The 144179-nt window shown below is 43.0% G+C and overlaps 2 protein-coding genes and 1 non-coding gene across 3 annotated transcripts; 1 reads left to right on the top strand and 2 right to left on the bottom strand.

The window, feature by feature from the left end:
• Nucleotides 1-71848: 71848 nt before the first annotated feature.
• On the bottom strand, nucleotides 71849-91837 carry LOC136524209 (uncharacterized). The gene is made up of 3 exons (XM_066517660.1): nucleotides 91677-91837; nucleotides 75032-75227; nucleotides 71849-71956 (listed from the first exon to the last, which is right to left on the bottom strand). Exons 1-3 carry the CDS (start codon nucleotides 91835-91837, stop codon nucleotides 71849-71851), a joined length of 465 nt encoding a protein of 154 aa, XP_066373757.1.
• An 8933-nt stretch (nucleotides 91838-100770) lies between these two features.
• On the bottom strand, nucleotides 100771-100878 carry LOC136524901 (small nucleolar RNA R71). The gene has a single exon (XR_010776250.1). It is a non-coding gene; the product is annotated as a small nucleolar RNA R71 (small nucleolar RNA).
• An 8616-nt stretch (nucleotides 100879-109494) lies between these two features.
• LOC136522043 (zinc finger protein WIP2-like) lies at nucleotides 109495-113181 on the top strand. The gene is made up of 2 exons (XM_066515831.1): nucleotides 109495-110130; nucleotides 112279-113181. Exons 1-2 carry the CDS (start codon nucleotides 109531-109533, stop codon nucleotides 112843-112845), a joined length of 1167 nt encoding a protein of 388 aa, XP_066371928.1. The 5' UTR covers nucleotides 109495-109530; the 3' UTR covers nucleotides 112846-113181.
• The last annotated feature ends 30998 nt before the right edge of the window (nucleotides 113182-144179 follow it).

Genomic DNA, 144179 nt, shown 5'->3' with positions numbered 1-144179 from the left:
GGAAGCTTATGCGGTGCTCCAGAGAAGAGCTTTGTTAGGAGCATTGTGCTCGCCCCGTGGGAGCCATGAAGAGCAACTCTAATTGAGCGTGTCATTGAGCTACCCTCACTTTCGGAGTAGGTTCTTGCGGTGCCCGACGTGCAGGCTTGGCGGGTGATGCCAATTAGCCGCTGAACCACCAAGTGAGCGGTCGACACAACGGGGACGTAGTGTGTTGGCAAGCACATGAACCTCGGGAGAAAAATTACCGTGTCAACATTGTTCTTCCCGTTGGTTTGCAGTCCCCTTACACAAGCTTGTAATTACTTTCATATGCATTGTTCTTGTATAGTTGCTCTTGTAATTAACTAGCTTGTGTAGCTCACTAGTTACCTTCTTGCTTGTGTAGCATAGAAGTAGCAATCTTGCGTGGCTAATTTGGTTTGTGTAACCTTGTTGGTCACATTGCTTAGTTTGTGTAGCTAAGTATTTGCGCTCTCTAATTTAGCATTGGTTGTCTTTGTTATTAAGCATTGCTAGTGAGCTTAGGAGCTTTGTGCTTTTGCTTACTAGAATTGTGTAGGAGCTCTCCGGTGTGCAAAATACTAGTGGCAAATGTTTGTGTGACCTTACTCCTAGAATTGGATAGGTGAGCTTTAGCTAGCTTGGCACCTTAGTTGCTTAATTAGGATGTTTGCAAGGTGCTAGAGAATATAGATAGAGGGGCATAGTCTTTGCTAGACCAATAGTTTTAATTTCACACTTGTTTTAGTTAGCTGGCGCGTTTAAGTTTTAGAAAGGACTATTCACCCCCCTCTAGTCCACCATCTCGACCCTTCAAACGGGTAGTTCATGATGTAAAAATAAAATATATGAAATCCGGAGGAAAATCAGCAGTGATGAAATAGCGTATGCAGCTCGGCGATCAGTTGGTGTGAACACTTAGTGTTATTCAAAAGATGTGTTTATATTTAATATAAACCGTCCGACCAGTTAGCGTATAGCTGAGTCTTCAGTCCTAGCTAGCCCGCCAACCATAACGTAGAGCGTGGAGCCCGTGTGCGTGTAGGAAGAACAAGGCGTCGCTAAGGAGGCGCTGCCGACCACACCTAACGCAGAGGGCAGATGCTCGTGCACGTGTAGGGAGAAGCCGGAGACAAGGTCATCTTTGGGAACATCCGAGCGTCAACATGATTGTTCAGAGATTTATTGAGTCAAAAGCGTGTGTTATCTTTAAAATGGTATACGCGGAGAAAAAAGCCGTTTGGAGAATAATTATGGAGAAAACATCATGGAGAGACATCGGAGACGTATGAAGATTAGAGAATATTTAGAAGAATATTAAAGCGTGACTTAGCTTGATTGACGCTGAGTGGAGTAGAGGAGCCGACGAGTCATGATGTCCGAGTAGATGGATGTGATTTGGACGGCTCGCTTGATAGCTCGGATGAGTACACGGAGTCATAGATGAATGGGCGTAGTCGGAGCCTGACAGAGTCAATCCGTGTGGGGAGGCAAAGTCCTTGGGCATGTTCGACCGAGGCAAGATGCAGTCTGAGATCTTCCTTGCATGTCTGACATACGTGAGGTTGCTTGCATGGTGGTGTAGATCTAGACGCATATGTGTTTGTATATCTCCTCAATTACTCCAATTAGCTTGTACGACCGATCAGCATCTTCGGTGGAAACACCGCTCCACATCGCTTTATCGCCAGCCTCCTTTCTTGATTGCTGGTCATCATGTTCCATGGCAACGATCTTACGTATCTGATCGAGTATAACAATATTTAATTAGAAAGAGACTTGACTTAGCTTTCTTATATTGCTTGACTTCGCCTTACACGTATTCTCGATCTTGCTGTCGCGTGTTGCATCTGTTGGAGGTGCATGGCAAGGTGTCGGACTCCAGCACACGCAACCGTTCGCTAAGGAAAGCAATTGCTGCGTGCCAGCGTTGAGTTGTCGTCGAATGCCGAAGTGTCGGCGATGACGGTTGAAGAAGAAATTCCCATCTGGTTAGCCATGGAATCAGCATGCACACCCCCTACGTGGCGCGCCACTGTCGACGAAATACATCCGGCAGTCTACCGAAGGGTATGCCCACGGTACTAGATGAATCAGTGGAGGTGCATGCGAGGGAGCCGGATGGTGACACAGAACGCGAGAGACAGCGATTAGACAGGTTTGGGCCATCGGCTTAACGTAATACCCTACGTCCGGTGTTTTTGTGGATTGTATTGTGTATGATCAGATGCCTTAGGTTAAGCCTAGAATCCATATGTGGATGTCGACTAGGGGACCCCTGCCTCTTCTTATATGCTCTGGAGAGGTAGGGTTACAAAAAATTATCCTATTTGGTATTATATAATATCTAATAAATTATATCTTCTCATAGTCTTACGGTGCAGGCCGACCAGTGTTGTGCACAGCACATCTTAATCTTGTAACACTACTACATAATGGACTTGTTGTCCCAGGCGGTAACAGCCTTTAGTCCCGGTTACCGCGCTGGGACAACGATCCCGGGACTAAAGGTGGAACCTTCAGTCCCGGGTCATCGAGCCGGGACTAAAGAGGGACCTTTAGTCCCGGTTGGTAACACCAACTGGGACTAAAGGCCCTCCAGCCGAGCAACCTGGCGTACCCTTTAGTCCCGATTGGTAACACCAACCGAGACTAATGGTTCACCCTTTAGTCCCGGTTGGTAACCCCAACCGGGATTAAAGGTTCCTTTTCTTTTTCATTTTTTTGTTTAATTTGTTTTCAGTTCAGTTACACGTATTTGTTTAATATATAATATGTTTTTATGTATGTATTCTACGCTACTAATATAAATACACGCATGCGTATAATTACATCTAATTCTCATCTTGAGCATTATTATATTCGAATAAAGTATGAAACTATATATATTATAGATATATATATGTATATATACAACACTTTCATAATCTTGTTCTCGAAAATAACGATATCAATAAACATTTAATTTACATCATTTATTCCTTAGGATAAAAGTAGAACTCGCCGTTGGGATTTAGCACTTTTTTTAGAAGATATCCTGCTATTGACTCTTGAACTGCTTTCAGATGGTCTTTTTGCATGACCCTTCGTTTCAACCATTTAGTCTTGCATTTGAAATAAAAGGAAAAGTATTAATACACATATATGTATATATATTTATTTAAAAATAAATAAAAATTGATATATATGTACTCTGAGGACATCTTCAGGAGTTCTTCTTATGTGCGCAGTGATAAATTCACAAACGTAGTATCCACACAAGTTATTACCTGGTTCCTGCCATAAACACCACTGTACGAGAAGAAGATTATTCTCATCATCTCACACGTAAATTGAAGTACGATATAGTAATTAAACACGTGGAGAAGTGTATATAGTACAACTTACTGGTATTTCAACTACATTAAGTGGTGCCTTGCAATCCTTGCGATGTTGCCGAATAAACTCTTTCCAAACCCTATGCGACCAATAATGTACGATCATTAATAAATTATGGCAAAGTCTATTCAATAATAGTTGTGCGCGAGAGATCAAAATTACCACTGGATAATGTCTATCATATCTTGGTATAGTGCCCGTTCTTTTCTCAACGAGTCAAAGATTAGTAACCGACTTGAGTTTAACTCAATGATAATGAGTATCCAGTGAAAACTGCATTGGTTTATACACACACGTACATGCATATAAGTTGTATTGATATTACATAAAATATATAGACTATATTATTATTAACACTTACTCAAAGTTGTATGGGAAAAGTATTGTTGTCTTGTCGTGCTGCTTCACGAAGAACATCATGATATTCTCCTGTGCTTCAGATACCCATCGCTCCTTGACAATAATACCGGTTTTGAATACGATATAAGGATCAATGAAGCCAGCACTGGTGTCTTGTATTCTTTGAAGCTCTAACATCTGGAATCTGTATATAAATATAAGTTACATGTGAGGATAATTATATACATGTACACATGGAAGTGAGTTTATTAAATAAAAGTAAGAATCACTTACAAACAAAAGGAGCTAATGATTGATTTGTCCAGAGCGTCCATGTGGTATAGTTGATGCAATTCTTCAAAACTAATATGTAAGATGTCATCGCCACAGAAGTAATGATGGTCTCTAAATCTGACAAAGATCCACTGCTCACCCCTGCCACACGCCTGCATGTACCACTTGTTGAGCAAGTACATTTGCGTACCCAATTCATTCAGAGCCGCAGGGTTGTACAAACTTTTGCCATATTTATAAGTCTTCTAGGTATCAACTTCTAGGTTCTGGATTGGAGCTTTGCCCGTCAATTGATCCAAGGTTAAACCAGTATCTTGAAAAAAAGCATTAAGGGCTTGAACCGACACTTCTCCAGAGTTGTCTGGTCGATAGACTTCTATGTTGGAACCATATTGATTAGCAACAACAAGATTTTGCATTGGTTGCTTCTGTTGTCCTAGCTGTGGGACATCCTTCCCTGATGCTCTTTTCCTTTTCTTATATGCATCATGTGACTTCACGAGGGAGCGGTCATAGTCTGATAGTGGCGAAGGCTTACGGAGTTCAATCATCTTTTTCTTGTGAGCATCGACCTTCTGCCTCAGCACCTCTTGTGGTAGGTAAAAGTACGGCTTCTCCTTAAGCTTTGCTTGACTCTTCTTTTTGGTATCTATAAAAAAATCTTTCACTTTTTTGTCTTCTTCAGCTGCTATTTGCTCATCAGTCTTTTCAGAAAGTATTTCTTGAGAAATAACTCTTTTTCTCGGGGTCTTCTTTGCCGTCGGAACCTTAGACGTCTTTGTAGTGCGTCGCTGTGGAGGGGGTGGGGGCGGTGTTGGAGACCGGCGTGGAGGCGATGTGGCCGGTGTTGGTGGAGACCAGCGTGGAGGCGTTGGAGATCGTTGTGGAGGCGGTGGGGCCGGTGTAGGAGTTGGAGATCGTTGTGGAGGCGATGGGGCTGATGTAGGAGTTGGCGATCGCCGTGGGGATGAAGTCGTCTCACCCCCCGCGACGCTGTGATGAGATGGGGAATGAATGATTAGGCTAGGCTGGGGGGAGACCCTGCTATAAAAACAAGTTGTGTGTCAATTATTTTTTAAGCCAATAGAAAATTAATGGAAAATAATATTTCATTCACTTTCATTCATACCTAGGGTGAGGTAGGGGAAGCGGTGGCGCCCCAGGAATGATGATGAAGCGTTTACGCCATTGAATAAATGTCTTTTCTGCTTCTCCTAGTGTCTTCTCCCCATCACCGCCTTCAATGTCAAGAGGAACATTGCTGTAACCTTTGAGCACTCTATCGACCGAGACGCTAGCATATCCAGGTTGAATAACTGACCCATGGATTCTTGGTGTCTTCGTTCGGTCTATTGGAGATACAACCCCGATAGCCACCATGATTGATGCATTATTACCATCTGGAATGTGCAGCTCACATGTTGTTAGAGGCTCGGTAATGTCATCAATAGGGAAGTGCAACCCAGCGTCGTCTTGAATAACTGGCAGCTCCATAGAAGCACAACTGCTTTTCATCTGACCAACGGGGCTAATGGTGACTCCTGGCGTTGATTGCGATTGCATTTGGCTCATTGCTAGCTGCACTTGCCTCTTGATCTCCTCCTGCATTCTTGCCTCAAGAGATTTTTCTCGTTCACATGATTCAAGCAATGCTTGTCGTGACTCATCAACAAATTGCTCCAATGCACGGATTCGTTCTGCCTCCTCATCCTTCTTTCTTTGGCGACTTCTGTAGGTATCCTTGTCTGCTGGGAATGCATGTAGCCACGGAACCACCCCATAGCCTCTTGTTCGACCACCGTGTTTGGGATTCTCTGGGGCATATGTCAATTCATCTTTCTCTCTGTTGGGCTTGAAAACACCACTATCAGCTTCTTCCCTAGCACGAGCTAGTCTCTGTGTTGCTCTCTCAATTTTTTGGCCGAAAATTAGCTTGCTAGTGTCTGGGTCTAGGCTTCCTCCATGAGCGTAGAACCAATTCTTCGCGCGTTGAGGCCAGTTCTTCTCTATTGTTTCAGGTATGATTCCCTTGGTAGTAATCTCTGCTTCTAGGTTCTGCCACTTGGGAATAGCACTCTTATAACCACCTAATCCCATGCGATGATGGTATTGCTTCTGTCGGGCATTCTGCCGATTCCTCATCACACGTTCCTCACTGTCTTGGGATGTCTTGTATTCTACGAAGGCATCCCAATGGGACTCCAACTTGACAAACGCCTTAGCATTGAAATTCGGCGTAGCATTCTTCAAGATAAACTTTTTATACAATGTCTTCTTCCAACTCTGGAACAATATTGCCATCTTCTTCATTGTCCAATCCCTCACTAGCTCCTTCAAAGCATCATCTGCTTGTAATGTGAAATGCTGAGTGATATCTCTCCAAGCTAGGTTCTTGTCACGATCAGGTACAAAACTAACATTAGGAGCGGATATCTTCTGCTTCCATTCACGAGCACTAACTGGGATCCTATCCCTTACAACGAACCCACATTGATTGACATATGTCTGAGCATGTGGTCCCAATGGTTTGCCGGTGTCGGTGTCAAATTCTAATATTATGAAATGGCCCTCTAATGGCTTTTTTGGCCCTCGGACTTTCCTACTTTTGTCGGTGGTTGATGTAGATCTAGAGACCGGCTACATAAGTAGAAACACAATGATTAACAACAAATATACGTACGCATGCATCTATAAGAGATGATAGATAATCGAATATACCTCGCCAGTATTTTCTTGCGCGACAATTTGTTGATCTTCAACCACCGGCATATTCAGGATATCCTCATAATCAGCAAAGTACTGACTCGTGTCATCTACATCCACATTGGTGCCGGCGTTGATAATATCCGCCATTATGTCATCACTCAAGTTATCATTCGGAGCAGCCATTTGTATCTTCAAGATAACACATAGATAGAATTACTATGGTACATAACATAAGTACATGTGACAACACATATAGAATTACTAAATCCAATTAAATATAATAACACATAATATTTCATCAACATGGAAATAAGTACATGTATATATATACACATAGAATGATACAATATATTTTCTCTCTCAACACATAGAAATAAGTGCATATGTCTATATCTCTAGATATGCATGTGATACACATAGAATATATGTCTCTCTAGATACAATTTTCTCTCTCTCAACACATGAAAATAAATACATGTATATATACATATAAAAATAATTAAGTACATATGTATACATATATATAGAATCTCTCTCTAGATATAATATATATAGAGAGATAGAATATATAATTACTAAATCCAATTAAATAAATCTAACATGAAATTAGATAAACTAGTAAGATAATACATTTTAATCTAACATATATCAAAAACTATAATAAAAAACTATCTAAAAAACTATCTAAATAAAATACTAATTAAATTTTAATACATTTAAATCTAATATATCAAAAACTATCTAAAAATAACTAAAAAACTAACAATAAACTACTAATTAAAATTGAATACATTTTAATCTAACGTACAGCCAAGACTTTGTAAAAAAAATCTAAAAAACTTGGCCGATCGAGAGCACAGATCAAGATCGCGAGTTCGACGGAGGCCGTACGGCGTGGGCGCGCGGGAAGCGTCGGCGACGGAGGGTGGGGTCGGGTGCGGCGGCGGAGACGGAATGCGGCGATGCGTGCCTGGAGAATGGCGTGGCCGGGTGGGGGTACACGACGACGGCGGCGCGGTAGAGACGAGCTCGACGACGGCGGATGGCGCGGCCAGGCGGGGCTGAGCGACGGAGGCGAGATCGAAGATGAACAGAACAGACGTTCGATATATATAGCCCGCGACCCTTTAGTCCCGGCTAGTAACACCAGCCGGGACAAAAGGACATTTAGTCCTGGCTGATAATACCAACCGGGACTAAAGGTCCAACTCTTTAGTCCCGATTGGTCTTACCAGCCAGGACTAAATGGCCTTTAGTCCTGGCTCGTGTTACCAGCCGAGACTAAAGGTATTTTTTTTGCGGGCATCGAAATTGCCGCCCACCCTTTAGTCCTAGTTCTTGGTCTGGGCCGGGATTGAAGCCCTGAAAAATTTGCCAACCCGCCAGCGTAATTGGAAAGGCCTGGGATTTTGTTTTTGTTTAATACTAGGTTAATCAATTAATTCCATAGCAACTTCAATACTTTGCAATATTTATTTTAAAAAATACTATTGATTAACTAATTATTTATTGTAAATAGAAAAATTTTGTAACCTAAAGTTTTTAATTTCTTTTATGAATATAGAATATAAATGTTACTAATACTAAGTATTTTGTTAATGCAAAAATATATTTCTAACTTAAAATTAATAAAACTAATATTATTCGATAGGAAATTTATTATTACATTATTGTAACGTCAATGTTTCAATTTTTTCTCGGTTTTTGACCAAAATTGACAGGAATTTTTTGTTGAACCTATAAAAATAGAGAAAATGTAGTATTTTTTGTTCTACAACTTTCTCAAATGAAAAAATGGCCTATATAAGGATTGTATATATTGATGAGCTTAACAAACTCGGTATTCAAAACTTTTCAATTTGAGACAATCTAGGGTCCCGAAAACTAGTTTGTAGGCGTCAAAATTTAAAAATCACAAATTTGAACCGTCCAAACTTTCTCAAATGGAAAGTTGACCAAAACAACAATTGTAGATCTTTTTGAGTTTAACAAACTTGGTATTCAAAACTTTTCAATTTGAAGTCATTTAGAGTTCATAATACTAGAGTCAAAGTGTTGTTTTTTTATTTGACCAAATTTGACTTGGTCAAACTTGCTCAAATGAGACACTAAATGACCTCAGATGAAAAAACTCTGAATACCAAGTTTGATCATCTCAGCAAGATCTACAATTTTTACATACCTCATTTTCCCATTTGAGAAATTTTTATCAAACACTAGTCACAACTTCTTGAATCTCATATATATTTTCTAAAACTATGTCACACACTTGTGAAATTTGAACTACATTTTGTTCAAGCCTTCTCAAATGAAAAAATGACCTATATAAGGATTGTATATATTGATGAGCTTAACAAACTCGGTATTTAAAACTTTTCAATTTGAGACAATCTAGGGTCCCGAAAACTAGTTTGTAGGTGTCGAAATTTAAAAATCACAAATTTGAACCATCGAAACTTTCTCAAATGGAAAGTTGACCAAAACAACAATTGTAGATCTTTTTGAGTTTAACAAACTTGGTATTCAAAACTTTTCAATTTGAAGTCATTTATAGTTCATAATACTAGAGTTAAAGTGTTGTTTTTTTTATTTGACCAAATTTGACTTGGTCAAACTTGCTCAAATGAGACACTAAATGACCTCAGATGAAAAAACTCTAAATACCAAGTTTGATCATCTCAGCAAGATCTACAATTGTTACATAGCTCATTTTCCCATTTGAGAAATTTTTATCAAACACTAGTCACAACTTCTTGAATCTCATATATATTTTCTAAAACTATGTCACACACTTGTGAAATTTGAACTACATTTTGTTCAAGCTTTCTCAAATGAAAAAAATGGCCTATATAAGGATTGTATATATTGATGAGCTTAACAAACTCGGTATTCAAAACTTTTCAATTTGAGACAATCTAGGGTCCCGAAAACTAGTTTGTAGGCGTCGAAATTTAAAAATCACAAATTTGAACCGTCCAAACTTTCTCAAATGGAAAGTTGACCAAAACAACAATTGTAGATCTTTTTGAGTTTAACAAACTTGGTATTCAAAACTTTTCAATTTGAAGTCATTTAGAGTTCATAATACTAGAGTCAAAGTGTTGTTTTTTTATTTGACCAAATTTGACTTGGTCAAACTTGCTCAAATGAGACACTAAATGACCTCAGATGAAAAAACTCTGAATACCAAGTTTGATCATCTCAGCAAGATCTACAATTATTACATAGATTATTTTCCCATTTGAGAAATTTTTATCAAACACTAGTCACAACTTCTTGAATCTCATATATACTTTCTAAAACTATGTCACACACTTGTGAAATTTGAACTACATTTTGTTCAAGCTTTCTCAAATGAAAAAATGGCCTATATAAGGATTGTATATATTGATGAGCTTAACAAACTCGATATTCAAAACTTTTCAATTTGAGACAATCTAGGGTCCCGAAAACTAGTTTGTAGGCGTCGAAATTTAAAAATCACAAATTTAAACCATCCAAACTTTCTCAAATGGAAAGTTGACCAAAACAACAATTGTAGATCTTTTTGAGTTTAACAAACTTGGTATTCAAAACTTTTCAATTTGAAGTCATTTAGAGTTCATAATACTAGAGTCAAAGTGTTGTTTTTTTATTTGACCAAATTTGACTTGGTCAAACTTGCTCAAATGAGACACTAAATGACCTCAGATGAAAAAACTCTGAATACCAAGTTTGATCATCTCAGCAAGATCTACAATTGTGAAGTCATAACATATTACATAATATCCGTCTCTAAAACATAATATATTAAACATGCATCGTTGTATCATACGGGCACAACAGTGAATTTCTTCTTGACGTATGACCCTTGGTTATGATCTTGTCGTAACCATGGAGTGTCTTCATCATTTAACATGATGCTTGGATCTTTCTTCACTATGAAGGGTGGAATTCGGACATTTCTTTCGTAATCTTCTGACATGTCTGACTTGTCTTCAATTCTCACTATATTTATTTTCCCAGAAAGAATTATGTGGCGCTTTGGCTCATTGATCATTGAGTTGATGTCTTCGTTTTTTCCTCTCTTTGATTTTGTAGACATGTCTTTCACATAGAACACCTGACTCACATCGGCAGCAAGAACGAATGGTTCCTCTTTGTACCCAATATTATTGAGGTCTACTGTTGTCATTCCATACTCTTTATCGACTGTTACCCCTCCTCCGGTCAGCTTCACCCATTGGCACCGGAACAAAGGGACTTTAAAATTAGGTGCGTAGTCTAGTTCCCATATCTCTTCTATGCGGCCATAATATGTTTGTATATTCCCATTTGGATCTGTTTCATCTATGCGAACACCACTATTTTGATTGGTGCTCCTTTTATCTTGGGCAACTGTGTAAAATGTATTCCCATTTATCTCATACCCTTGGTACATGAGGATATGCCACGATGGCTACCTAGCCAATAAATACAGTTGCTCATTAATATTGTCATTGCCTTGACATTCTTTTCGTAACCAACCACTAAAACTTTCCATGTGCTGACGCCTAATCCAAGCTTCAGTCTTCCCTGGAAATTTAGATCGTAAGAACTCCTTATGTATCTCGATGTACGGATGCACCAATGATGAGTTCTGAAGAACTGTGTAGTGTGCTTTATTGAAATAATCGTCTTCCATGCCGATATATGTTTTCTTCCCTAAAGTTCCTTTACCACTGAGTCGCCCCTCGTGTCGTGATTCGGGAACACCAATCGGGACAAGGTCAGGAATAAAGTCAACACAGAACTCAATGACCTCCTCTGTTCCATAGCCTTGGGCGATGCTTCCTTTAGGCTTAGAACGGACTTTCACATATTTCTTCAAGACTCCCATAAACCTCTCGAAGGGGAACATGTTATGTAAGAACACAGGTCCAAGAATACTAATCTCCTTCACCAAATGAACTAGGATGTGTGTCATGATATTAAAGAAGGATGGAGGGAACACCAACTCAAAGCTGACAAGACATTGAACCACATCATTCTATAGAGTAGCTAGTTCCACTAGATTGATTGCCTTCTGAGAAATTGCATTGAGGAATGTACATAGCTTCACGGTGGCTAGACGTACATGTGGAGGTAGAATTCATCTTAAAGCAACTGGAAGCAATTGCATCATAAGAACATGGCAGTCATGGGACTTTAAGTTTAGGAATTTCTTATCTGGCACATTTATTATACCCTTTATATTGGAGGAGAATCCCGATGGGACCTTGATGCTGCTTAGACATTCGAACATGCTGTCCCTCTCTTCTTTGCTAAGCGTGTAGCTAGCAGGACTTAAGTAATGACGTCCATCATCTGTCTTCTCTGGATGAAGGTTGTCTCGTTCTTTCATGCCCTACAAGTCCTGGCGTGCTTCAAGTGAATCCTTTGGCTTCCCGTACACACCCATGAATCCTAATAGGTTCACACAAAGATTCTTTGTTAGGTGCATCACGTCGATTGTGTTGCGGACCTCTAGGACTTGTCAATAGGGTAGCTCCCAAAAGATGGACTTCTTCTTCCACATGGGTGTGTGTCCCTTAGCATCTTTGGGAACAGATTCACTGCCTTGTCTCTTTCCAAATACTACTTTCACATTCTTGACCATTGCGAGTACATCTTCCCCGGTTCGGTTATGAGGCTTCTTCCGATGGTCTGGCTTACCTTTAAAATGCTTCCCTTTCTTTCTTACTTGGTGATTCAACAGAAGGAATCGACGATGGCCAAGGTACATGACCTTTCGACATCTTTTCAAATATATACTGTCAAGGTCATCAAAACAATGTGTGCATGCATTATATCCTTTGTTTGTCTGACCTGAAAGATTACTTAAAGCAGGCCAATCATTGATTGTTACGAACAACATTGCTCGTAGGTCAAAGTGTTCTTGTTTGTACTCATCCCAGACACGTACACCTGGTTTGTTCCATAAAACTAGAAGTTCTTCAACTAATGGCTTCAGATAGACATCAATATCATTGCTAGGTTGCCTCAGACCTTGGATGAGGATCGGCATCATAATGAACTTCCGCTTCATGCATAACCATGGAGGAAGGTTGTAGATACATAGAGTAACTGGCCAAGTGCTATGACTAGTGCTCTGCTCTCCAAAAGGATTCATACCATCTGTACTTAAGGCGAACCATAAGTTTCTAGCCTCATTTGCAAACTCTAGAAATTCCCTGTCTATCGCTCTCCACTGGGACCCATCAGCTGGGTGTCTCAGCATATTGTCTACCTTACGGTCTTCTTTATACCACCGCAACAACTTTGCATGGTCTTTATTTCTGAACAAACGTTTTAAGCGTGGTATTATAGGAGCATACCACATAACCTTGGCAGGGATTTTCTTTCTAGGACGTTGTTCACCCTCGACGTCACCAGGATCATCGCGCCTGATCTTATACCGCGATGCTTTACATACCGGGTATTCATCCAAATTCTCGTATTCATTGCCATGGTAGAGGATGCAGTCATTAGGACATGCATGTATCTTCTGGATTTTTAATCCCAATGGGCAGACAACCTTTTTTGCTTCGTACGTAGTGGTGAGCAATTTATTTGGCTTCGGAAGCATCTTCTTTATGAGGTTCAATAAATTCCCAAATGCCTTGTCGGATATACCATTCTTTGCCTTCCACTGTAGCAATTCTAGTGTTGTACCCAGCTTTTTTTGCCCCTCTTCGGCCGTCGGGTATAGCAACTTCCTATGATCCTCAAGCATGCGCTCGAACTTAACTTTCTCTTTTTCACTTTCCCATTCTTGTTGTGCATCACGAATGGCATCGCCAAGAGCATCACCGAGATCATCTTCTATCGCTATCTCTTCTTCATCTCCCCCCATTGTAGTATCATCAAAGGCACCATACTGAGCAATAATGTCATCAATGTCTAAATCTTCTCCTTCACCTTCTTCCATCATGACCCCGCTTTCTCCATGCTTAGTCCAACATATATAGTTTGACATGAAACCTGACTTAAGCAAATGTGAATGAAGACTCATTGAGCTTGAATATTCCTTTAAATTCTTACATAGGGCACATGGACAGCATATGAAACCATCCCGCTTATTTGCCTCGGCCACACCTAAGAAATAGTGCAAGCCCTCAATAAAGTCTTGGGAGCGGCGATCGGCATTGTACATCCAATGGCATGACATAATCTGTATTACACGACAAACTATGAAAACCTTGAACATAATTTAGTATTTTATTACACAACATAAATGACACACACATGGTTGATTAATTAACTAAGTCTGGCTACAACGTAAGCAATCCCAACTATCACTAAACAAACTAAAACTACAATGCACTTCAGTAACATAATTATTTCGTGATCGTACGCAACTAAAACAGACAAATCATTCTTCTATTGAATATCAATAAGCTTCTCCTGCTGGCTCACTGCCTCATCAGCAGCAGCCGCTACCTCAAGCGCACCCAAATTCTGCACGTATGTAGCATAATCTTCCTCCCAGTACCAACCATCGCATCCATTGCCTTCCCACTATAATTAAAGCCAAAAAATATTTAGTCAAAAATATTCAAGAAAAGCAGGTCAATTAGCCATAAAGATAAAATGCGTAAGAAACTCACATCGCGATCCAGGCACTTGTAGAAAACACGACCCTTGTTGGGTCCCTGTCTCTTGACTCGGTACTCTATCACAATCTTCTGCTAACACTTGCCGCAGATAATGAGAGGGAGTTCTGGCCTCAATCGTTTCGCAACCGAACAAGAGGCCGATGATCCGGTACCAGTTGTCATCTACTTTCTATACTTATTTTTGCAAACTAGTGTAAATTTCATACTTTCTAAAATGATATATTTAAACAAAACTAGTACGGATTTCACATGTTTCAATAAATAACCATCCGTACTAGTTGACCTTGCTTACGTGATCATCTCGGTCAGCATTTCTCCATCGGACGGCACCGTACTTGCCAAGGAAGAGCTCCGATTCTACGAGAAAGGGAACACGGTCTTCCACGACCGTTGCCGCTCTCCCTCGTAGCATCAAAGTTCCTCCTTGACGTCCGTTACCGCTCGACAGAGAACATGTTGGCCAAGCTGAACACGGTCCGCAAGTTCAACTAGTACGGATTTTCTATAATTTTCTAACTATTTACTAAGTTTTTCATTTCATGGAAAATTTAATTCTAAAAAGGCATGATTTCTAAGTAGTTTATTTCATGGAAAAAATAATTCTAAGTGACCTGCTCGATATCGGTGAGCTCGCGGACGTTTAGGTTGTCGAGGATAGTAATATTTGTAGATGACATTTGTAGGTCTGAAGTTATCAAATATCCATTAAATTATAGCTCAAAAATATGTTTCAATAAATAACCATCCGTACTAGTTGACCTTGCTTACGTGATCAACTCGGCGAGCATTTCTCCACCGGACGGCACCGTACTAGGCCAAGGAAGAGCTCCGATTCTACGAGAAAGGGAACACGGTCTTCCACGACCGTTGCCGCTCTCCCTCGTAGAATCAAAGCTCTTCCTTGACGTCCGTTACCGCTCGGCAGAGAACATGCTCGCCGACTTGAACACGGCCCGCAAGTTCAACTAGTACGGATTTTCTACAATTTTCTAAGTTTACATATAAAATCATAATAAAGTCCAACATATAAAGTTACACATGCATCTACATCGCAAAATGAGATAAGCTACTGATAAAACATAAGAGGATTAAGTTTGTTACCTCCAAAATCGAAAAGCAACACCAATGGAGGGGGAGAGAGCAAGAACAGCAGCAAGCTGAAAAACAGAGGCAGTGAGTTTGAATGGAATGGCTCGGGCTCGGGGAGGAAGAAATAAGCTGAATTATAGGTCGGGATTATTAGTCCCGGTTAGGGGTCCAAACCGGGACTAAAGATTAATCTTTATTCCCGGGGCATCACCCAAACCGGGACTAAAAGCTTTAGTCCCGGCTGGTATTACCTTTAGTCCTGGTTGGTAATACCAGTCGGGACTAAAGGCCTCTGCCCCGCGGACGACCGTTAGGCAGGGACCTTTAGTCCCGGTTGGTATTACCAACCGGGACTAAAGGGTCCTTTAGTCCCGGGGGGAAAAAAAAATATCGAGGCTAATGCTAAATTGTGACATCGTTTTAAAGTCTGTTCTCTAGTAGTGTAAGCTAGGCTATCTGTGATAGTGCGACCCATGTCACTTTGTCTACTCTCATATTAAAAAAAAATATCCCTTTTGTCGCACGCACTGATCATTGCACGCCGGCCCGTTTCTCTGCTCAGGTTTGCGTCGTCCACACAGCAGCTATATGGCTAGTCCACCAAATTAAATCGGCAACGAAATGGAGAGAGAGAGAGATGACCAGCAGATGGCTGAGAAAGAGAGAGAGATGACCAGATGGCTCCACTGTCCACGGTGTGTATGCATGCAATGCACCATATATGGCGGCACGGATGGATGAACAGCGGAAGAGGGCGAGCCGTCCCAATCAAGCCCAGCAATGCATGCTTCATCGACCAATAGGAGGGGAGGAGCAGCCGTCCGGAGCATAATCTATTGAACGTGCCACTGCACCTTCTTCGTTCTGGCCGGCCTGCATTACACTGTTTGCCATTGAAGCTCTCCACTGTTCATCTGCTTCCCATTATACCTTGAACCTCGCTTGTCGGTTCCAAGTTACTGTGCACCATTACAGTGCATTTCATTACCACGCAGTACATAGTACGTTCCTGCTGCCAAGCTGCATACATACACTGCTAGCTAGATCAGTGATTATTGAGCGCGGGCTAGTAGAGTCTACTAGCTACTACGTACCACCATGCATATTATATCCATATACTCCCATTTATTTGTCGTTTTAGCGTTGGGCACGATAGTTAAGGAGGATTGAAAAAGTTATGGTGCACACAGGAACAAGAGAGAAAAACAGAGATGTATTGAGAGAGTAAAAATCACTATCAAAATGGTAGAGTTATCCTAGTATTTTTAAGCAGTAATAAAACAGTACCATTAGTCATAGCATGGGCCGGGATTCCGGGAATCCTCACACGGAGCCATTTGGTAGGAAAAGTTTATATTAAATGTTGAATGCTAAAATACTAAGAAAACCTTACATTACCAGGAGTTGCATATTCTAGTTGTGAATGGCCCTGTTCGCTGGTCTGAAACTTGGCTGAAACTGACTGAAAAACACTGTTCCGGCTGAATTGTTGTGAGAGAAAAACACTGTTCTGGCTGAAAAAAGAAGCCGAACAAAGCATTTTTAAGACAAGCGAACGGGGCCAATGTAAAAAAGAAAATAGTGAGAATCACAATAATTTAGGACAACTATACAAGATTAGAATGACTCTTATTATGGTATAGAGGAAGTATATAAGTCTTCTAGCTTTTTAGACATAATATATATCTTAGATACGAATCTAAAAAACATGAAAGACCTACGATTTAAAACGGAGAGGATACTGTATGTATATATGTCCCTGTTAATCCTCCGTTGCTATATCATGGAAGACAAACCTGTACATATCAGCAAGCAGGATGAACGAACAGCTAAGGGAGGCACTGTTTGGCATTCAAGACCAAGGGGTCCGGTAAAAACCTAAAACCTACTGTGCAGGCCTAGCTAGGGTTTACCCTGCATCTGCATTGCCTCCCCCATGAATAGGATCATGGGCCCACACAAGGCTGAGGCAGTGCTGGGCCTGGATGGGGGCCCAAACGGGAGTGGCCTGTCGTTTGGGCTTGGTTAGGTCTAGCATGCATGCATGCAAGCGCTGGGGTGTCGTTGGGTACGGTACGCCGTACGCCTTTGCGCTAGAATTAAAAAAAAACTTCTGGTTCAGAGTAGGTCTAGTCTACCTTGTCAGTTCATTGTCGCCTACTGTTTATCTGAGTCAGAGAAATCAATACTACACGCTAGATCTTTTGATTTGCAAGAACTGATTTTGCTTCGTTCAGGGCTTTCGATCGGAATATCCTACCTGTTAAAGCAGTTTGAAGGAGTCTAATATATATTATCCTATGGATAAAATTCGACAAGTTTAAGGACCTTTGTAGCGCCATAGTCTACTTTAATCATGACATAATAAAACTCAAAGATTCCCGGGTGCAATTCTTTGAAGAAAGAGTCATGCATGTCCTCTGAAAGTGTCTTTTTTCAGAGACTTGGGGGACTAAACGTATCGGCCTACAAATCAACTTGACGACGAAAGGACAACGTCGTTAAAGGTTAATCGGGCAGGTAAGCCCAAATACAAATAGGATCTTCTAAGACCTTGTCAATATGATACCTTTGGATTGACTCACTCGTACGGCACCTCCAGGCAATTTCAACACAAGGCGACCATGTCATGGATCTTTTTCAATTCTTCTACAACTAAAAAGAATAAAGCGTAGACATCTTTTGGTGTGATATTTGTTTTGGTTCGTCCGTCTGCCCACCCCGTGCGATACCCCGCGCGCGATAGAAAAAGAAACTGTCATCCCTGCGATCCCCGCCTGCTTTAAAGGAAACAAATCGATCACCTGAGGCCATATGCATAGAAAAAAAAAACAATAATCATGCATGGAAGAAAACAATCATGCATGAAAGGAAACAATAATCATGCATTGAAGGAAACAATAATCATGCATGGAAAGAAACAATAATTATGCATGGAAGGAAACAATAATCATTTACTCTTTTTTTAAATAGTGTTCTTCATTTCGGAGCCCTTCATGCAGTTTAATAATGGTTGGGGAGCTAGGCTTACGAGAACTTACTCTTAATTAGGTTGCAAGCTAGGGATGTAGCACTTCAATGAGTGTCTTGGTTGAGTTCTAAAATTGCCAAAATTTGATGGTGCTGATAAGATTGATAATCTTGTAACTCTGCAGTACCTTTCTTTTTTCAAAAAAAAGAGGGAAAATACTACTTATGGTCGAATCCATGTTCTTTTTGTTGTTTTGATTTGATGCTCACAACCCACATGTTAACTTTTAGATGTGTTTGTAAAGAATCAAAAGGAGTTGGCCTAATGCCAATCTTTCTTGTCGTCTTTTTTATTCTTTATATTTATACTAGGTAGCGTGCCCGTGCGTTGCTATGGAATAACTAACAATTTATACTAAAAACACACGGATCGCACGATAAAATAACAATACTGTAAAAATTAAATACCAACGTTAAAGTGACATTTAATCCAAAAAGCAAAGTGTATGAATTTAACACAGTCACGGAATGCGCGGCGTCGCAGGCTCACAAACTCTACTTTATAGACATTTCCGTGATGCGGCTAAGATAATATTTTATATTGGTAGGAAGAAATCTCCGATATCCATTTCTTTCATTGTAATCCATTTATCTGGACAATGCTTGAGGTGTGGACACGGTTACAGGTTTTTTAGTAGCTTTGCGATATTATCCGAAGCTATGAGATGATTGATGTCTTGCAATGATCCTTTCATTAATTTAGTTTTCTATCTATGTTTAATTATTTATTCAGTCTATTTTATAGTCACGCCGGTAGATAATGGATGACAAAATTCAAGCATCCATAATTTATCTCTTTGACTTTGAGTGTGAGTTTTGTTTTTATTTTTTAATTGATATATTGTCCTTTTGTTTTTACCATAGCGTTAGCACGAGCATGCATGAAAAACGAAGATGTCTTTACAATGCAGAAATCTTTCAAGAAGATCATGCATAGATTATTCTTGTATTGAATATAATATATATATACAATCACATAAATATTATAATTAAACTACAAAATTTTGAATTAGGATACGAGGTAAGACATGCAAACAAATATTTCAAAACTACCTTTAGAGTCCAAAGAACTTAATAAATAAATCCTTCTGGAGGCAATGCAAATTCTCTAATATTTCATTTGGTGTAGTTAGTGTTATCATAGTACCCACACGTATTCATGGGAAATAAACCGTGGACAAAACATGGATACTTTTTGGTGCAACATTCCAACATGGGTATCGTCCTGCCAATATCCTCGAGGCAGATCACATAAAGAATGAGAGTCCCTCTATGAGACTGCTCACAAGAGACTCAAAGTTATATCTGATAATGGTAATGTTGAATTGCTTTGCATCAAAAGCATCGACAATGATAAACGGGGACATAGGTTTTAGTATGCATAGTGGAGGAAAACTCAACCTTGACGTTCTCAGCAGCTTTTCTGAGCCTTTACAGTGCTAACTTGTCCTTACTCAGATAGTCAAGAGGTGCACCATAAAATTATGCACCACTAAGAAAAGTGTCACCATTGGTTGGCTTGACCTGAAAAATGTGTCGAAATTAAGAATTACAACACCTAATTCAACATCTTGGAACAGACACTCAAGTGGATACCTTATTCTACAATATGTGTCTGTGTGGAACAGTCCTAAAGCCACATATATTTATACGATGAGTATAACATACTTTGTTTTAAAATTTTATGAGAGATTTTTAAGACACGCAGTATTATCCATGTGACAGGCACTAATATTTACATATACACTCGAACCTGTGTGTACAGTATTATATGAAGATGCACTGGAACTTATTCATGGATTTATTGGCGCATGAAAGAAATGGATATCAGAGAATTCTTTCTACCGATATAAAATATTATCTTAGCAATATCACGAAAAAGTCTATACAGTAGAGTTTATGAGCCTGCGATGCCGCGCTCTCCGTGACTGTGTTAATTTCATGAACTTTGCTTTTTGAATTAAATGTCACTTTAACGTCGGTATTTAATTTAACAGTATTGTTATCTTATCGTACGATCCGTATGTTTTTAGTACAAAAGATTTAGTTGTCCCGTAGCAACGCACGGGCACGCTACCTAGTATAAGGTAAAGTATGGAGCATATAACTATACACAATTGATACCCCAAATAGTATCCCAACCTTTTTCCTCTTGAATTTTGGGTCCAAAGAAACCCTAATATCTTTTTGTTTACGGCATCTTTTTGGGAGTTTTATAACATGCCCATTGGTATGTATTTAAGCATACTTTAGTTTAGCTAGAACGGTTTGATCAACTCCTATATATGGGAATCGAGATATATGTGTGCTATATATATGTGGACTTCGTGTGCTACATCTAGACGAACTGGTCTTCTCGTACGTACATAGTATAAATACAGGAAGTGATGACTTCAAGTTCATGGTCAATTCCACATGCGATATATAGCATGACCGCAGCTGGCTGACCAGCTAGGGATATATACCTGGTACTATACATTAGGTAGATTTCGTGATATCCTAATTAAAGAACCTCTTTGTTACTACATGTATGATTTGACTTATTACAGTGGATGATCTGTATAAGATAGCCAGTCCTGCTGATGACTAAGGTTTGAGATTAAGTCAAGTTTATCTGACGGGTCACGGGTATATACGTGATCTGATATGAAACGATTAGAGTGTTTGACGGAGATAGAGATAGAGGCATCTCATTAGCACACGGGCCCGCATGTTGGTGCACCGACAATGCATACTCATGACATGAAAGACTTTCTTGCCCCTCTTTGTATGACTAGTTCGCCACCATGTCTAGAATTTTGTTGCCTAGCTCACGTTGGTGTGGCTAAATTTCGAATCAAGTTTCAGCTTTCAAAGACGATCCCACTCCGATCCGATCCACGACGTGTTCATCCATATATATATATGGAGAGTATATTTAATACCCAGCTACAAAATAAGTTATTCTGTAATCACATCCATTTACGATAATTTTATATACTAATTTACGATAATGTCAATACATATTTATGATAATTAGGTTACTATAACACATGGGGATATTTACCGTAACGTTATAGTAAACCACTTAGTAAGGAGTCACTATAATCTCGTAAATTAACATAGTAATTATCGTAACTCAAAATGGCTATAGAATAAGTTATTTTGTAGCCAGCTTACAGGGTACTGTGTCTATATATATATATATATATATTTGGGGAGGGTGTTTGCGCGTGACATACTAATTTCAAAGATCCACTATATATGTGCGATGTACGTTTAATTTGAATTTAAGGGTTGCACATAACTTTTCCATTGAATCGAATATCCCCTAGCTATATATGAAATCTGGAAGAAATCGATTAACGGCATATCCAACAATATAAGCTAGTACTAGCTAGCTCTAAACTTAATAAACGTGGAGGAGAGATAACAACAATTATATATCATGTGTGTGAGAGAGGGTCATCATGAAACGTTCAGACAATATCTCTTGATCCCACGATAGTCTCTTGTCTTTTGCACTGTTTAACGAATAAAAAATGATTTAGCTAGCTCTAAGCTAGACCATTGAGAACGCCCTAAGTACTTTGTTAATTAACAACAACTTCATGCAAAAAACCTACTCCTCCATCTAAAAATATAAGGCATTGAAGTATTTAAATTTGTCCCAAATTATTACAAGGTATATATTATAGGTAAATTTACTCTTCCAAAGCTCCAATCATATATATACCTTCCATTAGTGTGTACCAGCAGGTTCAAAATGTATTAAGCACAAGATCCCTCTGCAGTTAATAGAGAGTTACATGTATATCATTTGTTTTACTCCATAATATATCCTAAAATTCGTAGAATACCTTGTATTTCCAAGATGGAGGGAGTAGTAGATTCTTTTCAGTTTCTTCGAGAATTCCTTGCACTTGCACTAGTTCTTGAAGTTCATCATATTTTCGTGAATTTTGTAAACATCATTAAGTTAATAATTAACTGTTCACGAAGGAGGCATGCATGTTTGGCAGTATACGGTATCGGTTCGAGGTGCTGGCTTAACTAGTAGGAGGTTTGGAAAACTGAAGAGATGTCAGAGAAACCTTTAATTTATAGTACCTCGTCCACTATCAGCAGTGTATGATATATACATGTACAGCTCACAAACTAATCTAGTGACTAAGTCACTAATCTTATCGTCCATTAATATTAATGTCACCTTGACCTATTTATCAATAACTTTTTTATGGTTCAACGGAAACCACATATATTACTCCTATATAGAGTAGATATTTGCAGTTGTAGAGTGGCGCGTCCAAACTGAAGATTGAGGGCAGCAGGATACCCCCGGTACCCCCACTAAGGTAACATGTGTGCATATGTTCTCTTCATCCTTGTCATATTTGTGCTGTCAAAATCCAAACCAACACACACGAAAGAAATAATGGTGCAGGTATAAAGTTGATATGTGCCCTTGTATGTAGAGTTGTAATAAGTGATTGTGAGGAGATAATCGACTTTGGTTGAGTTTAGAGACTAACATGCGTGAGTGTGTGCGCAACATGCATGTTTCTTGATTGTGTTGGTGTGCAGGTGTAGAGCATAGAGACGGTCGACGGACATAGAGAAGGTCAAGTAGAGACGTGCCGTACCGATGGACTGGGAGCGTTGAAGGACGAACGTGAGGCTTGGACCGAGGGACCAAGATGACTGGAAGACTGCCCATGGTGGCTGACACACTTTGGGACATCAACAAGCAAGAGTACATGAGGAGTAGACCGTGTTGACCAAGTCAAGAGGATGGTTGACCAAGTCAAGAGAAGGCGCAAGAAGACTTGGTGATCGGGTGATCGAGGATGACTGTGACATGTGTCAAGATCGTGGAAGAGACGTAGCGGATACACTTCTTTAGACGGTTTGCTAGTTTGGGCCTCAAAATCACCGGTGGACGATTTTCGGGTTTGGGACTCAAAACCTGGTTGGAATTCCAATTGGAACAGGAGGAGACACGTGGCATCATTGCGAAGCTTGTGTCGAGGTGAAGCAAAGACGTGAAGAGCCCATGACATCGGATGCACAGATCTTGAGTTGGACCATTTTGCCCATAGATTAAGTGGTTCAGTCAAAATATCGAAGGACATTGTTGGGTGTGTGTAATAGCTCTATAAATAAGATGATGGCTGCTCCTAGCCAGCCCATCTTTCTAGTTGTCATTTTGTTAGGTTTCCCAGTCTCTAGTTCTCATTTTCCTAAGCACTGGTAGGAGATCCACAGTATAGAGAGTGATTCCCTCTACTGTGTAACCTGACCTCTGTAAGAACCAAATCTTGTTGGTGCTTGAAATAAAACAAGTTAACCTCTGAAATTCATGGCTAAGATCTGAGTTCTTGTTTTGTTTCAGTTTTCCCTCTCCCAATCCCCCTTCTCTTTCATTTTGGGTGATTTCATTCTTTGAGGGACTTGGGACTGATTGGGATGGTTTGATAAATTCTATGACACATGAGGAACATATCTATAAGTCAAATTGACCAAATTCCTCATGAGCTCAAGATTAGGGATTTTTAGGAAAGTTTGGAAAACCCCGAGATCTGGTACGAAGATTTCTTGATCTATGGAGTTCCCTTGGTCTTTTGGAGTTTATCTTTAAGGGATGGTTTCTAAACTTCCTTAGGAACCCTCCACAAAATTTGAGCCCAGTTAGAGTTCATTTTATTGACTTTTGGCTTTCTCTTCTTTGGCTTGGGCCGTTGAAAACAAGCTGTGTGGAACTTCCGCGCCGAAACAAGGAAGTTCCACGTTCAAGCACGCGTTGAAGTTCCACGGTCTAGGGGCTGATAATTGACCTCTAGTGGCTCTGAGGAATTTCCTTGATTCATTCTTTCTTCTGCTTGTTCCGTGGGTGTCCAGCAGTGCCTAAGAACATTTCTCACTCCTCAAGTCACCAATTGGCTTAGAGGGTTTTGAGTCAAACTCTTGTTTCATTGTGATTGAAATTGAGAGATATGTTTTTTTGGTTTTTTAGAGTGTTTCAGTGTTGTGCTTGGTTTTCTGTTGTGGTGAGTATGCTGCTGTGTTCTTTGGCCATTATCGACAACATGCTACCACCAGTTGGCTCGAAGGCATCACTTTTGTGTGTTTTGGTGTTTTGGAGGGTTCTTTGGGACAGCTGCCATTTTGAAAGAAGTTCTGATTGGCTCCCATTCACCCCCTCTGGTTGCCTTTCTCGATCCTTCAATTGGTATCGAAGCGGGGTAAGGGTCAATCTACCTTAGCTAGTTCTTGATCCATGAAGGCGACATGGAGTGTGGTAGTTGTAAAGCTCCCTTCTACGATGGGGCTAACTAGCCGTGTACTAGAAAGTTTGGATGTCTACATATTGCAGACCATCAATTTGAAAGTTTGGGAGATTTGCTTGGCTTAGGACTACATGGTCTTGGTAGCTTTGGTTGATCAGCTCCAAATTGATCAACACAAGGCCAATAGTAACGTTCGAAATGCTCTTTTCCAAAGTCTCTTGCTGCCTGAGTTTGATCATGTCTCAAATCTTGTGATGGCTCACGAGATCTGGTCTACCATTGAGATGTATCACAAGGGTATGTCCCATGCCAAAAACCAGACTCTTTGAGACACACCATCAAGAGTACGAGAACTTTGTGCAGCTTCTTTGAGAGTCAGTTGATTTGATGTTTTTGAGGTTTGAACCGATTGTGAACAAGATGTGTGCTAATAAGCTGTAGCTACCCTATGACGATCATGAGAGCACCCTAAAATTGCTACATGCCCTAGATCGGAGGGTTTGGGATATCAAAGTTGTCGAAATCACTAAGTCCCCAAACTACGAGAATCTCATAGTCGATGAGCTTTTCGACAAGCTCAAGTCCACAGAGATAGACCTGCAATCCAGAGCCAACACTGAGAACCCAACAAATCCATCCATGGCTCTAGTGTTTGGTCCAGGAGGATCTTCTGCTAACCCCTCATCCACTTTGTTTGCCATGTCTTCAATGATGCCTATCACTGAGGAGTAGGTCAAGGTGCTTGGGAGATGATGACCTGGCGTTGGTGATCAACCGGTTCCACGATAATCGCAATACCCGCCAGCATGGTGGACAAAAGTGTTGACGGCGAAAAGTGATAGGGCTGTCGGGACACATAGCAAGCTGAGAGAAACTGCATGGAGCAAATCTCGAGCTCTCCTCGGACTTAGGAGGACACCGGACCAGATGGTCGTGACTGAGGGCGTGCTAGTCAATTTGACCCTGCAATTGACAAGGAGAGAAAATTAATACGTAATTTAAGGTGGAACATGTCGGTGTTTGTCCAAATAGTTCCAAATATGCAGCTAAGTAGCCGATGAAATAAGACTATCGACTGGAGAGTCGATATCCAGCATGTTCACGATGCATGGTAAGTAAAATAAGCATATCGGCAATTGTCAGTTATTCAAGTATATAGATCTTAACTAGCCGATGATCATGAAAACATGCAAAATATGTAAGGTTAGGCGTGTAGGCATTCATGTGAGAAACATACTAGCTTTTAACTAAGATGAAAATAAATAAAAGCATATAAATATACAGTACATCCTCGACAAAATAGGCTATCGGCTAAAACATCCAGTTCCAGTGATCTTGTTGTATAGCATACGATCGTTCATCCGTTGGATATAAATAAATCTATAAACAACTAGACTCAATCTATTGTATGGCTAACAGGTCGAGTCGTCTAATGTAGCATTGACAGCAGGACCCTAGATCAGAGACCAGCAATCGATAGACCTACTTATATCGCAACAGAATCGTGAGAGCATGTTATACGCGTGGAAACTCAGGCCATCGGTTAAATAGCCGATATAGACATAGCGGGCAGTTGACGCCATGCTCTTCTCAATAGATAGATCTATTGACCGACAATATCCAATCTGACACGATATCAACATATCGAGTCAGCAGATGCAGTATTGATAGCGGAGTCATACTAGATACTGGTGATCGATGAAATTATCTCTTAATGGAACACGACTTCAAACACCCGCCATGTACGATCAGGATTGAGATAGATTAGTCATCAAATTGGATCTAACGTTAAGAATCGAATTCAACTTTAAAGATGTCTAGCAGACGATAGATCAAAATAATAAGACTAATAAACCTCAATCTAGATCGGGCAATTGGTGATATTATGTTAAACAGTAAACTATTTAGCACAATATCGATAACTTTTATTAATACCAATGTTTATAGGAGATCAGTCGTATGTTGGAGCCTTGTAAAGGTTGATATGAATCGATAACTAATCTATATCGCGATTTGTAAGGGATCAGTCATCTGTTGCAGCCTTACAAACAACAATATAGATCGATAACTAACTTATTTCGCGACTTGCAAGAGACCAGTCGTCTGTTGCAGCCTCACAAGTAACAATATTAGTCGTGACGGATACTCACAAACAAGCCAGAGGTCAAGTCGTCCGATACAGCCCTGCTTGTCCAAAAAACTCGTCAAAATCTACTTTACTCCTACTCCTAAGGGGTAGAGTAAGCCGGAAAGTAAATGTACTTTTTTGTTGATCGATGAGAGATAGTTGATATAATGCCCGGAAGTTTATATTTATACCCTGAGACATAGTACGTAACTTTCCTAACAATATCTAAAAAGAACATATTAAAATATATGGACTCTAGAATCCTTGCTAATAATGCTTCCGTGACCGATGTGCATGCATCTTTGAATTCATCGTGTATGTGCGTATATGCCCGCCTTGCTTCTTAGGTATCCTGATGCTTTCCGTATTGCACGCATGAGACTTAAATGGATCTGGCCAAATATCAATTGGCCGTGCGTGCATAAGCACCCTGATAACCGACATGCAAGTCTGGTGTTCCACGTGTGCATGTATATCTCTGATCTTCAATCTTTCCTTTTTCTATTCACTGGATGCACATCTTGTCTCTCCTTGCCTAGTAAATAATCTTTCCTTTCAAATATATTAAACACTAATTCTTCTTCGGCAATGAATACCAATTTGGTTTTTGGCTCGTATGACAGCTGGACTCATCTCCTTTTAACTCTTAGCTCCCTCAGGTACATGCTCACGTACAACAGCATGCTAGCCGATGGTGCTTGAAGATGCTTTCCCTTGCAATGCACATCGTGCACATGATTTGATCAGCTTGATTAATATATATATTCCGGCTTCCTTCCTTTTCTTTACGTATACGAACACCTCCAGCCATCCAGCAAGTCATACGTGATGCACCTGGAGCAATGTAACTTTCACTAGAAGAGAAATGATTTTTGATCCACTTCGAAATTTGGCTTTAGTCCCGGTATTTTTTGCGCCCGGGACTAGAGAAACCTTTAGTCCCGGTTGGTAGATCTAACCAGGACTAAAGGTCCCTGCCCAACGGTTACTGCGGCAGACTTTTGCTGCAGGGGACCTTTAGTCCGGTTGGATCTACCAACCGGGACTAAAGGTTAACTTTTACTCCCGGTTAGTCCTTTCAACTGGGAGTAAAAGTCTACTCCCGGCTGGAGGCTCTGTCCGGGACTAGAAAGGGACATTTAATCCTGGTTGTTGTCTCTAACCGGAATTAAAGGTCCCCTCCTATATACCCCTTCTTCTTCCCCGAGCTCGAGCCACTTCGAGCTCAGTGTTCTTGCTTCATCGCCGGCCTCTCTTCTTCCTCATCCCCGGTAATCACAAGATTTCTTCGATTCCTCCATCGATTATTTGGTTCTAAAGGTTACCAACTTTATACTCTCATGTTTTCAGTAGCATATCTCATTTTGTGGACTAGATATATGTGGTTTTTTATGGTGGAATTTTTTTATTTGTAAGCCATTTAAGCTCAAAATCACTTTAAAGTTTGCATTTTGGATGAAGGAAGGTTAAAGTAGTTATTCAAAACTAGTATTCAGCTTTCATTTCTAGCATGCATAGCACACTTCATGGTTTAGAGATATAGAGAATTTTAGAGTTTTTTAATTTTATTTGTTTATAAAATAAGAAATTTATATTATATTAAAAAGAGTATAGAGAGTAGATGGCAACTGCTTCTGGGTCCTCGACCTCTCATCGGGTTCCTAAGCGACTGAGGCCGGACCTCCCTCTCATTGCATGCGGCAAGTGTGAGGAGAAGATTGTGATGAAGTACCGGGTGAGGAAGGAGTGTCCCAACAAGGGCCGTATCTTCTACAAGTGTCCGGATCGCAATGTGAGTTATTTTGTCGCATTTGATGATTATGGTTAACTTATACTTATTTTCATGATGATTGTGATTAAAGTTCTAATTTTTTATTTTAATTTCAGTGGGATGGCACTGGATGTTCAGGCTGGTACTAGGAGGAAGAGTATGTTGAACACGTGCAAAACTCTCTTGCATAGGCGGCTATGGCGGCTGATGAGGTAGTGATCCTGTAGAAGAAGCCCATAGATGTTGAGCAAACGCATGATCTGTCTGTTTTAGTTAGGATTAGTCACGAAATCCTTATGTTGCTGAAGTGCATTTTAGCTTTAGTTTTTTTAGTGGTAGTTGGGATTATCTACATTGTAGCGAGACTTTCATAAATTAATACCTTGTGTGGTGGCATGCATGTCGTATAATTAACTAATTATGTTCTAGGTTTAATATGGTAGCGAAATCCTTATGTCATGTAATGCAGATGAGCCGACATTGGATATGCAATGCTGATCGCCGCTCCCAAGAGTTCATTGAGGGTGTGCATTCTTTCCTTCGTGTGTCCGAGACAAACAAACGCGGTGGTTTCATGTGCTGCCCATGTGCCATATGTAAGAATTTGAAGGAATATGATAGCTCAAGGAGTCTTCATTCACACTTGTTGAAGTCAGGTTTCATGCCAAACTATATTTGTTGGACGAAGCACGGAGAAACCGGGGTTGTAATGGAAGAAGGTGAAGAAGAACAATGGGGCGATGATGACATTATTGTTGAATATGGTGCCTTCAATGATACTGCAATGGGGGAAGCTGAAGAAGAGGTAGGGGCAGAAGATGAGCCCGCTGATGATCTTGGTTAGGCCATTCGTGACGCACAAAGAGAATGTGAAAGTGAAAAGGAGAAGATCAAGTTCGAGTGCATGCTAGAGGATCACAAGAAATTGCTATACCCAACTTGTGATGCGAGGCAGAAAAAGTTGGGTACCACACTGGAATTGCTGCAATGGAAGGCAAAGAATGGTGTATCTGACAAGGGATTTGGGGAGTTACTGAAAATCCAAAAGAAGATGCTTTCGAAGGATAACGAATTGCCCGCCACTACATACGAAGCAAAACAGGTAGTCTACCCTTTGGGATTAGAAATTCAGAAGATACATGCATGTCCTAATGACTGCATCCTCTACCGTGGCGAGGAGTACGAGAAGTTAGATGCATGCTCGATATGTCATGCATCGCGGTATAAGATCAGGCGAGATGACCCTGGTGATGTTGAGGGCGAACGTCCCACGAAGAAAATCCCTGCCAAGATTATGTGGTATGCTCCTATAATACCATGCTTGAAACGTCTGTTCAGAAACAAAGACCATGCAAAGTTGTTGCGATGGCACAAAGAAGACCGTAAGGTAGACAATATGTTGAAACACCCTACTGATGGGTCCTAGTGGAGAGCAATCGATAAAGATTTCCTAGAGTTTGCAAATGATGCAAGAAACTTAAGGTTTGCTTTAAGTACGGATGGTATGAATCCTTTCGAGGAGCAGAGTAGTAGTCATAGCACTTGGCCTGTTACTCTATGTATCTACAACCTTTCTCCCTAGTTATGCATGAAGCGTAAGTTTATTATGATGCTAGTGCTCATCCAAGGCCCAAGGCAACCTGGCAACGACATTGATGTGTACCTAAGGCCACTAGTTGAAGAACTTCTACTTTTGTGGAATAGACTAGGTGTATGTGTGTGGGATGAGCACAAACAGGAGCACTTTGATCTGCAAGCATTGTTGTTCGTAACAATCAATGATTGGCCTGCTCTAAGTATTCTTTCAGGACAATCAAACAAGGGATATAATGCATGCACGCACTGTTTCGATGACATTAAAGGTATATTCTTGAAAAAATGTCGAAAGGTCGTGTACCTTGGCCATCGTCGATTTCTTCCTACGAATCACCCCCTAAGAGTTTTGTGTTGACTTTATTCCTGACCTTGACCCGATTGGTGTTCCTAAATCGTGACACGAGGGGAGACTAAGTGGAAAGGGGACACTAGGGAAGAAACCATATATTGGTACGTAGGACAATTATTTTAATAAAGCACACTACACAGTTCTGCAAAATTCCTCCTTGGTGGATCCATATATCTAGGGAAGTCTGAAGCTTGGATTACGCGTCAGCACATGGAAACTTTCAGCGACTGGTTACGAAAAGAATGTCAGGGTGATGAGAGTATTGATGAGCAATTGTATTTGTTGGCTAGGCAGCCATCGTGGCATATCCTCACATATAAAGGGTACGAGATAAATGGGAATACATTTTACACAGTAGCCCAAGATAAAAGGAGCACCAACCAAAATAGTGGTGTCCGCATAGATGCCACCGACCCTAATGGAAATAAGTAAACATATTATGGCCGCATAGAGGAGATATGAGAACTAAACTATGCACCTACTTTTAAGGTACCTTTGTTCAAGTGCCAATGGGTAAAGGCGACTAGAGGCAGGGTAGCAGTCGACAACCAGTATGGAATGACAACCGTGGACCTCAACAATATTAGGTACAAAGATGAACTGTTCGTCCTTGCCAAGGATGTGAATTAGGTGTTCTATGTCAAGGACATGTCTACAAAACCAAAGAGAGGGAAAAACAACAACGACCCAATCAATAAGCCAAAGTGCCACATAGTTTTTCAGGGAAAAGAAACATCGTCAGAATTGAAGACAAGTTACACATATCAGAAGATTATGAAAAGGATGACCGAATTCCACCCTTCACAGTGAACAAAGACCCAAGCATCCAGCTAAATGATGAGGACACTCCATGGTTACGGCGTGATCATAACCAAGGGATATACGTTAAGAAAAAGTTCACTATTGTGCCTAGTGATGTTTAATAGTGTGTATTAGAGGTATTATGTAATAATTGTGAATTCAGAGATATTTATTAGGTGTTTTCTTTTTTCTATGTTCAGATTAAATTTGTGTTTGATGGTGGGATTTCCATGTCACTTTTGGACAATGAGTGATGAAAAATGAAAAGATTTACGTTAAAATGATGTGAAAACAAATTTTCAATCGAAAACAAAAGTTTTAATGATTTAAATTAAACACTACATTTTTGCATTAACGAAATAGTAATTATTAATGACATTATGTTTCAATATTTATAAGAAAAAACAAAAAACTTTAGGTCACACAATTTTCCTATGTGCAATAAAGCAAAAGTAAATCCATATTCTTTTAAAACAATTTTATGTCTTGTATTTAATTTACTGTGCAATTAACAAGACTTTAACATTTTATAGAAAGAAATATATAAAAAACAAATGGAACTTGAAATGGGCGGGAAGTGAAACTGCAGCCCAACTTTAGTCCCGGGTAGATCTTCCACCTGGGACTAAAGGTGGGTTGCATTTTTTGTGGCCCGCCAAAATACACCTTTAGTCCCGGCTCGTAATACCTGCCGAGACTAAAGGTAACCTTTAGTCCCGACTGATATTACCAGCCAGGACTAAAGGTCTTTTAGTCTCGGTCGTTTACAGGAGTCGGGACTAAAGGTCCCTCCCCTATATAAGGCGGTCGTTTCTTCTTCCTCCTCACTCTTCGTCTTCATCGCCCATCACCACTGTCGCCGCTACCGCCCTCGTCACCGTAGCCCATGGCCACTCCCTCAGGGGTGCCATTCTTCTTCCTCGATCTGTTTCTTTTGCCCACCGACGAGAGCGCCTCTTGCCACCCTGCGTGTGCAGCCGCTCTGCGCCTTCATCCCTACCGGATCCAGCCGCGCCGCCATGCCTCTTCTCTTCACCGCTGTCCCAACGCCGTTCATCGTCATCACCGCGCCCCCATCGGCCTCGCCTCGTCACGCCGCGACCCCTCGCCTCGATCGTGCATGTGCGGCTGCTCGATCTCTGCCTTCATCCCCACCGATCCAGCCACACGCGTCTCTGCGGCTCTCGGTTTCGGCCATCCGGCGGCTCACACCGCCTCATCCCTAGCCCGCCTCATCGATCTCCGCCCCGGCCCTGCGTCCGCGTGAGTGTACGTGCCTAGCTACTAGCTCTGTCCTTGTCCTTGTTGGAGCCACCGTCATCATACTTGCCTCGTCCTCGCTAGAGCCACGATCATCATCCTCGGCGTCTAGATCGAGATCGAGCTGAGCAGCATTCTCCTCTGCCATTTTGTGACTGCGTGTGTGATGTACTGTATATGTGCAAATTAATTATTCGGTAGAGAAAAAATGTAGAAAAAATAGACGCTATGAATTTTTGTATATATATACAGTAATACAAGATACAGAATTAATTAAACTATATAGCTGTACAAAATAATATTGAAGATACATATTTGAATCTCTTGATAATTGAATAGAATTACTTTATTATTAGTGTTATATGATTTCATTAGCTACATGATATATAATTTTTGATATATTGACTTTAGTGATATATTGTATATATATGAATTTTGATATAAGAAAAAAGACTGATTTCAGTGATATGTGGAAAGGTACTAACTTTGGTGATATAAATTTTGATATTTTGACTTTAGTGATATATTGTATATATATGAATTTTGATATATGGAAAAAGACTGACTTTAGTGATGTTATACATACATATTAGAGAGTTATAAATTTGTATTGTTATATATATATATATATATATATATATTTGTTATACATATTAGAGAGTTTTAAATTTATATTGTTATATATATAAATTTGTTATATATATCACTTGCCAATAAATATTTCTAGAAAATAAGAAATCAAAGTTATGCTTTGGAGACTTGAATTTTGAGTGTAGTTATTTAATTAATTTTAAGCACATGACTCGATCCATTTTATAGATATATGGTTTTTATTTTTTATAGATATATCTAGTGGTGTAAAAGCTAGATGGCTGCCCTGAGAGACAACATGGATGAAGAAATGGTGGATATTATCAACACCGGTACTCAATTTACTGATGATGACCAGCAGGATGTAGATGACGGGAGTCAATACCTGACTCTTTAAAATAATCAAGAAAATATTGTGCAAGAAAATACTGGCGATGTATATATATTTATATATATATATATATTTGAATATTATATATATACATTTGAATATCTATCATCTATTATGTGTACACATGATATTTATTTATTCTTTTTTTATACATAGCCCTCTGAATCAACGACCACAACGGCGAAAAACAAAAATATTCGAGGCCTGAAAAAGCCATTGGAGGGACACTATATAATATTGGAATTCAATATAGAGACAAGCAAACCACTTGGTCCACATGCAAGAAAATTCGTGCAACACTGTGGGTACCTTGTAAGGGACATATTTTCAATCAGTGCCCGTGAATGGAAGCAAAAGATCAACGGGCCTCATGTTAGTTTTGTCTCTGATCTTAATAAGAACTTAATTTGGGATGATATCCTTCAATATTTCACATTGCAAGTGGATGATTATGATGATATCAACGATGATGAATTGAAGGAGCTAGTTTGAAAGTGGGCTATGAAGAAGATGGCCACACAATTCCAGACTTAGAAGAAATCCCTATACACAAAATACGTCAAGAAGAACCTAACACCCAATTTCAATACTAGGGGCCTGCTTGCGAAGTTGAGGCCCTACTGGAATAATTTTGTACAGTACAAGATATCGGAAGAGGGTGAGGAACGGGTGAGAAGGAACCAAGAGAATGCCCAATAGAAGGTATACCACCATGGCATGGGATCAAGTGGCTACGTGACTGCTATTCCCAAGTGAGAAAAAATGGAAGCGGACATTCTTGCCAAGGGTATCACACCAGAATCACTCAATTGGCCCAAACGCGCAAAAAATTGATTTTTCGCTCGTGGAGAAAGACTGGACCTAGAGACCGGGAAGCTGGTTCATGGCCCAAAACTCAAAAGAGCAACACAAAAATTTTCTTATGCCATACAAGCTAAAGCTATTGGTGCATTTAGGCCCAATAGAGAGAAGGATAAACTAACATGTGCCATTGGAACTGCTGAACATAGTGGCCAAACGAGAGGTTTATGACGGAACATTTCTTGAGAGCATGGTTTCCCTAACGATAGAGATACCTACAGAAGCCAGTAGAGAAGGAAGGATGAGGAAGCAGCGTGGATCAGCAGGTTGGAGGAATATGTTTGTGAGTCACGGGAGGCATTGCTTCAAGCATAGGAGCGCGAAAAAGACATGCAAGCTAGAATGCAGGACGAAATCATAAAGCAAGTGCAAATAGCAATGAGTGCCCAAGGACAGGCATCAGATCCAAGAATCAACATTAATATTAGCCCCCCTGATCAGTTGAAAAGCAACTATGCTTCCACGGAGTTTCCAAATCAAGATGACGTAATGCTATGTTTCCCCGTGGATGACATCACTACACCGTTTACATCATGTGAGCTACATATTCCAAAAGGGAATGCCACAATCATGGTGACTCTTGGTGTTTTTTCTCCTCCAAATCATATCAAGACACCAAGAATCCATGGGGCAATAATACCACCTAGATATGTTAGCGTCTTAGTGGATATAGTTAACAAAGGTTTTAGTGATCTGGCTCTTGACATTCCAGGAGGTGATGGGGAGAAGACTCTAGGAGAAGCAGAGAAGACATTCGTACTATGGCACAAGCGCTACATCATTATTCCCAGTGTCTCTAGTCCACCACCGCTTCCTCAATTGCCGACAATAGTGAACGAAATAATTTTTTCACTAATTTTTTATTGACATGCATGATTAATAATAACAATTTCTTATACCTAACACTACTACAGGAATGAATTTGCACAGCGTGGCCAAAACACGCTCTGTGGTGGGCACCTTTTTTGCCCGCCACGGTTAACCGGTGGCCGGCCAGCGAGGCCGGCCACCGGGGCGCCCGCTGCAGGAAATTGGTTTACCGCGGCGGGCAACCTTACCTGCCCACCGCAGGAAATCGTTATTTACCGCGGCGGGCGGTATGAATAGCCTGCCGCGGTTAATACGGTTTACCATAGCGGGCTCTTTAAACTGCCCGCCGCGGTAAAGACTTGATTTACCGAGGCGGGCGTTTTATGTTGCCCGCCGTGGTAAAGCCTGTACATATACAAACCTCAGACCCTCCTTCTTCTCCACGGGTCTTCTTCTCTCAAAACTCATGGGGGGAGGCTTTGCCCTAAAATTTGAGGAAACTTTTGATTTGAGTTGAAGGGCTTGGATTTGAGGGAGGAGGACATCATAAGAGGTTCATAAAGGCTCTCCCTCTCTCCTTCCATCCTCTCTCTTTATTTCCATCACCTAGAGTTCTCTTTAGATCTAGATCTAGATCTAGATCAATTTTAATGGAAAAAATGATGTCATGTATTTCTTTAACTTTAGATTCATCATAGATGCATGCTTCATCTTTCACATCGTCATTTCCTCTCTTTTTCATGATTTTGGACGTAAAAATCATCAATTTCTCCTAATTATTCTTTATTTAATGTTGATTGTGATGGATAATGTTCGTAGATACGATGGATAGATCGGAATGGATGTACTGGATCGATAGAGTGAATGATCCGCGGTACCTCTTTGAATTAAGGAAGTTTATTGCGGCTGGTAAAGCTCACCGTGAGAGACTGAAGCGGATGACGACCATATGTCCATGTTCTCGTTGCAAGAACCTAAAAGCCCACCGAGACAGCGAGGTGCAAACTCATTTGATCATGTATGGTTTCATCGAGGGCTACACAGTCTGGACATTTCACGGTGAAAGAGTTGGTGCGAGTGGCGCTGCATCTGGAGTTACCTCTTCGACGCCGACGACGACAGCACCACCGGTGAACAAAGATCCTTCCGCAGCAGCTGCGCCAGCCGACAGTGACAACAGTTGTCGTGATTACATCACGGTGGATGATGTAATGCAAGACATGGCCGACGAAGCCGGCGACGGTGTTGATGGTCAGGATACTGTGAGCCAACCCGAGGATGTGCAGCTTGTTGAAGATCTAGTCAAACACTTCGATGAAGACGACGTTGTGTTGGGTTGCCCAAAGTGGTTGGAGAATTTCAGAGAGTTGAAACAGGCGGCAGTTGATCCTCTCTATAAGGACGGCGGCGATTGTCCAAAGGACTGCACGGTGCTCCGTTTTAACCTCCATATGTTGATGTTGAAGGCTCGTCATGGTTGGTCTGACACTAGCTTCAATGAGTTGTTAAGCTACCTTGCCACCACATACCCAACGGCTAACAAGGTGCCCGCCAATACTTATCGGGCCAAGAAGCTGATCCGGCCAGTGGCGATGAAGCTTAGAAAGTTTGATGCATGCCCTAACCACTGCATCCTGTATCGGGGCAATGAGTATGAGAATTTGACGAGTTGTCCGCACTGCGGCTTTAGTCGGTACAAGAAAAATGCTGGTTGTCGCATGGATGCAGAAGATGAGGGAGGCTTGCGGGGTGGCCAGAAGAAGAACAAGAAGGGGGCAAAGAAGAGCAGTGTGGCCAAATAGATCTTGGCTCAGCAGGACGATGAAGAAGAGGGTTACACGCACAGGAAAAGTCCAGCACTGTCGGTGTGGTACCTGCCCGTGACCGATCGCCTACGTGCAATATTCGGGAACCCAGACGATGCCAAGCTCATGTCCTGGCATGCATCTGCTGACCGCCTGAACGATGATGGCAAGCTACGGCACCCATCTGATGGCAAGCAGTGGAAGGATTTCGACGAGGCCTACCCGGAGTTTGGCAAGGAGCCCAGGCATGTTAGGTTCATGCTAAGTACTGACGGGATGAACCCATTCGGTGAGCTTAGCAGCTTGCACAGCACTTGGCCCGTCGTGCTCACCATGTACAACCTACCTCCCCATCTATGTCAGAAGCGTAGGTACCTTATGCTGACCATGCTTATCTCCGGACCGAAGCAGCCCGGCAACGATATAGATGTGTTCCTGGAGCCGTTCATGGAGGAAATGAAGATACTATTTGATGTTGGGGTCCAGATGGTGGATGCATCCCGTAAGGAGAAGTTCACACTAAAAGCAATCATCTTTGTCACCATCACTGATTACCCCGGTCTCTTCTCACTGTCGGGGCAGATCAAAGGGAAGACCGGCTGCGTAATTTGCATCGACGGGACCTGCTACACTTACCTTAAGGGATCCAATAAGATGGTGTACATGAGGCATAGACGGTTCCTCGCAAAAAATCATAGGTATAGAAGAAGTATTATGAACAAATACTTTGACAATCAGGACGAGCCGCAGCGTGATCAACCGACACAGACTAGTTGGGGGACAAAGGTGTATGAGATGGTCAAGGACATGGATCAGGTGGTGTTTGGAAAGAAGAAGAAGCCGCCTGAAGAGGGGAGCAAGCAGACAAGGAAGCGAAAGCGGGACCAGACGGAGGAAGTCCCCTCCGCCGTTCCTTTCAAGAAGATGTCAATTTTCTTCAAGTACCTATCGTATTGGAAAACACTGAATACACCCCATGCCATCGACTGCATGCACCTGGAGAAAAATGTCTTTGAAAGCACGATCGGTGTCCTGCTGGACATCAAGGGCAAGACAAAGGATGGTATTAAGTCACGGACGGATCTTGTCAATCTGGGCATCAGGCCGGACCTTCACCCGGGACCGCCTCAGAATGGTAAAGTCGATATCCTGGGTGCGGCCTGCAACCTAACACAAGATGAGAGGACGGCTTTTCTTAAGTTGCTTAGGGGTATCAAGGTGCCGACTGGTTTCTCTTCCAACATCAAGAGCCTGGTCTCCATGAAAGACCTCATAATGACCGGCTACAACTCACACGACTGCCACGTCATGCTGATGGTGTTCCTACCAATTGCGATTAGGGCTATCTGTCCAGAGTATGTGAAGATGGTCATCACACGGATGTCATACTTCTTTAATCGCATCACTCAGAAGGTCATTGATAAGACTGAGCTATCTGCCCTAAAGGAGTTCATCGCGGAGACCCTTTGCCAGCTCGAGATGTGCTTTCCACCATCTTACTTTGATATTATGCCACACCTAATGATGCATATGGTCGATCAGATCCATCAACTAGGCCCCGTGTACCTACACCAGATGTGGATGTACGAGCGGTTCATGTCCACCCTCAATAGATACGTCCATAACCGCGCTTACCCGGAGGGCTCTATGATCGAGGCATACACAACGGAGGAGGCCATGAACTGGTGTATGAGGTACATAAGAGATGGGAGGGTGATTGGGTTGCCTGTCCATCACCACGAAGGCAAAACCTCAGGAATGGGGTGCACAGGCCGAAAAGTGCGCATCGATGTGCCAAACCGAATGGTGCAAGAAGCTCATTACAGCATCCTTCATTAGTTAGTGAGCATGGAGAAATATATTGAAAAGAACCTAGAAGAGATCCGCGCCACTAATGATGGACAACGCACGGAGGCATGGGTCCAGAACCATTACAAGAGCAATTTCGTAGAGTGGCTCAAAGAGCAACACATACCCCTTGAAGGATGCCCTGATGAAGATACAGAGACCGTTAAGAGGCTTGTGTTAGGCCCATCTAGCCAAATCACCACGTGGCAAGGGTATGACGTCCAGGGCTATAGGTTCCACACGAAAGACAAGGACAAGAAGAGCTCGGCACAGAACTGCGGTGTTCGATACGAGGGCGAAGAAGAGTACACGGGCCAGAGGAGGCAATACTATGGGCAAGTTGAAGAAATATGGGAACTTGACTACGACCAGAACCTACGCATAACCGTCTTCCATTGCCAGTGGGTCAAACCGAATGCGGTTGCAGTGGACAGTTATGGGCTAACCACCGTGGACCTCAAAAGTATCGGCTACAAAGATGACCCGTGGGTACTAGCAACCAATGTCGCACAAGTGGCCTACTATATATATGCAGAGGACCCAAAAAGGCATGTGGTTGTGTCCGGAAAGCAGCGGATTGTGGGAGCTGATGGGGTGCAGAGTCTCGAACAATACAACAACTACGCAGAGCTCGAGCTTTTTACCGATCACCCAAAGAAGATCAAGGCCGTCGAGGACCGATTCAACAAGTCCAGGATGATGCCGTGGGCCGCCCCGATGGTGAGAAGAGGACGGTGAAAGCACCTGCACCAAAATGATTTATGTATCCCAGAGACATATATATATATATATATATATATGTAATAATGTAGTGGACTCTATACGTATCCCAGAGACATATATATAATAATGTATCCTAGAGACTCTATATGTAACAATCCCAGATACTCTATATGCATACTCTATAAAAGAGGATAAGATTCTTAAGTGTGCTACAAAAGTCAAGTAATAAAAAGCCAAGGGTTCTTTTTATCACTCAGCGCTTCTAGATAGGTGGTTGTTGAGTGTTGGTGCGAATGTCCCTATTACTTGTTAGGGATGCAAATATATCGGATATGGTGGGATATCATTGATATTATATTTATTTTTATATTTGTATTCGATTTTGAATTCTAATGCATTATGTTAGTATAGACTAATGAATATAGCTAATGAATTAGCTAATGAATTATGTTAGTATAGACTAGTTTCATCTTCATGAGACTTAAAATAGCTAATGAATTCTATACTGATGATCTTTACCGCGGCGGGCATATAACAGAGCCCGCCGCGGTTAATAGATTAACCGCGGCGGGCAACGTAACCGCCCGCCGCGGTAAACATTTCCCACGGTGGGCTGTTACGTTGCCCGCCGTGGTTAATCGCAACCTATATAAGCCGTCCCCACCCTCAACATTCTAAATCTTTCGCGCGGTTCAGTTTTACCCCGAAGGGCTGCCAAAATCTCACGCTGCCGCCGCCATCTCCACCGCCGATTGAGCTCCTCCGCGCACCGACCCCCACCCCCGTTCTCCTCCCCGTGCCCGGTCTGCGCCCCCATCCTCCTCTCCCTTGCCCGCGCCCCGCCCCCATGCTCCTCCGGCGCCCCATCACCGGAACCCTAGCACCTGCTCTCGAGTCTCTCGACTCGGCTGCTGCCGACGCCGCCACCACGACTCCGCTCGCAGTGACTGGATCCTACCGCCGCCACCATCTCGAGTGCTCCCTTCTCGCCCACGGCCGTGCTCACATAGCCCGGCCGGCGTCACCGCCGGAAAGGTGTAGGCAGAGCAGCGGCGGCGTGCTGCACCGCCCCCGGGCCCCGGCTGTCTTGCGCCACCACCCACGGCTTGTAGGGCGTAGGCTGGTGGCCGGAGCTCCGTTCCTGCGGTCAGGCCTTCAAGGTTGCACTCCTATTTGTCTGCTCTGGTACAGCTGCAACCTACAATTTGGTACATTTCTCTCCTGTCTTACTCCTTAATTTCCAATTCCAACTATTTGTAGTTGTACTAGGTATGAATCGTATCAAGTAAAAATCAGTTTTGTTGCTTTGCCCCTCTAGAATCTTTTCAGTTGAATAATCACCTAAACTGGGCTTATTGAATTTGGATCTGTATGTCTAGGGTCAGTTTTGTTGCTTTTGGTCTCTTTGCTTTGCCCCCTCTAGATCAGTCAAATAATCACCTGAACTGCATGCTTTGATATGTGCTTTGATAGTTCCTTGGATATGTGCTTTGATAGTCGAAGATGTATGTTGTAGCTATTACCTGAGAAAGTTTTCATTGTTGTCAATCTGCATGCTTAGGAGATACATGAAGGCTTATATGCAGTTGACGCTATAGCTTTTGCCTGTGAACACTACTAGTATACTGCCTACTACTACTCCCTCCTCCTCTACTCCTCTACTCCCTCCTCTACCTGAGAAAGTTTTTGTTTAATGGGGCTGGTTCCTTTTTTGGCATATGCAATGATGAACTTTTTTGGCATTTGCCTCTCTTGCTTGTCATTGGCAGTTTGGCATTGCCAATTGCCATTATGCCCATTAATCCACTGCCTGCACTCTACTACCTACACTCTACTGTCTACTACCTACACTCTATAGCTTGATGCAAATTTTTTGATTTGTGAAAGTTTTTTGAGATGGCTAGCTACTACTTATCCCCTTACTGGTACTCTACTACTTGATGCAAAATGGTACTTGTATTACCTATTTCTCTCTACCACTGTTGTCTTACTACTGCTGCTGCTACTCTGAATTCAACTGAACAAAGCAGTACTACACTTGGTGAATTTTGAACTGCTATACTACTGATCTATGATGCTTTTGGTGAACCGTAGCATTTGAATTCAATTCTTTTTGCTGCCTATGATGCCAAAGAAATTTATGACAAAATTCTGAGCATATGCCACTGCCTATGATGCACCTTGCCTTTAAACTAATTCTGAGCTAAATTTGTGAGAATTTTGAGATGAATTGGTCACTCTGCTGCAATTTTGCCAAATTTGATATAATTTGTGAGAATTTTGAGATGAATTGGTCACTCCCTCCTTTACTACTAGTATACTACTACTACTGCCTACTACTTTCTAGTAGTATACTACTACTAGTATACTACTACTACTACTGCCTACTACTACTCCCTCCTCCTCTACTCCTCTACTCCCTCCTATACTACTATTCTACTACTGCTGCTCCTGTTTTTGATTTGTGAAAGGTTTTTATTTAATGGGGCTGCTTCCTTTTTTGGCATATGCAATGATGAACTTTTAAACTTATTGCTGAGGCAGTGGCATATGCAATGATGTGAACCCTTTTATGCTAAGGCAGCGGCGATGATGATCGAGTGCCCCCGCTAAACTAGGATGGCTTGTATACCAGATACAAGCAACCAGTTTAAAAGCGATGTGATGACAATGGGGCAAATCTGAGCCAACTACTACTACTTTACTACTCTAGTACTACTCTACTTTACTACTCTATAACTGTGTCTATACAACTGAAATATGTATTCATTGTAGCTTTCCAATGGCGGAGGAACCGATAAGTGAATGGCGCGACCCTACCCCTAGTGCATCATCATCAACTAGCCTCGAGAGCCAAGTGTCCGTGACCCTGAGGCCAACAAAGAAACGTCGTACAGAGAATGATGATGATCCGACCTACCAACCGAGGGACGACGAAGTTGAAAGTGCGCGGTCTCCAAACCCTGAACAGATGCCGGTGGTGCCTCGAGAATTGAATTTCGAGGAGGAAGAAGTCTGTGACAAAGAACCCCCCGCTCCATCTCCAACCACTTCAGGCAAGTCTAGTGGTCAGAGGACAAAGTTGAGAAGGGGGGAACACGGGAGGCACCGGAGGGAAATCCACGGCGAAGTCCACGTGATCCATGAGGTGGGACCAGAGGGAAACCTGTTGTTGCCACCCACGGTCCTTGCCAAGTTCAGCAACCAGGTGGCATGTATAGTCAAGGACAAGGTGGAGATCACTTGGGCGGAGTGGAACAATGTCCCGGTCGACTACAAGACACATATCTGGGGTGAGGTGATGAGGAGCTTCCATTATCCCAAGGACGCCGATCTGGACAAGTGCAGGGAGTGGGTCATGCACGTGGTAGGAAGAGCCTTTAGAAACTTCAAGTCCATGCTGACCAGGTACTACCTGAAGCTAGGCAAGTCACCCTGTGTCAAATACACTATGGTGAAGGAACATCACTGGGAAGAGTTCTGCAAACAAAGAACAACAGAAGAAGCAAAGGCAAAGAGCGCCAAGTTTAGCGCACTTGCGAAGAAGAACCTGCACCCCCACCACTTGGGCATGACTAGGTTTGCTGGTAAGAGGCCCTAGTGGTGGGAGGAAGAATGGGCTAGAGCTGCCGCCGGGCTTCCCGATCTGTACGATGGTGTAGACTTGAGGGCTAAGGACTTCATTTATGCCCGCAAGCCAAAGAAGCTCAAGGAGGGCGCGAGCAAGTTCAATGAGCTAAAGTTCGAGGAGGTGGAGAGGGCTCTCATCCAGGCCGCTAAATCCAAGGACAGCTTCGAGGTTCGCAGGGGCCAGGACTTGCTGACCCTGGCGCTGAGAACCCCCGAGCACCGTGGCCGCGTCCGTGGCATGTCATCGAAGATGAGCTAGAACTTAGTGGAGTCATGGCAATCCGACGCTGCCACATACCGGTCAAGGCAGAGGTACAAGGAGGGCATCTTTCAGAAGGGCTATGATCAAGGCGTGGCCGAAATGATCAGTCGGTCCATAAAAGAAGCCTTCACGAGCAATGACCCAGATATGGTGTCGATGAGGTCACAGATGCTTCGCTAGGCTGGCGTGGCCGTGCCACAAGTTCCACAAGGGCAGACACAAGGGCGGCCACTGCCGATGATCGAGGATCGCCCAAGGCACCCCGTCGACGACATCCGGCAACCCATGCGCGTCAACCTCAACATCCTGTTTGGCAGGGCGAAAAAGTTGACCGTGGGTGAGGGTTACATGCACCCCAAAGAAGATATCAAAGATTTCAACCAAGACCAGATCCCTGCCAACTATGCTGCCGTGATACTTACATGGTATGCGACCCAATACGAAGAATTTGAAATGGAATATCCAACTGCACAAGGGGTAACGATCCTTGGAGCTGCCATTGGTTCCGAAGTCCTGTGGAACAAGGACGACATAGAGATCATTCTCTCAACGCCGACTTCTATGCCGATGGTGACACCAGCATCACAACCATCCGTTGCCGGATCTTGTCCCCCCGATGATCCGGATCATGGCGACGGCGATGACGAAGGCAATGGCGGGGATGACAAGGGAAGGAAGTCACCCCGAGGCACAAGCCCTCACCCTTGTTCTCCTCCTCCAACAACAAGTCCACCTCCACCTCCCGATAGTCCATCTAAGGGCACAAGCAAAGGACCGGGAGGCACAGAGGAACCGGGGGCAAAGACACCGCCTGCTGCCATTGCGAGCACAAGCCACTATCCTCCACCGTCGGCGAAGACTAAAGGCGACCAAGGGCATCTCACATACTCACTTGAGTTCGAAAGGTATGGTAGCGGCGAGCATAATTTGCTAATAACTTTTCTTTGCCATAATATGGTACTAACATTTCTATCCCAGGCCGAGATCACCTTTCCATCTATTTCCTGAATCGAGTGACTGCCCCGGCCATTACGAGCATGGGAAGTTCATGATAACCAAGGCCCAGCTCGTCGATGAGGAAAGGTGGGAGACAAGGAGGTTTCATCTCTGGTACATGGAAGCGGCAAAAGCTGGCCTACATGGTTTTCTAGTCAAGGTTGTGGCGGAGTACTTCCACTTGCCCGGCAACGATGTAGAACTCCCCGTGGACTTCCACGACATGTACAGACTACTACGGGAACAAGACCTTGACATCGCCCAAGTCACCTTGTTCTCTATGTAAGTGATGAATTGCGAGTTTCACATATCACCTGCCTTTGAATCGGTCAAGACTACTTATATATGCCACGATGGCTTGTCCTTGCAGGTTGATGGCCTATATATCCAAGGAACTAAAACTTGATGTTATCTATCTATCTCTAATGCATATTGCTCAAAGAGTCATCATTGGTTACCACCTAGATGACAATCATCCAACCATGAAAGACTTGACCAAGCGACAGAGAGAGGCGCACAGGAAGAAACTGATGGACAATGAGAAGTTGAACATTTCAAGGTACATACTAGGAGCAATGAAGAAGATCAGGAGAAATGGGTGTATCGTAGCTGCCTACCACTTTGGGTAAGTCGAAGACATGCCTGTAGAGATAAGTGGGTAGCTAGCTAGTATTATTATTTCTCATTGTAACCTGTATTTTGTTTCAATGGCGCAGCCAAGGCCTCGAGGGTCACTGGGTTGCATTTATCATCTACCCTCAGGATGGCAGGGCCTGCGTATTTGATTCGTTGAGAATGCCAAACTTAAAAGGGTACAAGGCCTTTGAAGATTGCCTCAGAGTGTAAGTGACTGAACTGTCTTCTCATATGCGTTCTAATGCCCTGCCTAATACTAGTACATTTCATATAGCGCTTATAAGGAGTACGTGAAGGATCCTGAATGCTATGATCGAAGAACAGAGAATTTTAAGGCTAAGCATAAGAACCGCATCAAAATCAGACGCAACTTTTTGGTAAGTATTTGAAAGGTTTAATTGTGCGTTCTGTTCATAAGCGTTCTAATGCCTGTATTCTAATGCTTGTGTATCGATCATACAGTGTGCCAAACAATCGGTAGGATCACAAACCTATGGCTTCTACGTTTGTGAGTACCTGAGGGAGTGCAAGCAGTACAGCAGCAGTTGGAGGGTGCTCAAGAATGGATTGAACTGGTGGAGAGACGTGCAGAGCACCCAACACTCCTTCAAGCAGACAAAGGCGGACATATGTAAGTTTGTCTTAGACAAATGCGTGCTTGAAGGGAGCACGTTCTTCAATGAGAACAGCCAGCTAGCGATTTTACCGGAGTACGAGAGGCTGAGGAAATGGCCCACGATGATGCGTCCGCAAGATTACTCCTTAGGGCATGTATAACGACTTTAATATGTAAATGTAATGAATTAACGATGACAAGAATGACTAAGTGAATGTATATATATGTATATTATCTCATGTGTAATGCCTGCATACTTTTTAAGTTTAATCTGTGAAATCTGGATGTGATTTGAATTTGAATTTAATTATATGGCTGCTGTATTTTTTTTAATTCAGGAAATAATTTACCGAGGCGGGCAAATAATAATGCCCGCCACGGCTAACGAACATAACCGCGGCGGGCGCTGTACCATGTCCGCCGCGGTAAAATAATTTACCGCGGCGGGCGGTTCAACGTGACCGCCGTGGTAAAAGTATATTTACCGCGGCAGGCACGTTACACCGCCCGCCGTGGTAAATCGGTTAACCGCGGCGGGCAAAGCCGCCCGCCGCGGTTAAGCCACGATTTACCGTGGCCTCTAGGCCGCGGCGGACGGCTTTGCCCGCCGCGGAAAATCAAAAACGCCCGCCTCCATTAAAGTTTGTGTAGTAGTGTAATTATTCTTTTTTGTACTCACACAGCAGGGCCTCCACCAACCTAAGTCCAATTATTCAATCTCCAGATCATTATAGTGCTCTAGGCAATGATTATGCAACGCCACCACCGCCACCACCTCCAAGGAGGTCTCCAACGGCTACCCTGCCTTCCTTGATGACCAAGAAGCAGCCAGCGCCTAAGAGGTCCGCCCCACAAACGAAGCCATTGGCCCACCAGCTGGTAAAGAAGAAAGCCTCCCCTAATCCAGTTATTCCCCAAAAACTGTCTTACGAGAAAAGTGAAAAAGAATTAAATGCTGCAGTACAAAAAGATGTGAATAGTTTCTTCAAAAAAGTAAGAAAGCAACAAGAAGCGAGGGAGAACCCAGAGAAACCATACTTCTACCTACCTCCAGATCTTCTAAGAAAGAAGGTGGACCAGAAAAAACAGGAATCTCAAAAGACCCTGCCAAAATCGGACTATGACCGCTCTCTCACCAAGTCATTTGAGGCAGCGCAAAAAAAGACTAGAGCATGGAAAGGTGTTGCACAACTCGGACAACAATCGCAACAATTAGTCCCCCCTCTTGTCATTCGTAATGAATATGGTTCAAACTTAGACTTACTGGACATCAATTTTGAGGACCTGGTTTGATTTTACGAGGATACTGGTTTGGACCTTGCCCAAGTGCTCGCTGAAGGACCATCTGCTCCGAAAGTGGATCCTTAGAAGAAATTTGAACATGGAAAGAGTCTTTACAACCCTAAGACCTTAGGTGAACTGGGTACGCAAATGTACCTGCTAAACAAGTGGTACATGGCGACGTGTGAACGGGGAGAGACCTTTGTTTCTGTCAGAGTTAGAAACCAACATTACTTTCGTGGCGATGACGTTATATATGTCGAGTTTTAGAATTACACCAACTATGCCACCTGGACTCTCTCGACAAAAGTCTCATTAGCTACTATTGTTTATAATTGTGATTATTTTCTACTATTAAAGTGTATATATATAAAGCTACATGTATATATATAAATTATATATGCAGATATGAGATGACAGAACTCAGAAAGAGAAAGGATAATGATGTTGGTTTTGTTGATCCAAATATCTTATTCAAACACCATAATCCCCCGCCTAAATGGAAAGCCGAACTTGAGAAAAATCTCATGAGGTTCTTAGTGAACCAACAAAACAAGGACATACTCTTCCCCTACAACTTTAAGTGAGTGTTAAATAATTAATGTCGATCAAGTGGACATTTGTTCAATTATTTGCGTACTAGCTAAGCTATCTCCCACATATATATATATGTTGACTCTAGTTAATGTCGATCATATTTGTGTATAAAAATATATGCAGCTATCACTAGATATTGATGGTCATCGATATGGCCAATAGTCAGTTGAGCATCTTAGACTCGTTAAGAAAAGAGCAAATAGAGTACCAAGACATGATAAATATTATCCAAGGGTAATTTGGTCTCTCTAGCAACTATATATACCCCGATCTCTTAACTACAACAATTATTAAAGGTCAAAATTAATTTTTTATTTTATTGGGTGTAGTGTTTGGAAAAGTTTCACTGAGGAACACCACATGAAACATTACAAAGCGCCACTGGATGTAATCTCACACAAAGTAAGTACTAGCTACATTTATATATATATATAATTCAATTAACACTATGCATGCTTTCAATTCACTAGATCTTTTTTCCCGTAAAAGTGGGTTCTGAGGCAAGAACAGGGGAACAACTACTGCAGATACTATGTTTGTGAGTTCATCATGGCGTACTAAAAAAGAACTCCTAAAAAGATCCTCAAAGTACGTTATATACATATATTCACAATTTCTTTTATTGCTCATATATATAAGTAATCACGTGACCAACACACACATATATATATTAATACTTTTTCTTTAACTTTTATTGAAGACTCTATGGTTGAAGGAAAAAGTCATACGACGTGACCAACTGAAAGCAATTCAAGAGAACATAGCAGAATTTCTTAATGACCAGGTCCTAAACCCCATCGGCGAGTTCTACAATGACATGAACGAAACATAGAAGCCAAACCAGATGGAGTGAATTTGTTATCCCAAGGATATGATAGAATATACAATGCAAGCTTTATTTGTAATATATATATATACATATTATATGTACATAAAATAACGTACAATATATGTATATGCATGTAATATATACGTTAGTTTCATACTTTAGTTTGTTCAAAATGTTCAAACATTATAAATGTGTAGAATATGTATATTATTAGCAGCGTAGAATGCGTATTCGAAAACCTTTTCGAAAATCAAAATGAATCATCAATTGAAAATAGAAAAGAAAAAATGAAAAAAAAAGAAAACCTTTAGTCCCGGTTGGTAACCGGGACTAAAGGGCCGGTCCACGTGGCCAGGCCAGGAGGCCTCTTTAGCCCCGGTTGGTATTACCAACCAAAACTAAAGGTGGACCTTTAGGCCTGGGAGAGAAACCGGGACTAAATGAGAGGCCCTTTAGTCCTGGATTCGTGCTCCCAGTTAGGAAATCGGGACTGAAGGGGTTTCCCAACCGGGAGTACAACTTGTTTCTGTAGTAGTGTTTCCAAATCCACATCTTGCCAATGATGTTCCTTTTGTTGTTTTTCATGATATCTTGAGCAGGCCGATTTCAATATGTTGTCGCAGCACACTTTTTGTCGAGTTTCTCAAATATTACATATATTAGCAAATCTCTGAAACGTGGCCGAATATAATAATCAGCCATGCGTGAGTATATCTCCCAATAATATGCACTTTCATTGATCTTTTGGTTTCCCTTGCATTTCCTTATCTCCATATGAAGAATATCTGGACGCCATGCATCTCCAATATATTAAAGAATATTTCTTGGTCGGCTTGCATTATTTTTGACACTATCGGCTAATTCCTTCCTTTTTAGGAGAAGCTTATCAAATTTTGGTGCCAACAAATGCCCCCTAATTCGGAGTATGAATTCTTCATGCTTTGAATTATTCTGGTCTGATAATCTTCTTTCCTCAGCCGATGATATCTGGTTGCAATATTGAAGACTGCATCGGCCCTTTATCAGGACTGATAGAGTATCTTGAAATGACGAAAGTGAAGGAGCGGCCGATGTGTCAAGCTAGATAACAACAAACCATGCATGATCAAATTCCAAGCCATCCCATCTACCGGCCATCTTGATATAGTATTATTTTTCTAAATCAACTCCCTTCTGGTACACATAGCAGCTAAACTTCATGATCCCGATTGCACACCGCTTCATATTCGTACTTCTAGCCGATGGTCTTCTTCTATTTTGATTCCCAAGGAGCCGATGAATTTGTTGGCCGCAATAATATCTTTATTCCAAGCCTTGCCTATACATGTGAACTTTGAAGTGTCTATCACACCATCGTGGGTGGTTGAGGAATGGAACGAATTAGCACTACTACACTCGCACCTTTTACAGCCATATCATAACCCAAATCACAGTCAATTTTCGCCTCGGTAGTAAACTATCGACAGTGATGGTCATAACCTTCACTGTCACCATCTGGGACCGACTACGGTGTGCACTAACACCCTCAATTAGCATATGATATGTCAGTAATTAGGTCCTTACTTCAGTCGCATTAGAGCATGACCTGGCTATGGATGTACACTAACACCGCCGCATTGGTAAAAGATCTGACTGTGTCGAGGCTATCAAAACCGTCGTGTGGGCACATCAACCACCTGTGTAGTGGTCACCAGCACCGTCGCCTTGTACTTCAACCCGACTGTTAGCAGTGCGGGTTGATTTTTAGTTCGATGGCTGAGATGCCTGTGTAGATGTTAACACCACCATCACTTCAACGTATGATTTGCCAGTACAAAGGTCATGGTCACCGACGCCTTGCACCATGATCCACCTTTGATGATAGTTTAGTCGGTGTTGGGTTGCTAAAGGATTCGGCGGTGATATACTTTTGATCCCTCCACATCATACCTATAGCGACGGTGATAGAATTTCATCATATTTCATAATAGTTACTAATTTAGCTGGGCCCTTAAAAGCTCGATGAACACAAAGCATACAAATTACATCCATAAATCATGTTCACAAACAAGAGTACTTTTTACAATAATAATGGACGCTACCATAACATCTTTCTCAACTAATGTCCTAACACAAGCGGTACATAGAGCATACTAAAGGTACTGATCTATATAGACTTACATAACAAAATGACATAGATGTGCTCCTTATATGTGGCACTCCTGCTTGCAAGGCAAAATGAATATAATTAGTGCATCCTTCAGATTGGTATCCAATGCACCATGGAACCCCTCTTATTCATCTTTGATCCACAACCTGAACAAAGTAGTAGAATTAATAATATTGAACATACCATTCCTTTAGGTAACAAGCCAAAATTGGCCTATACATACATAGAATGAAAACAATTGCCTACCTAAACAAAGACTGTCTTAACGATGAAATGTAGGAAATACACCTTTACTGCTCTGCTAATGACTCCATGAATAAGGGAACATAAGGAAGATAGTAAGGCATGTTCATATGGAAATGCCCTCTTAATCTACAAAAGCGGATGACACGGGCATGGATGACATGAACCTTTCTACGGTCCATGTCATATGCAATCAATGTTCTATCATTCCCAAGAAGGAAAATGAAATTCCATTATGGGTGAACTATAATCACTCCGTACTCCTCATCACAATGCTTAGAACAAACTTCAATATTCATGCATCCAAACAGTTCCTCTGTGTCCACAACATGCATCAAATTTCAGTTATCAGTACCATAGTCTTCAAGTGTCCACACTAAAAGCCAAGACCTATTGCCAAAATCAACACAACACACACACAGCTGACTCGGAGCTTGATGGATGGACATTTCAGCACCACCTAGTTTATGAATTGTCCTCCATGTCTTTCCCTCCATATTAAAGATGGCAACGGGGAATTCCCCATCGGGGAACAACCCCCCATCTCCATCCCCGTGGGGGCAAAAACTCCCCATCCTCGTCCCCACAAAAGGTCACAGGGATACTTTCCTTCCCATCCCCATCCCTGCTCGGGGAATTGATCCCCATGGGGATCCCCATCCTCGAAAAGTTCATCATGGATTCATGGTCACCCATCACAGATAAAAGTCCACAAGTAATAATATACATACATACTTTAATACTCAGATTCAATAAAAAATGCATCCCAAATTGCTTCACACATCTCATCAAGCATTCAAAAGGACCAAGATTTTGGACTTATCCTACACACAAGAACAAAATAGGAGTCCAAAATCAATTTGGGGTGGAGCCATGGGAGGGCCAAATCATTGTTTACGCAGGTCTCCAGTGGTGTCAGCAAGCGCCCTGCTACCTAGGATAGCTAGGGAGGAAGTGGATCTCGCCTCTTGCATGTGCTGTCGTGGACTCCCGAGCTATCATGCATGATTAGCTTGGTGGCCTCCGGTCTTCGTCTTGGGCTGCAAACAGCTATCGATCTAGGACTAGGATGGATTCAAGGGCCTACATGTGGTGGCATTGGACTCTGGCGTGGATGTGAGGTGCTAGCATGCTGTTGGGTGGCGGCCTGGCTAGTGTGCCATGTGGTGTGCACTATGGTCTGGATAGGTGGCGGTTGAAGTCTAGAATGAGTAGGGTTGGGGAGTAGGGAATTATGGTTAGTTGTTTACTTGTGTGTATATATACTCCGCGTGACTTGGGCCTTTAGATGGGCCTCTAGTCCTGGGCGTCTCTCGTATGCTTTGGTAGGGCGAGTTAGCGGGGATCGGGGATGGCGGCTAGGAAACCATCCCCGCCCCCATCATCCCCTATGGGGATGAATTCTCTACCAAATTCATCCTCGTGGGGAGTCATTTTGCCCCGTTTTCATCCCCTAATAGGGGAATTCTCCACAACGAATCGGGGATCAAGGCCTCATTGCCATCTATACTCCATATCCACAGCAACTATCGTAGAGTACTCAACCATGTGCATAAATCCATTAAGAAAACACTTCTCAATTTTGAATGTAGAACAATACTACCCTTGCCCCATTCAGATTCCTTAAAGATCCATGATGCTGTTTTAGATGAGTAGATCTCCACACCTACGCACACACCCTTCACCTCATCAAATTCAATCACATGGAAGTGCAAGGATGTTGGTTCAAAACCTAAGCGAGCCTGACCAATAAAATGTATGCTACGTGGCAGTACATGCCATTTGTTGGTCGCCGAATTATAGACAACATAGCGACGTATTCCATCAGGCCTAGCACACCAGCAAAGGATGAGGCCACTAGAACAATCTAAGACTAGGACTTTTTTAAGGGGGAAGGTGTAACACTATCGGTGCGGGACCCACGGGATACCCCACAAGGAAGGGAGAAGATCTAGTCTAACTAGGATTCTTCCCCTGTAATCTTAGTAGTAGTATTATTCTATAATCCTACTAGGAACTCTAATTGTAAACCAACTAGGATTGTGACCTCCTGACTATATAAAGGAGGGCAGGGTTCCTAGAGATAGGGCAGAAGAGAGATAACACAATACTTTATAATCAATCCAACGCAAAAGGCTAACACCGACTGGACATAGGGCTATTACTCAATCACGATCGAGGGCCCAAACTAGGATAAATCAACTGTCTCTTGCATTTACCGTCGAGTTCTGCATACGCTGAAGCCCGAACAAACTGCCCTGGGTACCCCCGTGGTAGGCTGTCGATGGTGAAACATCGACAGCTGGCGCGCCAGGTAGGGGCCTTCGGCAACTTTGTATCCAAGAGCTCGATGGACCTCGATAACATGATCTTCTCAACGGGATCAACCTTCATCTTCGGTTCATGGATATGCGAGGCAGGTGACAATGGCGAGCTCCAAAGTCGTCTCCTTGAAAATTCGGATCACCATGAAGACCTTTCTATTTCAGCGACTATGATAGATCAACTTGCAGGAAGATTCATGCAGCTCACGATGTTCGATCCAACTCAGATTTTGTGACTTTGCACATCCGACTCAAACTCAGGTTCCGCATCTGAAATGGAGTCTTACCCAAGTTCTTCCGAGAAACTGAGTTCTTTTCTGATGGGGCTTAAGAACGCGGCCTTGGCCTATCAAGAGTACAACTCGGAGTACACTCAGAGTCTTTTCAAGAAGTCAGTTCCTTTCCCATTCGGACTCCATGACATGGCAACATCTTATCAAACATGGCCCGAAGGATTCCTCAATCTGGTGCTTAGAAAGCCACTGAAAGGAGCCTAGGAAGGTCTCGTGTTAACTATAACATCTTAAGACTGCATCGTCCACTGGCCACGTTCTGTTCCTGAGGATAGCGGCACCCAACTAGTCGATAATACGACAACAACAATTCTACCCTACCAAGAAGGAGACTTAATCTGCGATCTTGAAGCCTCTACTAAAGTTATCAACTACTCCAACAGTGTGGAAACCGACGCCAATAGCGGAGCAATTCACGCATGAGAAGTATTCATGATTCGCCATCCTTGATCACCATTGGTCCCCCCAGAAGCACCCGACGTCAAGTCTTTGGATGAATCTGAGTCCAACATATCACCCTTTACCTAGGGGCACGATGGTGAGACTGAGAGTCAGAGGCAAGCCAGAGAGAGAAAAAACAAATTGAAACAAGGACGTCAATGTCGTGCTAGGCAGCGCAAGGAAGCTTGGATCAGATATGAGTCAGATCTAGCCGAGTACAATAGAAGAAAATCAGAGCGAGAGGTCAAAGAAGGATGAGCGGTGAATACACCCTACGATAAGATCCAAGAAGCACTAGAAGAACTCTGGGCGACTTCACATCCCAGTGAAAAACAAGAACAGCTCTAGGATTTTTTCCGGTCAACAGTCCTAAGGACGCACGATGGAAGGACCCGCTAAAGACTACCTGCTAGTTCAACATCTCAGGAGCAGAAAGATCAAAATCAAAGGAAGTTCGCTTTTGAGAGACTTGAACCAAGTGGAAGTCACAACAGAGAAAGTAGAAGAAACCATAGTCAAAATGACTAAGTCAAACAACCAAGAAAAGTCAGAAGCAAAGCACCTACTCAGATAGCCACGCAAAACTACTCTCACCAAGACAACAGTTGGCAAGAAGGGGGCGCTAAATCAGAATACACAGAAGCCAGAACGCATGATAGATTCCCCTGTTTTGCAAATAGACTTGCTTCAATATGACTGCCTCACAAGTTCAAGCCATCCAACCACTCCAAGTATGATGGCAAGACCGAACCAAGGCAGTGGCTCAGGATTTACTCGCAATCGATTGAATTGGCCAGAGGAGACCATGACATCAAGACCTTGTTCTTTCCCATGGCCCTAGAAACCATGCCCCTTCAATGGTTTGACAAATTGAATCTAGGATCAATCAGAAATTGGGAGGACTTGCAAAGAGCTTTCTGTGAAAATTTTGTGGGTATCATTACACACCCAATCACCCACGCAGAGTTAAAAGGACTCAAGTAGAAAGGAGGTGAAAGTCTTAGAAATTACTATTGATGATTTGGCGAACTACGAGCTCAAGTACATGACATCACCCAACGAGAAGTAATCAAAGCTTTCTCTCACGGAATCATGGCTAGGTGGCAATTTCAAGACTTCTGCAAAGAAAACCCAAGAAACAATGAAGAATTTAGATGAACAGTGGAAAAGATGATTACTGCAGAGGAAAAAACACGAGAAAGGTTCCCGGATAGAAACAACCGAGACAACCCGGATAAGCAAAATCATCGAAACAACAGACATCAGGAAAGAAAACATGGACCTGACAACATCGTAGCAGTGACGACATTGAAAACATGCGTTGCATCTTGCACCCAAAAGGAAATCACACCATCGGAGATTGCTACACCTTCAAAGATCGATACACAAAAAAAGATAGTAAGGAGAATACCAAAGAAGGCAATCAGAAAAAAGAAGAAGACAACCACGAAGACAAGGGATTCCAAAAATCCAAAGGGACAGTAGCAGTAATCTTTGCCGAGGTTCCAGATTCTAGAAGTAAACATCAAGAAAAGCTAGCACTACGAACCATCATGGCAGCAGAACCGGCTACTCCAAGATATCTCAACTAGTCACAGTACCCAATCCAATTTTCAAGAGAAGACCAATGGACTAGCGTAGGAAACATAGGCCATTACCCACTGGTTCTAGATCCAACGATTGCCGGTATGACTATCACAAAAGTACTAATCGATGGGGAAGCCGGACTCAACATCATTTTTTAGAAACTCTAAGGAAGATGGGACTACAACTCGCCGGGATGATTACTCCAACGAGCAGCCCTTTTATGACATAGTACCCAGCAAGGCAGCGATGCCACTTGGATAAATCACTCTACCAGTTACTTTTGGGACTCCCTTGAACTACCGTACAGAGTTCATCAAGTTTGAAGTTGTAGACTTTGATTCATCATATCACGCAATCCTCGGCCGCCCAGCACTAGCAAAATTCATGGCAATACCGCATTATCTGTACCTGTTGCTTAAGATGCTAGGGCCTAACGGTGTCCTTTCTCTGCAGAGTGATTTGAAGTGTGCTTTTAACTATGACGTTCAGGCAATCCAAATTGCAGCAAAAGCAAAAGCCACCAATGGTAGAAAAGAAATAGCCACTATCGCAGCAGAAATAAGCCCAGAAGAGCTAGAGATACTGCCTAAAAAACCTAGCATCCTCGCACCACCAAAAGAAGCCGACGTCAAGCAAATCGACCTGGCCACCGGTGATCCCTCCAAAATGGCAACCATCAGCGCCCACCTCTCGGCAAAATAGGAACTCGCGCTCACCAACTTTCTTCGGGACAACAAAGATATCTTCGCTTGGAAGCTGGCCGACATGCCAGGTGTCCCAAGAGAGTTGGCTGAGCACAGAATTGATATCAATGAAGGCTCCAAGCCTGTGAAGCAACGGCTATGATGATTCTCATCCGACATGAAGGCAGCAATTAAAAAAGAAATCACAAAGCTAATGGCAGCTGGATTCATCAGAGAAATCCTCCATCTAGATTGGCTAGCAAACCCAGTTCTATAGAAAAAGAATATGGACGAGTGGTGCATGTGTATCGAGTACATAGATCTCAACAAACACTGTCCGAAAGATCTATTTGGGCTACCACGTATTGATCAGATAGTTGATTCAATAGCAGGATCTGCCCTATTATCCTTCCTTGATTGCTATTCAGGATACCACTAGATCACATTAAAGGAACAAGACCAGAGCAAGACATCTTCCATCACTCTGTTCGGTGCCTACTGCTACAAGACCATGTCATTTGGACTCAAGAATGCTGGTGCCACTTACCAAAGAGCTATCCTAACATGCCTTGGTGACTAGATCGGGGAAAACGTAGAGGCATATGTGGATGATGTAGTAGTAAAGACAAAGAACCCAGATACACTAATTGAAGACTTAAAGCAAACCTTCAAAAACCTGAAAAGATGGAGGTGGAAATTGAACCCAAACAAGTGTGTATTCAGAGTTCCTTTAGGACAACTACTCAGATTCTTGGTCAGTCATCGCGGAATTGAAGCAAGCACCAAGCAAATTCGAAGCATAACAAAGATGGGCCCTCCTTGAAGTGTCAAAGATGTGCAGAAACTAACAGGCTGCATGGCGGCCCTCAATCGCTTCATATCAAGACTCGGCAAAAAAGGATTACCTTTCTTTAAACTGCTAAAGAAGACAGACAAGTTTGAGTGGACAGAAGAAGCCAACAAAGCTTTCAAGAAGCTCAAGGCATACCTCACCTCCTCGCCCGTGCTCACACCTCCAAAGAAATACGAAGACATGATGCTGTACATTGCGGCAACTTCTACTGTGATCAGCACAGCGATTGTCACAGAAAGAGAAGAAGAAGGGCGTGTATATAAAGTACAACACCCCGTATACTATATCGGTGAAGTACTGTCAGAATCAAAAATCCGGTACCCGCATGTGCAAAAACTACTCTACGCCCTCCTGATCACTTCATGCAAGCTTCGCCACTATTTTAAAGGCCACAAGATTACCGTGGTGACAGATTTCCCACTCGGAGACATCCTACACAACAGAGACGCAACAGGGCGCATATCTAAGTGGGTAGTTGAACTTGGTGCTCTCAATATCGATTTCACCCCACGGAAGGCCATTAAATCTTAAGCCCTGGCCGATTTTGTTGCCGAGTGGATAGAAATTCAACAACCTATGTCAAATACCATCCTTGATCATTGGAAGATGTACTTTGATGGATCACTCAAGCTAGGCGGAGCCGGTGCAGGCGTTCTCCTCATTTCTCCAGACGAAAAACAACTCAAGTACGTCCTTCAGATATTATGGCAAGCTACAAACAATGAAGAAGAATACAAAGCCCTCATCCATGGGCTACGAGTGGCAATTATCCTCGGAAACAAGCGTTTACTCGTATACGGCGATTCGGCAGTAGTCATCAATCAAGTCAATAAAGATTGGGACTACACCAAAGAAAACAAGGGCGCTTACTGTGCAGAAATATGAAAGCTCGAAAAACATTTTCAAGGATTAGAAATTCTACATGTCCTACGTGATTCTAATATTGCGGCAGACATCCTCGCTAAGCTCTGATCGAATAGGGCAAAGTTCCCACCTGGTGTATTCATAGAGGAGTTATCAGCTCCCTCTATCAAACAACCCAGTGAGATAACCCCAGAAATCTCAACTGAAGGCACCTAGATTTTGGTAATCACCACCTCATGGACCCAAGTTTTTATTGATTATATCAAAGAAAATAAGTTGCCAGCAGATAAAGAGGAAGCTACCTGAGTTGTTCGTAGAAGCAAGAACTACGTCCTAGTAGGGGACAAACTCTATAGAAGAGCCATGTCATCAGGAGTACTCCTAAAATGTGTCTCATTTGAAGAGGGCAAAGAGATCCTAGACGAAATACACTCAGGTTGCTGTGGAAATCATGTCGCCTCAAGAACACTGGTCGGCAAGGCATTCCGCACTGGGTTCTACTGGCCAACCACTTTGAAAGACGTAGAAGAACTTGTTAGAAAATGCAAAGGTTGCCAAATGTTTGCAAGACAAGCTCATGTGCCAGCACACAATCTCATCTGCATCCCACCCGCTTGGCCCTTCTCCTGCTAGGGGCTAGATCAAGTAGGACCTCTCAAGAAAGCAAAAGGCGGTTTCGAGTACATCTTCATAGCAATTGACAAGTTCACCAAGTGGATTGAATACAAACCACTCGCAAAATATAGCGCAGCCAAAGCAGTTGAGTTCATACAAGATATTATGCACCGCTTCAGCATGCCCAATTGAATCATCACAGATTTGGGTTCTCCCTTCACAGCCATAGAATTCCAAAGTTGGGCACAGGACTGTGGCTTCAGCATAGATTACGCATCAGTCACACATCCAGAGGCCAATGGATAAGTAGAAAGGGCTAATGGACTCATACTAGCCGGATTAAAACCAAGATTGTATGAAGAACTAGTGGACTATGGATCAAAATAGATTGAAGAATTACCCAAGGTCATATGGGGGCTATGAACTCAAATAAGCAGAGCCATCGGATACTCACCTTTCTTCCTAGTTTACGGATCAGAAGCCATACTACCTACCGACTTGATCTAGACGTCACCAAGGATAGAACAATATGACGAAGGAGAAGCAGAACACACCCGAAGATTAGAGCTCGACAGTATAGAAGAAGTCAGAGTAAACGCTACCCTTTAATCAACAAGATACCTCCAAGGATTAAGACGCCACTACAACAAGAATACATAGCCTCGGTCACTACAAGTCAGAGACCTAGTACTAAGAAGAATACAAAAAACTGACGGACGCCATAAACTACTCAGTCCATGGGAAGGTCCTTTTATTATCACAAAAGTCACCGGACCATGCACATACATGTTGATAACTGAAGATGGAAAAGAAGTCAACAATACATGGCATATCAGCCAGCTAAGAAGATTCTACGCATGAAAACAACTCAAGGAAGAATATATATACAAGCCAGGAGAGATCAATGTTCATGATCAATAAAGATGGTGCTCCTTGACAACATATGTACTATTATGACTTATTAATGTTCATGATCAATAAAGATGGTTCTTTCTTGACAACATATGTCTTATTATGGCTTTCCCTGAGTTGTTTCCAATAAGCATACCGGCCAAGAGCAAAAGAGCTGAAAAAATGCTTGAGCCCGCCGATGAGGGTAGCTAATAAGCTAACACCCGAACCAAAAAGCAAAATGGCTGAAAATACACTTGAGCATACTAGCCGAGAGCAAAAGAGCTAAAAAAATGCTTGAGCCCACCGATGAGGGTAGCTAATAAGCTAACACCCGAAACAAAAAGCAAAATGGCTAAAAATACGCCTAAGCATACCGGCCGAGAGCAAAAGAGTTGAAAAAAATGCTTGAGCCCGCCGATGGGGGTAGCTAATAAGCTAACACCCGAAACAAAAAGCAAAATGGCTGAAAATACACCTGAGCATACCGGCCGAGAGCAAAAGAGCTAAAAAAATGCTTGAGCCTGCCAATGAGGGTAGCTAATAAGCTAACACCCGAAACAAAAAGCAAAATGGCTGAAAATACGCATGAGCAAACCGGTCGAGAGCAAAAGAGCTGAAAAAATGCTTGAGCCCGCCGATGAGGGTAGCTAATAAGCTAACACCCAAAATAAAAAGCAAAATGGCTAAAAATACGCCTGAGCATACCGGCCGAGAGCAAAAGAGCTGAAAAGATGCTTGAGCCCACCGATGAGGGTAGCTAATAAGCTAACACCCGAGGCAAAAAGCAAAATGGCTGAAAATATGCCTGAGCATACTGGCCGAGAGCAAAAGAGCTGAAAAGATGCTTGAGCCCACCGATGAGGGTAGCTAATAAGCTAACACCCAAGATAAAAAGCAAAATGGCTGAAAACACGCCTGAGCATACTGGCCAAGAGCAAAAGAGTTGAAAAGATGCTTGAGCCCACCGATGAGGGTAGCTAATAAGCTAACACCCGAACCAAAAAGTAGAATGACTGAAACTAAGCCTGGGCATAAATCAGAGCGATTTCAAGATAAGTCCCTCCAGCTCCTTGTTCCAAAAAGCAAGAGGCTCGGGGGCTACACTACCTACTCAGTAGGACCTGAAGGAACAAGACGAGGCTTCCAGAACTCAACCATGAAGTGCTCGAGGGCTTGTCGATCCTAGGATGATTTTGCAACTAGGGAAAGGACCAGATGCTGACCACATCCTGAGTTAAGCCAAAAAGAAGAAGCTGAAGATACTTGAGATCGCCGGTCCTAAGTCTTTTTAGCACTAACAAGAACACGAAGTTTGACAAGACAACGATCTATACCGAGTTGCTTACAAGTCAGACGAAAGCCAGACAAGCACTCGTCAAGTCAAGAAAGTCTATCAAGACAACGATCTACATATACCAAGTTGTTTACACGGCACAAACGAAAGCTAGAAAACACTCGACGGATCAAGAAAGTTTGTCAAGACAACGATCTACCTAAACCGGGTTGTTTACAAGATGAAGAAATACAGGCAAAGAAGACATCAACAAAAAGTAAAGAATCTTCATTCGATCTTCATTCAAAAAGAAGTTTAGTATTCTATTACAGAAGCTGGAGTACAAAGGTCAATTGCATCAAGCATTGTCATCTGGAGAAGAAATATCAATGTTAAGATTATCAACAATCCTCCTAGCTAAATCTTTGACCTCAGGCTCCACCTTCTCAACAACATCCAGATATTCTTGACTCTCGGCTTCATCAGCAACCTTAGACAAAGGAAACTCCGGAGAAAGAACCTGAACCTGGGCAAGAACATTTCTGGTACACAGTTGGGCACACCTCTTCATGAACTCCTAGAAATGGGTCGGCACTTGGGGAATAAACTGAGCCCAAGATTGACCATCATCCGCTGAAGTCCGGAGAAGACCGGCTACTAACCGAAAGGATTTCCACAAAGCATTCCAGTTCTCAGTAGCCATCGCCAACTTGCTAGTCAAGTCTTCGATGGTTCTTTGGGCCTACACAAGATCCCTGTCAGCTCCACACCTAATCAACTTAGCAAGTGCGAGTTCTTCTTCAGCTCGAGTAATTATCTCCTCAGCCCTATTGTGGTTAGTACGAACAGGTGTCTTTATCTCCTCGATACCCTCCGAAAGCTTCTGCTTTTCAACTCGGAGAGCTAGACCAGGCAACAAAAAACAAGTCAGTAGAAAGGCAAGTTTGCTTACAAAAGGAAACGAAAAAGAACTTGCAATACCAGTGCACTCTTTCTTCATGGCCTCCACATTTTTCAAGGCCTCCTGGGCAGCTGCATCCCTCTGCTTTTCTGCCTCAACCACCTGGGCATGGAGAGCCTGCTCCTCCTTCTGATGCATCTGACGCTTGGTCTCCAACTCGGCCCGACAGAGGTCAAGCTCTACCTTTAGGGTACTGTGGGGGTATTAACCCCTATACCCTTATGGCTAGGCTTGGGCTGCCCTGGACCATGAGGTCGGCCCACTAGAAGACGACGCGTGGCCCGGCCAATCTACTCGAAGTCCCACGCAAGGAATCAGGGCAGACTTGGAGATCAAGTAAGATCCTGGTCGGTTAGAATAGGAATCCTTATCCGGCCACCTATGGCAATTGTAACTAGTTAGGATTAGTTTCCAAATATGTAACCCTGCTCCCCAGACTATATAAGGTGGGTAGGGGACCCCTCTCAAAACATCTCTCATTGACATACAGCAATACAATCAGATGCAGGACGTAGGTATTACACCTTCACAATGGCCGAACCTGGATAAAACCTCATGTCTGTCTTGCGTCACCATCTTGTTTGTAGCTTGCGCATCTGTCTGCTGATAATCTACTACCTTGGGCATACCCCTAGGTAGACTGCCGACCATATTTCATCGATAGTGGCGCGCCAGGTAGGGGGTGTGCGTACTGCTCTCTAGACAAATAAGATGGTCATCATCCCCAGTTCCATGGCTACGCCGAACGGCCTCACATTCACCATCGGCCAGATCACCTAGACCACTGGCTCCGACAACTTCATTGCCATGACCATAGAGGAGCCGTGGATCCAATCTACATCGACCACTGCTTCACCAGCATCAGCTACGGCTCTAACCACGTTGGATCTGGCTCCGGTCACACCAGCATCGTCTTTAGCCACGCCGACAACCCATTGTCCGCTTACTCACTACAAAAGAAGGTAGATTGACAACACCAACCTGCTCAACTCCATCGATCGGGTCGGCACCAAGCTTGCTGAAACCCTAGCTCTGGTAGATTCGATTCAAAATCAACCTACCGAGCAGGTAACCACTACCCACAACAGATCTACCCGACCAGCTTGGGCAGTCATCCTACACGACTCGATACGGATCTCATGGTCATGTATACTCCTGAAGGGCGCTCCGTTCATCGTTGATCAGCCCTAGCAACAGGTCTCTGGCTCTCTGAGTGCGAAGCCTTAATGGAGAATTACCAGGCTCAGCCCTACAGCCTATGCAACTTTGTCAACATGGTCCAGATTGAGGAGTAACAAGAAGGATCGGTCCACACCGTTCAAGAGGGCGGCTCAAGCTCCTCGTCTGGCATCGCATCTAATGACTCCGTCCACACCGAGCTCTAGCATCATGACAATGAAGGAGTTGAATACGATCTGGATATCCCAGACCATGCCCCGGGGTTCCCATGATTCCCATCCTTCCCACCAAGGCGAGGAGACTTGATCAATGTCGTCAGTAATGATGAGCCACCGGCAGTTGGCGAAACAGAACAAGAAAGGCTAGCACGCAAAGCACGCAATATTGACCGGTTTAATCGTCGACAAGCCGAAGCCGAGGCAGAAGAGGAGGCACGACGCATAAGGGTCTAGCCACATGATCTTAACAATGCCTTTGATAAGGTAGGGGACAAGCAGGTCTTTAGGACTCTAAGCGATAACATAGCTATTGCTATGGCAACAATGCAACGACTACCCAATACCCCAGAAATCTAGGTAGTTCGTGATGATATACAAGCTTACCTGACGGCTGCTATGGCCTAGACCGTAGAGATTGCAAACCAAGCCTGGGCTCCGTCCATCTCAGTCGAATCAAGCCACATTCGCCAGTACTCAAGTCACCCATAGTCACCCAACCAACGTGCTCATGCAACAACGACCCATCAAACAACCGTCAGGACAGAAACGGTGGTCATGATGGTGGTTGGGATGACAACCACCACAACTACCAAGATGACAATCGATGAGACAACCACAACAATCGCTGTGATAACCACGGTCGTAGGGTCAACCAGCGTGGCAATTGGGATCGCCATGATGGCAATAACGAACTCTGCCATTCCCTTGGAGAACGCGATCTACATGATCTCATTAACCAAAGAGCCAATGATTGTGCATCCCACGAAAGCTATCGTCGTATGGAATATGATACTACCCACGACCCTCTAGGTTTGAAGCAGTTTACTCCTCACCTTCGCCAAGTCATATGGCCCAAAAACTTCAAGCTAAAAAAACTCTAGAAGTACGACGGCAAGGAAAACCCCAAGTTATGGGTCATGCTCTATGAAACCGCGTGCAGATCAGCCATGGCTGACGAGCACGTCATGTCTAATTACTTCCTAGTCGTCATCGGCCATGCAGGCCACCAATGACTGGTCAGCTTGCCGATGAACTACTTTGATTCTTGGCAAGAGCTCAAGCAAGCATTCATCGACAACTTTATTGCTACTTGTGAACAACCCTGCAACAAATATGATCTGCAGCAGATTCGAGATCGCAAAGATGAGCCGCTGCGTGAGTACGTTCGACGCTTCTCAGAGATACGCATCAAGGTCCCGTCAATCTCCAACAATGAGGCAATCGAAGCTTTCATCACTGGTCTCTGCTTCCATGACACCCTAAGGGACAAGCTCCTCCGCAAAAGACCTGAATCAGTCACAGCGCTCCTAGCCACTGCTAAAAATATGCAGATGCCGATGATGCTAAAAAGATAATCATCGAAGAAGCAGCAAGGGTTCCACGCTCCGACCACCCCCCACACTGTGATGACTATCGCGGCAACCGTGGTTGGAATGACAATTTTGATCGCCGCAACCAATGCAACGATTCCCACGACCACCGCGACCAGCGTAATCAGCAGCGTAATCGCCATGACGATTACAGGGGCAAGCGTGCTCGGGAAGATGACGGCGAAGTCAACACCATTAAGAAAGGTGGCGGACGTCGCAACTATGAAGAAGACTACGCCAAAGCATTGAAAGGACCTTGCCAGCTCCATCCCAACTCAAACCATACCATGGAGAATTGCTGTGTTCTCAAATCTATCTACACATGCCAACAAGCTCTAGATACATCCGACAAGCCTAATGATGTAGGGGAGCAGCATAATGAGGACAACGATGATGAAGACGTAGATCCCCATCACAAGTACATCAAGCCAACCAACCGCATCCACACCATCATTGGGGGCAAAGTGTCCATTGAGACCAAACGAGAACGCAAGCTGCTCGCCCATGCTTGCTTGAACGTGGCAAATGCCAACAACTTCATCGTTGATCCGTGGCTCCCTCCTTGGTCTCACCGTTATATCTCCTTCAGTAGAAAGGACCAATGGGCTGCAATACCTGAGCCAGGGCATTTTCCATTGGTTCTCGATCCTTGTATCAACAAGGTTTAGTTTGATAGAGTGCTGATTGACGGCAATAGTTCCATTGATATATTGTTCAAGAACAGTTTGCCAGCCCTAAAGATAACCTAGGCTGATCTCAAGCCATATGAGGCATAGTTTTGGGGTGTTCTCCCCTGATAGAGCTCCACACCTCTCAGGCAAATCACGCTACATGTGCAATTTGGTACCCCAGACCACTTTCGCACTGACTACATCAACTTCATGGTCACTGACTTCGAAGGCACCTACCATGCTATCCTTGGCCAACCAGCGCTGACCAAGTTCATGGCCATACCTCACTACAGGTATTTGGTGCTCAAGATGCCTACTGAGAAGGGGGTTCTAACTCTCAGGGGCAACGTATACGCAGCCTACACCTGCGAGAATGATAGCTTCAAAATAGTAGAGGCTCATGACCTCTATATTTGCTTGGCCAAGACCACGCTCGATGCTAAGAAGACCCCAGCCGACCACATAGAGATCCTAGAGCTTGAGGCCCCACACAAGAACATCAAGTCCAAAGAGCACAAAGCGATCCAGCTGGTCGATGGTGATCCCAGCAAAACAGCCCTTATCGGGGCTAGCCTGGATCCTAAATAGGAAGATGCGCTCATCAGGTTCTTGAGGAGCAACGTGAGTGTGTTCACATGGAACCCCACTGACATGCCCGGTGTACCTCGGAACTTGATCGAGCACTCATTAAATGTCGATGGCAAGGCCAAACCTATCAAGCAGAAGCTACAACGGCTCGCTCGTGACAAAAAGGAGGCTATTAGGGTAGAAGTTACACGGCTTTTGGCAGCTAGATTTATCAAAGAAGTGTATCATCCGAAGTGGTTAGCCAACCTAGTTCTTGTACGCAAAAAGAATAACGAATGGAGAATGTGCGTTGATTACACTGATCTCAACAAACACTGCCCTAAAGACCCCTTCGGCTTACCTTGCATAGACGAGGTCATAGATTCAACTGCCGATTGCGAGTTGCTTTCTTTTCTCGATTGCTACTCTAGTTATCACTAGATCGCTCTCAAAAAGGATGACCAGATCAAGACATCCTTCATCACGCCCTTCGGTGCCTACTGCTACACGACCATGTCGTTCAGGCTCAAGAACACCAGGGCACCTACCAACACGCCATACAGGCCTGCCTCAAAGACGAGATAAAAGACGACCTCACGAGGCTTATGTTGACGATGTAGTTGTTAAAACCAAGGAAGCATACACCCTTGTTGACAACTTGGAACGTACCTTTGCAGCCCTTAACACATTCCAATGGAAATTAAACCCAAGGAAGTGCATCTTTGGTGTTCCATCTGGTATATTGCTCGGCAACGTCATCAGTCACGATGGCATATGTCCTAACCCAGAGAAGGTAAAAGCTATCTTGGACATGAAGCCGCCCAAAAAGGTGAAGGATGTTCAGAAGCTCACTGGATGCATGGCTGCCCTCAGTTGTTTCATATCAAGATTAGGCGAAAAAGGACTACCATTTTTCAAGTTGCTAAGCATCCGAGAAGTTTGAGTGGTCGGAGGAAGCAGACGCTGCCTTTACACAGCTAAAACAATTCCTTACATCACCTCCGGTCCTCACTGCTCCTAGAGAAGACAAAACCCTCCTGCTTTAAATTGCGGCAACTAATCAAGTGGTCTCCACTGCCATAGTGGTCGAGCGTGACGAGCTCGATCACATTTACAAGGTACAGCGACAAATTTATTTCATCAGTGAGGTGCTCAATGAATCTAAGACTAGGTACCCACAGATTTAGAAACTGATCTACGCCATACTAATTACATCCCGAAAGTTGAAACACAACTTCGACGGATATCGTGTGGTGGTCATGACTGAGTACCCTCTGGGAGACATCATTCGCAACAAGGATGCAAACGGGCGCATCGTCAAATGGGCAATGGAGCTATGCCCTTTCTCCTTGGAATTTGCAAGCCGCACTACAATCAAGTCTCAGGCACTTGTCGATTTCATCGTCGAGTGGACAGACTTAAGCACACCTGCCTCTCAGGGGTCCACTGAGTATTGGAAAATGTACTTCAACGGCTCTTTCAACATCGACGGCGCAGGAGCAGGAGTCCTTTTCATATCACCATCCAAGGAGCAGCTCCAATATGTCCTCAGGATTCATTTCCCGGTGTCTAATAATGCTGCCGAGTACGAAGCATGCCTACATGGTCTGCGCATTGCGGTCGAGCTCGGTGTCAAACATCTCTATGTCTACGGAGACTCGGCTCTGGTCATCAACCATCTCAACAAGGACTAGGATACGACCAGTGAAAAGATGGACGCATATTGCAAAGCGATCAGAAAGCTGGAAGGCAAGTTCTATGGCATCGAGTACACACATGAGGTCTAGGACAAAAACCAAGCAGCAGATGTGCTATCAAAGTTAGGATCATCCCGAGCCAAAGTACCACATGGTGTATTTGTTCAAGACCTGCTCACGCCCTCCATAAAAGAAGAGGATCCCACGGTCGACAAGCCTCCAGACCAGCTATTGGTGGCTATGGTTCCGGCGTTAAACCCCACCAAATCACCTCCGACCACTAAGGAGCCCAACTGGAGAGTACCTTTCATCAAATACCTAACAGATGGTAGTGGTTACACTGATCGGACAAAAAACAAATGCCTGATGCGTCGCAGTAAGCAGTATCTGCTCGTTGATGGCAAATTATAGCGCAACAATGCGAAGGAGAAAATCTTGATGAAGTGTATAACCTAGGAGGATGGTGAACATCTCCTAGACAAAATCCACTCTGGCTCCTGTGGCAATCACGTGGCCTTGAGAACGCTAGTGGGCAAGGCTTTCTGAGTAGGGTTCGATTGGCCGTCAGTCATAGCTGATGCAGAGAGGCTAGTCCGCCATTATGAAGGTTGTCAGTTCTTCGCCAAGAGAATCCATGTACCAGCACATGAGATTCAGACTATACCAGCCTCTTGGCCCTTCGCATGCTGGGGACTAGATATGATCGGGCCTTTCAAACCAGCCCCTGGGAAATTCACATGCATCTTTGTGCTGATCGACAAATTCTCCAAGTGGATAGAGTACATGCCCCTGGTCAAGGCATCTTCAGAAAAGGATGTCACATTCCTCGACCAGGTCATCCATCGCTTTGGCATACCCAACAGCATCATCATTGATCTGGGTACTCAGTTCACCGAGAATGCTTTTTGGGACTTCTGCGATGAAAGGAGCATAGTAGTAAAATACGTCTCGATCGCACACCCTAGAGCTAATGGATAGGTCAAGCGGGCAAATGGTATGATCCTAGACGCACTTAAGAAGAGGATGTATAGACAGAATGACAAAGCTCCCGGAAGATGGCTCAAAGAGTTACCAGCCGTGGTCTGGGGTCTCAGAACCCAGCCCAGTCGCAATACCGGCATATCACCATACTTTATGGTTTATGGCGCTGAGGCAGTGCTCCCAGCAGATATAGCCTTTAGATCAGCATGGGTAGAGAACTTCAATGAAGACAAGGCCAATGAAGTACGGGAGCTAGAAGTGAATAGTGCAGAAGAGAAGTGGCTCGATTCTAGTGTACGTACAGCCAAATACCTTGCTGTGTTGCGCAGGTACTACAACAAGAACATCAAGGAGCATTTCTTCGTCATTGGGGACCCGGTCCTAAAGTGGAAGACGAATCAGGCTGTCGTCCACAAACTCGCAACCCCATGGGAAGGGCCCTTCATGATCAAGGAGGTTACATGCCCTACATCTTACAGGTTAGCTCACCTAGACGGTATAGACGTACCCAATTCATGGCATATCGACAAGCTTAGGCATTTCTATGCTTAACTACTAAGATATGTACCCCTCTTGTACTTTCAATTTATTTCAATAAAGCTATTATGATTTCTCCGACCACTCTAATGTCACTTCGAAGTTTTTTGTTATTCTAACTCTACCTGTTAAAACCGACCACCATTCCTTCTTGGGTTCTCGGAGTAGGCCCTGTCTCTAGTTCCTCCCAACGCGTGCACGGGATCCGCTCTCTATGCTACGAGTGATCTGCAGGTGCTCTCTGGTTTGACTTGTGTGTTTCTACGTGTGCACAAGCTACGCACCTTACACTCCAACCACAAGACAAACTAGGGCCATACAAACCTTTCAGGATGACATGTCGACTAAACTGGTACAACTAAATAGAATGCCAACACGTTCTAACTCAGTTACATCAACACGATATCCGAGCTTAAACATGTTTTCTACAAAACAAACAAGCTTATGTTGATATACAGTTACGTTGTTACAAGCTTGCCTAAAAACATCCAAGTTTACAATAACACAACTACATCTTCTTCTATAGCTATAGCCTATACTATTGCCTAGTCAGGGCACGCGGCACCTGCTGCTCATCGAGCCTGACATCGTGCAAGGGTCTCGGGGACTCTAGCACCGATCGAGCTGAAGAAGATGGCCCCGCCGATGCCTGGCTGGTCGAGACCGCAGGCTTCGCCGGTTGGCTTAAAGATGATGGCGCTCCCAGCTAACTTGTTGATGGCGCACCTTGTATGGGTGGTGTCGCACCTCCACACAAGTTAATATCGCCAATTATTTTTGTCGACAAGTCCAGCTAGGTCATCCATAGCTCCTCGGCCTTGTCTGGATCTACCTCCTTTGGGTATCCAGCCTCCAGACGCTTGAGATCGATCAAGGGGTAGTGAGCACGTACCATTCTTAGCACATGTGCGCCTACGTACTCTCCTGCCTCCTTCACAAACTCCTGGAACCATCCCCATGCCTTTTGTCATCTCTCGATCAATCCCGGCTATGGCATTCTTGGCACATCTTCTACTAGCGCCAGATCGATGAGGTTAAGGACCAGTAAAATGCCCTTTGCCACCTCCTAGCACCGGCTTCTCCAGGTCTCATGGTCTTTGGTGATCTCTTGGCATTGCGCCTTCCAGCCGTCACGGTCTTTCATCATGGACTCCAGATGCTTCTTTGCATTGATTTTTATAACTACAAACCACAAATGTTGTTAAGACGCTATACTACGCCAAACTACGGTAGGCAACAAAGATGAGCAAAGGTGGTTGGACAACTTACCTTTTAGCTCCTCTATCATCTTGGTCATGTGGTCTCGAAGCTGCGACTAGTCTTATGCCAGTTTGCTATTGTCCTCGTTTAGGCGATCACACTCCCCGACCACACAACTGTTCTCCTCTCGGAGATGGATCACTTTAGCTTCTAAGCCTGCACTACAGCTGTTACTACCAACAACACAGCAGCACTTGTCAGTAGTAGGCATGATAAAATGGCTACTTACTTGTTCTTTCCTGCTCTTTATTACTGAGCTGGATGACCAGGTTCTGGTTCTAGGACTCTTGCAATGTCTTTTCATGATTGGTGGCTTCAAGTCGCTGGCGCAAGCATTCTACCTCCGCTATCAACTCCATGTTGCTTGTAGTGATCCCCTCGATCTAGTCAAAGCATTTCTTGTGGTACCTTGTGTTCTTCATTAAGTCCTGTGAGAAGATAGCTAAGTAAGATAGCTACGACTAGACAGCAAGATCAGGGGGTGAAGCGAAGCTTACCTGCACCTCCGTCACAAGCCGTTTCACCGCTCGTTCAACTTTCTTGGTTTCTTCGACCTTCAGGATTTCCTCATGGACAACCCATTGGTCGTTCCGCCAATGCGACACATACACATGTTGTCGCTTGTCTTGCAGATGGCCCTGGACCTCCTCCACTTTGTCCTCTTTGGGCTCTTCTTCGGGTCCCGGTGCTGGTCCGGCGTCAGCAGCATCTGTGATCACCACAGCCTTCCCATGGGCTACAGCGTCGATAAACGTGGTCTGTGCTATCACCTCTAGCCGCTGCTCCTCGGTCTGCTCTGTTACCCTCGACACTAAGGTGTTGCCCTCAGCAGGTTTAGTGCTCGGAGCACTGATGTCCGGATCAGCTCTTCCCTCGACTACCTGCTCGGGGACTATTGTCTGACTATTTCCTTGCTGAGGCCCCAATGGATCTTCTACTATGGGTTCCTCGATGGTCGGCCACTGGGTAGTCTGCTCCGCACTTATTGGCGGCGCCATGCCACTTTTGGCTAGCTGGTCTGGACTTTCGGTGGACGCCGAGCTAGTACATCCGAGATAAGTTTAGAAAGCAACCATATTAAATGCAAATTGCTAACTTATAATAAGGTTACAAATACTTACATGTTGGAAGCGTGGAATGATGTGGAGAAGGTGCATCTCTTCGACCGTACTTGCTCCACATGCTGTCCGGGTGACTCCTGGTCTCTTTCTACATCCAGCACTGTTGCTAGGCCTTGGTGCTCGACCCCTCCACCACTTGTCCTTCATGATGCAATGGTCGGTGGTGTGCTTGGTCGAGTTGTTGCTTCCGTCGCTGGTCGTGTTCCTTGCCCAGGTACTCCCGAGGTCGACCTGGCTGCATCTTTCACCGTCGTCAATGATGTGGGTCCCATAGGTGCGGAAGAGACACCTTGCTCCATTGACTCCAGTTGCTTCCTCCTCTTTTGAGGGACAAGTCAAAAAGTGTTTGCATCCTCTCCCTCCTCTACGTCATTGTCCGACCAAGCAAAAATCGCCTGTTGACGCTTGCTGGCTGGGTTCTCCTCTAGGCCCCCCTCGAGCTCATTGATATTTAGCGACCCCTAGTGAGCAGGGTGGTTGCTGATCTCTTCTTTGACTGTTTGGGGTCAGCCGGTCGCTTACCAACGGCTAGGGCCACTACCTCCTCTCCAGCTCTGAGCACCGCCTAGTCGACATCCTCGTCCTCAATCTTGATGCTGGTCTGGGTGGTGGGACCAGCTCCTTGTGGCCACTCCACTCCAGGGGGTGGCGACACAAACACTATTGCTCTATCCTGACCATTAACATGGTAACAAAAATGAGTTAACACAGTAAATTTCCACTTATCCTACCACAATATAAGACTACGGGTACAAGCCAAGATGAGTTACCTTTGGGGGAGGTCGGGCAAGCCTAAAAGCAAGCTCGATGTCACTCAATCTGGCATAATTTGGATCGGCTAAGTTAAATAGCTCGCCAATTCTGGCTTTGACTTTGATTTTGTCAAGCGCCCCTTGCCTCGTCCTCGTCGGGTCTGCGCTACCTTGGTACTCATAGCTAGGATGTACCCTCCTCTGGCAGGGCTGGATCCATCGGCTGATGAAGCTCCCGACCATGCTTGGACCATCTAGTTTTTTCCATGGGATCATTCCAAATATTTATGGAATCTATTCCAGGTGCTTGGGCTTCTCTGACCAGCTTGTCCTCTTCTCCAGAATGTACCCCATGTCGCATAGCGTGATCATGTTTGGCTCTTTGCGGATGTAGAACCATTTCTTGTATCAGTCGTCTAGCGATGTGTTCCATGGGTAGTGTAGGTACTGGGCTTTCATGCCATCACAGAGGTTGAGGTACACACCCCCGGCTATCTTTGAACTGCCGCTTCCTTTCTTCCACAGATAGAAAAGATGGCGGAAAAAATCAAAATGGGGCTGCAAGCCACCATATGCTTCGCAGAGATGTATGAAAGTGGCGACAAGGAGGATTGAGTTGGGATGCAGAATGCAAATCCCAATCTCGTAATAAAGACATAGCCCCTAAAGAAACGGATGTACTAGAACCCCAAATCCATGTTTAAAGAAATCCTTGAACACCACAATCTCACCTGGTTGTGGATCGAGGTACCCCTCGCCCTCCGGTGCATGCCATCCTATGAGCTCATTGTTGTGGAGTCCCCCATGGTGACAAGGTCTTCAATGGTCTGCTCGTTGCTTTTTGATTTCCACCACTCCTTCGCCATGACCCCTGCTTTCTTCTACGCATCACCTTTCGCCATGACTTCGGCCTTGCAGGTGAATGGGGAAATGATGGTGGATTGATTGGTGGCGATTTCAGATGTATTAGGGTTGGCAAGAGGAAGACGAAAGCTGCGGTTGTGAATGGCAATGGGGTTCGGTAAATAGTAACTGGCCTATCATATACCATATTTAACCCAAGAGTTATACCGCTTTGTCTACCCAGGATTCTTGGGGGACATGCGCACGCGCCGCAGATGGTTGTTTTCACACCCTCGAGATCTACGCCAATATATGCGCCTCTTCGTTGCCAGTGCGGGAGGGCCCACGCTGACGCACCTATAGATAGGTGTCACGCAACTGTTTGCTTGACAAGACAAAAAGGCAGTATGACGTGCTATACCCGTCTACTTTTTTGACCAGACGTGTCAGACTGGACTTGATAGAACAAGTAAATAAATAAATACATAAAATAATAGTACAAGTGGCATATGGTTTTTTGCCACACTTTTTGTGCTCAGGGACTGTCCAAACCACCATCGTGCTCGAGGACTGTCCAGACCACCATCGTGCTCGGGAACTGTCCAGACCACCATCGTGCTCGGGAACTATCTAGACCACCATCGTGCTCGGGGACTGCTCCGACCACTCTCGTGCTAGGGGACTGCCCCGACAACTCTCCGACCATTGCTCGGAGACCGCTCTCCTCGGCTACATGTGATTTGTACTCACATACAGTTGAGAGGCATTTATTTTTTCTTACTTAGACCTTGCTACAAGGCTGATACCTCGCCTTCCAGCAAGCTCGGGGACTACATCAGTACGATGCACCTACCGATGCATCTCGTATCGCTTGTACGACGATTGGATTCTCAACTTAATTGGGAATTCTTTTTAGACCCTAGCACCACGTGCCTGCGTCACCTACTACTAGGTTCAGGGACTAAGTGGGCACACTTCACCTTGCGGTGAATGTGCTTATTTTATTGACCCCTACGCTCTGACTATTGGTCATAACTACTACTATGCAAGGGTCACTTACATTTCTTTTCAGAAATACAAGTGGGCACACTTGATCAGGAAAGAAATCTTTTTTTCTTTTTTCTTTTGAGCACATGCATTCTTTGGACAACCGGAATCTTCGGCTATAATCGTGGTCTACTGCTCCCTGTTCTAACCAGAATACTAGCACATTCGCTTGGTCAATGTTTCAACCAGTTGGAGATGACATGAAGACGGATCGCATTAGCCGAAGGAGATCGAATGGCGTGTCGCAGCATAATACATGGTGCTCGGGGACTAGCTGTGGGGGTATTAACCCCTATACCCTTACGGCTAGGCTTGGGCCGGCCTGGACCATGGGGTCTGGCCCACTAGAAGATGACGCATGGCCTGGCCAATCTGCTCGGAGTCTTGCACAAGGAATCAAGGCAGACTTGGAGATCAAGTAAGATCCTAGTCGGTTAAAATAGGAATCCTTATATGGCCACCTATGGCAATTGTAATTGGTTAGAATTAGTTTCTAGATCTATAACCCTGCTCCCCAGACTGCATAAGGCGGGCAGGGGACCCCTCTCAAAACATCTCTCATTGACATACAACAATACAATCAGACGCAGGACGTAGGTATTCTGCCTTCACGGCGGCCGAACCTGGATAAAACCTCATATCTGTCTTGCGTCACCATCTTGTTTGTAGTTTGCGCATCTGTCTGCCGATAATCTACTACCTTGGGCATACCCCTAGGTAGACTGCTGACCATATTTCGTCGACAGGTACTCACCTCAGAAGACAACTTTTTCTCGGTTTCAGACGAGAAAAAGAAGTTGATATGATCACGAGAGAAAGACTGAGCAAAAAGAGAGAGAAAAACAAGACATAAGGACAGAAGAAAGACGAACATCCAAAGAAAGAACTTCAAAAAAACTTACCTAGAGCTTTTCCCCAAAAGAAGTTGCAAAGGTCAACAAGTTTCCCCAGGAGGCGGTCAGCTCTAACAACCGATGAGTAGCATCAAATTGATGCAACACATCATCGTCCAAACGTGGAGCACCGGTACCAAGAGAGACAGAAGGAGAAGCCAGCGTAGGTAAAGAAGGCAAGACTAGGGCCATATCCTAGGAAGCCCTGGCTACCTCTTCTGATGGATCCATCCCCATGGCCATAGTCACCCCTAGAGTTAACAGATCCAAAGCAACATGATCGTCAAGGGGCCCCTTCTCCCTCACAGCCACCTCACCAACCGTACTTTCTGAGTCCTTTGACTCAGTATGTGGGGGTGCACCAGAGGACTGACAAGAGGGTGACTGAGGAGCAAGAGAAGACGAGGGTCTGCAAGATGATAAGAAAACTCAACGATAAGAATATGAGTCAGGAAAAAGAAAACAGAAGCAAAGAAGCAAAACAAGGAATCACTCACTCAGCTACCCTCTTCTTCAGAAAACCAATAGAGGACCTAAGAGGGGGAACTATAGCGGCAAAAACATCACCGCCACCCTATGACAGGAGCAGCACGGCCGGTACTAGAGCCCTAGAAGAACTCAAACCTGATGACCGCTTACTACAAGAGAACAAGACCAAAGTCAAAACAAAAAAGAGGGGTTCAGCAACAGGAAAACAAGAAAACAACTCACTGACGAGTAACAAGGGCGGCATCATCATCCTCTTCTTCCTCACTCTCAACCAAGGCCACCATGGCACCAGCTGAAAAGGACAAAAGTACTTGGCCAAAGATAAAAACAAACAACAAAAGGACAGAGCGTATTAATATGCTCACCTAAGAGCATGCTAGCTACAACTGGAGTACCTGGATGAGTACTCGACTGGTGAGACTTCTTGGCAGCAGATGGAGCAGAAGAAGAACTATCTGCTCGCCCCCTCTTTCTGAAAGTACGAGGAGCTCGAGGAACTAGACGAGGAACATACTCTACATATACATCAAGGTTTGCGGAAGAAACGCTAGGAAATATTGTGGTGGTCTGAAACTTACTAGTCAAGGATGGCCCAACAAGACTACCCCCAGCCTCCACATTTACAGGGAAATCATCAAGGGGAATTAGATCAGCGAAATTATGCCCCAATTCCTATGAAAGAGTAAAACAAGACAAGGAAGATTAAGCAAAAAGTGGATACAACAAAAGACACATGAAAGTACCTGCATAAGAAAAGAACAACTCATAGCAGGGGGCGGGTGAAAGCTCTAGTTTGGTTTTGGTGAATTGATGAAACCCTAAGTGCTAACCTAGTTTATCAAGTGATCATGACATAGGTAGCACACTTCAAGTAGAAGAAGCTAATGAAGATCATAACATGACAATGGTGATAGCATGGAGATGATCAAGGGCTTAAACTTGAAGAGAAGAAAGAGAAAAACAAAAAGCTCAAGGCAAAGGTATAACTTGTAGGAGCTATTTTGTTTTGGTGATCAAGACACTTAGAGAGTGTGATCACATTTAGGTTTGATAGCCGTACTATTAAGACGGGTGAAACTCGTATCAGAGTGCGGTTATCAAAGTGCCACTAGATGCTCTAACTTATTGCATATGCATTTAGGATCTAGTGGAGTGCTAACACCCTTGATAATATTTGTGAAAATATGCTAACACATGTGCATTTAGGTCGGCGCTTTTGGAAAAATGAAATGTCTATTTTCTATTGCGCCGGATGCAAAATTCTTGGTGGTTGGCACATTTGAGCAAGGGTGAAGAAGTTAGAGTTGAAATGGAGTTGGTCGAAATGATGCTGGCGTCGGTCTACTGACCGGACGCTGGGTCACTCAGCGACCGGACGCTGAAAGGCTGCATCCGGTCGAGCTGTCAGACGGCACAGTAGGCTAGGGTTGAGCACCAGACGCTGGCTGTGTCCGGTCAAGGAGGACCGGATGCGTCCGGTCGGAAAAACATGCCTCGGGGAGCTTACTGGAAACGATCGGACGCTGGGGCTTTAGCGTCCGGTTAGTTTTACCAGAGCGTCCGGTCAGCTTCGTAGCCATTGGAATCTGACGAACAGTGTTTGAAGGGGATGACACGTGGCATCCATCGGGCGACCGGACGCTGAGGGCCAGCGTCCGGTCAGTATGACCGGAGCGTCCGGTCAGAGCGCGTTTTGCCTAGTGAAGGGGTATAACGGCTCTATTTAATTGGGGCTCTATTTATAGCCCCATGGCTGGCTGTGGCTCATATCTCTTGCACATTTTCATTGACATAGCAACTTTGTGAGCCTAGCCAAAGGACTCCCACTCATCTACATCATTGATTCATCATCATAGTGAGATTGGGAGTGATCCAAGTGCATTGCTTGAGTGATTGCATCTAGAGGCACTTAGTGATCATGGTTCGCTGCGGATTTCGCTTGTTACTCTTGGTGGTTACCACCACCTAGATGGCTTGGAGCAGCAAGGATCGTCGAGCGGAGGTGGTGATTGTCTCCGGCTCCGATCGTGGTGATTGTGAGGGGTTCTTGACCTTGTCCCTGGCGGAGAGCCAAAAGGTACTTTAGTGAATTGCTCGTGGCTTGTGTGATCCTCATCTTGTGTTGGTTGTGCGGCACCCTATTGAGGGTTTGGCGTGTGAAGCCAATTAGCGCGTGAACCTCCAAGTGAGTGAATCACCACAACGAGGAGTAGCTTGCCGGCAAGCAAGTGAACATCGGTAAAAATCATTGTGTTCATCCTTTGATTCTGAGGTGATTGGTCTCTATTGTTATTCATCCTTGTGATTGATTGGTTCACTCCTCTACACGGCGGTATAACTATCCTAATCACTCTCTTTACTTTACCGCAAACTAGTTAATAAGCTCTTTAGTGTAGCTAGTTGTGAGAGCTTGCTTGCTTGGTTGGTGTGGCTCTTTAGTTAGTCTTTGAGAGCACACTAACATAGGATAGTGTCTTTGCTATTGTATAAATAGACACTATCTAAACTAGAATTGTGGTAGGAGGCTTGCATTTTGAGTAGGCTAGCGCAACACTTGCTTCACCTCATAATTGTCTAACCTTTTGTTAAGTATTGTTGTAGAAATTTTATTAGGCTATTCACCCCCCCCCTCTAGCCATTAGGACCTTTCAGCGGGTTGTTAGCACTGTACTCAAGGATAGCAAGTGGGATGACACTTACTCCTTTCAGCATCTTCTAAAGACGCTCGAGCACCTCCTCATCAGTCAACTCAAGGGCAGGGACCATATGAGAAGGGTCCTCCGCCCTAGAGTACTCAAAGCCATAATTTTCTTGCTCCTTCAGAGGTTGAACTCGGCGGCGAAGAAAACTAGAAATAATCCCAAAGCCGGTCAAGCCTTGTTGTTTTAGAGTACAAATCCTCTCAAGAAATGGCTTGATCGCCTGGACTTTAGTCATCGTCACAGGATTCTTTTCCCATCAGTCATTAACCAAGGGACTAGATCTAGAATGAACGAAAAGAGGAGGAATCAAATTGGCGGCATAAAACCAGTCGGCATGCCAATCCCTCACAGAATCAACTAGGTCATAGTCAAAGAATTTGCTCTTAAGACCCTGGCAAAACTGAATCCCACAGCCACCAAGAACATTGGTGTCATCACGGCGGGGTTGTGGCTTCCGACAAAAGAAGTAACGAAAGAGAGAAAGAGAAGGAGGAATTCCAAAGAAAGTTTCACAAAGATAAACAAAAACAATAAGATGAAGGACAACATTGGGAGCAAGATGGTTAAGGCTAATCCCAAAATAGCTGAGAAATCGGTGAAGAAAAGCAGAAGTAGGAAGGCAGAGTCTAGCACGGATAAAGGAGACGAAAAGAATAATCTCACCAGGACCTAGAGAAGGGACCCGATGCTCGCCTAGAGCTCTCCAATCATCAATATCCTTGCTCTGAATCAGACCATCGCTAACAAGCTCGAAAGCTGATCTTCAATCATTGTTGGAGCCGGCCAAAAATTCTGAGCAGCCCTCATGGCCATAAACTCTTGATTCTCAATCACGGAAAGTGATACCTCCTCATCTACAAAGGCCGCTTGGGACTTGCTCGCTGATTTCTTCCTACCCATATACTAGTGGGAGCAATAAGGAACTAGGAGGCAATGATGATTTGGATAGCAGCACTCAAAAGATGGCAACAATGGCGGCGGCGGAAGTTTGAAGACTAGGGTTTCAAGGGAAAATCAGAGCAGTAAAGAAAAAGAAGAGGAAAGGCCCTTAAATAGATTTTTACACCAGTAAAAACGTGGCCCACTAGGCCCATTTTAACATGGCATGAGGACGCAATGGTCCATTTACTGACACAGCTAAAATGACGAACAGCACAAATCCACACAACGGTACAGTTCAACGGGCAGATTTCAGACTTATCCATCCAGCACCACGGCGGAGTTATCATATTACTACAAAAAGAACTCATCAATAATGAAGCAAAGAAGGGTTATCCCACAAGGAATGCAACAACCCGGTCCTTACAGAAAGAACTCAGGAATCTCATCAACAACTAGGACATCAGGAGAATAAAGAATGACAACTCAAAAGACAAGGTTCTTCCCATTATAAATGATTTCAAAGAATAGAAGATTACACATCTTACAAGACCCAACAAACTCGGTACTACGACAAGCAAGGTAGCAAAGAGGAACCCAGACACAGCTAGGCTTTGGAACGACTACGTGTTCCAAATTGCTACTCGGTAGAACAAATCGCCCTCGGCTACACTATTTTCTTCAAAGGATAGACGTAGTGCATCCAAGGCAGAAATCAGCAGCACGACGGGACAACATAGAGCAGAGATGACTGGCATGCATCTGTCTACCCAAGTCCGATGTGATGCTAGATATGGTGTTGATCCACACTGGACAGTCTCAGGGCAAGCGACGAGGATCAACCCAGAACTGCCAGATGAAGGAACGCATCCCACATCACAAGACTCCCTCCGACTACCGCCACATACTTCCAAGTACAATGCTACTGTGGGATTAGCCTACCTCTAATCCCTATCACAAGACTCCCTCCAGCTACGGCAACATACACAAGAAATGCAAAATACGCCCGGAGGCTGCTCTACTTCACAAACTACCATATTCATGACTACGGAGACTTCAGACCACGCAACAAAATACTCGATGAATCAAAACAACACACAAGGAGGATATTTATAGGCCAAAGAAGCAGTGCACCTGGACCAGGAGCACCAACGGAACAAACCTAACAAAGGACACAGTGAAAAGACATAATTCAATGAAAGAGGACTCAGGCGTGAAGGAGCAGTACTCAAGAACAGGCATATTCAAAAGAATATACCAACACTGTACAACTTGTGAACAAACAACATTTACTATCACCCACCACCATACAACTACATCTAACAACAACAGACTACCAGAGAACATGCCAAGAACTTGTATCCAAGTTCTTTTTGGATAAAAGAACCCAACAAGAGGTTCGGGGGCTACACTCAGAGAGTGCATTTTTCCATCAAAAAAGCGCACATCACACAGAAGACTTTCTCAAGACAGCAGTTTTTCAAACAACATAAGATTCAAGACCCTCCAACTTTTTGTTCCAAATAGCAAGACGCTCGGGGGCTACACTCAGTGAGCGCACTTTTTTCTTCAAAAAGTGCACATCACTCAAAAGACTTCTTCAAGACAAACCACTTCAAGGCCACACGACAAAAAGAACCCGGACATAGCTATATCCGAGCTCTTTTTGACAAAGAAGCTGGGTATATGCTCAGGAGCCCTTCGACAAAGAATTAGAGCAATTTCAAGAGAAGACCCTCTAGCTCCTTGTGTCAAACAGCAAGAGGCTTGGGGGCTACACCCAAATGGGAGTACTTTTTTCTTCAAAAAGGTACACACCATGCGAAGATCTCATGAAGCGCTACATGGTTTCACTCAAGAAAGCACTCGGACGATGCTTGTTCCTGCTCAACAAGACCTGAAGGAACAAGACGAGGCTTCCAGAGCTCAACCATGAAGTGCTCGAGGGCTTGTCGGTGCGGGACCCATAGGATACCCCATAAGGAAGGGAGAAGATCTAGTCTAACTAGGATCCTTCCCCTATAATCTTAGTAGTAGTATTATTCTGTAATTCTACTAGGAACTCTCATTGTAAACCGACTAGGATTCTGACCTCCTGACTATATAAAGGAGGGTAGGGTTCCCAGAGACAGGGCAGAAGAGAGATAACACAATACTTTACAATCAATCCAACGTAAAAGGCTAATGCCAACTAGATGTAGGGCTATTACTCGATCACGGTCGAGGGCCCGAACCAGGATAAATCGATTGTCTTGCGTTTACCATCGAGTTCTGCATACGTTGAAGCCCGAACAAACTGCCCCGGGTACCCCCGTGGCAGGCTATCAGTGGTGAAACATCGACAAACACCCTAGTGTTAAGCTTCATATTTGACATTTGAATTTTATGAGCACAAGCATCATCCTAGCATTCATGAACATGAGCATATGAAATTTCATCTCATTCTTATACATTGTCACATGAAATGTTGATTTATATATGTGTTTATGCTTGCAATCATGTATGACCAATGTATGAGATGGTTGTGAGGTCATGAAAACACCTTAGACACATCTAGGATGGTAAATGGAACAATGTTTGTATTCATGACAAAGGCCAAATTTGCTTCTAAGTGTTGGTTTCATTTGAAATGCCATTTTAATGATACTAGTTTAACTAAAGCTGAATAGTAGCTAAGAGTGTTTGCATGGCTGTGTGGCCTAAATAAAAGTTGTAGTACTTGACTAGGGTAACAACTTTTATTTTTGGGTCAATGTCTAATTCAGTGCCTAGCATGTTTAAAAATAGCTCACAAATATCAACAAAATACTGTTTTGTAACTTGCAAAATTTTCTATCATGTTGTTTTTAGTTTCAATGTACCTCACTTTAGAGCAATGTAGTTTGTTAACCAGTAAGAATTAGATGATGGTTCTTAAAGCAAAGTTGTAGATGGCATGTAGCTCTACAACTTTTATTAATGGAGTTTTTGCAATGGACGAACGGATTAGGAGGTACATGGGGTTGAAAACGCACTATCTGGCTTCGTTCGTGGCGTCTGAACCCGCATCCGCGTGCACGGCAGTGGCCGATCAGCCACAGGTCATCGCTGACATGTGGTGGCAGCATGCTAGTGTTGGCCTGGCCAGTCAAGCCAGAGCAAGCACTTAAGCACCATGCCCCTGCTGCTCACTCCACTCGCCCGCTCTCACCTTCTCCCTCTCGCTCTGCCTCTCCAAAGCATAGCGCCAAGCTCGCCGCAGCACTACCGCAACCACTCACCACCAATGTAGCCTCACTGACCGATTCATCTCAGCCATAGCTGCTGCACTATCACCTCCACCTCCTCGAGCCACTAGCACCACCTACCAACCCTAAGGAAGAGCGACATTTTACCTCGCCGCAACCGCCGTCGTCACTGGAGCACCGCCGCACTCACGGCTCACCATGGCCCGATCATTCCACCGCACTACATGCCTTCATTTTATTTGGTCCATCACTGTGCTAGAGTCTAGATGCTTAGGTCAGAGCTAGGAATGATGCCACCACTTGACGGCATCAGAACGAGTCACCGCTCCGCTTGTGTCCGCAATGGCCACCGTGGCACTCGAGCTCGCTGTCGCCGAGCTGGTTCAACGTCTCCATCCTTTCTCTCATGCCTTAGGTCGAGTAACCCTAGACATAGATGGTGGCATCATGGAGACCCACCTTTCACTGCCATTTAGCCAGAACAGTGTGAGCACCGCCGTGCTCCATGCGCCGCCGCACGGCCATGCACACGACCAAGCTCACCGACACCACCTCGAGCCCTCACCTACACCATGTAGATTCGATAGGTCACCAGGATGGAGTAGCTGTACTCGCCTAAGTGTGCCATAGCCAGAGATGGCCGGTGTACCACTGCCGACCTTCGTCGTCTGCCATGCCCGCCGTCAAGCTTGCTCTGGCGAGCCACCGAGCCAACTAAGCCTACCAGTCGATGCACATGGGTGAGATGAGTGTAGTGGTGAAGGCACTACCATCGGAGACCTCACTGTCAGTGAGTTCTCGCTGGTCAGTGCCATCCCCTATTTTGGTCTCGCTAACGAGTGGGTCCCCGTTGACCACGGGCCCCAGCTGTCAGTCCATGTGGTGTTTGATTTTCTGATTTATTTTTCTAGATTTGAATGCATGTTTCAAAAATTCATATCCCAAGCTAGGAGTGTCCAATTTTGGTGAACCAAAGTTTGTTAGATTCCTCATGAAGTATAGTATTTGATAAAAATATGAGATTCACTATGTCAGGTATTTTTTTCTAGGAGAATAAAATGTAGCTAGATAAATGCTTTTTAAATGGTTTCTATCTCATAAAATGCATAACTTGAGCTAGAAAGATGATAAAATTGTTATTCCAATTTTGTTGGTCTTGTGTTGACATGATCTAGCTTGGAAAAAATAATAAACCTATAGTAAGCATATTTTGAATATGGTCTTCATATTTAATCCTAATTAATTGCTAGTTCCTAGTGGAATTAATTAGGGTAAAAATACATAACATATGATTATGCAAATTTTTACACAGTATTCTTATGCTTGGAGGAATGTAATAAAAATATTAAATCTATTGCTTGACACTTTTCACTATGCTAAACTATTTTTTTGCTTAAATAAGCCTATGTAAGTTGTCATTTTTGTAGAGGTAGTTATACTTATCCAAATGGCATGAAATTTATATAGTAGTCTATTAAGGTCATTTGTAGTCTACTATAATTTTCTCAGAATTTATTAAGCATTGGAAATATTTATCCTTTAAATTACCTTATTATCTAAGGAAATTAATAAATGGATATAAATAAATTAGTTATGTTTAACCATGATGTTTTCTATGTGAAGGGTACCATAACGCCTAAGAGGGGGGTGAATTAGGCAACTTAAAAATCTAACTCTAAATTATGGCCTCTTTTTCTAACCTTAGCAAAAACTATGTAAAAGACAAACTATCTAAATGTGCAACTATGATTTTGCTAGTGTGTTGCTATCTCTACCGCAAAAGGAGCAAAGCAATCAATATAAATGCAGAAGCTAAAGAGCAAGGTAGAGATATGCAAACTCCCGTCGATGACTCTGGTATTTTTACCGAGGTATCGAGAAGCGCGCAAGCTTCCTCCTAGTCCTTATTGGAGCCCCTCGCAAGAGCCAAGCTCCCAGTCGGGTAACTTTATGGATAGCCTCAGGCCTTTCCCATGCGCAAGTGGGTCTCCGACGTGCCTTCCAGCAAGCCTTGCTCGGATGCTCCCCATCATCTTCACTATCAAGCTTTCGGCCGAAACATCGTGGGCCTTGTTCCCTCTAGTACACGGTGGCAGCCACACCACAAACTCGGTTGGTGTGATCTCGCAAGACTACAAGCCCCTCTGATGTACAACAATGGTGCTCACAAGCACTGAGTGATAAGAGGTATGCAAACCTCACTAAACACTAGGCCTAAACCTAGAGCAAGCGCATAAGTGGTTGTCTAATCAACCTAAGCACTTCGCAAAGCACCTACGCTAATCACCTAATAAAACACTAAGCACTATGCAAGTAGAAATCACTAAAATGGTGTATCAATACCCTTGGTATGTTTCCTTAGCTCCACACATCTCAAATGGATAGTTGGGGTTATATTTATAAGCCCCACTGAGAAAGTAGTCATTGGGGACGAAGTCCCTTTTTCTGCTACTGACCAGACGCTAGAGTCGTCCTGAGCGGACGTGTCTAGTCATCCCGACCATCGGAGCCATGAACAACTGATTGGACGCTGCCAGCGTCTTGTCACTTGCCACTAGACATGTCTGGTCGTAAGTTCGCCGCTCTGGAACCTCTCTATACTCGATCAGACGTTGTTGTCCTGCGTCCGGTTGGTTTGCCGCCAACATCTGGTCTCTGCTGCTGTTGTCGAGCCTCTGATTGGAGCATCTGGTCCAGTGTCCAGTTGTTGCTGCTATTGCTAAGCCTCCTGATCGAAGCGTCTGGTTGCTTTCCTCTAGCATCTGATCCAGCATCCGGTTGCTTCTGTGAGCTTATTTCTTCGCGATCTTGTGTGTGGCTTGGTTCCTATCTTCGTGCTTGGACTTTGCTTGATATCTTGGGTCTTCTCTTGTGCTCCTAAGGTCTTGCTTAAGGTGTTGATCATCGGATCATCACGTCGCCGTTGTCCAAGTCATGTCTTGCATCCTATTGAACTACAAAACAATCACTTGCAAATTCATTAGTCCAATTTGATTGTGTTGGTCATCAAACACCAAAATCCAAAGTAAATGGGCCTAGGGTCCATTTTCCTTACACTATGGTTCTTGTGATGCATATGATATGTTGATGATAATAGTTAGGATGAAAATTAATTGGTTATATGCAACTAGTTAATTATTGCTTTATAATTCAACTAGATGGCTGCATGTATAGTTTCGGTTGTGATGATAATTTCATGATGATAATGGTCTTTTTTGTAAAACTTGTTAATAACAAAGTTGTAGATAATTTACTTATATACCTTGTGTTAAATATTCATAGTCGTGGACCATATGGTTTAAGAATTATGGTTGTTAGAAGTCTACTGTCAGAAATTCTTGCTCTCTAAATAGATCTAAAAGATTGAATTGTTTGACTTAGATAACTACTGAATCTCGTTAAGTGTATTAAAATAAAGTTGTAAGAAATTTCATAAGCTTTCTAGAATGTCCATAACCATATGATTTTAATGTTTATAACTCTAGTTATGGTCAAAACAAGTGGCTACTGTCTTATAGTCCAGAAAATGATTTACATAAGTGTTTGCTTAAGTACTAGAGAAGAGATATGCACCTACTAAGTAAAAGAAGATGTAACTTATTATCATACTAATACCATGCTATTGAAAACACTTATGAGGATGCATTCATCACATCATATCATATTATACATGTCATCATATATGCATTCGTGATATCTTATTTCATGATCATGCATATAGGATCGTCCGAAGAGATAACTCTTTTGGAGTTCAACGAGGAAGAAGAGGAGGATCAGCAGGAGATGCCTCAAGCCATAGCTCTAGGAGAAGAGGAACAGACTCGAGTATCTCCCTGAGTGCTTGGATCACCGACCAACCTCTTTCCTCAAAGGCAAGCCCCGGAGCATTCTAAGTTTCCCATGTTTTACAAAATATCACTCGAGTCCTTTATATTTGATGCATTAGATTATAAGAGTTGATTGGAAACACTTGATGCATAGAGCTACCTTGTCCAGTTACATATACCTTTAACCCTGTGTAGGCCTAGGATTGAATATATGCTTAGCCATGCTTAGACTGGTAGAAGTCGGGTGATTTCCTATCACCTGCGAGATATAGGTGGATACCAAAGCACGGTTGGCTATATTTGCTATCACGGAAAAAACCATGGGGTAATATAAATGGAGGCTGGGTGGAGTCTATGTGTAGGTGGACTCATATGATTCCATCTGTGCCAGTTAAAGACCGTACCATTGTTGGCACTTCTAACAAGATTGAACACATGCCTCTCACTTAGCTGGCCGGATAACTTGTTTCGACCGTAAAGCCAAGTAGCTCAACTCAAGTCAGACCCTATTCTGTTAGAGTGTGCACTCTGAATGTTAGTAAGGACGTGCGGGGAGCTAGACATGAGCCTAAGGGCAGGCTGGGCCTGAATGTCCTGGCAGTTGGTTGTCCCTGATTGTATGGCGCTGGGCGAACCCACGAAATATGGACCTGAGTTATACCAAAGGTGACCTAAGGTGACCGTTGATCTGGTCTGCCTAGTTTTGTGTTAGGAATAAATTCCTAGCTGGTTGAAATCGATTCGAATCACCGTCTCTCTCGGACAGTGAGAAACTTTGCTAGCTCCAACATCATAGTAACCGTGTTATGGAATATGATGGTTTGGATGAACATGGAATTAATACACCGGCTATGGTTATTATTGTATGCTACTAAATGATATACCACATGTTTGGCATAGGTTAGTTGCTAATCTAGAGGTGAATAGCTATAATTAACTTGATGACTGAATTATAATTGTACAACTAAATTAGTTGCTTTTTATGTAAAATATTGTCAAGCTACCTCCACTTATAAAGCCTTGTATAATCCTTGGAGTCACTTGATTTTTGGTTTATGACGGGTAAGTCTAGTTGAGTACCTTCTCATACTTAGGGTTTTATTTCCATTGTTGCAGATGGTACAGTTTATCATGGCTATTACAAGAACTACTTTTGTCCCACCATGGATGAGGAGTGAGTCCTGGGCAAGCATCCCTTATTAATCCTTCTTGCATGCTTTTGTGGGAGTGATCACAAGTCAGCACTGTATTTGAACTATGATGGCAGATGTTAGCTTCAAACTTTAATTTGCTTCCGCTACTATTTACTAAACTTGATTTGTAATAACCTTAATTCATACTCTAATGAATGAATTGTATTTATGAACCTTATGTAACGTGTGACATGTATGTTGAATCATGTATGATCTTGGTTGTATGTTGATGGTTAATCGAGACCCATCGTGGTACTCGATGGACTACCGGGTTTATATGGGCTCAAGTATGATAGTGCGACCACTTGTGGGCTATCACTGTACATGTGCTCTTATAAATTGGTCGGTTCTGCTACAGAAGGGCAAGAAGGACAAGGATGGCCATTCACCAATGATGCCTGTGAAGTGACGAATGCCCTTCCACCAGTTGCCATAGAAGAAGCCGACGACAGTCTATGAAAGCTTCTTACTTTGATAGGAGTTGGAGATGACGCGCCTCTAGGAGTGACAGACATACTTGCAGCAGCACAAGGACCAGGCAGAGAGGTAGCTCAAGATGTCGGCAAGCACATCATCTAAGAGGTTGTCCACTACGTTCCTCATGTTGCAGGCCTCCTTCATCTAGAAGGACACCACCAGCCAAAGAGATGAGGCCACCCTGCCATGGAATTGCATCAATAAGCATTAGTAAGGAGATGAGTTTCAAGGAGAAGGGATGGCGATGCAAGTAACCCTTATTACACTTGCTTTGGATCTAGCGATGGTGAGCATGAGTGGCAACACTGGTGACAGCAGCAGCTCATGTGCCGGTGGTCATGAGCAGGAGTGGCGATGATGAACAGCAGCAATGAGGACAAGAAAAGCTACGTGTGTGTGGGAAAGGGAGGGGTGGTAGGGGAGGGAAGGGTTAAGGGGGGGTGTTGGGCCAAGGGTTGCTTGCTCTCTATGTAACTTTTATGCCACGTGGGAATCGAATTTTAATTAGTTCCACGTGGGAGGGTTCAAACATGGGATTACAAATTTTGCAACTAAGCAGCGGTGAATACACAGTACCATCACCATCGGCTGGGTCCTATTACCACCCAAAGACAGCCATATGATATGGTGATGAACACTAAGGCACACAATCTTAACATTTGGCATTGAAACAAAGCAAAAACTAAGAAAAGCATAATTGCAGTACTCAGATTGAAAGGAAGCCAACTTAAGTTTGATGGTGAATAATAAGGCACATAGATTTACATTGAAAAAAAGCCAAACTGCGTACTTAGAAAACATAAGGAAAGCATAATGCCAGTACTCTCATATTGCAAGGAATCCATCTTGAGTTCTATACATTCATACCGAATAAGTAGGTGGACACTACCAAGCTAACAAGCATGTCGAAAGCTAAAATGCAGATACTAATTAGGCCGACACTATGCAAAAGTTAAAAGGCTTTCATATCTACATCATTGGTTGCATAATTAATCAATCTCCATGCAGATCCTAGTCGATCTCCATGGGATCGTTGTGAATCTCCATAATATCCTGCAGATCATTATCAACCTCCACAGGATCATTATCAATCTCCATGTCATTCTGAGCCTTGACCACTACAACCCTATCCACATCCATTGGTACACTTTTATTTAGCTCATCGACTTTGTTCACAAAGCACTAATTTGGTGAACCAATACTAAGGATAATAAGGCTCACAAGCTACACTCCATAGATATACAAGGCCACAAACTCGAGAACAAGAAGATGCATTTTCATCTGTAGATCCAACAAAATTACTATAGCTAGGTTGGTGGTGAAGGAGCAGAGAGCATGAGAGAGCAATATAAAGGAATATAGAATCTGGTGAAGGAGCAGATCCAGTGTAGTTACCTTAGATCTAGATAGAGCAGAGAAGTAGGGACAGAGCGCTGAAGATTTGTGCGCCGGCGAGGTTGGAGGTGAAGGAGCAGTGAGCACGTGGGAGGCTGCTTTTTGTCTGACGCTAGCAGGGTGAAGCAGACCAAGGGAGCAGAGTGGGGAATGGATGGGAGGAAGGTGTAGTAGGACCGTAGGAGTGTATATATAGTTCAATAAATTGGTTGCCCCTATACCATGGCCCAGTGTCTAGGGAAGTAGGATGCCTCCAATACATTAATTGATACTTGGATCTACTATCATTTATAGTTCAATAAATTAAACACCTAGTTAATCGCCTTGCATTTAATTCAACAATAGTTGTACAATAGTGATAGATTTGAGTCCAACACATCAATTGATACTTGGATGTACTAGCATTTACATTTCAATAAATTGAACACTTGCATAATCACATTGCATTTAGTTTAACAATAGTTGTATAAAAGTGACAGATTTCAGTTCGATACATCTTAAATTGATACTTGAATCTACTGTAGTGATCTAAGCAACTTGCTAGTGAACATGCTAAGAACTAAGGTAAGTACAAAATAGGTGAAAGAAGAACAGGAAGCACATTTCTTTCTCAAAGGTATGAAATCTTCCATCATCTTCGTTGGAACCTTGGCCAATTCTTCAATCTGTGGCATAATATCTTCCTCCTCCTATAGATGTTCTTCATTTGTTGTAACATTGGCCTCTGCCTTTAGCTCCCAACTCTTGTTACATAAATTCAAAATCAAAGTCCTCAGAAATTTTCCATATTGGGGATCCTGCCACTTAAAGAACCCGCAATCTAAGTCAGGCTATGAAAAAACCAAATTACCATAAGTACAGTGGGATTTCAGCATTTGCATTGTGAAAATAGAATGAACAAGAAAGAAATCGAGTTACATTATTTGCCCTACAGCATCTGTGGTACCGACATCCTAGGTTTCCATCACTCCATGAAATCCACCGAAGCATCTTCAAGCCGCAACGACACAAGAGTGGTGGCTGGTATGTGTAGGGCTAGTTCTCGACACAGCACAAGATGGGTGGCCCCCTCCTGTTGTAGCGTCCTCCACTAGAAACTGGTGTTCTTCTCGCAACGGTGCCCTGGGATGGTGCCGACCACTAGGAGGAGTTGGAGCTAGATGTAGCCATGGAGCAGTCAGGGTTCAAAGTGTTGCACACTCTGAGTGAAGAGGTCAGCCTAGGCCTTTTGTATACGCTTTTGACTCCCACCAAGGCACCAAAATGTCCTTCAAAACCCTCGAACTCCTACCAAGATGAAATGTTGTGTCACCGTCGGTTTAGGGTACTATCCGCCTATAGAAGAAGGCCTATTTTGGATCCTCTATGCTTACATTGAGGTGTACACATGGACCACAATCAAGACCAACTGATCCAATTAATAGTTCAACCGAAGCAATAGTTCAATGATTATGCAGCACTGATACATAGTAATCCACAGGTTTCATCAGTATATATAAACTTCATTAACATTAAAGTTTCACAAATTCTAAGACTTAATGTCAGATGGGTAAGCAGTTGCTAAGGTACTCAATTGGTTGATGCAGTCCCAAAAGCCAGAGGTAGTGAACTATAGCGAAGATGACAGCATCTCCGTCCATGAACACATTGTATCTATAAAGTATGTCTACTTCATGTCTAGTCCTATAAAGCACAAAAATCTATCCACAAACAGGGTCTTGAACGGTTCTTGTCAAATTTTATGGTCCGAGGAGGTGACGAACAGCGGCTTCAAGAATCAACAGTCGGTCCGGGTGAATGCTCCATCTCCAAGTAGCAAACAACATCATCTGGGGTCCCGGTGCCACCCCTAGCCGCCAAAAGGCAAGGTTGCTTGCATTGTAATGGCTTCTTCCGAAGTAAGACATTTGTTGCAATGAAGAAATTCCTAATATGAACAAAACTGATACTGAACCCAAAACCAATTGGAACCAAATGCAAATAGGGGGTGACCGAATCCATCTAAAATTCATGGGGCGTTGTCCACGACGACAATGCAAGGTGCTTGAGGCAGGGCAAGCAAAGGCAGGTGGGGAGAATGAAGATGAAGTAACATGTGGGGAGAACTATTGGCTTTGTATTGGGGTTTTTTAGTGGTTCCAACAGCCACCAATGCGCCAATAGGGCCGAGGGGAGTTGGGGAATGAACCGGGTAGTTCTAGGTTTCTTTTCCAAACAGACGGTCCAGATTGATCAGCAGCGAGAATGGACAGCATGGGATAAGGTAAACAGTATCCGTATTAAGACAACCATTGCCATGCTAATCCAATGCTATAATACGACGATTGTCAGCTATTGAACTGCTGTTAGATTCTACTAGAACCAGAACCATACATGATAGTTTTTACTTTTCATTCATATATATATATATATATATAAATAAAAAAACATTCATCATGTAGCAATATCTCCTAGAATATAGCAAGGATCAAAGATAGATAGCAAGAACAGCAATGGGAAACATAATATTTCAAAGAACTTTTTTCATTGATTCATTGCATATATAGATAAATACAATTTGAATGAGTGTACGATTGTACTTGTTTGGAAACATAATAACTAACCTAAACTATTAAAACTACTTAGACTAACTATAAACTACTTAATCTAAATATGATCCTCTCGTTCGCTTCGGAGGTGGCGAGTCAAAGTGTGATTCAAAGTCGGAGTCATCATCATCGTCATCGTCAATGGCGTCGGCATTGTCCTCCTCGTCCTCGTCCTCGTCCTCGTCCTCCTCCTCTAGGTCCTCCTTCTTGGAGCTCCACGAAGGACTATAATCAGAAGGCATCCAGTCGTTAGAGGAGACGTCCTCCTCGAAGGACTAGAGGGCTAGCAAGTCATCCTCACTGGATGACAGACTGCTTGGAAACTTGATGGGGCTATCCGACATTTTCTTCGTAGATTGAAAGAGAAGGGGATGATGGATGAAGAAGAGGGGTGGTTTCAGAGGGCACCAGGCTTGAAGAATACGTAGAGCAGTGGGTATGGCTCTTTGGCTTCAGGCGGTGGAAGTAATGGTGATTTGACGACCTTGGAAGTTGAGGGGACATTCAACACTAATGCTGAATTTTTACCATCGATTGACCAAACTCTAGTTTAGGACCATTGGCCAAAACATGTATCCTAGTCGACCCAGCTTTTCATGCAATGAAGGAAATGCAACCCCAAGACCACTGCCGCATCTACCGTTAACCCATCGGTGGTAGTAGTTTCTACTACCAGTTTCCATCCTTAGGAGGCCTCGCTATCGGTCAACGGGCGGTGCAGGTATCACGCTGTTGCTTCTATCACTATGGAAGTGAAAGTGGTGATAGTGATAAGTCAATCTGTAGTTGTGTAGAATCCAGTTATCCTCACTTATCCAGCTCAGAAACCTTGGGTTTTTGAAAGATTTTCAAATTAAAAACTTAGCTTTGCTCCTCGAATGACCCTCTTAGATCGCTCGATGTGTATAGTTCCTCACCAAGGCATTGTTTTGCCTCTTTTTCACTTTACTTTTAAAAAGCTTACGTGGAGTTCAGGTAGAGATAAAATATGTAGCATACTTACCTTGCATATTTTGTAAGGTCAAATCCTAGATCCAAGGAGAGAAGTGTCATACTCTTAAATCAAGATGTGCATGTGTGTGGAACATTTGGTAGCTAACCTAATTCTACTATGCCCTTTGAAACGTATTTCTCTCTTGTGGAATATTTTTGTGAGAACATGGGCTATCTTTGTTCTCATCTATTTCTTCTTCTTTTTTACTTTGGACCTTTTGTGTCCATTTTTTTAATTTATACTTTTGCATAACCCATGTCTCTTTTTGTGATAAACTTTTGAGAGAAATATTATCAAGAACTTAGAGCATTTATTTTGATAAACCTAACAAACCTACTTTGCCTTCTCCCAGTGTAGGAGCAGAACATTTTAGGGCAGATAAAAAGCATGTTTTTGTGTACTTCCACTGTAGAAGCAGCACATATTTGTGGCATGTACGTGATCTTGATCTTGGGAGCATGATAAATCTCTCAACAAGGGTCAACAAGACTTGACAAAACTCAACACAAAACAAGCAGCTTATGTGGAAGGTTTTAAATAAGACTAATATATGGCCTTGGTAGGAAATTCAATATCATTGAGGAGACAAGCTATTGATTTAGAATTTTTATAAGAAAATTCCCCAAGTATTTTGTAGAAGAAGCAAAGTTCCTTTCATCATACTATATCTCATTCATCAACTACTTAGATAGCATGCTTTCCCTATGATAGATTGTTCACAAGTGATGGGAAAAGCAAGGAAAAAGGAATATGTGAGCCAAGCATAAAGGGGCATGTACCTCATATCTGCATGTTCGTACATCCACTCTAAGCCGATGAGTGCCTCTGCTACGACTCTCTCCCAATATGCATATGTCAGCTAGATTCCATCGGCTTTATGATCTCAATCAAACATATGATACGGCATGACGGCATGCACTTCCAGGATCAGATTTATCCCTTTGTTTGATCATGTGTGAATGTTTCGCCATTGATATTTTCTCCATATGGCTTTTCTTCTTATTTTTGCACCAGCTTTTGCCTTCTTAGGTCAAATTAGGATCATTAATTTTTTGCTCTAAAGGCGATACTTTGTTAGTACCGGCTATCAATCCTGGCGATGGTCCAAGATTGATCACACTTGAGTTTTAATCCCAATCACCTGGGCTAAAATTTCCATAATGAAAAATGCTTCCAAAATAGCCGACGATGATTCAAGCATTAAATAAAAAATCACCAGCTATCAAGCTTCATAAGAATGTTGTGTTTAAATCCAGTTCTGACTCCTTGAAATAGAACAGCTACATTCTAATGAATTAATCCATAAGAGCAATGTTTAGTCGTTCCATAATGACCGACTAGAGGAGTCATCAAAATAAACTCTCAGAGCCGATTGCTTGGATTGGCTGTTGACGTTCATCGTTGACTTGGATAATGCCTCCTTCTCAGACTCTACTAGAGAAGCACTCGCAATCTTCAAACTCCCAGTAGGCTGGATCAGCAGTCGCCATACTTATAGAGGTGTCAGCTTGAACAATTTCAACATTATCTCCCTGCCACTAGATAAGGCATTGGTGCATTGTTGAAGAAATGCAACAATTAGCATGGATCCAATCATGACCAAGGAGTAGACTGCACGTTCCTTTACCATCGATGATGAAGAAGGTAGTAGGCAGAGTTTTACTCCCAATCATCAATTCAACATTAACTGCCCCCTGGGTCTTAGATGCATTGCCACCGAAGTCCTTTAACATCATATCAGTTTCAACCAAATCTTTAAGGCCTTTTCCTAGCTTGCGGAATGTGGTATAGGGCATCAGATTGATAGCAGCACCACCATCAACTAACATCTTAGTCAACGTCTTTTCATCGACAAATTCTTTCATGTATAAAGCCTTCAAGTGCCGATGCTAAGAAGGCTTCTCAAATATAGCTTGTTGGGACTAGAGGGTTAGCTGAGCCACTGCTTCTCCCAATTCTTCTTCATCATATTCTTTTCCATCGGATCCTTCCTATTTGCACTTGGAGGGAGCTCTAAATTCTACAAGTAGGATGAAGACCATATCAATATTAGCCGATGGTTTACCCTTATCGGTTGTTTGATTGACGCGCCACACCCGAGGTCTGTTATAATTCTGAGTTTCTAATTCTCTGTTCCTCAAGCGTTGAACTCTTTTTTGGCTCCTTGTTAGACATTCTGGACACCATTGGCCCTCTTGCCAATCATGCTCTTTCTCTTCATCACGGCCGGCCCAATTCTAATCATGCACATGCTTACCTAGCTAATCGTGAAGTCCTTTATTTTTTACGTGCCGATCCACATTATCAGATTGATAACTTAAGCGTTCGGCCGATGGTTGGCTTGAGATTGCCTGAACTCTAAATATTTGTTACTGCACTCTGGGCAGTTATGTCTTGTGGGCAATTTCAAACCTTCGTTCCTATAGTGTCAGAAGAAAAGACAATTCCAACGTAACTCTGCTTGTTCTCTTTCATACCTTTCTTCCTCACATCGACGTTCATATTATTCTTCTTCAACCTGGCACTGGTAGTCCTTCTCCTTCTGGCATTGCCATTTGTTTAATAAAATTCAAGAAGTCACACGAGGACGCTAGCACTAGCTCTAGATGTCCCACCTTGCTCATATCGGCCCTTTTGCTGATCGCGCTATTTCTTAGCTTCTTCATACTCATTAGCCGATATTTGAACCTTGGGGTCAACCAACCCACCTTCTCTAGCCTTAGTCGATATCAAGGCCTTCATCTTTCCTTTAGCTAGCTAAAACTCTAGCATATGCACCCCTGGGAAAGGAAGCTTTCTATGTCCATTGTCGATTTCTAGGCTAGCTCAAACTTGATCTTTCCTTGCTCAATGGCCTTCTGAATGTGAAAGCGGAAGATTCTACACTCATTGGTATTATGGTTAGTAGTATTGTGGAATTTGCAGTATTTCTTCCCTTTAAGTTATTCAACTGAAGGGATCACATGATTTGTAGATAATTTCAACTGCTTCTTTTCTAGCAGCAAGTTAAAGATCTTATCGGCCTTCTTGACATCAAAGTCATAGGTATTTTATGACTCCTTCACCCATGGACAAGATATAGGAGCCTTGCCCCATGTCCATTCAGCAATTGTAACTTCTAGATTGTCCCCATCAGAGTTTGCAACATAGGGATCAGTCATAGCAGCAGTACCCTTCAAATACTTCTCTTTGTGTAGGGCCCAATGCTGATTCTCAAAGGCAGACACTCTCTAGACTAAATGGGCCAAACTTTCAAACTCTTGGCCATCAAACTTCTTTCTAATTAATGGAGACATCCTTTGAAGGGCCAATTCAGCCAATTGGCCATCAGACATATTTAATAAGTAGCAATGGCTCCTTACTCCTCTAAATCTTTGAATGGACTCAGAGCCTAACTCATTATTCCTCTACCTCATGCTTGTTAAGTCTATAATCTTCTTCTCTCCTATCCCATAGTAGAAATATGTGTGGAACTTGTTCTCTAGATCGGCCCATCCACTAATTGAGTTTGGTTCTAGCGATAAAAACCAACTGAAAGCCAGTCTAGACAGGGACAAGGTGAAGAATCTAACTTTATGTGCCACCTCAATAGATGCTTCTCCGAGCTTAACGAGATAGCGGCTAATATGTTCTATGGTTGTCATCTCATCTATCCTGGTGAATTTGGAGAAATCTAGGACTCTGTAGCATGATGGTAGTTGCACAATATCATACTAGGCCGGGTATGAGCGCTGGTAAGAGCCAACCTACCCTTTAGGCTTTAGACCAAACTAGCTCTGCATCATAGCAGTTATCCGGTTGACAAACTCATCAGCATCCATGCTAGCAACTTCCTATCTCAGCTGCCCTTGAGGTTGAGCCTGAGAACCTTGTACTTGAGCTTGTTGACCTTGAGCCAGAGGCTGCTAGAGTTGTTGTGTATTATAACTGTAAGGATTCTGATACCCAAGATATGGCATAAGCTCATACGTGCTAGAATCAGAAATCGGGTGATATCCTTCTAGATAGTTGATCTACGCATTATGAGTTACATATCCTTGCAATCGACTATTGAAGTAATTAGGATCAATATTCTTGATGATCGTCTGCACTGATGGAGCAATTTTATGGGACGACTAAGGCATTTGGTAGGAAGTATTGAATCTTCCTTGAGCCAGCCATTGCACAACCTACTGAGTAGCTGGAGAGGTTGGCTGCTAGACTAAATAGGCTTGGTTTTGTCTAGTAGGTTGTTGATTCATCTACATGACAAGGGCACTTGGTGATTGTTGTGCTGGCGGCTGCCCCCTGTCATCTGACCTTGCCCATGACATTGGTAGGGCTTGATCTTGCCCCTTGCGGTTGGTAGGGCTTGACCTTGCCCCTGCTGTTTGTAGGGTCTAATCCTGAGCCTATCCTCCTAGAAGCTGCTATATTTGTGGCTATTGGAACTATCCACCATTCGGCTGCTGACAGGTATGTTGTTTCCAACAGCCGAAGGATTAAAGCCATTGAAGTATACTAGTCCCACTTGATCAACCAGCGCTCCAAAGAAAACTTCTTTCAAAACATTGTCAATTGTGTTGACCAACACCTTATTGCGGTTTGTAAATGCTTCATGAACAGTCTTGTGGACCAAATGAGTAGTAGTTCTTGCTTCAACATCTTCACTTTGTCCATGCAAGAGGACACTTGGAAGGGGAGTCTTCTGGATGACTGAATCATGCATCCTACTGTAAGACAGCAGGCACTTCTCTATGAATTCCTCCACCGCCTGGCTCAATGAGTGCCTTCTAGTCATCAGGTAGGTCTTCAAGGTTGACCTTGAGGATCGTCTGATTATCAATGTTGACAATTGTGGTCCCACTAGGCGTGCCAAGTTGTGTGTCAACGGCAAAAAATGATAGGTCCATAGGGACACACAGCAAGCCGAGAGAAACCACGTGGAGCAGATCCTAAGCTCTCCCTGGACTTAGGAGGACACTGGACCAAATGGTCATGACCGAGGGCGTGCCAATCAATTTGACCCTGCAATTGACAAGGAGAGAAAATTGATTAGTAATTTAAGGTGGAACATGTTGGTGTTTGTCCAGACAGTTCCAAATATGCGGCTAAGTAGCTGATGAAATAAGGTTATCGACTAGAGAGTTGATATCCAGCATGCTCATGACCCAAGGTAAGTAAAATAAGCATATCGGCAATTGTTAGTTATTCAAGTATATAGATCTTCAATAGCCGATGATCATGAAAACATGCAAAAGATGTAAGGATAGGCATGTAGGCATTCATGTGAGAAACATACTAGCTTTTAACTAAGATGAAAATAAATAAAAGCATGTAAATAGCTGGTACATCCTCGACAAAATAGGCTATCAGCTAAAACAGTCAATTCCAGTGATCTTGTCGTATAGCATACGATTGCTCATCCGTTAGATATAAATAAATGTACAAACAACTAGACTCAACCTATTGTACCATAAACAGGTCGAGTCGTCTGATGCAGCATTGACAGTAGGACCCTAGATCAGAGACCAGTAGTCGATAGACCTACTTATATCGCAACAGAATCGTGAGGGCATGTTATATGCGTGGAAGCTCAAGCCATCAGCTAAATAGCCGATGTAGACATAGCAGGTGGTTGATGCCATGCTCTTCTCAATAGATAGATCTATTGATCGACAGTGTCCAATCTGACACGCTATCAACAGATCAAGTCTACTAATGTAGCATTGATAGCGGAGTCATACCAGATACTGGTGATCGATGAATCTATCTCTTAATAGAACACAACTTCAAACACCCACCATGTATGATCAGGATTGAGATAGATTAGTCATAAAACTGGATCTAATGTCAAGAATCGAATTCAACTGTAAAGATGTCTAGTAGACGATAGATCAAAATAATAAGACTAATAAACCTCAATCTAGATTAGGCAATTTGTGATATTATGTTAAATAGTAAACTATTTAGCACAATATCAATTACTTTGATTAATACTAATGTTTACAAGAGATCAATTGTCTGTTGTAGCCTTGTAAAGGTTCATACGAATCGATAACTAATCTATATCACGATTTGTAAGAGATCAGTCATCAGTTGCAGCCTTACAAACAACAATATATATCGATAACTAACTTATACCACGACATGCAAGAGACCAGTCATCTGTTGCAGCCTCATAAGTAACAATATAAGTCATGACAGATACTCACAAACAAGCCAGAGGTCAGGTCGTCCGATGCAGCCCTGCTTGCCCAAAGAACTCATCAAAATCTACTCTACTCCAACTCATAAGGGGTGGCATAAGTCGGAAAGTAAAGGTACTTGTTTGGTTGATCAATGAGAGATGTCTATTACAATAGCCAGGGTTCAATATTTATACCCGAGGCTAGGCTACGAGTCCTGATCGAATAGGACTAATCACAAAATTTGGAAAAGAAAACAAAACATCCTAATTTAAGATAACATGGACTCCAAGCTTCCCCTTCTATGGAGTCCATCATGTTTTTATGACCCCAAACAATGACATTCTTGCTGTTGGAGTCTTCTTGATATGATGTGGTTGTTGAAATCCAGCTGACTCTGTTCAATCGTCTTGACCAGCCGATTCTGCTCTCATCATGGCTCCTCTTGGTGCATTCTAAATTATGGGGTCTCATGCAAATAAACCAAATTTCGGTGTCAACAGTTGCCATCTCCTAGGCAGCTTGGTGGTGGTCTCCATTGAAGCATGCAAAGAAGATTGTGTTGTGCTCCGGAGAAGTGATTGTGAGGGGTATTGTGCTTGCCCCCACGGGAGCCACGAAAAGCAACTTTAGTTGAGCGTGTCATTGAGCTACCCTCACTTTTGGGGTAGGTTCTTGTGCTGCCCAACATGTGGGCTTGGTGGGTGATGCTAATTATCCGCCAAACCACCAAGTGAGCGATCGACACAACGGGGACTAGCTTGGTGGCAACCAAGTGAACCTCGGGATAAAAATCATGGTGTCATCATCTTCCCATTGGTTTACGATCCCCATACACAAGCTTGTATTTACTTTCAATTGCATTGTGCTTGTGTAGTTGCTCTTAGAATTAGTTAGCTTATGTAGCTTGCTAGTTACCTTCTTGCTCGTTAGTGCTTGTTCTACTGTCTTGTTAGGGTGTTTTGATCTTATTTCACCGGAGCTCGGATCGAAATAGCGAGTTTATAGATTAAGCGTGGTGCTTAGGCTATATCTTTCCTATAGATATAGCTAGATCCCTAGATAGATTGTGGTAGTTGGCAGGTGGTGATAGCCCTGTCCTTCCTCCGTATTCCACCATGTTGGGTCTAGTTATTAAAACATAGGGCTCATTGTGCTTTGTGACTGATTGAATTTAGGGCAAGTACGCCCCTCATACTAAGGACATTCTTACTATCATTAATTTACCCTTGTTGCTTAAGATTACTAGCTCTATCTCTTACACTTAGTTACACTACCCTTCTAGCTACCGCCGTTTGTGTGATCAACTCTATTAACTTTTCTTTTCCATCATCCATCAACCCCGTGTTGCTAAACCAACCTACCTAACCACAGTTCCCAAATACGCCCATCCGCCTTCCTTTGGGAAAATATAAATTCAACACTTGGTTCTTACCAAGCGAAGTGCTACACGATAGTTCTATGTGCTTGTGGAATCCCCTTTCCTATAAACACACATACGAACCATCAATAAGCATTTATGGCATCGTTGCCAGAGAAGGCAACTGGTGTGTGTTACCAATCTGTTGTTAGGTTCTGCAAGTTAGGCTCTTAGCCTCCATTCTAACAACCTTCTTTTCCCTTCCCATTCTTTTAGTTATCTTTCCTTTTCCTAGCACGGTTATGGCTAACAGGACCATCCGTGAGTTTTCTACCCCTTCGGCTGCTAACGTAGCCATAGGTCCCAATGTCATCAATGCGGACACTCACTTTGAGCTTAAGCCCGCATTGACCATGATGGTGCAAGCTAGTAAAGCCCACGAAGATGCTAATGCACACCTCCAACACTTTTTGGAGATTTGCAGCACCTTTACCATTAAGGGAGTGACTCGAGAGGCCATATGTCTTTGTCTTTTCCCCTTCTCTTTGTTGGTAAAAGCAAAACAATGGTTCTACTCGAACCGCAACGCTGTAGATACATGGGACAAGTGTTCCAATGCTTTCCTAGTTAAGTTCTTTTCGATTGGTAAGACCAATGCTCTACGCAAAAAATCTCTAGCTTTCAACAACAAGCTGATGAGTCGATTCCTGAAGCCTGGGAATGAATGCAAGAGTATGTTGCCGCATGCCCACATCATGGTATGGAAGATTGGCTTTTGATCTAGAACTTCTACCATGGCTTAGTTTCGTTGGATAACAGCCACTTAGATGCTGCTGCAGGAGGAGCATTCTTTTCGCTTAATGTCATAGATGCCAAGGCATTGATCGAGAATATGGTTTCCAACCAAGGATGGAGCGATGAACGACTACAGCCCCGCAAAAGAGGTATGCATTCTCTTAAAGAAGCTGACATGCTTGCAGCTATGGTGGATCTGTTCACAAAGAGACTTGAAAATTGTGAGAAAATGAGTGCCCAAGAAAAGCCATGGACACCCACATGACTAGTGAAGTTTGTGGAGAGACCGGACATTCAGGAAATCTCTACCCCGAGGCCCATGAAGACCTCAACTTCGTCAATAATGACAACGGGTTTTGTCCTCAAAATCAAGGATGGAATCAGCGCTCCAATAACCAAGGAGGTAATAATTACAATAATTATTCATCGCAACGCATGAGTAACCAAGGTAATAGTTACACTTTCCTTAAAGATCTTGTCTATAGTCAAGGTAGAATGACTGATAGTATAAATAAGAAACTCCATGCTAATACAAGATGTTGGAAAACATAAATGCTAAATTGGATTATTTTTCTTCCGCTATAAAGAATCAACTTAGTTTCAAAAAGATGCTAGAAATCTAATTAGCACAATTAGCAGCTGCTATCCTGTCTTTTGAGAAAGGAAGAATTCCTAGCAAGCCTGAAGAATTCATGGAGACCGCCAACCTCATCACATCAAGGTATGATTTTGGTTTAGATGGTTGGGGAGTTCCTATTAAGAAAGGTGATCCTAGAAGTCCTATTATTACTTGCTCTATTGGTCCTCATACTTTTCAAAACACAATTTGTGATCTTGGATCTAGTGTGAACATAATGTCTAAAGAAACTTATGAAAATTTGTTCTACATAGACTTAGCTCCAACTTCTGTCTATTTGCATCTAGCTGATCAGTCAGTTCACTATGTAGAAGGAATAGCCACTGACCTTTTGGTTAGAATTAGAGATGCTTATGTCCCTACTGATTTTGGGATATTAGACATGGGAAATGACAAGGATACACCCCTCATCCTTGGATGTCCTTTTCTCAATACTGCTAATGCTTGTATATATGTGGCATCTAGACGAATTCAATTCCACTTGGCTGGAAAGAAAGAAACAATTGCTTTTGCCTTCAAAAAACCTAACTTTTATGAGAAATAGGTAAGGAAGAAGCAACCAAAGAAGAAGAAATCCAGAAAGCCAAACCAATTCAGGAGAAGGAAGAGTCCGTCAACAATAAGCTGAAGCCAAGAAGGACAGGCGCAAGAAGAAGGATGTATCATCTACATCATCAACACCTAATCCTGTGAACATCTCTGAAGAAAATAAGGAAGAAGAACCCCCGCGCAAGAAAGAACAGCCATGAGCCGGCACTGGAAGGTACGCTTTTACTGCATTACATTTAGTCTAGGTTGCACTTGCATATTTCCCTTTTCAAACTTTGCATTACATGTTTAGATTCTTAGTTGCATCTCATGTTTAAATTTCAATTAATAAAGGTACTCATAAAAGTACTTACATTTAGAAAAAATTCATAATAATATAAATATATATATAGGCTTAGTAGTAATACATTATCATAGTAGTAGTAGTAATAAATAAAGAATCAAAGAAGAGCCGCCCGAGAAGAAGACTCCAACCTCCGCAAAAGGCTAGCTTGGGGGAGAGCCTCCCCTGCTCAGGTATGAAATTATTCAACCACTCTCTTTTCTTTGCATCAGTTCTTTACATAGAAAAAATAATAATAACAAATACATATACATATACAATAATAAGGGTCATACGATAATAATAAAATGGTTATGTTTCGCTGATGTACAAGATAAGAGGAGTATCATAAAAGCTACCTTAAATCACTCTTGCTCTAAAATTGATGTGTAATTCCTTTTGGAAATGATGAATAGTTGCTCTATGATACTTTGCAAAAGCTTTCTATACAACCACTTCTCAAGTTTTGAGCATGTGAAATTAGAGTTCATCTTAAGTTGAATGTTTTTTGTGGGTTGCAAATGCTAGAACCAAGAATAGGTTTTTGTGAGATGTGTTGTGCAAAGATTAGAGTAAATCTTTTAACTTGTCTGAGGAATAGTTGATACAACTTGGAGTTTTGTTTTACAAAATGATAAAAGTTCTTGCTAGAAGTTCCTCAATGGTAAAAAAAATTCCTACCAAAGCCATATATATGTTTTCCCGATATGATAAGCCCACACAAAAAGCTGCTTGTTTGTTTTGAGCTTTGTAAAGCCTTGTTGATCTAGGTAGCGAAGCTTGTCATACCTTTTGATCAAGATCACGTACACTCCACACATTCATGCTACTTCTACACTGGAAGTATGCAACCACCCATTCCATATTTGTGCACCCCTTGCTCCATAAGAGATATATGTTGATACCCCCTCTAGTTATCTATTATCAAAAAGAGAGACATGGGCTACCAAAGAGAGAGAGAGAGAGAGAGAGAGAGAGAGAGAGAGAGAGAGAAAAGAAGAGCAAAAGCTCTATAGTTCAAAGAAAAGAGAGAAAAGAAAGAAAGAGAGAGAAGAGAGAATAAGGTAGCCATGCTCTAAAAAAGAAGATAGAGGTGGGGAAGTTCTCAAAAGGAGTACCACTTCCACCAAATACCACACACTTGCATATCTTGATCATTTTGTATGACTTGTTGCTCCTTGTGATCCAAGTGTTCGACTTAGCAATATATTCAATTCAAGTGAACCGTGCTTTTTATCTCCCTACCCATAAGCTCCACATAAGCCTTAGAGTAGGAGAAAGGCTAAGATCTGTTGGCCTTGGAGAGGTTTTAAACACCATTGAGCGATTTGAGTGTACCATCTGAGGAACTTAGGAAAGTTTTTCTTTCAAAAAAATATTGAAAACCTCCAGGAAGTCTTGGCTAGACCAAAGCAGGGAAGAAAGTTTCTATCTAGGCTACGCTATCTTGCAACTGCCTATGTCAAGGTGAAGGCTATAAGCACCATATGGCTAAGACTGATAATGAATCTCTAACACTAACTTGCTCAACTCAAGAGATAGTATTGGTTTGTATATGAGTTTTTGCAAGGCGTTATATTAAAGCAACTCCTGATCCTAACATGCTAAACCTGCATCTTTGCTAGGGACGAGCAAAGGGGTAGCTTGGGGGAGCTTGTTGATGGTCACTAACACCTATTTTGACCATCAACATTCCACCCAAAACCAAGGTAAAACAACATCACATGTGCCATATTATGTTTATAAATCACCTAGTTCCACTTGTACTTGGAGAAATTATTTGTATGCAGGAAAATTCACAAAAATGGACAAATAAGGTGCATAGGAGGCAAGTGGATGTGATAGGTGGTCGTGGGCCCACTTGGTGGGGTCGGCCGATGCCACCTGGCGTCGCCTAATGGCCCCACCCCCCTTGCCACGTCACTGATCCGCAAGAGAGCCTCCACACTGCCTTACCAGCATTGATCCATGTGGATTTGATCCAAAGGTGGAGGATGAGCTACCTTGGATCCATGGGCCCGCTATCATTCATTTGGAGGGTCCAAACTGACCTCCAAACCATCTTACTAGCTGAAGAATTGACTTACCTGCCATACAACTGCCATCTAGGAGCTCCTCATCACCGTTGGATGGCAAGGCGATGCAGTGGATGGTTGGCCGACGCCCCCTACCCCTCCACCACCTCCCCTTTGCCTACAAGTACCCCTATGCCCTCTACACACTATAAAAGAGGTTGTGGTGCTCGGTGGAGATTATCACTCAAGCATTCAAAGCATATATTCCAAGCTCTCTAGAAGCTCTCCAGAGTAGTAGCTTTAGAAGTATTAGCTAGCTAGTAGTGATAGAGTAGAGCGGAGCTTGCCTCAGAGTCCGGAAGAGTCTTCTAGTCAGGTATAGCTCCTTTGTAATCTTTCCTTTAGCATTTACTTTATTTAGTACTTTACTTTATCAAGTACTTTATTCAGTAATATAGCTTTGCTTAGTTCAAGTCCTGTTTTGCTCTTGTCTATCATTAGTGAGTTTAGGTGCTTGTTCTTTAGCATTAGCATCATAGTTATCTTAGTGTTTAGTCTGCTCGTCGTTAGTACATGTTCTATAGTCTGGTTAGGGTGTTTCGATCTTATTTCACTAGAGCTCGGATCGAAATAGCAAGTTTATAGATTAAGCATGGTGCGTAGGCTATATCTTGCCTATAGATACGGCTAGATCCCTGGATAGATTGTGGTAGTTAGCAGGTGATGACAGCCTTGTCCTTCCTCTGTATTCTACCACATTGGGTCTAGTAATTAAAACGTAGGGCTCATTGTGCTTTGTGCCTGATTAAATTCAGGGCAAGTATGCCCCTCGTACTAAGGACGTTCTTACTATCATTAATTTACCTTTGTTGCTTAAGATTACTAGCTCTATCTCTTACACTTAGCTACACTACGCTTCTAGTACCGTCGTTTGTGTGATCAACTCTTTTAACTTTTCTTTTCCATCATCCATCAACCCTGTGTTGCTAAACCCACCTACCTAGACTACCTAACCACAGTTCCCAAATACGTCCATCTGCCTTCCTTTGGGAAAATATAAATTCGACACTTGGTTCTCACCAAGCGAAGTGTTACATGATAGTTCTGTGCGCTTGCGGAATCCCATTTCCTATACACACATACGAACCGTCAACACGCGTGTGGCCGTCGTCTTATCCTGCTCTGGTGCTCCTCTTCTGCCTCGTCCTCACCCCTGCCATCGCCCACCGCCCCGTTGTGGCATGCTAGGGTTGCGTCGGAGCTCCATGACCATGTAACCCTAGCGTGCCCATGGCAGCCATCTTCTTCCCCTCCCTCCTCCTTCTTCCACGACAAGCTCTGGCCATGGAGCTCTCCCGCCCCGACCTAGCCTGGCCGCCTACACCGCTGCCAGGCCCCTAACCGCCTTGCAGCCATGCCCACCGTCTGGCCGGCCTTCCTCCCTCCGAACCCCCTTCTATGCATGCTGGAGATAGAGAGGAAGAGAGGGAGAGTCGGAGAGAGAGGACGTTGAACTTACCCGATGCCGGTGAGGTCGTCATCTCTGACATCGGTGAGGTCCTCGCCAGAACCCTAGGTGCGGGCGCGATCGCATTGCCTAATGGATAAGCAGCGCAGCAGACGACTGCGAACGAGCAAATCTATTATTTTATAGCATATATAAACTCATTTGAGACGAAGCTTGAAGCTAGTTTTACTCCATCTGTTTTCTTTTATAAGGTTTGCACATATATTAAGATTCAAACTTTAAAATCTTTGATCAATAATTTAACTAATTATTTTTTAAGTTATTATAATTCAAACTTGATACGGTTATATTTATAATTGATTGTACTATCTTATTATTCTAATAAATTTATAAATATAAACAATTTAATACAAAATAAATAAATAAAGTGTAGTCTAAAAGACCATATCATATTAAATTGTGAGAATGCATGGAGTATTAACCGAGCCATATTATTGGTTCATCCGTACGTACATTGAGCCTGCAGAACTAGCCACACGGTCCCACGCACTAGCTAGTCAAAGCCTGAATTTTACCAGCAAATAGCAATCCATGTACAGTCCCAAGCACAGATTGCACTACAAAAATTCTTAGGGTCCGTTTGGATATAGATATTGGATGTCTGGAATTGAATTGAGTACCAATACCAAATCGGACTAGCTTTGGAAATGGACTACAATACCAAATAACATGTTTGGATGTACATGAAATTGCTATTGGGAATCCGGTGACAGGGCAAATACCAAATCATGTTTGGATGTCCATTCTGTGAAATTGGAAATCGGTAGCGCGTCCACCTCGCCCTGCCTCGTCCGATCTTGCGCCGCCGCCTACCCACCCGTCTCGTCCATGCTCGCACCACACAGATCGGAAAGCGGCGCTCTGGCAGAGCGTGGCCACTCAGGACCGCGGGGCAGCAGGGTGCCGCTTGCTGCTTCGGTGAGGCGGCGGGGATGGGGCGGGCGACCAGTGGCCAATGGGAGACCTCCGTCGCTCGGGCCTCAAGGCTCGGCTGGCGGGCTAGGGCGGCGGTCTCTCGCAGTTCGCTACAGGGGCTCGACGCCGGCGAGGACAACGGCGCCGGCCACGATGCCGGGCATGGCGAACAGATCTCGGCAGCCATGGAGGAGTCGAGGAGCTCGCCGGCCTCGGGGAAGAGGGAGAGGAGCTCACCGGCCTCGTTGAGGAGCTCGAGCGGTCGCGCCGCCACCTGCCTCACACGTGCTCGCCCGCTCGCGGACAGGGTGTCGAGGATGGACGGATGAGGGGAATTCCACCCAATACAGAGTGGGAGAGCTCCATATTGGAGATGGGGGAGCCCAAGCTTGGTGAATACCGATTGGCATTGAAGATGAATAACAATTCCAAATTTCAAACCATCCAAACAGTCGTATTTGGAGATAGCCAAAGTCAATGTCAATTCTGAGCTCTCAGTATCTACGTCCAAGCGGGCTGTTATCCTTATTCTCCGAGGCTCCGGTCGCTAGCTGAAGCCAAAGCCCTGTCTCAGGCTGTGGCAACAGGTAGCTCGCCTGTCAAGGTGAACTGTTTCCCTGTCGCAAATAAAGAAATAATTAACTGATGAAAGCAAACAAGGACTCGTTAAGCATTCAAAGTGTTCAAACAAATAAACAAGGCAACAACCACGTACAGTTATTATTTAATCACCAAGGCAATCTAGCTATGACTTGATTAACTTGCAAATAAAAGCTGCTGGGCCCAAAAGGTCTGCTTTAGTATTCCACTACACAAAGCAAAAGTGGCGTAGCTACAGCCTACAGATACATACATATGCATCTATCGCAACTTGTTTAATTTCCACGGCCCTTTTCTTTCCATTTCTTTTCCTTTCTGCAGCATCATTATTTGCTTCTTACAAATAACCGAAGGAAATCATGGATTTTTTTTGTCAAACATTCATACTATACTATAGTCATATACTTTTTTTGATATATTTTGTACAGTGTATATATGATAATTGTATGCTAGTGACCGTGTCCTCCAAATTAAGGGCGCGTTTAGATCCAAAAAATTTCACTTTCGTTTTTATTTGTCAATTAGTGTCTAATTATGGACTAATTAGGTTCGAAAGTTTCGTCTCGTGATTTCTCAACCAACTATACAATTAGTTTTTTTTGCCGTCTACAATTAGTACTCCATGCATATGCCGCAAGATTCGATGTGATCAGTACTGCGTAAATTTTTTTGGGAACTAAACATGCCCTAAAACAACGCTCTTTTTGTAATTACATGCGTGGGCCGCCGGCGAGCTGTGCTTCTTGGCACACCGGCCACCTCGGATCCGAGTCCTAGCTAGCTGCCTCTCTCTCTCTCTCTAGACTTTCTCTCTCTAGGTGGGACACACAGCAACATGCATGCATGTAACGCTAGCATGCATGCTATGCTGCATGCAAGCTTGTCACGGTGCCATCTAGTCTATCTCCTTCTCTGTGATTATCTCTGTTTGAACTTGTATAGGACTTGACACGCGCATGTGCACCTTCTAGTACTCATCTAACTTATTGTTTTTGTCACGGAGCAAAATCTTACTAACACATATGAGTACACACTTGATTTTCTTTTCCACCTTGCTATTTTCAGTATATAAACCATGCATTGAATATTGACGGGTTTTTATAACCTGTTGACTGGTTTAAGTGGGACTCCCTGTCTTAGAAAAAATACGATTCTAACATAGTGTCATGTTTTTAATATCTTAAGCTTAATCAATTATAGATAAAAAATATCAATATTTATGGTATCAAATAAATATCATTAGATTAGTTACGAAATGTATTTTCATAATAAATTAGTATGGAGTCATAAATTTGAATATCATTCGATTAAAAATTTGATCAAACGCAAAACACTTTGACTGGCACGTAATATGTAGTTGCATTTTTTTTACACTGGTAAGAGTATATAATAGCCTGTTCGTTTGGCTGGGCTTGTTCGTTGCTGGATCGTGAAGAAGTACTGCTGGCTGGTTTGGTGTAAAAGAAAAATATTGTTCTAGCTGAAAATTTACAATTGTTTACGAGGGAATAATCTCAGCCCTGTTCGGCTGATATATATTGACTCTTACAAGGGTTCAGGCATGCATGCTTATTTCAACGAGTGAAATAAATTTTGTCTTGCATTGCAGGTGGAATATTTGGTTCCCATGCTACTATTCTTGCTTCAGTATATGAACTCCTCCCCTTTCCAAACCTTTGCTTTTGTTGCTACTTGCCATCTGCCTCTCTCTCTCTCTCCCTCTCCCTCTCCCTCTCCCTCTCTCTCCCTCTCCCTCTCCAGCAGCCAGGTGATCCTCACCTCTCTCACTCACTCTCTCTCCCACACACATTTTCTCCTCTCTCTAGTGAACTTCCCTTTCATCCACTACAAACCTCATTTACATCTTTAGGGCTGCAAGCACACGCCTCTCTCTCTCTCTCTCTCTCTCTCCATAGAGGTAGCTACTAGCAACTGCAGCCAGCAACCCCAGCCATCTCTTCTCTCTCTATAATAGTTCCCCATCTCCCTCCCATCCACACCTCTTCCTCTTCTTCTATCTTCAGCTCCACTCAGCCCAACCCTCCACTCCACCATGGGAGACCCCTACACCAATTTCCTCAGAGGCTACTACTCCCACTTCCCTCCCTCCAACGCTGCCCCCAGCAGCTACGCCTCCTCCTACCTCCACCACCCGCCTCCCCCGCCGTCCCCTCCCATCAGGGAAGCCCTCCCCCTCCTATGCAACCTCACGCCGTCGTCGTCAGCAACCAACCACCACCACGGCGGCGACGTCCGGGATCACAAGGACTGCAAGCACGCCACCTCGTGCAGCGACGACCAAGAAGCGGCCGATCAGGCCGCCGCCGGGGAGGTCACGGTGGCCTTGCACATCGGCCTGCCCAGCCCCAGCCCCTCCGAGTCGGCGGCGGACGGTGGCGAGAGCCAGGAACCAGCAGCGGAAGAGAGGAGCCAGCTGCAGCAAGGAGGAGGAGGAGGAGGAGGAGGAGGAGGAGAGGAAGAGGAGGAAGGGGAGGAGGACGCCTCCATGGTGGTGGGCTGCGCGTCCATCGGGATCGGGAGGCTGACGAAAGGGCAGTACTGGATCCCCACCCCGTCGCAGATCCTCATTGGGCCCACCCAGTTCTCCTGCCCCGTCTGCTACAAGACCTTCAACCGATACAACAACATGCAGGTCAGCTCAGCTCGGGACTCAGTCTCATCATCGATCGATCTGCATGCTGTTCTTGTTTTTATTCTTGGTGTGTCTGATTTTGATCGATCTGCTGCTCTGCTGGGTTCCGCTCTTGGTTGTTCATGATTATCACCTGCTGCTTTTTTTGGTGTTTTGATTGATCTATGTGAATTTCCTTGTGAATCTTTTTGTGCTTCCTCTTCCTTGCTGCATGGATTATTAGACCATCAGAAGAGATGTGCATGCATCGATCACAAGCTTTTGTGTGCCGTCGAGTGGCGAATCTGGGAGGGAGTGCCGCTGCTGCAGGAGTCCTACACCTGCAGCCTTCGATTTCGATCAATCTCTCTCTCTCTCTCTCTCTCTCTCTCTCTCTCTCCCTCTCCCTCTCTCTCTCTCTCTCTCTCTCTCTCATGCTCTCCCTCTCTCTCTCTCTCTCTGCTCCCGTGTACGTACGGTGAGAGCCATACTGTATCTTTGATGTGATTGAACCGAGCAGCAGCAGCAGCAGAAGGCAGAAGGGAGAAGCAGGAGGAGCACAGAGGCATGCAGTAATGGCTGCCGTGCCAAACGGAGATGGGGACTTCATTTTGCAAAATTATTTAAGATTTCTTGTCACGTTAAATCTTTAGATGGATGTACGAAGTATTAAATATAAATAAAAAATAAAACTAATTACACAGTTTAGATAAAATTCATAAGATGAATCTTTTAAATCTAATTAATCTATGATTGAACACGAATTGTTAAATAATAATAAATGTGCTACAATTTGCAAACTAAACTAGGCCCCACTAGTAGAGTAGTGTACAGTGTTCTTGGAGTGTGCGCTCATTGTGACTTTTTCAATTGGAGCGGCAGTGTGTGTGGATGCAGAGAAGAAAGATCTGGCAAAAAGGCATCTTTATCTTTGCCTGATCAGTTCCTTCAGGCCCCTCCTCTCGCGCGCTCTCTCTCTCCCTCTAGATCTCTACCCCTCTCGGCCTCTCTCTCTCTCATCGCAACAAACCCCACCACGAGCAGTGCCCTTCATCAGTGTCGCACAGTCCATTTGCTCAGACCCCTTCCGTAACATCCCTTTTGCTGCCTTGCTGCTGCTTGCTCGCGATCTTCTCCCTCCTCTCTCTCCTCTCTCTTTATCTCAAACATACTCGTGCCTATTAGTTCCTAAAATTTTGTAAAGTTTTTTAAGATTTTCTGTCACATTGAATTTTTAGACACATGCATGAAGTATTAAATATAAATAAAAAATAAAACTAATTACACAGTTTAGACGAAATTTACAAAACAAATCTTTTAAACCTAATTAAATTATGATTGGACACTAATTATTAAATAACAACGAAAGTATTATAGCACTCTTTCTCGAAAAATTTCGCCAACTAATCAAGGCCCTAGATCGATGGATCTATGAATGTGCGTTGTGTAGTCCAAGGTGGGTAGCCATGGTAGACCAGTATCCAAGAACTGAAGGAACCAAGATATCGATGATGATCAGAGGAGCTAGCTGGTCCTTCATCTCGATGGCGCTCTGCAACTTATTAAACCACCTGCGCGCCCCCGCGCGTTCGGCCGTCGCCTCCCTCCAGCACGTGAAGAGCGTCACTCCAGTTTACACACTTGCAGCTCTGAGCCCTCTCCTCTCTCCCTCCTGCCTAGCCAACGTCTAGCCCAGTACTCGGCCAGTACCCACACGGCTGTTCAGTCAGTGTTCATGCATGCAGCTAACGAACTGCTTAGCTACAGCCTACTACGGCGGCATCATGCATATCGATGAATCGATCTCTTTCTAGCTTACACTATTGCTTAAGACCGTCTCAAAAAGAAACTCACGTAGGCACCAAACTCAAAATAAATATCAAGACACTCAAAATCCGTCAGCTACGGGAGATCTATTTTGGGCTGCCGCACAACCTAAATATGGGCATCTTTTCTCTTGAAAACCCATTTGCAGAAAGGATTCTCTTATAGATCTTGTTGTTGAAGAAGATTTCGAATAAGTATGGAATCTTTTGCTTATAGTGCTATCCAAACAAATGGTTCTTATATTTAGCCTAATAACTCACGTGGCCATGGCGTGCAGTAATTAATCAGTGTCTATCACGATCGATCCACACCAACTCCACTGATGGTATGGCTTGGATGCAGATGCACATGTGGGGCCACGGGTCGCAGTTCCGCAAGGGCCCGGAGTCGCTGCGGGGCACGCAGCCGACGGCGATGCTGCGGCTGCCGTGCTACTGCTGCGCGGCGGGGTGCCGGAACAACATCGACCACCCGCGGGCGCGCCCGCTCAAGGACTTCCGCACGCTGCAGACGCACTACCGCCGCAAGCACGGCATCAAGCCCTTCATGTGCCGCAAGTGCGGCAAGGCCTTCGCCGTGCGCGGCGACTGGCGCACCCACGAGAAGAACTGCGGCAAGCTCTGGTACTGCGCCTGCGGGTCCGACTTCAAGCACAAGCGCTCCCTCAAGGACCACATCCGCGCCTTCGGCCGTGGGCACGCCGCCTGCGGCGTCGACTGCTTCGACGACCTCGACGACGACGACCGCGACCCGTCCTCCGAGGTCGACCACGCAGCCAACAACATTACTGCTAGCACGACGACTACATCCGCCGCTGCCGCTAGTGCTCACCATCACCACAGCTGCTGGAAAGCGCCGCCGCCGCCGATGTCGTCGTCGAGCAGAGGTTCCGGCGACCGACTGCTATAGACAGGGTGAGTACGTACGGTACGGTACTACTACAGGAAGCAATCGATCTGTAGCCAAATGCAAACGTATACTTGTGCGTGTGTTGTGTGTGAAACCATGCATCGATCCGTGTCTTACTTAGCTTGAGGTGTGCCGATCGAGGAGAGCTGATTTAGTGCAAGAGAGCTTGCATGCAAGGGTTCCATTAATCGATGAAGGTATATATAAGGAAGCATGAATGTTTTATGTATGCATATAAAGGATCTAATTGTACGTCGGAGTAGCCCGTAGCGTAGCTAGCTAGCTTCATTGTATGTGCAGACTTTGATCGATCTGGTATATGGTGAACGGTGCAATATACAGATTGTTAACGTTAACTTGAGAAAATAATCCTGCAGTGCATCATGCATATGCATGCAAGTGGTGAAGATATATAACTGTACATAGTAATCTTACAGACACTGTACTTATATTTTTTAAATTTTAGGGTTTGAGATTTCTCTTGTTTTTTTAGTTAGCATGTCAATTTATTATATAATAAAGATGAAGTATTATATGATGGTTTGACAATGATTGGGGATAATAATACATATTGGGGTTTGGAATAGATTGGGTTTTTTCCTAATTAGAAAATTATTTTCCCAGAGAGACCAGCACAGATCAAATTAGTACCACTAATCCATATGATCTGCACATTTCTCCTTTCCTGATATTTTACTCTTTTTGTCCATATCAAACATAACTTGTATATGGATTTGATGCAAGATGTTAAGTTGAGGTACAGCTTGTAAAAGAAATCCATGCAGACAGATTGCAGATGCTTGTCAAGGTGTTTTAAACTTGTGCATATGACTACTGCAAGTGCACTAGCTTACCTAGTTGGTCCCTGGAACTCTATTTTTTCATGCAATCAAATAAAAGACTTTGCTAAGAAATTATGTCATTTTTATTGAGATGAACCATACAGAAAAAATAAAACCTCTCCTAATTACTGCTTTTTGAAAAGTCAAAGTTTTCTTTAAGAAATATAACTAATTGATTTTCAATATCTTTGAGAAATACTTGTGTCTAGAGCATAAAAACTGCAATATAAGTATATTAGAGTCCATAATTACTTTTAGTATGTTGTTGTTCCAGATTTTAACAAACAAATTACAAGGAACATTGACTTTACTTTCCCAACCAAATAGAAATTTGTTTTCGAAGTTTTCTTTTGGGTCATATCAGTATCCAAAACTAATTTTTGACTGTTGGGAGAATTATATTAATCAATCAAAGTGAAGATATTTTTTGAAATATTATTTCTAAAAAAAGTATAACATAGAATGTCTTTACCAACAACCGCAATGTATGATTTTTCTCTCTCCTTGGAATGTAAGGTATTTCTTGTGGAAAGCCAATGTGGAAAAATTTTGTGTTTAACCTCTGAAGTTCGATCAAATAATATAATATGCCTTTAATGAAAGTTGTGGTTAGCTTACATTTTTCTCTTTTGATGAAGTGAGGCCAGCTTATGTATCAATAAGGAGATCACATATTACATTTTAAAAAGAAATTATGTTTAGCTTAGAATTTGGCATTTCATATTTATCTTCCATATATATGTGAACCCAATATTGCTAGGCATACCAATCCAAGCCACAGCATATATATAGTACACTGGAAATTGAATCGAGTAATAACTAGACATGCATGAAAGATGAAATTAAAATGGATGTCTGACTAAATAAATCATTGTTAGTTTCAATGTAAAATGCTTCACTTCCAACCATTTTTTTCAGTTCAAGTACAGCCATGCATGTAGTAGACCCCTACCTGATGCCTTGATGAATTTCCATCTAGGTCGTTTGAACTGTTCGATTTCACTTCTACTGAGTTTTACACGGATGTGTAGCAGCTCTATTTCAGTTTATTAACTTGGTGATTCCATGCATGTGGGAAGAAATTGTCTGGAACATGCAGCACACCTGGTGGATCCCAATGCATGGGAATCTCATAGCTAGTTTTGCTTTAATCCTCTCATCTTTTGCACAAAGATATGTGCTTTGCTAAAGTTTATCCCTTTGAGTAACCTCCTCCCTATGCCTGGATAACCCTAGCTTTCAAGAATGTGAAGCCCATGCATGCTTTGCCCCAATGGCAAATGCACTGTGCTTTTCAGCCTGTTAAGAATCACTAGAGAGATGGTTCGATCTATGAATGTATCAGTGTCCAATTATATGTTCATGGATTTAACTGAAAAAGGAGGATGGAAAGGTAAAGGCGGAATGATTATACGAAATCTAACGGGCGATATCTTGGTGAACTATGTTTGTCGATCCTACAGTTTAAGTTTCTTTCATTTGCAGTCTTCCTATCCCTGATTACGTACACCAGGCAATGATCAAAGTAGGAAAAGAAGGCTTAAAGTTTTCCCTTTTGCTATTGCCTGAAACCTTAGCCTTTGGTTCTTTACGTCGCCTTTAATTTAGCTTTGCTACGTACCTTTCTTTCTCATGTTTATCAGCTGAAAATTGGTTTCTAGGAGATATATATGCTACTTTTGACTTTTCATTCATGGATCCCCAGTAATAAGTTTATTGCAAATTTTGTTACCAGATCATGTTACTAGTGGTAATATGTGGATACATTAATAAGTGCTTCCAAACATGATTTTAGAAAATATAGTCCTTAATGGCCCTGTTCGCTTGTCTTAAAAATAGCTTGTTCGGCTTCTTTTTTTAGCCGAAACAGTGTTTTTCTCTCACAACAATTCAGCCGGAACAGTATTTTTTAGCCAGTTTCAGTCAAGTTTCAGACCAGCAAACGGGACAAATATATGCTCCCTCTAGACAATACGACATTGTTTATTTTTATGAGGTGTAACTTTGACCACAAGTATTCTGTGACCTATATTTTATTGCCTAGTAATTGTATAGGTTTATGAAAATATTATTCAAGACAAATATGATTACATATGTGATTTTCATTTTTTTAAACAAAATATTTTGATAGCTATATCAATGGTCAGAGTGGCAAAAGCTTGTCCAGATTTTAATAAAAAAAATGCCACATATTTATCACCAGAGGGGTAGTACTTGCCGTCACTATGACATTCCAAAGCAATGTACTGAACCAACTGTGTATCCCCAGTGATAACCTGTTGACTTGTCGGTCAGATCGATGACGAATTAAATGCCAATGTATAGTAGTAGGGGCTGTTCTTATAAATTTTTTCAGGATAGCATTTGGTTGCTAGCTTTTACTAGTTTTCTCTTTTATGACTTACATCGCCTGCTGGCTGCATATATAACTGTCTACTGCTCTATATATATATATATATATAGTAGCATATATATATATATATATATATATATATATATATATATATATATATATATATATATATATATATATATATATATATATATATATATATATATATATATGCTACGTTGTAGCCTTCTTTTACGATCAAATAATGCCATCTAGAGAGAATAGGCATAGGCAAAGCCAAAGGTAAACAAAATTAAATTCAAACAAATCAGGCTGAAACTATTCTTGAGCAGCAATTTTGTTCTTGCTTTCATGGAAACGTTGTCATGTATGTACGGATTATTTACAAACATATTTTCCTCGCAAAAGGATTAAATAACCATTTTATCAAGGACCATGTGTATGTTCAGTAATCAGGAAATTCAATTCAGCACGTTGTGCTCACATACCTTTCACTATTTCATCCTTAATTTTTTCTAATATTATATATTGGAAAAAGTTAGAGACTATTCACGACGCCAATTTTACTTAAATTTCAGAAATTTTCCCTCCAACAATCAAGCCATTTTCTATTCAAATCAGAAGCCCAAAGCTAATTTTTACTACAAATCGCTCTTAAATTATTAGTGTGATATTTTACATCTAACAAGGCGCCCCCCCCCCCCCCCCCCCACACCCCCACACCCCCACACACCCCACACACACCACCACCACCACCACACACAGACACACACAACTCAAAAAAATATTATGATTCGAGTAAACATAGAAACTCCTTGCAGTTGTATAATAGGCATATGAACGTCTAAACAGGGCCCAAACTAGAGTTCAGATTATCGTGTGGTGCACTTCACTACACTTCTGATACTATATGTATATACAATTTTATATGGTCATAAATAATATGAGCAGGTTACTAGCAAATTTTCCTTTATCATGGTGCCATTGAAGAACCTAGCTTTGCCACTGCATGAAAGATCGAGTTTCTAGAAAAGTGCTTCTGCTACTAAAAAGTAGAATGTCAACTAAACGGGTGGGATCTAAAATTATTTTTTCTAGAAGCAGCTACTTTCACGTAGTATAATTTTCGCAACACCTTGGACCCTGTTTTTGGTTTTCAGCCTTCTATTTTTCTAAATGGTTGGAAACAGTTTTACAACTGTATTAAGGGATATAAATGAAGGGAGAATATATCTCGTGGTTGTTTCAACCAAACAACTTATAGCTTGTCCATAGCACATATATAACTCACAATAACTTTTTAACATCTCACAATAGTTTTTTCACAGCTCAACCAAACAAATCTTAAATATATTCCTACAACTTTTAAGTACCAGTTAATTATAATTATGTATCTAAATAATCCAATGTATTTAGAAGCTTTCATCCAAGTGACTTTTACCACTAAATCCTGAGTTATACGTAAGCCTTGTTTGGGTGTGCTCGTATTCATTTCAATCCACATATGCTGGGGTAGAAAATTAATTCACCCTAATACATGTTGACTGAGATGGATACGAGTCCAGCAAAATAAGCCCCTACATATATGGTTTGTACTTTGACATTTAGAAGTACTTAGATTTCAGAGTACATCTACCAATACTCGGAAATGCTGAAAGATAAACAAAACTATACAACCTACAATGTAATTGAAGTGACACTACATAACTGATTTGAAACTTCTTTTTTATTTATAATTTCGAAACAGAAACTGCCAAAAAGTATCGGTAAACCAAATGTCACAATTATCAACGGCCGGAGTTCAAACGAAGAGAGTCCGAGAACAAATTGCATGAGAAATAGCATTCCTCTGTTTGGGGAGTTCTTTTAAAAAAACAATCCCTCTGGCCTCTGATTTAACGTGAGAGAGGGAGACTCCCATCGATCTATATACTAGTATCCTCATGGCCTGTCCAACTGACTTTTTTTTTTATTGGATACAATTTGGACGTACATATCCCACACACTCTATACTCACAACACATGTACACACATGCGCGTCCGACTGCCCTTTTGGGTAAGTACTGCCTCCGTCCCAAAAAAATGTGATTCAAATTTGGTTCAATTTTTAACTAAATTTAACTAAATTATATATTATTATTATTTATAACTCTAAATAAATATACTGTAAAAATGTATTCCATAATTAATTTATATTACTTATTCATTATTATAAATGGTTTGACTTTTTGGAAAATAAAAATAGTATTCTTTTAGGACCGAGGGCCTATAGTACTGAACAAAGAGACCTTTCACCAGTTCTATCCACCACCCTCTTCGACCCTTTGCTCTACTAGCTTCTTCCATGACCAGTCACTAGCTAGATTCTTTCAGACAAGGCCAGGTACAGTACATGTCATAATTACCGGAGCACAGACGGAGAAACTTTATTTTAACACATAGAGAGAGCTATTACCCTCCGGTTATGTAGCACTAGGTTCTAAGAACAAAATTAGATACATACCGTATGTGAGCTTAGAAAGTCAAATCTCACATATAACTACAAATAAAGGTAATATCGAAAGATAATACTCAATATATAACATACTTAGGATAAATGATATAACCTTAGACAGCAAACATCGGAAAAACAACTCCGATCTTCGGGTGAAGACTCCAATTCCAAAAGAATAACTGATTGGTTGATCACAAGTCTAATTCCTCCAAACTCTAGCAATCTGGTACACATCTAGGATTTTTATCTAAATATTTAAAAAATAAAGCAAGCGTAAGTACATGTCGTACTCAACAAATATAACATGGGGTTTATGAGGCTCAAAAGGCTGACACTGGTTTAACTACGATTAGCTTTTAATTGTAACAATTTTAGCATAGGAGTAGCAACAAGTTTATCACAAACCCATATAAACACATGATCAGGTAAACATGAATAATGAATAGCATAAACAATTAACCATTAATAAGCATCTTTATCATCAGTATCATCAGTGTTTATCATCATTAACCATTAATGATTATCTATTCCGTAAGGGTCTAAGGCCGCTCATGACCATGAGCACGCCCGTTATAACAGTTTTACACTCTACAGAGGTCGTACACTTTTACTATGAGCGTGATTTACCCTTTCGTCCGAGGTCGCGAGCCTCTTAACCCACTACCAAGGAAGATCGGCAGGGTTCACTACAAAGCCTTTCAAAGGTTCGTCTAACAAGTTAGGGCCACTAGGTTTCCCCGTCAATAAGCATGAACTCCCCTCCAAGGAGTGACTGACAAAAGAACAAGAAACCAAAATGCACTCAACCTAGCAAGCAAAGGTCATACCTGTCGGAGCCCCTCTTGCGCCATAAAGGTAACTACTAACAAGCCAGAAAAGGTCCTCATACTGAGCTAAAGCTAGAGCCATGTAGCCCTCACAGTTGTACTGTAAGTCCTGGATGTTCGCTTACAGATAAGTCCTTAGAAAGATAAATCTAGAGCACCATAATAATAGCCCAATGCTTTAGCCTCCTTGATTCCATGTTGCTAAAAAGCATCTTTTAGTGTTTATTGCATATACCATTAGTCAAGTTACAAGATCATGGTTTTAGTTGAGCACTAGCAAAGCTACCCAGTGTATATCCCATAGGAGACATGGTATAAGTTCAATACTAGGGAATTCCTATCAAGGTGACACATGCAATATGAATTAAATGTATTAAAGTTGATAGGAAACAAGGATGATCCCATGCTATACTTGTCTTAAACTCTGATCCTTCTTCTATTGAATTGTAACCTCCAAAGGACTTCTTCTGTATTACCAACTTATTTTATATCACCAACGCAAAGCTCACCGACTGGACATGATCATAGAGCACCACACGAGCATCCATGTAATCATATATGAAGCAAACAATAGAACTAAATTAGAATAGTACACCAAACATATGAAATAGCAAGTAAAAAGGTTTTAAAGATGTTCTACACATTACTACGATCACACAGGCGCGAAAAGCACTCTAATCAGAGCTATAACGAAAAAATTATGAATTAAACAAGATTTCATTTAATAAAATTATAGATTAAATCTAACCTCAAATTTCAAAAGTTGAAAATATATTTAACAGTAGCTTGAACATGTAGATTACTCAATTATGAATCTAACGCAACTTGAACGGATCAAATCGAGTTAAAATGGAGAAGTTATGGCCTAAAGAAAATAGTGGCAAAACTGTAAATAGATGAAAGCGTATTTTGAATCTAACCGAAGGAAACTACGCTTTCCAAAGAAAAAGACGTATTCTAGAAATATGCTATGGGTTGCGGGTTCGGATATGGAAAAGTGGATGGACTCTTTTGAAAGTTTGCCAGCGAAGAGTTACCGACCGATCTCGGCCGTTGGATTGAATCTGGGTGGCCTGGATTAGAAGAGGGAGGGAGAAAGAAGGCGTGGCCGGCTGGAACAGGGAGTCACCGTGGCGAAAGACATGGTCGGCGGCGAGGGACCTCGCTAGCGCACACGAAACCAGCCCTAGAGGCCACGGTTGGACTTGGGGATTGCACGAGAAGATAGAGGACGGCGAGGCAACCTCACCACGGCACTTTTCACGGTTGGAGATGACGCACGGTGCTCGGCGGCGGACGGCTATGGCTGCGCTAAGGCTGCGGTGGTGACGCGGCGACTCGGTGAGCGAGGCGGCTGCTATATATGGCCCGGGGAGCATCTTGGCGCGCACGGCAAGGCGGACGAGGCGTGGCGGCGGTGGAGTTGGGCGGCGGACTCCGACTCAGATAGGCGCGGGGAAGACGAAGGCGACTCGGCGAAGAAGATTCTGACATGTGGGCCTAGTTGGTCAGCGTCACGGAGCGCGGGGCCGGGTAGTCAGAGGAAGAGAGGGGGCGGGATGCGGCTGCAGCGTGCGGCTGGCTGGGCTAGGATGGAGTGGAGCTGGGCTACGGATGAAGGAGAGCGGAGCAGGCCACGGGAACGGAGGAAAGGTGGGCCGCAGCGGGAGCAGGAAAGGATAGGCCACACGGGGGAAAGCGGGAGTGGGCCGGCTAGCTGCTGGGCTGTGCAGGGAGAGAGAAGGAAGCAGGTCGGGCCAAAGCTGAGAGGGAAAGGAGGAGCAGGCCGAATTGGGCCAGAAATGAGAGGGAATGTTTTTTCTTTTCTTTTTCTTTTTTTTCTTTATTTCAATGCTATTTGAAAACCATTTTTTAAAACAATTTAAATTATTTTGAATTTTGGTCAAAATCACACATTACATTAAATCCAATGTAGAGGCATGAATGCACCAACAATGTTGCTAAGCGCTATATTTGATTTTGAATTTTAAATAAGTTATCATTTTTTTCTAAATTTAAATACTCACAAAATGCATAATTAAATCAAATTCACCTATTTCAAAATAATGAAATTTTTAGGGTGTTACAAGTTCATACTCATTTCCCTGTCCCATTTTTCTTTTCTTGAGCATATCAAGTTAGCACTTTCACCTCCTCAATTACACTCCCTTCTGTTCCTATGCTTGTTTTCTGCCATGGTCAGCCATGCATCCACGCCCTACAGTACAATGGTGTCAGGGGAGAGGGAAAGGTATGTAGGAGTAGTAGATGCCCAGCAGCAGATCGAAGCAGGTGATTGCGGCTTTTGAACCCTTCTGCCTCGCACAGCATTGATGCAAAGGCAATGGGCAATGGCAAACTTTTCTTTCTGTTGCATAGCAATGCAGCTGTGGCTTTTGCTTGTGACAGTAAAAATGCATAGTAGATCAGCTAGCACTAGCAGTCATCGAATATTAAAAACCAAATGATTACCTTTGCTTGAAAGAGCCGGAAATGATGAGATATAAATAATTCCCATGGACAGAACATGAGGATCAGCTGTCTGGTACTGTATAGGAATAGGGGTAGGGTAGTCAATCTGTTCGGCTGGTGCTGATACGATCATATACGATCGTGGATTATTACTGCTGGCTGGTTTGGTGTGAGAGAAAAATACTATTCTGGCTAGAAATTTATGATCATTTACGACCAAGTGAACAGGCTGAGTAGTAGTATACAGTATACCAGAATGCTCAGCAGCTTACTGTATACTGTTCACTACGTAGTAATTTTGTCAGGTTGGAGGCTGTGGGTCTTAGTAAATGCTAGCTGAAATATTCAGCCGTTTCACTATTCGATCGCTGGCTAAAATCTTACTGTAACTCTGTCCTACTGTAGTGTTCTGTCGCCAACTTGTACTATACGGAGTATATGAGATCAGTACTCCGTATATGAAATTGAAATTACAGTGGCAAAAATTCATGGTCATAGATGTTCTGGAATTTTATGTCCTGGCCTTTGTAGGAGGAGAGAGGCTGAGAGGCCAGGGAACTCAACTAGCATTCTTCGGACACGTCTAATCAGACCAGAACAATGATGCATCCATGTCGCTAGTCGCTGGATGTGTGGTCATCAGGGCTACTAGTAGACTTGTGCTACAGTATCTCTCTTGCAAAAAATAAATTAACGGGCATAAATAAATGTCAAACCAGAGAAGTACTACAATTCTTTTATCCCGTTAAAGTATTCACTAACTTCATTGCATGACAGCGTTAGCAACAGTGACATGATACAATGCACTAGGAATAGTGTAATGGTGTTATATACTCCACCGTTCTAAATTATAAGTCGCTTTGATAATTTTTTATTTATTCATTTTGCTATATATCTAGATATATTATTATATCTAGATACATAGCAAAATTGATGTACCAAAAAAGTCAAAGCGGTTTATAATTTAAAAAGATGGGAGTAGTATATTTGAGATCAAAGGGTAGTAGCAAATAAATAGACCATCATTTTTTCTGTTTTGACTTTTGAGGTTTACTATACTGTGTTTTGAAGCAACAAAATCCCTTTTGTGGTTTTCTTTTGCGAGATTTGCATGATATAATGACAAGCCTTCCCTTAGGTACAAGGCCACTAACATGGCATGGAAATTGAGGAACAACACCCATAAACACAGCTGTGAGCTAGATAAAGTGTGCAGAATCTGGATTTTTTTTTTCTCCCTCTAGAGCCCCAGACAGCATTATTCCTGACAGAGACCACAGCCACGTCGTCATGAATGGGAAAACATCACCGACAGTTTTCACTTGAGTATCAAGATTGAACAGAAGGGAGAGCGGAGAGGAGAGCCAGCAAGAGGGCCAGGGGGACGGTCGGACGGACATAGATAGGCTAGCTCTGTCTGCGTCGTCGTCTCTTCAAAGTTCAAAGGGAGGGAACTAGCTCGGGTCACAATCATCATTACCCTATATTGTCACTAGCCACACGATCTACACTGGAGACTGAGAGATGTCTCTCGAAGGAGGAGATCAGGAGAAGGAGAGAAAACCGCACGCACGCACGCTCGTGCGCGGCGGGATCGACGAGGCCACGCATGCGGCCTCGAGAAACTAAGATGGTTCGATCGAGAGAGCTAGGGGCACCGGCAGACATGCGCAGGGCCAGCGCGCGGCCGGCGCCGCGCATGCAGCAGCAGCAGCAGCAGCAGGAACGCGAGATCCGCGGCGCACGGGCAAACGCCACACGGAGCCCAGCTTTTGCTTCCCCGGACCGCTGCCGTGTTGGTGGTCACCGCGGCCGATGTCGCGCACCTGGCCAGCACCCGCCCGGAACACGGTGGACAGGGCGCTCAAACCAATAATAATGGGAGGAGTACTGCATTGCGCGCGCGTCCGCCGATGCAATCCCTGAATCCCCAGTCGTTGCCTCGTTGGAGATGGATGGATTGCGCGGTGCGATTGACTTTTCCAGTGTAGTAGTCGTCAAAGCTCGTTCCGGTAATGAATCCCACCGTCCCTAATCTTTTTTGGAAGAATCCTTTCAGCTGCAAAAGGACGTCTCTCTCACCACGACATTTGTTTAAAAAGGTGAGAAATGTATCCCATTTGATCGCTGAAACTAAATAAAGCACCCACTAACCACGACTCTTAGGGGACCCTCAATACTAGAGTCGACTTGCTATCTCATATCAACTTAAAAAGATAAATATGAAGTAACATAGCATGTAAGGATAGACACATGAATCATAGAAAATTATGTGAGCTTGGCTCTTGAAGAGCTAGATTACCATTCTCTTTTTTTATTGAATAAAATATTCTATGAGCTAGCATTTTAAGGACGTCCTCAACGAGGACTAGCAAATCGCTAGCCATATCAGCTCCCAAAACAATAAAAAAAGAACGTTGGTGTGAAGAGTCATACAATGTGAGAGAGATTTTTTCGGTAAACGTGCGAGACCAGCGACTTCTCCGTCGCTAGCGTGGTGGCCTGTCATCCTCTCGGCCAATAGAATTTCACTGAGGCTGGCGATTTGGACGCCGTTGGGACGCCCTAAGACACTGCTAGAGCTTCTTTTGAAACATTTACGTTAATCTTCATAAAACACACTCCACACAAAAAGATAAATCTAGAGATTCTGGAAAACCAAAAGATTATGCCATTATTTAATAGTCCTTAAATCAATTATGTTTCTAGAAAAATGCATATATCTAACCCTATGAAAAATATTCCAAAACTGTACAATATCTAAATTGACATATGCATGCCCTTAGCTTATATGTACGTAAAAACAACCTAGAATAATAATCTAAAGTTACCCTTAAATTTGCATCTAAATTATTACTAACTTTTATTGTTACTAAAATTACAAACTCAACAGAACCCTATATTTGCATGTAAATTTTCAACATTTCGAACCACACGGAAACACATCTGAATTGATGAAAAAATATTGGCGGTTGAATCCAGGTACAGCATAGATCTTAGATTCAACGCCTCCAAACAATCGATTCATCACCTCCAAACAATCGATTCATCTAGACGTCTGATTTCATCTTTGCATCGATCTACGATGAGGTTGACGACCCGAAGTTAATATCCCTGTGGGATGTGCTTATGAGTACTCTTGTCCATGCAAATAGTAACCACAACCTAACATACTACCAATGAAATTAACTTCCGCGACGGTGATCTTGTTGTGGCCATAGTCAAAGTCATCATATGTAACAAGCTTTCGGGCGAACATCGGTGACGACGATTTCACCGGAAGATTTATTTAGACCAAATCAAAGCTCACTAAGCCTAAAAAACTGCTTAATTGTAGTTGAGGCATGGGTCCCCTCTCCTTGTTTCCACCGATTGATCGACTCACTGGAGTGGTAGAAAGAGGACCCCTAGACGGCAGAGGTTTGATGGTGTATAGTTGATGGACTAGTTTGTACAAAATTGGGCACTGCACCAAAATTATTTGAAAACCATGAATAGTGAAATTATATATGTTACTATCATTACATTACGCTAAACAAATTGGGTCGCCGCACATGAGGTTTAATTGGTTTTCCAGTACAGTGGTAGGAGTATACTAAGTTGTTGTTTTTTAAAAAAAAAGAGATGTTTGATGATTTTAACAATAGGTTTGAGGGAGAAGAAAAAGGGCAGCAGACGACATGGTGGCCGGGATTGATCAAAGACAAAAGCAAAAGGTAATGGGAAAAAAGAAAGAAAGATGTGGAGAGCATTCCTTGGCCTCCCTTTGCTGTCCACCTTATCAAGCACCATGAATTGGAGGGAAAGAAAGATAGTCAAGGTACGTGGCGCACACGGCCGGGATCCCTTCTCATAACATTTCAAATCATGGGATCCTCTAGACAGATAGAGTAGGATAACATGTAGTACCAGTAGCTGCCTACTTGCAGAGACATGCATGGATCGGATAGGCCACCAAAAGGAAACCATCGAGGCTTATATATGCCTGGGGTCGTCGTATCCTCCAAAGCCACCCGGCCGGCCGGCCCCCATGTCATGTTAAAAGCAAAAGCAATACCGGCATCTTTGAAAAGACCTCATCAGCCAGCTAGTGGGATATATATGACTTTCAGAAGTGATATGTATGTCGGTGTATTTGTGCGTTTTCAGCGAACTAATTATAGCTTTGCATATATCATTGTTTACAATTAGAAGAGGTGGATTACGAATACTCTCTGTCTCTTCTCATTTCCGAGGGTGAGGGAGGGAGGGGCTTTACAGGGGCATCATTCATGTCCTATCTTCATAAGCTAGCGGCAGCTGTCACTTCTACAAAAACCATCCATGGAGACTTCTTTTTAATTACAGACCGCTCAATCTACAACCGCCTCTAAAAATAGTTACTAAAATGAACCGTCTCTAAAAATACATTTATAGTGACAGTTGGTATTTTTAGTTGCCTTTACAAATACCCCTATCTTTATAGGCAGCTCCACAAACGGATTTCTAGAGGCGGTTGGCCCCATGTTGGCTCCACATCTGCGATCGGGTTGGGGAGCACTGAGATGTCCGAGAACCATTGAGGCAAGGAGGTGCACTCAAACCAAATCCCCACCACGCTCCGAGAAACTCCTACGTCCTGATGGCCAAGAGGATTTGTCGAAACGACTGACGGCCCGAGCAATGGGAGAGAAGCCTGGATGTTGACCACTTCAGTCCTCGGGTGTTCAGACCCAAAGTCTGGGTGGCCTGTTATCCCAAGTGGTTCCGTCCGCCAAGCCACATCGGCAAGTACAACAGCGAGACGGCCCTGAGTCACTGGCTCGAGGACTACTGGCTCGCGACGAGGGCCAGAGGGGTGAACAACGACTTCGCAATCCAATATCTCCCCTTGTTCCTGTCTAGCTCCGCTAGGGCTCGGCTCGAGTAGCTCAACATCGATTGCACCAACGAGAACAAAACAAGAACAAAAAAGATGGAGAAGATAATAAAAAGACCAATTCTAGATTATATAGATACTACTACATATTAGTATGGAGAAAGAATAAACAACTTAGACACAAAAGTATAGTTAACTAGTAAATTATTAATGATTATCTAGCTAATGGAGGGTGTACTGTGGGGGCACCAGATGTTGGGGGTGCCAGGCCCCCCTCAGGCCCTTCCTTCGCCATTGGACACGAGCCATCAGTAGGAACACTAGTAGAGAACAGACCTTTGATCCTCTGCCAAAATGGGCTCTAGTCCCGGAATTTTTTTGCGCCTGGGACTAGAAATACCTTTAGTCCCGGTTGGTGGCTCCAACCGGGACTAAAGGTCCCTGCCCAATGGCTACTACGCCAGACAGAGGTGGCAGGGACCTTTAGTCCCGGTTGGAGCCACCAACCGGGACTAAAGGTATACTTTTACTCTCGGTTGGTGGCTCCAATCGGGAGTAAAGGTCTACTCCCAGGCCGTGGCTGCGCCCGGGGTTGGAAAGTTATCTTTAGTCCCGGTTGGAGCCACCAACCGGGACTAAATGTCCCCCCTTTATATATCGGCCGTCTCCTTCTTCCTCCCCGAGCCCGAGCTCAGCACATTTTGAAGCTCACTGCACTAGTGTTCTTGTTTCCTCCCTCCCTCCATTGTTCCTCCATCCATTCTTCGATTCCTCTGTCGATTTCTTCGATTCCTCCATCGATTCTTCAGTTGTAAAGGTTACCAATCTCATACTCTCATTTTTCACCATTGTCTTATGTCATTTTGTTCACTATATATATATGGTTCTTTATTGTGGTTTTTTTCATTTGTAAGCAATTTGAGCTCAAAATCACTTCAAGCTTGCATATTTACATGAAAGAAGGTTAAAGTATATATAAATATAAACTTAGAAAATAGTTAGAAAATTATAGAAAATCCATACTAGTTGAACTTGCGGACCGTGTTCAGCTCGGCGAGCATGTTCTCTGCCGAACGGTAACGGACGTCAAGGAAGAGCTTTGATTCTACGAGGGAGAGCGGCAACGGTCGTGGAAGACCGTGTTCCCTTCCTTGTAAAATCAGAGCTCTTCCGTGGTCAAGTACGGTGCCGTCCGGTGGAGAAATGCTCGCTGAGATGATCACGTAAGTAAGTTCAACTAGTACGGATGATTATTTATTCACATGTCCCGATATCGTCGTAGTAGTCTGTCAATCACTGTACCCAAACATAGTATATATATAAATATAAACTTAGAAAATAGTTAGAAAATTATAGAAAATCTATACTAGTTGAACTTGCGGACCGTGTTCATCTCGGCGAGCATGTTCTCTGCCGAGCGGTAACGGATGTCAAGGAGGAGCTTTGATTCTACGAGGGAGAGCGACAACGGTCGTGGAAGACCGTGTTCCTTTCCTCGTAGAATCGGAGCTCTTCCTTGACCAAGTACGGTGCCGTCCGGTGGAGAAATGCTCGCCGAGATGATCACGTAAGCAAGGTCAACTAGTACGGATGGTTATTTATTCACATGTCCCGATATCGTCGTAGTAGTCTGTCAATCACCGTATCCAAACATAGTATATATAAATATAAACTTAGAAAATAGTTAGAAAATTATAGAAAATCCGTACTAGTTGAACTTGCGGACCGTGTTTAGCTCGGCGGGCATGTTCTCTACCGAGCGGTAACGGACTTCAAGGAGGAGCTTTGATTCTACGAGGGAGAGCGGCAACGGTCGTGGAAGACCGTGTTCCCTTCCTCGTAGAATCGGAACTCTTTCTTGACCAAGTACGGTGCCGTCCAGTGGAGAAATGCTCGTCGAGATGATCACGTAAGCAAATTCAACTAGTACGGATGATTATTTATTCACATGTCCCGATATTGTCGCAGTAGTCTGTCAATCACCATACCCAAACGTAGTATATATAAATATAAACTTAGAAAATAGTTAGAAAATTATAAAAAATCCGTACTAGTTGAACTTGCGGACCGTGTTCAGCTCGGCGAGCATGTTCTCTGCCGAGCGGTAACGGATATCAAGGAGGAGCTTTGATTCTACGAGGGAGAGCGACAATGGTCATGGAAGACCGTGTTCCCTTCCTCATAGAATCGGAGCTCTTCCTTGACCAAGTACGGTGCCATCCGGTGGAGAAATGCTCGCCGAGATGATCACGTAAGCAAGGTCAACTAGTACGGATGGTTATTTATTAAAACATGTTTTTGAGCTATAATGTATTAAAAAATGAGTATAGAGATATAGATAATTTTATAGTTTCTTAATTTTATTTGTTTATAAAAGGAGAAATTTATAGTGTATTAAAAATGAGTATAGAGAGTAGATGGCAACTGCTTCCGGGTCCTCGGCCTCTCATGGGTTTCCAAAGCGACTTAGGCCGGGCCTCCCTCTCATTTCATGCGGCAAGTGTCGTGGTGAGATGAAGATTGTGATGAAGTACCGAGTGAAGAAGGAGGGTCCCAACAAGGATCGTATCTTCTACAAGTGTCCGGATCGCAATGTGAGTTATTTTATCGTATTTAATAATTATGGTTAGTTTATACCTATTTTCATGATGGTTGTGATTAAAGTTCTAATTTTTTGTTTTAATTTTAGTGGGATAGCAGTGGACGATGTTCAGGCTTCTACTGGGAGGAAGAGTATGTTGAACTCGTGCAAAAATATCTTGCACAACAGGCAGATACGGTGGCTAATGAGGCAGTGATCTAGCCGAAGAAGCCCAAAGATGTTGCACAATCGGGGGATCTGTCTGTTTTAGTTGAGATTGGTCGCGAAATCCTTGTGCTCCTGAAATATATTTTAGCTTTAGTTCTTTTAGTGGTAGTTGGGATTGTCTACATTGTAGCGATGCTTTCATAAATTTGTATCTTTTGTGGTGGCACGCATGTTGTATAAATAATTAATTATGATCTAGGTTTTAATATGGTATTTATGTCATGTAATGCAGATGAGCCGGCATTGGATGTATAATGCTGATCGCCGCTCCCAAGAGTTCATTGATAGCGTGCATTCTTTGTTACGTGCGGCCGAGGCAAACAAACGCGACGGTTTCATGTGCTGCCCATGTGCCATATGTAAGAATATAGTGGAATATCCTTGCTCAAGGACTCTTCATTCACACTTGTTCAAGTCGGGTTTCATGCCAAACTATATTTGTTGGACGAAGCACGGAGAAACCGGTGTTGTAATGGAAGAAGGTGAAGAAGAACAATGGGACGACAATGATATTATTCCCGATGGTGCGTGCTTTAATGATACTGCAATGGAAGAAGCTGAAGAAGAGGTAGCCGCAGAAGATGAGCCAGCTGATGATCTTTCTCAGGTCATTCGTGACGCACAAAGAGAATGTGAAAGTGAAAAGGAGAAGATCAAGTTCGAGCGGATGCTAGAAGATCACAAGAAATTGTTGTACCCAACTTATGATGCAGGGCAGAAAAAGTTGGGAACCACACTAGAATTGCTGCAATGGAAGGCAAAGAATGGTGTATCTGACAAGGAATTTGGAGAGTTACTAAAAGTCCAAAAGAAGATGCTTCCGAAGGACAATGAATTGCTCGCCACTACCTACGAAACAAAACAAGTTGTCTGTCCTATGAGGCTAGAAATCGAGAAGATACATGCATGTCCTAATGACTGCATCCTGTACCGTGGCAAAGAGTATGAGAAATTGGATGCATGTTCGGTATGCCATGCGTCGCGATATAAGATCAGGCGAGATGACCCTGGTGATGTTGAGGGCAAACGTCCGTGGAAGAAAATCCCTGCCAAGGTTATGTGGTATGCTCCTATAATACCACGCTTGAAACATCTGTTCAGAAACAAAGAACATGCAAAATTATTGCGATGGCACAAAGAAGACCGTAAGGTAGACAATATGTTGAGACACCCTGCTGATGGGTCCCAGTGGAGAGCAATCGACAGAGAATTCCCGGAGTTTGCAAATGACGCAAGAAACTTAAGGTTTGCTTTAAGTACAGATGGTATCAATCCTTTTGGAGAGCAGAACAGTAGTCATAGCACTTGGCCTGTTACTCTAAGTATCTACAACATTCCTCCTTGGTTATGCATGAAGCGGAAGTTCATTATGATGCATGTGCTCATCCAAGGCCCGAAGCAACCTGGCAATGACATCGATGTGTACCTGAGACCACTTATTGATGAACTTCTCATTTTTTGGAATAAAGAAGGTGTACGTGTGTGGGATGAGTACAAATAGGAACACTTTTATCTGTGAGCATTGTTGTTCGTAACAATCAATGATTGGCTTGCTCTAAGTAATCTTTCAGGACAGTCAAACAAGGGATATAATGCATGCACACACTGCTTCGGTGATATTAGAGGTGTATTCTTGAAAAAATGTCGAAAGGTCATGTACCTTGGCCATCGTCGATTTCTTCCTGCAAATCACCCCGTAAGAAAGAAAGGCAAGCATTTTAAAGGGAAGGCAGACCACCTGACCAAGCCTCGCAACCAAACCAGTGAGGATGTACTCGATATGGTCAATGATGTGAAAGTCGTCTTTGGAAAAAGACATGGAAGCCAACATGTTCCAAACGACGCTAACGGTCACGCACCCATGTGGAAGAAGAAGTCCATATTTTAGGACCTACCCTATTGGCAAGTCCTAGAGGTCCGCAGCTCGATCGACGTGATGCACCTGACAAAGAATCTTTGTGTGAACCTACTAGGCTTCATGGGTGTGTATGGAAAGCCTAAGGACACATTTGAAGCACGACAGGACCTGCGTTGTTTGAGAGAAAGAGACAACCTGCATCTAGAGAAGACAGATGATGGACACCATTACTTACGTCCTGCTAGCTACACTCTAAGCAAAGAGGAGAAGGAAATCATGTTTGAATGCTTAAACAACATCAAGGTACCATCTGGATTCTCCTCGAATATAAAGGGTATTATAAATGTGCCAGAGAAGAAATTCTGTAACTTAAAGTTCCATGACTGTTACGTTCTCATGACGCAATTACTTCCAGTTGCATTAAGAGGAATTCTACCTCCAAATGTACGTCTAGCCACCGTGAAGCTATGTGCATTCCTCAATGCAATTTCTCAGAAGGCAATTGATCCAACTGATCTAGCTAAACTACAGAATGATGTGGTTCAATGTCTCGTCAGCTTTGAGTTAGTGTTCCCTCCTTCCTTCTTTGATATCATGACACACCTCCTAGTTCACCTAGTCAAGGAGATTTTCATTCTCGGTCCTGTGTTCCTACACAACATGTTCCCCTTAGAGAGATTCATGGGAGTCCTAAAGAAATATATTCACAACCGTGCTCGCCCAGAAGGAAGCATCGCCAAGGGCTATGGAACAGAAGAGGTCATTGAGTTCTGTGTTGACTTTATTCCCAACATTGACTCGATTAGTGTTCCTGAATCGAGACATGAGGGGAGACTAAGTGGAAAGGGGACACTAGGGAGGAAAACATATATTGGTATGGATGATGATTATTTCAATAAAGCGCACTACACAGTTCTACAGAACTCCTCTTTGGTAGATCCATATATTGAGACACACAAGGATCTCTTACGATCCGAGTTTCCAGGGAAGACTGAAGCTTGGATTACGCGTAAGCATATGGAAACTTTCGACGATTGGTTGCGAAAAAAATGTCAAGGTGATGAGAGCATCCATGAGCAACTGTATTTATTGGCTATGCAACCATCATGGCATATCATCACATACAAAGGGTACGAGATAAATGGGAACATATTCTACACAGTAGCCCAAGATAAAAGGAGTACCAACTAAAACAGTGGTGTCTGCATAGATGTCACAGACCCGAATGGAAATAAGCAGACATATTATGGACGCATAGATGAAATATAGAAACTAGAATATGCACCTATTTTGAAGATCCCATTGTTCAAGTGCCAATGGGTCAAGGTGACCGGAGGCGGGGTAACAGTAGACAACAAGTATGGAATGACAACAGTAGACCTTAGTAATATTGGGTACAAAGACAAACCATTCGTCCTTGCCAAGGATGTGAATCAGGTGTTCTATGTCAATGATATGTCTACCAAACCAAAAAGAGGGAAAACGATAATGACTCAACCAAAGAGCCAAAGTGCCACATAGTTCTTTTAGGGAAAAGAGTCATCGTGGGAATTGAGGACAAGTCAGACATGTCAGAAGATTATGAAAAGGATGACCGAATTCCACCCTTTAAAGTGAACAAAGACCCTAGCATCTTGGTAAATGATGAGGACACTCCATGGTTACGACGTGATCATAACCAAGAGACATACGTAAAGAAGTTCACTGCTGTGCCCACTTGATGATATAGTGATTTAATGTAGTGTGTGTTTGAGATATTATGTAATAATTATGAATTCAGATGTTTATTATGTCATGTTTCAAATTAAATCAATATTTGATTTGGTGGGATTTCTCTCTCAAAAAGGTAAATTAGGATATTGAGTGATGAAAAATTAAAATATCAACGTTAAAATGACGTGAAAACAAATTTCCTGTCTAAAACCAATAGTTTTAATAATTTTAATTAAACACTATATTTTTGCATTAATGAAATAATAAATATTAGTTACATTATATTTTATAATTGTAACAAAAAATAAAAAAGTTAGGTTATAGATTTTTCCTATGTGCAATAAAGAAAAAGAAAATCCATATTTTTACCAAAATAATTTTATGCCTTTTATTTAATTTACTATGTATTTAACAAAAACTATTGCATTTCTATTGTATTTAACAAGACTATTGCTTAAAATAGGCGGGAAACGAAACTGCAGGCCACCTTTACTCCCGGGTGGAAAGCCCACCCGGGAGTAAAGGTGGGCTGTAGTTTCGTGGCCCGTCAAAAAAACCCTTTACTCCCGGTGCGTGTTACCAACCGGGAGTAAAGGTATACCTTTACTCCCGGTTGGTAACACACACCGGGAGTAAAAAGACCTTTACTCCTGATTGGTAATACGCACCAGGAGTAAAGGACCTTTACTCCCGGCTGGTGGCTGGCACCGAGAGTAAATCTCCCTGGTATATAACCGCCAGCGCCTGGCGCAGATCGATCCGCTCCTCTTCTTCCTCGTTGAACACCGCCGCCCTCTTCTTCCTCGCGCCGTTGTCTGTTCGTCTTAATCCATGACACCGCCGCCCTCTTCTTCCTCGCGCCGCCGTCCATTCATCTTCCGTGACACCGCCGCCCTCTTCTTCCTCGTGCGGCCTCCACCGCACGCGCCCGTGGCCCTCCTCCGCACGCGCCCGTGGCCCCTCCACCGTGCCCGTCGAGGTGATCAGTTCATCTCTCTATAGCTATGTACATTCTCAGACGGTGGATCGAGTATTATGTTTGGAAACATCACTAGCTAATGATCGTATGTTGATATGGGCAACAATCTTATTTGTTCTGGTTCAATTATTCGTAGTTGTTTCGATGAACACTATTGGGACTGGAATTTTCCTAGCAGTTCGAAACTGTCAAGGAATGAATGAAATAAGCAAAACTATCAAAGTATTTTTCTGACAGCAAACTAGACAGTTTTGGCATGCGCGAAGTAGTTAAAACGTTACAGCAAATAAAATCTGCACAAACAAAAAATGTTATATTTTTCTGTGATACCGAATATAGATGTTCTAAAGTAAATTACAAATGTCCTAGATTTTATATACGCAAATATCATATAAAAATGAAGAAAAACTTCAACGTTTCTTTATTTGTGAACTTTGAATACAGATATAATATATTAATGTTGCTAAAGTAATATGAGCATTACATATTTTTTCGGGAAGACTATCTTCAAACTTTATATCATAGCATCAGAGAAGTACTGTGCCTGTAGAAGAAGAAAATAAATTCTTATCATTTCAGAAATAGTAATGGTTATATTAGCAATAAGACACATATACTTACATTTCATAATGACTTATACTTACATTATCAGCATAGAATTTTCTCATATGATGAATGACTACATGGTTCACATGGTACATAGGATCACAACATCATGCACCGACACTGCCCCGGCCCGCCTCACGTCGTCGTTGTCAGCACGTCGGTCCGCCTCATGTCGTCGTCGTCAGCACACCGGCCACCACGTCGACACGTATATACACGTCATTTGTATTCATATGCATGTATATATACGTCGCGGAGCACCGCCGCCCTCGTTCGCCCATGCGTTTCTATGTATACGGCGGAGCACCGCCGCCCTCGTTCACCCATGTGTACAGACATATATACGGTGGGGTGGAGCACCGCCACTCTTGTCACACCGCCCTCTCTCGTGGCCTAGTCGATCAACATTCGTATTATCGTTATCGTTAACGCTAAACAATCACACCAGGGCGAACCACGCTGTTGATGTCACCGACGTGGTTCGCCCTAGTCACCGATGCAATTTGCCCTCGGCCATTTATGTATAGCCCTAATTCGCCCTAGTACCGACGCAGTTCGCCCTAGTGTGGAGAATTGCGTCCGTGACCGAGGGGCAAGATTTAATAATGCATATTGTTCGTAGATTTTACGCATGTAAGCAAAGATTTGACGTACTATATATTGGTTTTGTTTTTTGAAGCTAGATGGCCGACCCGAGAAACATGGATGAGGAGGAGTTGATGATGAATTTGATCAACACTGGCACTCAAGTTGCCGGCGATGATGGTGCTAAAAATAACGTGCAAGAGGATGCAGATGACGGGAGTCAGTACTTAGCTCTTGAACAAAATGAGCAACAACATATTGGCCAAGTATATATTTTTTATTATTAGCTATATATATTATCATATGTCTTATGTGTGCTCATGACATTAAAAATAATGTTTATGTTTTGTAGACCTCTGGATCGACATCAACAACTACAACGAAGAGTAAAAATGTTCGAGGTCCCAAAAAGCTATTGGAAGGTCGCTTCATCATCTCGGAGTTCAATGTGGATACAGGAGAACCGGGGGGCCGAATAAAATGAAATTCGTGCACCACTGTGGTTACCTTGTACGGGACCGGCTCCCGATCAGTACCCGCAAATGGAAGAAGAAGACCAATGCTCCTCATATCAGTTTTGTCTTTGATCGTGACAAGACGTTAATTTAGAAAGATGTCTTGGTACATTTCACGCTCCAAACAGATGGTTATGATGATATAATAGATGGTGATGAATTGAAGGAGCGAGTTAGGGATTGGGCAATGAAGAAGATGGCCACCTAGTTTCAGACTTGGAAGAAACACCTATACACGACGTATGTTAAGAAGAACATAGCACTAGATTTTACTGTCCTAGGCCCGATCTCAAAGCAGAGGCCCTATTGGGATGAGTTTGTACAGTACAAGACTTCGGAAGAGGGTGTGAGTCGGGTGATAAAGAACCAACGTAATGCCCAATAGAAGACATACCACCATAACTTGGGATCAGGTGGCTACCCGACTGCCATTAAAAAGTGGAACAAAATGGAAGCAGACCTTCTTGCCAACGGTATCAGACCAGAATCACTCGAGTGGGGAGAACGTGCAAAGAATTGGTTTTTGCTCATGGGGGAACACTGGACCAGGAGACAGAGAAGTGTGTTTATGGCGTAAGACTGCAAGAAGCAGCAGAAAGATTTTTTTATGCTCAGAGAGCTACTACTAGTGGTGCGTTCAGGCCCAACAGAGAGAAGGATGAGCTGACATACGCCATTGGGACTATTGAACATGGTGGCCGAACTAGAGACAAAGGAAGTGTCTCGTGGGAGCATGGATTCCCTTAGGACAGACCTTCCTACAGAAGCCGCCAGAGAAAGAAGGAAGAAGAGGCACAGTGGCTCTAGAGGTTGGAGAAAGCGGTGCGTGAAGCACAGGAGCGGGAAAAACCCTTGAAGCGAGAATGCAGGAGGAAATCAGAAGGCAAGTGCAAATAGCAGTGAGTGCAAGCAAGCAGGCATTAGAGCCAGGAATCAACATTAGCCAATCTGTTCAGTTGAAAAGTAGCTGCGCTTCCATGGAGATACCAAATCAAGGGGACACAGGACTGCGCTTCCCTATGGGTGAAGTCACTGAACCTTGTACATCATGTGAGCTACATATTCCGAAGGGAAATTCCAGAATCAAGGTGGCTATCGGTCTTGTTAATCCTATCGACCGAACCAAGACACCAAGGATTCATGGGAATATAATCCAAGAAGGATATGCTACCATCTCGGTAGATAAAGCTAAAAAAGGTTTTAGTGATTTGCCTCTTGACATTCCTGGAGGTGATGGCGAGAAGACTCTAGGAGAAGCAGAGAAGACATTCATTCTATGGCGCAAGTGCTACATCATCATTCCCGGGATGTCGGCTCCACCTCCTCTTGAACTACCTCACCATAGGTACGTGCGGATGAAAACACTACATCATTAATTTGTATTGGCTTAAATAATTAACAATCTGCTCATAATAATATGTTATTCCTTTTTTTGTAGCAGATCCTCCCCCAACCTAAATCCAATTGTTCAATCGCCATATCATCATAGTGCTCTGTACGATGACATTGTGTTGGAAGGTGAGGCTGCATCCACACCATCTCCAAGGAGGTCTCCAACGCCGCAGCTGCCACCTCCAAGGAGGTCTTCAACACCGCTGCCAACACCTCCAAGGAGGTCTCCAACGCCTCCCCCGCCTACCAAGAAGCCTAGCAAGTGGCCAGCCCCGCAAACAAAGAACCAGTCCCCGCCGGCAAAGAAAGCCACCGTGAAACCAAGGGCTATTCCCAAAATAATATCTGAAGAGAAGGAAGAAGAAACTGATGCATATAAAAAAGATATGTCTAGATTCTATGACAAACTTAAAAAGAATCAAGAAGCAAGGAGAAACCCGGAGAAACCATACTTCTTTGTAGCTCCAGATATTCTAAGAAAAAGGGTGGCTTCTTACCAGCAACAACAGCAGGAATCTCGTAAGCCGTCCAAATCAATGTTATCGGACTATGACTGCACTCTCACCAAGTCAATTGAGGCGGCACAGAAAAAGAAGCGAGCAGGGAAAGGAGTTGCCCAACTCGGACAACAAGCGCACCAATCAGTCCCCCCCCCCCGCTAGTTGGTGGTAATGAATATGGTTCGAATTTAGGATTAATGCATCAGGCAAACATACCTCCGGATGTCGATTTGGATCACCTTGGTGAATTTATTGAAGAGACTGGTCTCGACCTTTACCAGATGTTTGGTGATGGAAACATTAAGAGTGCGGCGGAGGTTGATATTTGGAAGAAAAAATCTGTACTAGGCCAGAGTCTATACAACCCTCAAGCCTTATCTGATCTGGGGACGCAAATGTACCTGCTAAACAAGTGGTACATGCAGGCGTCTACCGGTGGAGACTTCTGCGTTGGTGTCAGAATTAGAGACGAACATTGGTTCCGTGGCGATGATGTTATGTATGTTGACTTTATAGAATTTCATCAACTATGCCACCTGACCTCTCTGGACAAAGTTATCATTAGCTGCTATTGCCTGTAAGTAATAATTCTTTCGATCTATTATTAAACTCATCATATATGTGTATATGCATATAAATTATCCTAACAAGTACTATATATATGCAGATTTACAATGACAGAGCTCAGAAAGGAAGGCTGCAATGAAATTGGTTTTGTTGATCCCCATATAGTATTCAAAGACCCAGTTACTCCAAAGACTAATTGGAAGTCTGAGTCAGAGAGTAACCTCATGAACTTCTTAGTGAACCAATGCCACAAGAAGGATATACTCTTTCCCTACAACTTCAAGTGAGTGTTAATAATGTCGATCATCCTTAATGGCTCATATGTTGATTCTAGTTAATTAATGAGTGTTATGCGTTATATCCTATAAACACATGCAGCAATCACTGGATATTGATGGACATCGATCTGGTGAAAAGTCACTTGATAATCTATGACTCGATGAGAAAACCACAACAAGACTACCAAGATATGATAGATATTATCCAGAGGTAATTTTGGTATCTCTAGCAACTATATACACACACAAACATGATGATTAACTATATCTGATGACGTGGCAAATTTTTTATTGGGCAGTGTTTGGAAAACCTTTATTGATAAGCAACACATGGAAAAATGCAAAGCGTCACTGAATGTAATCCCTTTAAAAGTAAGTCCCCTAAATCGCATCATCTTTATTAATTAGACATATAGCTTTCACCGGATCACCAGATTGGATGACAAATCTTTTTCTCGTAAAGTGGTGTCTGAGGCAGGAACAGGGGGACAACTACTGTGGTTACTATGTTTGCAAGTTTATCAAGGTGGTCTCCCAAAGAACTCCTACAGAGAGACTCAAAGTACGTTAAAAATACACTATATATTCATTTAATTATTATTATTGATTGTGTTACTATATCTTTATATATATATGTATATATATTAATTTATTTTCCTTTAATTCAAACCTGTAGACTCGATGGTTGGAGGAAAAGGTCATACGGCAAGACCAAATCAAAGCAATTCAAGAGTCTATAGCCAGATTTTTTAATGAGCAGGTCATTGATTCCAAGGGCGAGTTCTACTTCGACCCAACACTGCCATGGAAGCCAAGCTAGAGGATGAAAGGAAACTTGTTATATCACAACAACTGTAATGCAATCTTTTTGTAATATATGCACATGAAATAATATAATGTAAAATACACATATGCATGCATGCATGTATATATATATATATATATTCTATGCTTGAATTGTGTGATTTAATACGTTCATTGTGCTTGAACCGAAACATACTATACACGCGTATAAATGTATAATTAGCAGCGTACAATACGACTTTGAAAACCTATTTTGAAAAGAAAACAAAAAAATGAAAAGAAAAAGGAAAAAAAAACCTTTAGTCCCGGTTCGTATTACCAACCGGGACTAAAGGTGCCGGCCATCGTGGCATGTCAGGAGGCACCTTTAGTCCCGGTTGGTAATACGAACCGGGACTAAAGGTCCTCCTTTAGTCCCGGTTCGTGACCCGGGACTAAAGGACCCCTTTAGTCCCGGATGCTTGCTCCCAGATGGGGAACCGGGACTAGAGGGGGTTTCCCATCGGGAGTAAAGCTCTGTTCTCTACCAGTGGAAGAAATGGGGAAACTAAAACTATTGGAAAAACTAGGAAGAAATATTGTATTTATTTTGTCTTGTCAACTGTTACAAGCATCATGTTTATAGGGAAGGCGAACGACTGCTTCCAAAATTATAAGATACCCCAATTCTACCTATTCGGGGAGCACAATGGTCTTTTGCCCAAATTTGCCTCTGTGGTCCTCATTTGCCCTGCTCCCTCGTGTCTCTAGCCCAAGATGTTTCTTGAACCTTCTAACCTTCAGGCCTTCCAAAGGTTTTTCTCCCTCATGCTCATATATTATGTGTACATTCGGAATCGTTGTGTAAATCTTTGGGACTCATCCTTAAACCATCTAGAGCTCTATGTCTTATCGCCCTTTCAAAGCTGCTCTTTGATTTGATGCTTTCTCTCTTGCCTTCATTCTACCTTGCCAACCTTTGAGCTACCTGTACGGATTCAGAACGTAGTGTACCTCTGCGGAGGTGATGGAAAGAGGCAATGGACGAAAAATGGTGGCGTCTATGAAGGTCTTGACCCTAACATCCAAAAAAGAATGCAAACCTCGTTTTATGAGGAGTCAAACAATTTTAATTTTGACCGAATCTATATAAAAAATATTAACATCTATGATAGTGAATAAATATTATTAGATTAATTATAAAATATATTTATATAGTAAACCTATTTAGAGACACATAGATGTTTATATTATTTTCTATAAACTGGACCATATTTAAGAAAGTTTGATTTATTCTAAACCTATATATTATTCACAAATGTTTATGACACACCAAATGAGATAACTATAAAAGTATATTTTATGGAGTACTAATAATTTGGTTTCATAAATCTTTGCTCTTTTCTATAAATAAATTCAGTCAAACTAAAAAATTGACTTGAGATAATTCTAGATATTGATTTATTCAAGTCCGGTGGGAGTAATTTTCTGATGTGGAGGAAGTATATTGCCTGATCTTGAATGAAGCCTTGTAAAGGAGAACTTATTGCTGGGGCCAGAGAGTTTTGCCCTGGCTGGCGGGTCCCACATGTGGAGCGCCCGCCTTGCCCCTCGTGTTCTTGCATTGATTTGTTGTGTTGTGTCGTCTAGAAAGGCATGCATGCATGCTGGGGTTGGCCGTCGGCGACACGTCGTCTGTGGCAGTGGCACGCAGGGAAGGTTACTGATGACCGGTCGTCCGATCGACGCCATCGCCATGCCAGTATGCCATGCATGCACGGAGATGGAGGCGCTCACCGTCGTTTGGCTCGGCTCCCCAGAATGGTATGGGCGCTGGCAGCCTTGAATGCCATCCATGCATATGCATGCACCGGCGCCGGCCGGCCGGCCTTCTAGCGACGGTGGCAAGCGATCATCCGCTAGTTCCATTCAGCTGTCCTTCGCCATTTCGCCTGGCATGGCATAGCAGCAGCATCGCCGTCGCCATGCCATACTCTCTTCCAGCAAGCATGGAGAGAGAAAGAGACCACGAGGAGGCCCACTGAGTATCCGAGTTTTGAGTTTTTCCCAAGGACCAGAAAAAGGGTCATGCCATATGCTTCTAGGCTTTGGGCCAGGCCCAGAGATATGGGCCGGACCGAGACCGAGAAGGAATTCAGATTACAAGAAAATGTTTGAGGAGTAGAGGACGTACACATTGCATTTCAAACGAATGGAAAAGCAATTTGATATATTTCATCATAAATGATTACAGAACGACTTGACACAAAAACATAAATTAATTATGTCTAACACACCCCGTCACCATGCATATATATTCATATATCAGATTAATTAAATAATATATGGGAACAGCGTTGCAAGTGACGTCTTAGCTTCCAACTCGACCACCGCAGCAACAGTCACCTAGAACGAGCGAGGCAACGGTGGACCGATCCATCATCCACGCTTAGTGGAGGTAGTAGGCGAGGAGGGAGAAGAGGAGCGTGGCGGGGGCGGCGGTGAGGGCGGGCGCGCCGCTGGTGGCGCCGGAGGGTCCCGCGGCGCCGCCGGCTGCGGCGGCCCCACCGGGGGCCTCGGCGCCGCCGGCAGACGACTCGGAGGCAGTTGGAGCGCCGGCGGCGGCCTCGGTGGAGGCCAGCACCGCGGTGACCGAGGCGGCAGCGACGAGCAGGGCGAAGAGGATCCTCATCTTCATCTCCATCTCGCTCTTGCGGTGGCTGTGGTGGTACCTCGGCGGCGGCGGCGGCGGCGGCTTACCTGAGGTCGACGGTTGGCTGGCTTGTTCTCTCGATGGAGCGGCGACGGCGAGAGTTTATTAGTTTCTTTGGCTGGCTCTTATTGGAGGCTACTGCTGGTTCACCTCTCGATTGCCTTTCTGCTGCGTCTTGGAGGAGCAGAGGACGCAGGGTTTTATACCCGGGGGAAGGCTGGGTGCGTGTGGTTACGACAGGAATCAGGGGATGATAGCCATATATAGACTGTGATTAATTTAGAAATGGCTGTTAATTTGGGACGGGACGGATGAAATTGGTGGTGTGGTTTTCATTCACACACCTAAAATGGCTGGCTGGTGACGCAAGCGATCGGTACATGGATGTGCAAGGTGGAGCGGCACTTCCGCGACGCTCAAGAATGTGCCTCTACTCGTTAGACAAACGAGACAAAGTCTTTGATCAATATCAACGTAATTTAGCTCTGGAAAAAGAAAAACTCGATCGGCTCAACAATAGGCTCGCGAGTTATTAAACATGTAAAACAACTACAATACTACTAGCTAGTTTCGAACTAGCATAAATGTTGCATTTACAAAATAGCTCATGCGCGTACTAGGAAACAAAGTTTTCCGTGGCCGAATAGACTTTTGAGCTAAGTAATAATCCACCCTTACTGAATTATACGCCCTGTTTGTTTGGGCTAGTTTGGCTTATAAGCCATGGCTGAAAGTACTGTTGGCTGGTTTGGTGTGAGAGAAAAATACTGTTCGTTGACTGATAAACCATGTCTTATAAGCCAAATACGACCAAGCGAACAAGCAGTGTATTTTCATTTGTCCTAAGTTAGTACATCTTAAGTTTAACTAAATTTATAAAAAAACAATATTTTTGACACCATATAAGCTTCATTAGAAACATTATGGAATGTATTTTTATAACTTATCTTTTTGATATGGTAGAAGTTAATATGTTTCTCTATAATTTTAGTCAACCATGAGTTGGGTTAACTTATGACAAATGAAAATACGCTGTATTTCAGGACGAAGGGAGTAAGAGCTAGCTAAGTTAAATCTGTTAATAAATCAACCCTAGCTTCCATTTTCCCCCCTTGCTCCCCACATCTATGCTGTTCTTATTGCTGAATGTATAGTAAATATTTTCATAGGCTAATAACAGAGAATCTATTTCTTTGTGCAACACGCATTGTCATGGTTAATTAGTTGGGGAGCCATATTTGCCTCATGAAATATTCTCATAGTCCATGTTCCCTCCTAGAACTCTAAAATCAAGCAAAATACATCCGCCAACTCTCAAGACCATTTAAATTACACTGCCCTAGTTAGAGTTGGTTTTCAAGGTGATTTTGTATTTTTTATCATAAAAAATAGTAAACATACCTATAAAGTTCAAAAAGTATATTTAGCTCTAGAAAAATGGAAAATTATCGATTTTTTTTTTACAAATTTTACAAAAACTTTTCGCGGTAAAAACATGAGATGCAACAAGCATGAATGTATTCGGCATTAATGCATATTGTGTTCATGCTAGATGCATCTCATATTTGTCATGAAAAGTTTCTAAAAACATGTTTAGTCATTGATGAGAATGTTTTGAGAATTTACCATATTTTTATCAAAATTTTCTCATTTTTCTAGAGCTAAAATCTAATTTTGTGGAAGCTCGTAGATATATTATCATGGTTTCTAAATATTTTATTTGGATTCCTCATGTATCATTCTATCTGTAGGATTTTTTTGGAAATGCTTAGAAGCTTAGAGATATTCTTTTTCATGGCTTATTAGAAATGATATTAGAATATTTTCCTGATTTTTTAATTAAAATGACAAAACCGTCTAGACCACTTTTAACCTGTGCACAATGACGAAGCTAGAAAAAAATTTAGGAGGGGCTGAACAAAAGAATAGAGGTTTTTTTATCTTCTCTTAACCTTAGCCCCTCCTACCTAATACATGTATGCATAAAATATTAAGGGATGACTTAGGAAAACTCCACGTGCTCAGGATGGGTAGGGGGGGCTGAAGCCCCCCTAGCCCCACCGCTGGCTACGTCCCTGCCTGTGCAGGGAGATAACTTAAATGGTTTTTGAGAGCTGAGAGATGCAATTTGCATGGTTTTCGAGTTTGAGGAGTAAAAACTGAACTAGGACGATAGTTGAGGAGACGAAA

This window comes from Miscanthus floridulus, chromosome 18 (genome assembly GCF_019320115.1).
Source record: "Miscanthus floridulus cultivar M001 chromosome 18, ASM1932011v1, whole genome shotgun sequence".
Taxonomy (NCBI): Eukaryota; Viridiplantae; Streptophyta; class Magnoliopsida; order Poales; family Poaceae; genus Miscanthus; species Miscanthus floridulus.
The sequence above is the reverse complement of the archived record's forward strand: the minus strand, read 5'-3'. Positions and strand labels throughout refer to the sequence as shown.

What these genes read in the sequence shown, in the direction of transcription:
- LOC136524209 (XM_066517660.1), bottom strand. Translation starts at nt 91,837, where the DNA reads ATGCCTTCTGATTATAGTCCTTCGTGGAGCTCCAAGAAGGAGGACCTA. An exon ending in TTTGACTCGCCACCTCCGAA is followed by an intron (nt 75,228 to 91,676) that starts GCGAACGAGAGG and finishes ATCATCTTGCAG; the next exon opens with ACCCTCGTCTTCTCTTGCTC. An exon ending in GGATGGATCCATCAGAAGAG is followed by an intron (nt 71,957 to 75,031) that starts GTAGCCAGGGCT and finishes GTTAATGGTCAG; the next exon opens with GATAGAGCAATAGTGTTTGT.
- LOC136522043 (XM_066515831.1), top strand. Translation starts at nt 109,531, where the DNA reads ATGGGAGACCCCTACACCAATTTCCTCAGAGGCTACTACTCCCACTTC. An exon ending in ACCGATACAACAACATGCAG is followed by an intron (nt 110,131 to 112,278) that starts GTCAGCTCAGCT and finishes GCTTGGATGCAG; the next exon opens with ATGCACATGTGGGGCCACGG.